Raw genomic sequence first — 144,179 nt, forward strand, 5'->3', positions numbered from 1 at the left:
TTTTAATCTCCGCCATCAGTAAAAAGAAAAGCATTCTCAAATTGTCTGATCAACGTTGGCGACGCGAATTCCGCGGTGGGAACCAACCACAGTGGTCGAAGTAAGTCGCAAGCAGGCATTTTCTGCTCTTGCACAAACGCCTACTCCCGAACCGGAACCGAGTTCTTGCACAGGCAGTTGGCGACGACAAGAGACGCACGGCCGCAGTAGCCCACAAATGTACGACTATAATAACTAGAATATAAATTGTAAAAGCAAAGATCGGGCTGCTATACTTGTCGCTTTCTGCCGGTAAACTCACCGATTGTTAAGAGTGCCGCACAGACAGGGTGTGGCAATCATAACTAAATGAATAATAATAATAATAATAATAATAATAATAGTAATAATTTATTATTATTATTATTATATGAAGGTATATATATAGATAAATAGGTAAGAGAAGTAGGGACCGATGGGCGTGTCACTTTCTGGGCGTCATCACCTCTGAAGAGCAGCAGATCGGGAAAGTGTGAAAGAGAAAAGCAACAGTATAAATGTAGCAATAAATTAGTCGTACCAAAGCCTGTCTTGTAGTAGTTTATATTATATATATAAGCTTTGAAAAGCCGCCCTAAACACACCTGAAGCTGTTCATTCTTCTGGACACATGGCACAGTCGCTAAAGTTCAGCTTACGTTTCATTGGACCAGCAAATAACTTATTTTGTGCGTTTTGCCTAGTAATAAAGCCCTGATATTTCGATCTACAAGGCGAAAACGGGGAACCGCAAAAGAAAAAATTGCATGTAGTAGAAGAGAGCACAAGCAATGGTTCAATACTTCTATGGAACGGATTCCTTTAAAACAATTGGCAAGATGCTGGGATTTATTCATGAAGAACAAAGCTCATGCGACTGGATTTCTGATTGTTTTGTCTTAGAAGGGAGCTAGCTCTCAGTAAATAAAAGAAAGCAAAGTGGAGCGCGAAAATAGCCCGAGGGCATTTTATGTGCATTAAGCAGCAATTGCCGCATTATTTTGGCTGTTGGTATCAGTTCTGGAATCTAGGCATTTCAAGAGCATGCGAGGACTGGTATTTTGCTCGTGCAAAAGTTAATTTACAAGTGCGAGATAAAACAAATACACCCACATGGTAGCTTTAGGTGAACGACTGTTCGCAGTTTTTGTAATGCTGAACTGATTAAGATTCGCAAGAAAAATCCCCGGAAGGGGATTTCACTAAGTTGCTAAAAAGATAATGCTTTTACACTGCAACCTGTTCATGATAGCGGGAACAATTTAATTTAGTAACAAGCTTTGTGAAATTGTTATCGGTAACTCTTTATGCCTCCGCTTTGCCAAGAACAGTGTCCACATAGTACGGCATTTCGGTACTCCAACTAAATGCAAAATAGTGGTAGATGATCACAGCGTCATGCATTCTGCAATACGAATTCAGCTTGAATCCAGTAGAAATGTTTCATCTCGTTTATTAGCAGTAAAATATGGAACTTACAGTGTGTTTAAGCCTATACATTATTGTGATTCACCGCTTTTTCAACCACCGTTCTACCTCGCAAATGCTTGGTCGTATAGGCCAGTTGTAATGTTTCGCAAGGATGGATGTCATAGCGCAGCTCTAATTAGTACCGCTCACTTGTGCGTACGCATAAAGCTAGGATTAGGAAACATTGTGTACCTCTTTCATGACGTCGTTATAACTCGGTGAATTCAAAAGTGTTTACCCTCACTGCAATAAAGTCGCGCGTGTAACAACAAATAATAACAAATGATAAGTATTGCATGTAGTGTTATCAAGCACGCGTGATGTAACGTTATCAAGCCCGCGTGCTGATGTATAGCAAGAGTGCGACACGTGTAATCTGTCTTGCTCATGCTATACATCAGCACGCGGGCTTGATAACGTTACATCACGCGTGCTTGATAACACTACATCCCTTCCCCCTAAGCTGGAGTAAGTGAGACGATCTGGGGGCTTCCGTAGGCGAGTCGAACGACGTGGTGGCTGTTGGTCTTCGGCTTGAGAGCCGACAACCCGTGCGTCCGAACCTTCATGAGCTGCGGCCTGCTCGGCGCTACACTGAGCTTCGTCGCCGGTCTGGACTTCGCTCGGCTTGCTAGGTGACGACCCTGTGCCGAGCCGTGGCCGGAGTTGGTCTACGTGGCGCCGCTGCGGTCCCTCCGGTGTTTCCAATGTAACCATGCGTGCTCCCGTCGTGGACACTACTGTCGCCGGCATCCACTTCCGAACAGACTGAAACTGGCGTGACCATACTTGCCTGCCAGGTTGATACCGTGTTGGCGCTGTTGCTGCTCCTAGAACAGGCTCGCCGGAACAATCATTTTCTGTCACCTTTTTGTCTGTCAGTGAAGCTGTCAGCCTGGTTCGGGGACGGAAGCCCAACAGCAGTTCGGCGGGCGATTTTCCTCCTTCCAATGGTGTCGTTCTATAACGAAATAAAAACTTGATTAGTCGCTCCTGCAATGTACCTGCCGGATTCTTTCGAAGCCCTTCCTTCACTGTCCGTACAGCCCGTTCCGCCAACCCATTTGACTGAGGATGGTACGGGGCAGTTCTGATGTGTTTCACTTGACTTTCCTTCAAGAAACTGGACAGAGTGGCACTTGAAAACTGTGGTCCGTTATCAGATACTAAGCAGTAGGGCAGGCCAAAACGTGCGAAAATACCTTGAAGTACTTGAATGGTCGTCTCCGCTGTGGCGGTCTTCAAAGGTATGGCCTCAATCCACTTCGTCTCGGCATCCACCAACACAAAAACTTGGAAGCCACTGATGGGGCCCGCGAAGTCCATATGCAACCTGTACCATGGTTTGTTGCTCGCCGGCCATGGAGACGGAACTTCAGCAGCCGGCATGGGCCAACATTGTATACACTGAGGGCAGCTTTTAACCAACACTTCGATGTCCCTATCTAGTCCAGGATACCAAAAAAGCGCTCGTGCTGTGCGCTTCATGGCACTGATACCGGGGTGACTTTCGTGCAGTTCCTTTAGCATCCATCGTCGCGCCGCCTCCGGCAGCGCTACTCGATGGCCCCAGTAAAGCAGATCGTGACAGGCCGTGAGCTCGTTACGGCGAGAAAAGTATGGCATCAGGTGTTGCTGTGCCACCGATAACTGCCGCGGCCAGCCATGCGTGATTCACCCCCTGATCTGATGCAGCGTATCGTCCGATCGGCTCAGTTCCGCCAAGTGCTGAGCGGAAAGGGTCATGGAATTTAGGCTCCGCGTATAAAGCACGTATTCCATGGGTTCTTGCCCTCCTCGGTCACCTAAGCATGGCAGTGGAAGGCGACTGAGAGCGTCTGCGTTAGCATTTAGCTGTCCTTGGCGGTACTCGAGGTCATAATGGTAAGCCGACAGTAGCAATGCCCATCGTTGAATTCTCGCTGCTGCCATGTGCGGTATCGGCCTCTCCGGGTGAAACAGTCCGGTCAGTGGTTTGTGATCCGTCACCAGAGTAAAATGCTTCGCCAACAAGTAATCTCTAAACTTAGTAACGCCGAACACCAAGGCCAGTGCTTCTTTCTCCAATTGCGAGTAATTCCGCTCAGCAGGTGTCAGTGCCCTCGAACGGAACGATATGGGATAGTCTGTGTTCCCAATTCGGTGTGACAGCACCGCGCCAACTCCAACTGGCGAGGCATCGCATTCAAGCCGCAACGGCTTTTCGGGGTCGTAGTGCACGAGTAGTTCCGCTGCCACCATAGCGCGCTTGGCTGCCTGGAAGGCTTTCTCGTGTTCGGCTTTCCATTGCCATCTAACTCCTTTAGCCAGCAGCCTGTAGAGTGGGACTAAGGTGGTTGCAAGGTTAGGCAAAAACTTGGCGTAATAAGTGAGCAATCCCAAAAAGGATTTTAGCTGGCTCACCGTCTCCGGTCTTGGTGCCTCGGTGATGGCTTCCATATTCTCAGGAGGGTGCAGGCCAGTTGCGTCGATCTTGTGGCCCAAAAACGAAACTTGCTTCTCGCGGAACCTGCATTTGTCACGGTTCAACTTGAGTCCATTGTCGCGCAGCCGCTCGAGGACTTGCCGGAGAGTTGAGTTGTCGTTCTGCTTTTCGGCTATAATGATGTCATCCAAGTACACCTTGACGCGCGGGAGGCCTTGCAGAACGGACTCGAGGCGGCGCTGGAACAAAGCCGGAGCCGATGCAATTCCGAACGCGAGGCGGTTGTATGCAAACAACCCTTTGTGTGTGTTCAACACCGCCATTTCTCGTGCCTCGTCGTCCAGTGGAAGTTGATTATACGCATGCCGCAAATCCAAAGTGGTGAACAACTCCCCCCCGTACAAAGATGCGAAGATGTCCTCAATTTTCGGTAACGGGTACTGTTCCAGATGAGTCGCCTGATTAACGGTTAGCTTGAAGTCGCCGCAAAGTCTAATATCACCGTTTCGCTTCACTACGGGCACGACGGGCGTAGCCCACTCGGAAACTCTCACTGGTGAAAGCACTCCCTCCTGTACTTGGCGGTCAATTTCGGCAGACACCTTTTCCCGAAGCGCGTACGGCACTGGTCGAGCCTTGAGAAAGCGTGGTACAGCGGCCTCCTTTTTGTGTAGTTTCACGGGCGGCCCCTTGCAACACCCCAACTTCTCCTCGAAAATATCTGGAAATTTAGCCAAAAGTTTCGCTGTCTCTGCGTCGCAGTGAACCACATTCACGCTCTGTGGCGCGCATTCATCCAGTAGCGCTATGCCAGCACTCCGAAAGGCTTGGATGGTGTTCCGGCCGCACAACAGAGGCCCGTCGCAATCCACTACCACTAGCGAGCTGTCTACTTGCGTATTATCGCATTCGACTTTCATAGCCACTCGGCCAAGGACCGGTAGAGGCCCCAGGAAGCATGTCAGCCGCAGTGAAGTTTTCTCCAGTGTCGGCCACCATTCGCGATGGTTTTCGAATACCGTCCTTGGAATTACGCTGATAGTGGATCCTGTATCCACCAACATTCGCAGTTTTCGGCCTTCCCAGATGAAATCCCTTTCGAATGGCCGTGCGGACTCGTTACTACTGTAGCTGTGAGCCACCAAAGCGTAGAGCATTTCTTCTCCGCTTTCGTCACTGCCGTCTAGCTCTTTCACAGCGTACGTTCCTGAGGGGTTAGCGCGACCACTAGAGCACATCCTTGCCAGGTGTCCCTTCCTGCCGCACTTGTAGCACGTCGCTTTCTTGTGTCTGCACACTTCCGAAACATGATTCGAGCCACATCTCGGGCATTGCGTAGCCTCGGTCATGGATCCATGCCCACGTCCGGACTTCTGCGGATTTATCCTGTGCTTCTGTATGAAGTTCGCAGCACCGTTGTCGTTGAACCTCCTCTCTTGCATAGCCCGAACATTTGTTTCTGCGGTTTCCGCTGCTAGAGCGAAAGCTTCGGCCTCCGCCAAGGTCAACTTCTTCTGGGACAACGTGTGTCGTCGAGCTTGTTCATCACGGATTCCGCAGACAATCCGATCCCTCAACATGCGATCCAAAAACTTATCGAAACTGCAATCTTTTGCAAGACGTCTCAGGTCGGTTATGTAGTCCCGTACCTTTTCGCCTTCCGCTTGGTTCCGCATGAAAAAAGCATAGCTCGCTGCTATCTCGTTGACTTGGGGATCGAAGTGGTTGTCCAGGTGCTGTACGACGGCCTCATAGCTCAGGTGGTTCACCGATTCTGACTGGCACTGGCCCTGAAGTACGCGAACCACGTTGTCACTTAGTGCTGACACAAGAAGCGCACGCTGTTTCCCTGGATTTGTGATGCTGTGGCCCTCAAAAAAGGCTTCCAAACGGACCCGGTAAGTGTTCCAGCTACTGGTGGTGTCGTCGAACTCAGGTGGCCTGGCTGTCATCGTGCAGCCGGTCCTATGCCATTCTCGTCGCCACTGAAGTGATCGAACGTAGCCGGCGGGTAGTGGCAGATCAAAGAGCGCTTTATTGCTTGGTGTTGCTAGTTTTATACGAAACAGAAAAGGGTCACATGACTGGACATGATAGCAAGAGTGCGACACGTGTAATCTGTCTTGCTCATGCTATACATCAGCACGCGGGCTTGATAACGTTACATCACGCGTGCTTGATAACACTACATCACTACGCGTGATGTAACGTTATCAAGCCCGCGTGCTTGATAACACTACATTGCACAACAAATATTAGCAGGGAATGTCAACACCAAACGATATATAAGCCCTTACGAAATCCTACCCTCTTTCGCAAGTACACGCATGTTCTTGCACTGGAGGTAGCGAGACATACCTACCTCAGCTCAATAGGCTTGGGTTTCTTAGAATTTACGGCAATGAGTTCCCTAATTGCTTTTTTGTGCTTGCTATGTTCAGTATTTGTATATAAATCCTGGCGAACGTCATCGCTGCTACTCATTTATATTTGGAGAACGTCTGGTGCAGCGAACGTTCATTGCCGAGCGCTAGAACATTACCGTCATGCCCGAGCTAATTAACCTACTTTTGAATGCATGTCCCAACCACGTCGCCATCGGCTCTTCTCTGAAACATTGCGTTACTAAGAAAAGATGGCCGAGGAAATACAATGACCTTCTGAGCGGAGGTAAAATGCCTGCTGCATATCCGAAAGCTAGCTACGAATATTTCGCCTCATTTGAATTAATTCTGCGCGCCCATCGAAAGCGTGTCTTGGTCGGATCGTAAGAAAGAGGCGGAGGTTGGTGCGAGTTGGTGCGAGACAAAAAGGCCCATAGCACGATTATAACTCGCCTTAGGGAAGAATTCTGTGTGTTTTAATAAGCTGTGGTTGTTATTGAGGGTGGGAAAAAGGCGCAACCCTCTTAAGTTGCTGCTACAGCTATTCAAACAAGAACAGAAGGTTTGCCAAGCCTTGAACTAAGACACCTACTCTGCCCATGGAATGGCGCTGGGCTTGCATCCTGCGCAACGAAAGCACGTTCAACCTTCTTGACAGACACTCTCATCAGTGATGTATTCTATTTAAGTGGTATATGGTTCGCGTATTGGCGTGTTTTGGTGTCTGTGACGTGCAAAGCGTATATAACTTCATTTTTTTATCATGCTCATGTAGAACCATATGCCAGGCACGCCGCGAATAATAGTTCTCCGGAGTTAATAATCGAGCGCCTCTTTCTTACTCACTTTTCGGCATTTTAATAAATAGTAAGAAATTGCCCTCTTGCACGGTGGCTCCTGGGTTGAGCGTCTGACTCTTGACTGCGCACTGGAGCATGGGCTTGAATTTTATTCTTTGGCGCGTTTTGGCTTAAAGCATTACTTTCGCGTTTTTTTTATTGCAATATGGTGGAGGTGAACGTGAGGAGGCGGTCCGATGATGACGATAATACAGCAACGAAGGCGACGAGATGATGACAACGACGGCATAAAGGAAAAATAGACAGGGAAAGCGAACCCAGTTTCCACTGTTTTACTACTGGCGGAGTCATAAATACAAAGTACAAGAAATTATCGCACGTTGCGTTGCAGATTTTGAGGAACGTTGTCTCTCTCAAAGCGGTTGTTCGAGTACTGGTACGAAACGAGGTGCCTATACGGCCATTCACCTCACCAGGCGGGTCGCCTCCACATTGCAGGAAATAGTGACGCATAATAAAATTCCTAGCTTATCCAATCCGGATCCCTGCTAATTTGCGTAGTTTGCGGATCATCGAAACACACAATTTTTCTAAACGTGGCAACCATTTAAGCTTTAGTGTCACCAACATCTTTATTTATTATTTAATTAAATGCTGCATAAAACACACATTCATTCATTCATTCATTCATTTCATCGCGTTTCTAAGTAGTACACTCTGACATTGGTTTATGCCAGATGTATTCCCTGGCATGAGCCTATTTTGCTTCTAAACGCACGCCGGTGTTATAAAATGCGAGCGAATGAAGCTGAGATGAGCCATATAGGACAAGTTGAATTTTCCCGGCAATATATATATATATATATATAGAACTTGAGTGGTGCTACAAGGTAAACAGAACAAGTATTTAATTTCGACAGTTTCGATCGGTGGACCGATCTTCATCAGGGTTTACAAAAAAAAAAAAAAAAAAAAAAAAAATTTTTTTTTTTTTTTTTTTTTTTTTTTTTTTTTTGTAAACCCTGATGAAGATCGGTCCACCGATCGAAACTGTCGAAATTAAATACTTGTTCTGTTTACCTTGTAGCACCACTCAAGTTCTTTACGTTTGAAAGGTAGCCTGAAGAATCCCTCTTTGCCTACTACTATATATATATATATATATATATATATATATATATATATATATATATATATATATATATATATATATATATATGTATATATATATATATGCGGGGGCGTGGAGGGAGGGAGGATTGAGGCCGTGTTCTTCCCCATCGCTTACCCGAAATGAAAACTTTTTCGTCCTGCCACTCGTAGCGTACATTCCTGAAGCTCCGACTAGACTTGCGCATGGAACAAGCCGGCATGGATCAAGAACAAAATAGGAGAGATCAAAAGCGCGCAACCCAGTTGGCAGACGAGGGTTCCCTGTTTATGACAGCTTCCACCGCAGCAGCATTTCATTGCATGCAAATACAAAACGGCCGGAAGGCGAACGAGTTGTCGGAGTAGACTCGAATTCATCGCACGCTCCTTACCAGTTGATTTAGGTTGATGGAGGCTCTGTTTAGAGGCTGCAGACTGAATGCAAATTTCTGCAACCCTCCAAACAGCGGTCACGTCTGTTTTTAGTTCCGGGCACGACTTAAATTATACGCAGCTCCATAAGTTATTGCGGCAATATTTCACTGTCAGCCTCGAGGAAAGTAATAACTCAGTTCAGAGCTCGACTTGGCCATGCGCTTTTCTCTTAAGCGCGAGAAATGCTGCTTTTCTTTTCAAAGCCATCGCTTGGGGTGGCAGGATTTCGTAGGACCGGCGTATCATTACATTCGAGTCTGACTCGATTTCTGATAAGAGTGGCAGGAGCTAAGTACTGCGTTTGGTGAGCTAAGTATTGAGTATTGATGGGTATGTAAGTCCAATCAACCGTATGTTTACATACCTTGAGGACGCTATTTCTGCAGTTTAGGCTACCGCATTGCTTGACGAACGACAGTTGATAGGTGATATTTTACGATATACTTACTCTAGAGTATTTCTATAAATTTTCTAGAGAAGCAAAGGCAAATGTTATGTTACTGGTATTCACAGAACATCCTCGTTATTAGAAAGCGTTTTATCACTACCCTGAACTGTGCCTATCCTAAGCTCACGCACGATGAAAACAGCGCAGAAATTTTGCGAGGCTGTCCTTCGCGCGTATCGCAATCACTAATTTTGCGCAAGTCGCTTTGGTATTTGGTCAGGCATGACAATGAAGACGATGTGAACGCTTTTCTTGGTACATTAATTAGATACACTTTCATGCAGTCATACAAATATATTGTTTACCAATATTACATCTTATTGTGCGGAATACCGTAAACCGTGCGACACCTTAGTGCGACATTAGTTAAGAATGGGATACGTTTTTATTTGTGTTAATAGTTTCCATTACACCTTTCTTATCCTGCCGTCCCTATGAGACCACAATCCCACCCTCAGCTTCTGTATTCGTGCGCCGAAAAAGAACGATGAGATTTAAACTACTTTTGCCTTTTATGTCATTTAAAGGCAGAACCGTAATTGGCTTCCCACCCATTATATTCAAACGCCAAAAATTTCTAGAGTCTCTAATTTTTCTATCCAGAGAATAATTTCTCTTTCTCTAGAGTCTCTAATTTCTCTCTATCCAAAGGGAACTCTGGATATGCTACGCCATCTATCGAAGTCCGCTTGTCGCATGCCTAAAAACACACACCAGCAGTTGTGTTGGAACGCATATCACGCGGGCACAATTTCCCACAGCACCATAAAACTTCCAAACTTTTTTTAATTGAAAAGCGGTACGTACCTCGTGCCGCATGCCCATTGTCCCAAGTTGCGGCAAAGGAGGTTCACTGAACAGCAACTTATGTCCAGTGACCAAAGCTGGCGTCAAAAGTGGGTGAAACTCCAAACGATTCATAAACACTCAAAAAGGGAAGACATCCGTATCTCACTTCTGCAATGTGCGTATGTTCTTGAATGAGGGTTGATGACTACGAGGGAGACAAGAGGAGGATGACCACATGACAACAGAAGCAACGACTACTGTATACCAGGGCGGCGCTACGGCTACAAGCAGGAACATCGCAGCGTGACAAGGACAACTTGACAACGACGATGGTACTCTGATGACACTGGCACCATCACAACGGAGGTGACGATGCTATGATACCGACGACAAAACTACAGTGAAATCGCTGTCACACTGTCTCGGTGTGGTATGGCCACGACGGCAAGGCAAAAAAGACGGTATCTGGACAAACACCATGACCTCTGGTAGTTTAAAAGTTCCCCTCCGTACATGCATACACATTCACATAGTTTTATCTTTAGAGGAACATTTTCTTGTGTGTTTTGCGTCAATTATTGCAGCTTCATAAGCGCTGCAAAAAAATTACGGAAGCGCTTTCTGCTAAACCAGGAAGTCAATGCATGGTTCTCTGACTTGAACGTGTTGATTAACATGTCTTAGTGCTCGCAGGCTGAACAAAGACACACAACAACAATAGCGCTAGTACACATATCACGCGTATGCAATTTCGCCGAGTACCAGAAAACACGTTAGATGACGCCACAAAATAGGCATCAGCCTAGCTCTAGGTAACTGTGATATGCAACCTCTCTTCCATGAATAAAGTGCACAAAATGCAGGAAAACTGGAAGCGTTGTTTCCCAGAACTCGTCCTCACATCAGTTTGTCCCGAAAATGTAAGTGAACACACCATGTCGGATAACACCATTAGTTTCGAATCGTCTGTCCTTATGGTTTTAAACACAGTATTTTTCACAATAGTGTGCTGCGTGGGCTGGTTGGTGCTCTCTTAGAAAGTAATCGAACAGCACTGGTCGGACAAGGCAAAGTAAGGACGGGAGACACAGCGGTTACTAACATCGGTGTCTTCGGAACTCCGCCTGACCGTGCGGCGCCACACTAGCGTTTTAAATTTTCTTAGCAGGCTACGCACCGCCTTTGCGCATCAGGGATTTGGGTCCTTATAACACTTTCTAAAAGGAAATCGCACTTTGGCGCCTCTTGAGTGTCGTAGCTAATCCCAAGAAGTAATAAACTGGATGTCTCAACATGACAACAAATGAGTCATACAGCTGAAAAAATGAAGGATGCGGTGGTAATTGCCACCAACGTAGTAAAAAATTAAGCGATTGCACTATACGCCTGTATGGAATGCACCACCATAGATATATACATGTTGAGGCAAAGCCGCCATACGTCATACTTTTGGGAAATGGAGGAAATTCGCTTGGACTAAGCATGGTTTCTCCGATGCAATACTGTCTGACAGCTGCGCCGTGTTTGCCCACAAGAAGCAAGAATTAGTCATAGACAGACAGACAGACAGACAACGAACTTTATTTAAAAAATCCTGAGGAGCTACTTTCGGGACCTCCTAACGGGAGGCCATTGTAGCCGCTGGCCGCGCCCACGTAAAGGACAGAACGCCGTGACGCTCCGCTCTTTCCTGGGCCCTCTGGATAGCCTGGGCTTGCTTTCGGAGTACCGTGCTTCTGATGGCCTCCTCCCATTCGGCTTCGCTGGAGAGGAAGTCGTTAGGCAACGCGGGACATCGCCAGAGCATGTGAGCCATTGAGCAAAAGGTTTCAGTGCAGTCGGGACAACTAGGGTCCACATCCGAGTACATCCTACTGAGGAATCCCCGTGACGGGAAGGATCCTGTCTGCAGCATTCTAAGTGTAGCTGACTGACCTCTACTGAGCTTCGGGTGAGGCAGAGGATAAATTCTCCGACCAAGTTGGTAATGTTTGGCAATTTCATTAAATGTGAGAAGTGGATCGTTCTGCTGAGTCCCTCCCTGCCCCTCCGGAGCCTCCAGACCGTCGCGGCGCGTGAGTTCTCGCGCACGGTCGTGGGCAAGCTCGTTGAGGTTTGGGAAGCCCTCGAGAACGTTCGTCCCCATGTGTGCGGGGAACCACGTGATATAATGAAAACCGGGGCAAGTCCTTTTCTCTAAAATAGAGGCCGCTTCTCGTGCGAGGTTGCCCGACTCAAAAGCTCTGAATGCGTCTCTCGAGTCAGTGTAAATGTAGGAACGCTCTGGGTTACACAAGGCCAGCGCAACCGCAATTTGCTCTGCTATACTCGCGGTGGCCGCTCTGACCGAGGCCGAGGAGCGAAGCCTCCCCCGCCCGTCTATAACCGACAACGCGAACACTCTCCTGTTCCCGTACTGCGCCGCATCGACAAAGACCGCGGAGTCTCTGTCATCTCTAACTTTCTTCAATATGGCTCGAGCACGGGCTTTACGTCTACCCTCGTTATGCTGCGGATGTACGTTCCGCGGGAAGGGCCTCACTAGGTAGGTCGCCCTCGTTTCTCGTGTCAATGTTACACGCCGGTCCTCCATTATCCTAGGAGCCATACCAACCTCGTCGAGAATTCGCCTGCCAGCTTGGGTCGATGATAGCCTAACCACCTGGGCAGTGACCTGTGCCTCTATAATCTCGTCTATGCTATTGTGCATACCGAGTTGATCTAGCCTGTCGGAGCTCGTGGCAATAGGCAAGCCTAGCACTTTCTTGATGCTCTTGCGCATGAGTGTATTTAATTTGGTCTTTTCCGTTTTTGTCCACACTAGAGCTGACGCCACATAGTTAATATGGCTCATGAGGAACGCGTTGTACATCCGAAGGAGGTTATCTTCACCTAACCCCTTCTTTCGGTTGGACACCCTAGCAATTAGCCGCAACATATTCTCCGTTTTGGCTGTAACGTGGGTAATTGTTCTGGCATTACAGCCCCTCGCGTCTATGAGCAGGCCTAGTATCTTAACTGAGTCGACTCTAGGAATTTTCTGCCCATTATTCGCGTATAATGCCACGGGTAGCTGGTTGAGGGGTGTCAGACCCCGAACCCCTTGCCTTGCGGGTCTGTAAAGCAACAGCTCCGATTTACTCGTAGACAGCTTGAGACCCGTGTCCGCGAGGTAAGACTCCGTCTCGTCCAAGGCCGCTTGTAGAGCTTGCTCCATTTCAGCTAGGGAGCCCCCTGGGCACCAGATCGTGATGTCATCTGCGTAAAGTGCGTGACCTATGCCCTGGAGGCCGCCCAGCCTATTTGATAGACCCTTCATGACTATATTGAAGAGCAGTGGCGTGATGACTGATCCCTGAGGCGTACCCCGAGCTCCCAATCCGTATACGCTCGACCGAATCGGCCCCACCTGAATAGTAGCAGTTCTATTCATGAGAAAGGACCTTACAAAGGCCTGGAATTTGACTCCTAGGCCTATCCCGGCCGTGGCCTGCAGAATGTATCTATGAAACACTGTGTCGAACGCCTTAGTGAGATCCAGGGCGAGAATCCCTCTCACGTCCCGGGTGCCGCTATCAAAGATTTGCTTCCTTAGCATTAGCATAACCTCCTGCGTCGAGAGGCCGGGTCGGAAACCAACCATATTATGTGGGAAGAGGTTTCTGCGCTTTATGTACCCGGAAACCCTGTTCAAGATCGCGTGCTCCGCTACCTTGCCTATACACGAGGTTAGTGATATTGGCCTCATGTTGTCCAAATGAAGGGGTTTTCCTGGTTTAGGGATGAGTGTCACTATAGCCGACCGCCATCCGTCAGGCACCTGTCCTGTCTCCCATACCCTGTTTACCTCCTTAGTTAGCAGTTCCACTGCTTTATCGTCCAGGTTTCGTAATAGCCTGTTAGAAATTTTATCCGGACCCGGAGCCGATCTGCTGTTTAAATTGTAGATCACCGCCCTGATCTCCGATTCTGTGAAAGGCGCGTCCAGTTCCTCTACCGTCGCGCACTCGATCTGCGGATAATCCTCTTTCTGCGTCGGCCCTATAGGAAGGTATCTATCCGCGATCGCATTCAAAAGTGACTCTTCAGTACCTCCCTCCTGTTTGTGCCGGTGTATGATTTTACTAAGTGTTTGCCTTTGATTATGCTTTGTCTGTGCGTCGCCCAGGAGGTGCTTGAGGAGGTTCCACTTCCCTCCTGAGCGCATGGACCCGTCTACTGCCGCACAGACCTCGTCCCATTGTAGCCTATTGAGCTCCGCGCAATATCTCTCGATCTCTCTATTAAGCTCCGCAACCTTTTCCCTCAGCCTACGATTTAACCTTTGTGTTTTCCACCTCATCAGAATTGACGATTTCGCCTCCAACATATGCGCTAGGTGCGGATCCATTCTTAGGACCTCCGCTTCTGTTTCTACTACCTTAGTAGCCCTCTCGACGTCCACCGTTAGCGATTCGATAGCCTCTTCAAACGAGGAAAATGTGCTCGTTCGCTCCTTCCTAAGTTTCCTGAACTCCTCCCAGTCCGTGACTCGAAATACTCTCGTCGGTCGGGCTACCACCGTTAATGTTACCGCTACTATGAAGTGGTCACTGCCCAGGTTCTCCTGCTTATTGGCCCACGTTACGTTACCTACGTTCCTTACACAGGCCAAATCAGGCGTTGTGTCTCGCGCAACTGACGTGCCCAGCCTAGTGGGGAACCTTGGGTCCGTGATTACCGAAAACGCAAGATCATCAAGGACCTTCGCCAGGTTCTCTCCTTTTACAGTCCGTCTGACGTAGCTCCATGCATTATGAGGGGCGTTAAAGTCCCCAGCAACTATCAGAGGAGAGTGTTTGGCTATCGACGTCGCCTTCCTAAGCAGGGAGTTAAACGTCTGTCTCTGGTCTGACGGCGGGCTATAGACATTAAGCACAAAGACGCTCTGCTTGAGACGCCCGTGCGGTATAACCTCCACGAAAAGGGCCTCCATCTTACCCCGTCCAGATTGGATTGGATGTTCAATAAAGGCTAGATTTTTTTTGATCATCGTAGCTAGTCCTCTGCCTCCCTCGTTCCTGACCGACACAGTGTTGAAGCCAGAGAGGGTAGGGACGTCACATAGTGTCTCCTGTAATAATAAAATCTGCGGTTTTTCCACCTCATTGGCCAAAGTTGCCGTAACGGAGCCTTGCGCCTTTGAGAACTAGCGCAGTTCCACTGCCATATTACCAGCTCTTTATGATCGCCCGCCATGATGCTACAACAACATACCTTGCTCCACCGCCGGAGCAACCTCGGAGTGATTCACTGCCTTGCTTTGCGCTCGGACCTTGGATTTGGCCTTAATCGCCGCCTTTTTTTCTAGTACAGTCACTCTTTGGATCAAAAGCCTTACGCTTTCCTGATTTTCTCTACTTATCCTAAGTAGTTCTTCCAACATCTTTCTTTGCTGGACCTCTCCCTCAGACGTTTCCGAGGCGCTCTCGTCGTTAGGAAGGGGGGCCTTACGCTTTGCTTTAGTGAGTCCTACGCGGGGTATATGTTCGACTACCTGCGGCGTCTGGTCGCTCGCCTCTATTTCAATGGACTTTGGGTTTGCCTTGGCGGCTTTGAGTCGGCGTACCTCCTCTCTAAGCTCCTTAACTTCCTTAAGTAATGCGTCAACGTGCGACCTACTACCATGCTCTGGCGAAGCCGACCGCGTTACCTCCGTGGGTCTCTGTGGCTCCTTCTTCTTCTTCCCTTTGACACGGTCCGCCCAGGTAGGCTCCTCCTGAATCCGCACGCTGGACACCGAGCGTCCTCTTGATCTGGAGCGCTGCCTGATTGCACCGCGCTTCTGCGCAGCTGGCGTGCGAGAGCGACTTCTTTCGCTGCTGCGCTCCTGCACAGCTGGCGTACGCGAGCGGCTCCTGCCGCCAGCCGTGATGACGTCGGTTCCCAGCTTCAGCTGCTCGGCGCGTCGACGCCGCTGCCGCCGTCTTCTTCTGACGATATAGGGAACTTGAAATTTGTCCCTACACTCTTTGGCCGCTGTGGGGTGCGGGCCACCGCAAAACGTGCATTGCGGATCGCACTGGTGATCTTCCGCCGGCGATCGTTTGCCGCAGGTGCGACACCACTTGATTCCCGGGTTGGGACACACGTCAACCCGGTGTCCCAGTCCTCCGCAACCGTAGCAGACTTCCGTGTGGCGTCGGTAGAGCGTGCAGCGAAACAGCGAAAAGTACCACCACCGCTGTAGTGTTCTTGATCCGCCTGGCCTCCAAATCGCCCGGATTCCGATTATTTACAATTCTCGCTCTGAGTTGAGCCTCACTGACTTCCACGTCGACTCCTCTTATGACTCCTCTACACGTATTCTCGGGTGGGGCCAGGTACGCCGCCACCCCAAACGTGCCTTCACCGAGCCTGATTTGCTGCACTCGGGCATACGCGTCCGCGTTTTTCTCGTGAGGAGTGCACACGACAAAAATGTTCTGAACTCCGTTGGGACACATCGTGTCCTCTTCGGTTGCGGCTGGAGCCAAGGATGCCGCCATGGCCAAGGCTTGCTCAAAGCGTATTTTACTGACCTTGTTGACATTCAGGCCGTCGCGTGGTCTGACAATGATGCGAAAAGTGTCCCTCGGCAGTCGAGGCAGCCTCGAAGCAGCGGTGACGCGTCGTATCGCGTCGCGTGGTGCGGCGGTGCGGCCGCCGTCCCTCCGTCTGCCACTTGCAATTCCACCGTCTTGACCCGAAGAATATTGTTCCCTGCGCCTGCCGGGCCGGCGGCCGTACGCCACCTTCCATCCCGCGTCACATGCCTCTTCCTGAGTAATCTCTTCTCCTTCCACAACGTCCATCCTGGATTCAAAGTCCCACATGCGCGGGAGTAGGCCTAAGCCTACCCTCGCCGTGTTCCAAACACTCGCAGAACGGCAAAATGTCCTCCCACCGACGAAAATCCGGTATCGGCAGGGTCCTCTTGACGTGCCACGTCGATTAAGGCATAACTCGCCCGGTTTCGCAGGGAGACCCACTCGAGAACATTGATGAAAGCTGGAGCCGATGTCAAAGCGTCCGCACTAGTCGACTTCTTCTTCTTTTTCCAATTAGTCATAGAGTAAGTAACATTTACAGTACGGGTGTAATTAGAGCCGATATGGTCGAAACTTTGCCAAATCGCAGCATAGACTGCATAATCAATGGTTTCACCCAACCCGGTCTCTTGTCAAAAAAAAAAAAAAAAGAAATGGTGAACTGTTCGTCGACGTTAAAAATATAAGGTCGGCGTAAATGTGCAATAAGTGCTATAAGGGTGAGATGCATTACTATATAATTGAACGATATGGATGAAAAAGTGACAGAAGGAGACTGCGTAGAAAGGTATAATCAACATTAATGTCTAACCTAATGAACTGCCTAGCCATGTTAGTTGAGTTTTTGTGTTGATAAATTACGTAAACCACCTGTGCTATGTTTCTAAATGCGATAGCGCTATTGTAAACAAAATTAATATTTTTCACGAAATCATTTGAATCATCATGTACGTTGGGCTTTGTCTTCTTTAATGTTAACGTTAGATTTACCCTTTCTTCTTATTTGATTAGCATTCTAAGGGTACTTTCCGGGGCCTAATGTCTGTCTGCCTGTCAGTGCATGTATCTGACAAATTTACCTCCAACCTGGGTGACTGGGTACTATTCTATGTCCGTATGAGCAGCAGATTTAGCTGCGGGGAGAAAGAACAGGGTTTGAAAGTACGAGGAATACAGGAGGAAAATGACCACGTGAAACCGGAAGCAACGGCAACTGCTCTACAACGAGGGCAGCCCGATGGCTAAAACTAGAAACATCGCAGCGTGGTGACGATAAAATTACAATGACGATGGTACTCATTCGAAAAAACCACATTGAAATCACTATGACAAAGACTCGATGTGGTATGACGACGACTGCACGACGAAAAAGACGGTGTCATTTAATAAGTTTTCTGCCATCCGTGTTCCGCTCTTTCTTCAGCCTTCTTTAAAACTACATGGGCCATTGGAGATGCAACAATGGCCATGTGGCACTGGTTATGTTTCGCTCTTCAATTAACCTTTTCGATGCCGACTTGAAGCACTGAGTATGCTGCACTTCAATGAACCTCTCTGATACCAACTTGCATCACTAAGTAGGTAGCCGCACAGATGTGCAACTCTTCAGTGCTTTATGTTCACTGAATACTGCGTATGTACTGTTCTACAATTATAACAGTGATCCTTTCAATTCCTCCAGTGCATGATGAATCGAACACGTGTCCCACGAAGACTTTATGGTGGCACCGCTAGAGGGTGCAGCACGAGCAGCAAGGGCTGCTGTGGGCTGCTGTGGGCTGCTGTGCTGAAGTAGGAGAGAGAGAGAGAGAATGATAAAGGAAAGGTAGGGAGGTTAACCAGGACTGAGCCCGGTTGGCTACCCTACACTGGGGAAAGGGAAAGGGGGACGGAAAGAGTAAAGGAAGAGAAAGTCCACTGGGGATATCAGTCGGTCACTCAGTCCGGATCACAGACGCTGACTCAATCCGGTATCTTTCAAATATCGCAGCAGCGCTTTTGTGGCCTTTTGTAGCTGCGATATGCGAGGCCATGGTCCCAAGATCTTTTTCAAGGTGAACGGCTTTTTATCTAGCTGATCGAGCGCTGTGCAGAAGTGTTGCCTGCCATTTTCAGAAGATGGGCAGTAGCACAGTAGGTGTTCTATGGTTTCCTCGACACCGCAGGCATTGCACTCGGCGCTATCAGCCATTCCAATCAAAAATGCATATGCATTGGTGAATGCGACGCCCAAACGTAAGCGACACAGCACTGTTTCCTCATTTCGCGGAAGACCTGGTAACAGAGGGTTCGAAACCAACTTACGGGCTAACTTCAGTCGCTGAGTATGTACCAATGTATGCATCAGGCTCCTCGTCAACTAGCCTGTTTCACGCCGACATGGGTCACTGTAAGTGCGGTACTGCCTAGGTACTGCTGTTCGAAGAAACTATTAAACGACGACTTGGAGTACTGGACATACACTCCTCAGTCTGTGCTGGTCTCCAAAGAACCTCTTTGATGTCAGCTTGGGTCACTGGGCATGTGCAAGTAGGCGTGTGCCGTGCTTCGATGAACGTCTTGGATGCCAACATGGGTAACTAGGTATGTAGCACTGGGAACATGCCACTCTACGATGGCGGAAATAAAATTCAAATTTCTCCTGTACTGAGCTGAACCAAACTCATGGTCACAATGATTCCTCAAAGATAGCAAGCAACTCGTCGCATCTCAAAGATAGAAACCCGTCACAAATGCAGTGGGCTCCTTTTGAATTAACGCATTTAACGCTAGTGCTTTAACGAGTTGCGCCGTAAATGCACTTGATATGTGCCTTTCTTCAATTAATGTCGCGCCATCTTTGGCCATGGAGTGTGCCGCAAGTGAAGGAACTATTCTTGGCGTTCATGTGCACTGGTGATCCACACTTCCCGTCTCGGAGACCACGCGCGGAATTTTCGGCAGTACCACTACATGGCGCAGCTTGTCGAGAAAAATAAAAGCAAAAGAGAGAATCCCGGAGGCCGCACGACATGTTTCTCAGCATTTGCATGCAACGGTGCGCCTTGCCTTTCGTAGGCGACGCGAAATAATACAAGGTACAAGAAAAAGTAACTAAGCAATTTGGCTGCTCGTTTTTTAATACTCGTATCTGAATAATAAATCATTTCCACTTGTAATTGACCTGTAGTGGAGCTGCGGAAATAAGACGGCCTGCTGTTGAAGTATAGCGAATCCACTGTAGCTGTGAAACGCGTTTGCGGCTGTCATTTCTCGCGCAAAAAATAAGACTGCGTCAAATGCCCTTAGATGAGTTTATATGGTTCTTGCTGCAAGGATTTCCTTCGCACATATGATATATTCGCACAGTTATTTGAGACTGAACAGTAATTATATAGAAATTAACTTGCCGGTATTAAACTATATGTGCAATTATGTGGCTGTTGTTCGCCCACATTATATGCTAGTAGCATGTTCATTGTATTATATGTACAAGAATATATGTTGCAGCACGAACATTTCGCGTGAACCTAGTATTCATTAAACATTGTGTTCCTTCGCATTGCCCTGGTCCTAAAATATTGAAGGACCCTGATATTACTATACCTTTGGAAACTCCGATTTCAAATGCACTTTTCTTGTGGTACCACATTAAACTCAGTTGGAAGATGCTAAGGTAAAGATCAAAATTGCGCTTTATGTTAAGAATGCAGGCGTCAGTTCTAAGCATCAAAAACGCATGACTTGTCTCACTGTCGCTCAAGAGTGGCTTGTGCTCATTTTAAAGCAGTACAAATATGCTTGAGGGACAGAAAAGGGGTACAAACGTAACCAATCGTAAAGGCAAATTTATAAAAGACATAACCCAGACATAATCCACCCCGCACACCCATACCGATGAGTTTTGTTTGCACTTGGAAAAGCATTCCTTCTTTATTCGTTTACGGCGTGCCAAAGAACACCGTGATCGAGAAACATCCCCTTGCCTTGATGTGTCTTACGCATTCGCCTTAGCCTTCGGGACATGGTTCCATCGGAATATTCTCATTCGAAAAATAAAAAAACAAACAAATTAAACTAAAGCTCTTGCCGAAAGTTCCCTGGAGCTGGCAGCAAAGAAAACCCAAGGTATCATGGTATAGAATGCACAAAAGCACGCAACGGCGGGCATGCCTGGAAGACGCTCGCGCTATAGGAATGTTTGAACGGATGCCTGTGGACTCGGCACTTTCTGTTGAGGCAGCCGATTCTCGAGAAAAGGTGCTGCCGAAATTACAAGCGAGAGCCTAGCTGAAGAAAGCATAGAAAATGCATTTGGACGATCCTATGGAAGCCACAATGATGTGCAAAAGGTAGCAACAGGTGATAACGCGGTCGCGGTAGTCCAGAAAGTCGTACTTGGTCATTTGTGTCTGTGAAGGTGTCTGCGTGCGTGTGCTTTCAGGTATGTGTGTGTTCGGGTGCGTGAGAGCGTGTGGGTGCTTGTTTGCTCACCCTTGCTTCAATATTTGAAACCTCCTACTGGGTTGATTCGCAATTGATAGAAGCGTTACAATTTATTCCCCTTATAACCTCGTTTATCGAACATGAGTTACAGATGCCTTTATTGCAGGCTATTTTTTCTCCACAAAATGAGAGCTCGTACTGAAATTCTCGCTTCGTCATGACTTTTCATTTGCGTATGACACGTTACTACAGAGATAGATAAATGACGTTCTCTTAAAAAAAAAAGCCAATCATGCCCGTTCAGAACACAGTACAAATCAGAAGACTACTATTTCATTTCAATGGTTGTGGATGTTATGCCATGACGAGACCGAGAATGCCGTCAAGACCAGTTGTACTCTACAGATCGCTTTCAAGGCTAATCACAAGTAGTATCTCGATTTACTTCCGGGATTGCAAGCGCTGTTATTCAATTGCGGCCGGTACGTTACATTTGCTTTTATTTATTGAAAACACACCCAAACAAACGATAAAGTACAGCGCACCTTATGTTTGTCAAATGCTCACCAGTAAGTTTGCCCGTGCGTGCATTACGTACGTCAGCCCTAAGGAATCCAATGTGCTACAAAGGCATGCGTGATTTTCGAAAGTGATTGCAACAAATGTGAATAGCACAAAATGGCACTGGTTGGCCGCTAGCGCTATACAAATGCTAAACTCTGTAGAAGGTGTCTTAGCTGTACACGTGCACTTGTAATAAAAGGCGCCGTTGTGTCCAACTGTTGCCTCTAAGTACAACTTCAGGTCAATATTTCTTTGGCTACTCACGCCGACGCAGTTCTGCCTCTCGTGCGACATCGCATACGTCGTCCACCCACCGAATGATGGAGGTTACGTGATCTCCGGCGGGTACCACGGTGAGCACTGGTGCCTTAATTAACACGCACGCTGCCTTCTCCTCGAAGAAAACGAAACCTTAAAAATTATTGTTGGCAACACATCGATGCCGTACTGGAGACACCAAAGTGGGGTGGATAGAAAAGCCTAGAAAGAAAGATAACAGACAAATGCAGAGTTTCAAGACGATACAAGACAGCTTATAACACTCTATCGATATATAACTGTGAAGCCTTCCCATAAAGGTCCATCTTATTTGTTCGCTAGAAGAGGCTGAGTGCCAGCATCGATATTATGAGAACAGATGGGACCAGGAAAAGGAATACTCTTTCTGATTAGCGAAATGAAGTAGATCCGCCCCCCAAGGAAGTTTACAAAAAAAAACATTCATTCTTGCCTCTCAATATGTGTCTCCCGTGCCCACAGCTCTTGCTCTGCTTTGTCTTTCCGCACTATAGCGTAAATATTTTTGAAGTAGTGCTATCTTCCTCCGCTTGCGTAAAATATCGGCGTAGTTGGGCGCTGTGCAGAAATTTCTGGTAGTCATATGTGGCCCTATATTGCAGTATTTTAATAATGTTCTTTTAAACACCGTGGCCTACTTCACACCCCTGCAAACTACTAGCCGCCACTAAACACGAATGAGCCACGTTCTTTCGGAATGAACGTTTCGTGTTCATTTATTTATTTTTCTCTCCGTAGTCCTATTCTATTCCATTCGATGTTTTTTACGGAGCAGCTTGCCCGGTAAGTGGATGATGTGACGTTTTGAAAATCAGCAACATGCACATCTGTCTCACCGAAGGCCATTGCCGGCTCGACTACCAAATGCAGGCGCGAATAGTTTTCTTTTTCCTGTTCACCTGTCGTAAGTTGCTTATTCCTTATTTTTATGCTTTGTATAACGCATTGGTTCCGTAAGCGTTACGTTGGAGCCGTGATGTATGGAGAGCATTGCGACTCGAAGAGGTGCGAATGACATGGGCCTGTGCTTATGCCTTTTACGGCGGATGAACTGGAAAGCAGAGGCGCCTTCGGAAAACTTACAAAAGTCTGACAAGTGAGCCCCTTTATTTACAAATTCTGTTTTGCTGTGTTTCCCGTCTGATCTTATTCTTCTGGTTTGAATAAATATTTCCGCTAACACTTAGCGACTCTTTGCACTGAAATTGCATCATAGCAAATACATTTTTCGCCTGTTTTTCTTTACTTCGAATGTAAGGTGACATCACTCGCTTTTGTTATCAAGGAATTTTGCGTTTATAACCGAGTAAAGCGATTGCCTGTATGCATAAGCAGTGTCATCAACTGGAGCATTCGCCAATGGTCTGTACTTATTTAGTCGCGCCATGGGTCTAATTATGTTTTTAAGTGTACACAAGCTTGGTAGTTTTCTTTAGCGCTGAGGAAACTACAGGAGATCTCCGTCAATTAAAGAAATTCAAACGCTTGCTTTCTTGATGGTCATGACCTTTCGCTTTGTCGCTTGCTTGTCGCCCATGGAGTGCTTCGGCGGGGGTTATTGCCTCAACAGGAACGATAAAACGAAACAATAATTACATAGATACTGCCATTTCTATCAAATTTTCAAAAATAGTTTCATAATAACAGGAACGAACAAATTGCATGAGGCTCATGCAAGTTCGTGTTCTTGGCGCCATGAGAATATCCATATTTAAGATTCATGCACATACTGATGTTTTCATATAAAGCGCGAAACCTGTAGCGGAAGCTAGTCATAAAAAGAAAAAAAAACTATTTTAGATTATCTTTTAGTTCCTAAATAAGATGTGCTCAAGCTTAAATTTGCTGTACTATCCTAACACCACCATTGCGTTCTTGACGACTTCGGCGAGCACTTCATATGCATTAAAGAAATAGTTTGAACTATACTATCCGTTGCACAGCCTTTCCTTGTCGATTTCAGCGCCCTTATAAAATTAAAACAGTATAAATCTGGCGGCAGTGCTCACCCAAATTTTTTGTAAGGCAGGAAAATAGCGACAGTTACTATACAAAATTCCCTCTCTTCAAAGCATAAAAAATCCCCGATGCTGTTGTCTTTTTCTCCGTGCATGCTTCATCAAGCGAATTTAGACGATAATGTGCTCGTTTATGGTTCAGTGTCGTACTATGGGTGGTAAGCAGCAAAATGTCTGCACGTAAATTCTCTGCTTGTGCCCTCTAACGTGTGTAATTTGGGCACAGAAAATATCGCCATCGAAAATCCAAAACTTGAGCATCTCCCGACGAAGTGCCATAAGTACTAGTGAATGAAATATTTTGCGTAAACCCCTGAGCCCTTTTTGTAAAAACCTTCTTTTCACATTCTCAAAACTTTTTTTGCGTACGAGCCGTCCAGGACTGGTTAGAGGTCCGATAACGTACCGATCAATATCGTGAGTGTTATGTCCGTATATAGGCTTGCACGAAAACGCTACCATGTAAAAGAAATTTATGCGAATACGGGTTCTAGCACACGCCTCCACGCATTCCTCGTTTATCAGAAGATGCATTTTTCCCCTTAGAAGAATTGCGAGATATGTCACGCATATGAAAATTAGGTCTCTGAGGGCGGAAATTGGCAGTTGCGTATAATAATATGCAACGTAGCAATGACTAGGAACGATTGTCTGGAGAACGCCGACACAGGGAAGCAGTTTCTACCTGATGCAATGGTACCTCTTTTATTCTTTTTTGGTCCGTCCCTAAAGTCCGGCGTCGGCAGCTAAAAAAAAATTATGTAATGGGATGCTCCGGGAGGAAGAGGCTGCGTAGACTATCACCGCCAACGTTCAGAGTGTTTATTAAGCCAAACCACCGAAAATAGATTCTGAGGATTTCGCTTCAAGGAAAGAAGCAAATATTCAGGATTGAATGGTTATGGCTGCGCCGCTGGATCAGGACAATATAAGGAGAGTGTAAACGTTCGGAAGAAATTACACCAAGTATTTGCGCGATGAAACACTCATAAAATGAATCCTGGTTTTTCTTTGTAGCGAGGCTCATACTCTGCCAAGCTAAGCATATAATTTTTGTAGTGGTGCTGCCCATGCGCGCACTCGAATACGGGGGAATAGTAAATTCCCTGCTTTATTTGTCACGTCGCTGTTGCTGTAGTCAATTTCTTTTTATCTCCATCCCCACAATGCATCAACTTGCCGCCCTCGAAGAATGGCTCATCTATGCTTGCTTTCTCAGTGAAAACCAATACCTACATTGCCATCATGGCTTGACGGTTCCGCTCACTTGTCCAACACTGGCTCCACAGCGGAAATGGTTCTTGGCTCTAGCAAAACCCGACTGCAGGTATGGTCGGGTTAGGCAGAGAATGCTTTATCGTCCCCCTGCACACCGCGTCGCTAGAAAATACACCAGTCCGAAAACAAAAATCTCCGTTGAGGTTAGGTAGAAAAAATAAAGAAAGCATTTGGACATAGGCAAGACGGTGAGAAACAAAGACGCAATGATGGTAGCAAGGAAGGAACTCTTTTCGAGTAGATACGCCGGGCGCCTTAAAGGGAGCTTAGGTCAGAAACCGTGGGGGTCCCAACATCCGGTTGGGCTTCCTGTGGTCTTCCGCTTGTTTGAAGCGCGTTTCCGTTCCCGGTTCTGTCCGGCTTTCCTGTAAGGCACTGTATTATTCAAATCTTCTTGTGCTTTCTTGTGGTTGTCGTGTTTTTGTCTTCCCTTTTATTTACCTTGTTACCACACTTTGGAAAGTTTTCTTTGTAAGAGGAAAGGAAGGCTTCGTTTAGTGGCGAGTTCTCTTTGTATATGCAGGGTGTCCTAACTATCATGAACCAAGACTTATACGTACGCTAATGCCACGTAGCTGGACAGAGCCAAGGTAGTCTTATTTGCCGCCTCTTGGAATAATCAGATTATTTTTTGCAGTCTGCCTAATTACATAATTAGGCCTAATTAATTATTCAACTTCTCAAATAATATAATTAGTTGAAAAGTTTGAGTGAGAAAATTGTAAAGCAACACGAAAAACTACCGATACCACTTTCGATTGCTCAATACGCTCAGCATAAAAGTGTTTCTTTACTTGCGTAAAAAAGCCGGCGATTACACGCGAAGTGCCTCGAGTGGCCAGTCACGCAATTTTATGACTTGTGATACAAGTGGAACCAACTTGTGTCACTGAGTAGCGGACGCAAGGTGCGTGCCGCCACTCAACGAATCTGTTTCATGCCACTTTGAGCCAATGGGTATGTGCGGCTCTTTAGTGAGGTGTTTGCCGCCAAAAACTCTTCAATATAAATATTTGACGCCAACTTGGATCACTGGATGTGTGCCACCGTGTATGTGCCGCTCTCAAAAGACACAACAATATGTTGTAAAATTTTTCCGGTGCTGGGCGCGGGCTAGTTCCGTCGTGTATATTCGGACAATCTTGCCCGAGCATGTATTCAAGTACACATCACGCGCAGACGTAGCAGCTGCGCCGGTAGATAGCTCAGCGTGTCCATAGCGAAACGCAAGCGCGGAGCCCGGCTGAAGTGACGCCTCAGACATGACGCGTTTGAGCGGTGGCAATGTGGTGTGTCGCTAAACTGCATCTTTGGTAATCCCGATACCGTTGACAGTCATTGGGAGACGGTATTTGTCTCAATTTGTTACGCGATTAGCGTAACAAATTGTAATTGTAAATCGTCATTCTAAGACTACAATTTCCCTCGGTCGGAGAATAAATATTCGCTGAAGTGTTTCCACAATACTATAACAAAACGGAAAATGAAGGTGATGTACTTATGAAAATCTACATTATAACACGCGATGAACGTACAATAGCTGTCACTGGTGAAGATATCACTGTATACCATAGTAACATTCTTGCGTACGTAGCAGCACCACGCTCTGTTCTAAGTACTTAAGCAATTGATATATATATTGAACGACTCAGTGAATGTTGTGAGCCGATCAGAAGAACGTGAACTTAGGTTGCGTTAACTTCTGTTTCCAAAAGAAAATTCTCTCATTCTACGGATAGTAGTAACACCACAGCTCTGCTATATCAGGCTGCCGTAGTGTACTGTTTATAACGTTCAGCTGTCACTTTTGCAATGGCCGGTTTGATAGCACTTCATTTGTTTTCAAAGGGCTTCAGGGGCATATATTCAAGCGTAGAAATCAGCTGAATGTAGGCATACAGCACATTAGCGCTTTAGCCTCTGGCTAATAATCACCTCAATTCTAAAATGCCTTTATACAAAACAAAAGGCGAAAACTTGCCCTGCTTTGACTCGGCCCTCGACTGTATCATGAAACTTGTGAGTGGTTAACCTGCTTTTCTTTGTCCAGCAACCCATGTTTTAATCGACATATTTATTTCACTCTCGTTCCGTTGGCTTTTTTACATTATTTTCGCCACTTATACGATCAACATCTGACACGGTTATTGGTAGACCAGGTCAGGTGCCGCACGAGTACTGTTTTTTTTTTTTTTTTGCTAATCATCTCCTGGTTATATTGGAACCATCAGCCCGAGGAGACTTTAACGTTATCGTAGGATGCCTTAAAACCGCATGAACACAATGATCAGTGATCGCATAGGAAAGAATGGTCATCTATAGAAGTGCACGAGAACTTCGCATAATTACAAAACTAAAGTTAATAATGTTTATTTACACAGGCACCATCAAATGACAGAAGAGATGACGGTGATAACTCGAACTTTGAAGACAGAACTTTAGCTTCACGCAAGTTCTCCTCAAAATAAAGTGAACCGAAGCGTTGAAAGCAACGATAGCGCGGAGGTTACGTAACGCGTAGGAGAAAGATAGGATAAATAGCGCTCTGAAAAGGACGGTACGCTCAACATTAAAATGTCGATGAGAGCATACGTGTTAAATGAAACAGATAGCGTTGCCGGGCCACACATATATAGCATAGTGGCATCAGTGCTGCGGCAGGGGGGGAGGGCGCAACGGCTTTGTATTATCGGCAGGCATACGTGCCGATAATGGGAACAAGCACACACGTGCGTGTGTACGCACGCACACACGCACGCACACGGACATACACGCACACAAATCACACGCGTGCGCGCGCTTACGTATGCACCACATTTACTTTTGGCTTCCTTGCGTCCGCGACTGCGGTTTTACCATCAGTCTCTTTCCGAAGCATAGCTCCTTCCTTCACATCCCTCCTGTGGCCACCAGCGCAGCCGATCCGATCTGGTGCACACCGGGCCTCTATTCCTTTTCCTGCTGTTTCTTCTTTTCCTGCCCGCGCACGTTGCAGGCACCGTTAACGTAGGCAGCGATGGCTCGTCCCTCTCACAAACTGAACCATCTGCTGCCGAAGATACGGTAACACGCTGTGGCGAATCTAGCCCGACATGCTCGGTCGTCGAAGCACTGGCTTTCTCCCCTCGCTTAGCACGGTCCGCTGCATATTGAAAAGATTGCCCTGGGCCTAGGCAGCGGCGGTTCGCAGAGAACACAAAAATGGCCAGTCTGCTTGCACATGCATACCAGTGTTTGACACAAAGTCTCAAGCTTGTCGCCGCTCCTTCTGTTATTCAAATAAAGGAAGAACACTTTTTCGAACCAGGGTGGAGCATATATACAGAAATACCTTGATGGAAACGTAAAGGATCAAAGTGAATTCGAAGCTGTGTAATCCTAATTTATAGTTACAAGTTTCTTTGCGACATGGGTAATGACACCATCCTATGCGAATATAACTGTAATGTAATGTAACTGACTCATAGGTAAGTTACATTGTGTTGTTAAGGACAATCCACTCCAATAACCTACATATAGAACTCATCTTTAGTTCATGGTGCTTTCTTACATAGCTGGCCTCATTATTCTTAGCTTCATCGTTATTTGCTCATAAAAAATACTTGAGTCTTGACGCTTGACTGGCACACCAGTATGGATCCTCGACTTATTGTGCATCAAGAACCACTGTTCAGGTGAATAAATACTAAGGCGGCGCCATCGCATGAACGGGTAGAAACTTTTATGGGCTACAGCGTAAAATGTTTTGTTCAGAAAATTAAATATGTACTATGTATTAAGCTTTTACAATGTATATGCCATAAATGTTGTCTTTGTTTTTGACTGCCGTCAATTCACTTTTCGAAAAACATTTGAACCATGGCCTTTCTATTTCAAACTTTGCCACTTTATTTGGCTGGCATCGACACACTACAAACTTCCAACTTACGAAATGGCGCTTAACACAAATGTGGTATGCTTACCAAAAGCTTTCCCTTTTTGTCTGTCAGTACGCAAGGGAAGATTTTAACATTAAGTCTTCGTTACATTAAGCCATTACATAATAGCTGGTGTTTCACATCTTCTGTTATCATACTCTCAGCAAGGAATCAATTTTCATTCATTAGTGGCTTCACACGTTCCATGATTGCAGCGGTATTTAAAGTTGACGGTTTGCAGGTTCTTGTATCTTCTTGCACCTAATGTCTGCCATCTTCAAACAATTAGTTTCATTAACTTACACCATGCACTTGTCGATATTTCGTAATAGCCAAAAATTTGCTGAGTAATGTTTACTGTGTCTGTAGGGGTTTACGCTGCATTAACACACAACTTGATGCTTACCGTCCGCTCACAATTTGTGTTCACGAAGCCAGTCGTGTAGCTTCAAACTAAAAGCGCAAATAAGATGACCAGCTTTCCTAAACACAACTCATCTGTCACACAACGCGACAACTCCGTAATACCCATTCTTAGCTTAGAAAAAGAATTATGCCAGAACCCATCTTTCCATGACTCTTGATATTAACTCGACTAGTATTTGAGCAACGTCGCGGCGCACTGCATATTCAAATTCTTGTTTAACATCTGCAGTGGTCATTCTGAGGCTTCCGTTGCTTCCGTATCGTTTGACTTTGCTATGACACTTGCTGGCCAAGGCCTTTCATGAGCATGGCAGCATGACTACGATTGTATGACGCCGACGCGTTGACGACGATGGAATGACGGAGAAGGAATGACGTCGGTGGAACTACAAAGGAAGTATATCGACGACAGCGTGCCAACGGCGACATGAGGACAGTGGGATGACGATGGTATGACGAAAACAGGATGACGAAGCTGGAATGCCGCCATGACATGACCAGAAAGGCATGACGACTACGGTAAACAGAATTTAAATTCAGGGGTTTTACTTGCCAAAAAGACTATCTAATTAGGAGATTCGCCCATGGGTCCACGTAAAAGGACCCACTCGGGTTCTTTATTGTGCACCCAATGCATGGTATACGGGCGTTTTTGCATTATGCCCCAGTCAAAATGCGGCCAGCACGGCCGGAATTCGATCTGGTCCCTGCGTGCTTAGCAGCGCAATGCCGTAGCCGCCACCCCCATAAGGCAGGTGAAGATGACGGTAAGACAGCCGATGCATTATAGCAACTGTCTGACGACGAATGATAGTGACAGACGAAGATTGACTTAGATCGATCAACAAAGCTGCTATCACGATGGCGGCGCGACAGCAATGAAAAAGCGCTGCTGAAGTGACTGCAATGGTAAAACGACAGCGTAACGACGACAGCATGAAGACAGTGATATGACGACGACGGTGGGGCAACGATAAAGTGTCTTTGACGGCATGATGAGAGTCGCATGACGCAGTTGGAATGACGACACAGAATGACCACAACGATATAATGACGACGGTATGAGATTGAGTGCACGATGACTGCTGCATTGGGGCAACTCCGTGACGAAGATGCCATGACAATGCTTTGAGAACAAGGTCATGAAGCCGAGTGCATGAAGACAGTGGCGTGACTACGATGACATGACGAAGGTTGCATGAAGTTGGCACGATTGATGGCACGGTCACGTCAGCGGGATGACGGCGGGGGGAATGATAGCGGCTGTCTCAAACAAAACAAAACTGTTCACCAAGGCAAACAAAACTATTCGCTCTAAAGAAGGCTAGTTAGTAACCGCAAAATGCAGAGGGTTGCTTTCTTAAGTTGAGTTTTCACGCTCGATCCTCAAATTTTGTCAAAAGGAATGCGCTGAATCCCAAAGATTTCGTAGTCACGTTTTCGCACGCAGCCTCGCATGTCCGCTAATTCAAGCCTGCTGGCGTACAATACGATTGAGCACACGAAATGCAACAACGTACTGCTTAAATAAACAAAGTACACGTCGCGCAGGAATTGTGTTAAAGCGTACAGACAAGTGACAACCTCCTCAGTGAACTGTGATATATCTACTACGCTATGACCCGCAACGAATTACGCAAGACTTATGCATACTTTACTATGAGAGACTCGCAACTACCTCTATAGTCGTGTGGAGAATGTTGGTCTGAAGTTCTCCCTTTCAATTCGATGAAGCAGTGTTTTTCTTCACAATCTGTAGCTCTCACAGGAACGTATCGAGAAGAGCTTCTTGTCCCTTCTGAAGATATTTCGGCATACGAAGGCGAAGCAGGTCATGGTCATAGAAAATGCCATGAACGACGCCGCACTTGCCACAAAACTTAGTTCAAGGCGTTCGCAAATCAAACAACACAGAATAGCAATGGCGCCAACATGCGCTCCTCGCCACTTCGTAGACGCTTCTCAAGCGAAAATGGCGCTGAAGCCATACGTGTGCGATGCTCGAGTGATCCCAAGACGTCTGATCGTTCCCCACCTGCGGCGACAAGTTGTTTATCATCCACTTTCATTGCCATTAATTTACAATTTCTTTAAATCAATTAGTAAGCACAAGTAATTTCCCCTATGTTGTCCTTGGTGTCTTTGTTTGTTGGCTTCTCATCATATGATTAATAAAAATCGGGCCCCTCGGTTAACCCCTCCTTCTCGTTCAATGCATCGTTAGAGAAAGAGAAGATGCTGGTGATAAGCTTTCGATTTTACGAAGAAAGTTTCCGCGATTTTCTTTTTTTTTTCGATCTTTGACCGTGTCTGTCTTAACATCGGTGTTTCCCATTGCAATAGGCTACATGTCTCAGCTGATAAAGGAATTGTGCAACGGGTTTGTGTGGTTGGTCGGTAGTCGCTTAGCACAAATGCGATGGTCACGCGGCTCTCTTCGCAACTTCGTACACGGAGCGCATGTTGCGAAGGATCATTTCGACGAAAGGAGTCTGGACAGGAAATCAATAAAACAATAGTGCCAGCGTATAGAACAATGTTCGGTTTTGTCATTTTTGGTATCATACGGTTCAACACAAACGCTTAGGCAATCTTCCATCATTCTTGGTTCCAAAACTGTTCGGGAGTATGTTTCATGCTTTTCTCCCTCTACTCTCTCTCGCTCTCTCTGTCGGTACATGAAGATGCCTTAGTAATGCGGAAAACAGGAAGGAATTTCTGCAAAGTATCGTATAATATGCAATATGACGACGCTTGCTTGTCATATTATTATGTGTAGAAACGTGAAATTTGGTTGTGTGCTAATGACAAAGTAATTGTGAAAATGCGTATGTTATCGATTAGATAATTATTTATTCGATGGCACTTGCTTTCTCGCAGGACGACATTTGAGACTGAATAATAAGTGATAATTAATTACCTCATTAGCGATAGGCTTATTCATGTTTCTACAGGCAAATTGAGACCAGCCAGGGATCAAATCAGGTTAACGTCTAGCGTATCCAGAGACCAGTCCCTGCTTCGACAGATGCATACGTAAGCACTCTCAATGTGAGCGGTGTTGAAACTTACAGGATGTCTAGTTTACGTGCCTTGTTTTACTAAGTGGGCAAAATTAATGTAATTATTGTTTTTGGCGACAAAAATCTTGCCACTGGTGGTTATTTAAATGATTGTGCGACCTCCACATTCGCTAAGCTCTATTCGGCGTCCAAGACGACTTCATTACTCAAAGCCGTCTTTCCTGTATGGCAATGCTTTTCTCGTTGTCTTCAACATCATCACATTGGCAGGTACCCCGTTAAACTGCTATTGTTGTAGTGTTTTGCTACTGTCCAAGCATACCGTTTCTTCCTTGCAAACAGGAAGGACTGAGAAAATGGAGGCAGCAGAATCGGAATCTCGACTCTCTCAAAGGATGGCCGGAATTGAAACACACGCCATGTTTCTCTGCGCAAACTCTGCTGTTTGTTGAAATAGTACAGACGGATACATGTACAGATCGTGCATAGAAATAGAGAACACTTGTTCAATTAAGATCGTGTCTCGCATTTTGTACATGCCAGCATTAACCGAAAGGTTCCTGAGTTAGTTATCGGTATTCGGTGCGCTCCTAGAGCGTCTGTATCGAGGGTAATAGGCAACGCTTATTTTCAATAATTTACATTCCGGATATTTAAAATGTCCTTGCGCCGTTGGTGTTTTGCGACTAATATTTGTCACGAGCACAGTAGCTTACATTCAGCAAGAGGGATCAAATTGTAACAAACGTTGTTCTAAACTAACATACTGAAGAAAGCTTACGCGGAGACACGCGGTCAAGCAGAGAAAAGACCGAGACGAGCGCTAACTCGCAACTGAAGTTTATTTCAAACGCATTCCCGAATAAATAAACTAGTTCTAAATTAGCTTCAGCCTTTAAAATATGAAGCCAACATGACGTTCAGGATTTCCTTTGTAGCTTTCGGCTATGGTCGGATGGAGGACAATTTTTCTTTCTTGGTGTGTTCGGGTCATTATTCATGTGCTCGCTTGCGTGTAACACACCCTGTAGTATGTACATGCGAAACACTGTTATTTCGCGTAATATCCAGATTAGCTGGCGGAGGTTTCGTTGCTGTAGGCGGGGTCTACAGTATAGTTAAAAAAAGTTACCCAAGCTTTTACAGGAACTCGAGAAGCCCAAGCCACGAACTCATTAGTACCTCTTCCATTGTGTGTGTTCAAGCCTGCAGTTCGCCCCAATTATCCTTGTTAGCTAATGGGATCTCGGCTGCAGAATGCGGGCGAAAGTTTGCATTTTGGCAACCCGAGTCGCTATACCAAGTTGTAGACGAACGCAGAGCTGCGGTGTGGGCCGAAACTCAGGCCGAAATTAATTTCACGCTATACCGCCTAGCCTCGAGTGGGTTTTGCTACGTACCATGGTTATGAGTTGTTTCTGCGCTTCCAGTAGAATCCATAAATATTCCGATGTGCGTCTCTGCTGCTGAAATATTGGACTTACTTTTCTTCACTCTGTGATTCTAGCTTCATTACATAAACCTTGTGTACAGCACTAAAGAGTAATGATAGGAAGACTTCCCCATATAAAACATAAAATAGTGGTGTGTTTAATGAATCTCACAAGCATTCGATAAAAATCCAGGAGTCTCTAGTGCTGGCTACTTTGTTCTAGTGAAACACAGCGTTACCATGCCAGCTTTCTGCACCGGATTCATTGTGTATTCTTGAAATTGGTCCGCCAGCCTAAAGTATGATTATTGAGAATTCTTCTGCTAGGTCAAATCTTGTTCTTTTTCAATTTTGTTCTTTTTTTTTATTTGGCACAAACTTGTGAACGACATGCACTGCACTTGCGATGGCCAAAAAGTGGTTGTAGCTCACATTTGGTAGATGATAACTGTTTGTCAACAGCAATCTCTGTAGCCAATTTTCACATCAGTGACCGCAACTGACGTCACTAAATGGCAAGGCCAGTTCACAACCTTCTTCATAACCTCCACCGAGGGCCACGTCAAAGTCTGAAAGCGGGCAACATCACGCTCTGGTTTCAAGGTACTCGGAGAGCTTTGTTCTGTATCCAAATGGTTCGCGATGATTGCAACATTGATCTAATAAAATTCGCTGAAATAACATTCATTGTTGCCAGAGAAAAACTGAAGACCAGATTTCTGACAAATTGGAAGTACTCCTGACGCTTCCACCTTAAAAATGTTAACTACAACCAGCTTACTTTCGGACAAAATGCTTCCAGCATATTTCAAACTTCAGCTGAGTGTTCTTGACTTCCGATCCGTGTTTTAGATATGCGAGCTTCTCAAGAGTCTAAACTCCAAATTTCAAAATTAACACCATGCGCATTAGCCTAATCCTGCGTGGCGGCAAAGCCTTTCTTTTAATGTGGCAGTCTGTATGACACTACTGAAATAACATAAGAAGCCAACAAACACTGACACCAAGGACTGACACTGACACAAAGGCTTTTTTATCCACTTTAATTTCCATTCATTTGTCGTTTTTTTATTTCATTTAATAAGCACAAGTAATTTCCACTATCTCGTCCTTGGTGTCAGTGTTTGTTGGCTTCTTATGATATGACTAATAAATATCGGGCCCCTCGGTTAACCCCCTTTCTTCTCGTTTATTACATAACGAGGGTCTCGAATCCGGCAACGTTGATGCCTTCAGGAAGCATGTGTGGGTTCATTGACCAGTTGCCTCTACCCAAAAAAGATCACGTTCTCGTGTTGCCTGCGGCAAAAAGGACGTTCCACGTCCGCCGCCAAGGTCTGTGAGTGGTGGTGCTGGCTAACACTCCCAGGGTTCTACTAGGACACATAAATACTCAAGAAAGTGGATGGGTAAACGGCGCCGCGGTAGCTCAATTGGTAGAGCATCGCAGGCGAAATGCGAAGGTTGTGGGTTCGGTTTCTATCTGCGGCAAGTTGTTTGTTCATCCACTTTAATTTCCATTAATTTATCGTTTCTTTATTTCATTTATTAGGCACAAATAATTTCCACTATGTTTCCTTGGTGTCAGTGTTTGTTGCCTTCTTATGATAATACTAATAAAAGTCGGGCCCTTCGGTTAACCCCTTTCTTCTCGTTTACTACTGAAATAAATAGCAGTACTCGGTGTGCGCGATTCATGAGCGTTTTTTACATGAATGTTGTTGAGCACGTGAGCACGTTCAGTTGAATAAGCACATTACTTGCGCAGGTGCGTGGCGAGCACTGAAATGTATTAGCAGAATGCGTTGTTGGCCAAGTTGCTTCATTGTATTTGGAAAGATTTATTGTATTTGGAGAGCCTGAAATGGATGGCTACGCTTTCAATTCGCTCGAACCTAAACTCAGAATAGGTGAGTGTAAGTTCGGTTTGGACCGCTTCTTCTTTCCGCTCTTTTTTTCTTTTTTGCCTTGGGAGTCAAATAAGTGTGCATGCAAGATTCTTCTTTGAAGTTGCATTCTAGACTCCTGTATTTCTTTAAATCTACTCCATAGAATGAATCACAGTGCAGTTAGAGGGGCAGGCTTATGAAACGTTAAGAAAAAAGCCACGTCACAATGCCTAAACAACGTGCAAAACTTTCGTGCTGCAATAAAATATGTCATAATTTGTGTGTGTAATGCGTTAGCATTAGCATAATAGGAAAAAAATGTATACGTGTGAAATTTGGGCAGCTGTTCCCGTGGTAGAGGTAGAGCGGGGGCGAGAGAGCACCGAAAACTGTGTGTGTGTGTGTGTGTGTGTCTGTGTGTGTGTGTCTGTGTATGTGTGTGTATTTACGTTGACGTTGTAGTGATGGAGAAGAATAGAGTAGCAAAACTCCGAATCACGAAACTTACTTTTATTAGGCGAACCTGTGGCCACAAAAGCAAGTGACACTCGAAGCACAACGATAGCAGCGAGTATAGCCGGAGATCATTTAAATCTGATCTGCGGGTCACACGCGTCGGATATTTATACATGGCTCAAGGAACCTTCATTGAGCCATGTTAAAGCAGAAGTTTTTCATTAGTAAAAGTGCGAAAGAATTGCGTGCTATAACAAAACTGCGCCTTATGGATCGCACACTTCTCTCGCTTTAAATAAAAGCAGCGGCTGACAGCGAGAAACGTGCAGGAACAAGCATTTTGTCCTTAATTGCTGGTACAAGATCGTCACCGCTTTCATCGCTTCCATATTGCAGCGGAAACTCCGGCGCTCTCTCACAAAAAGGTGACCATAGACGAAATTTGCAAATAAGAAAAAATGACAATTGGTTGCCGATAGCAAACTGCATGGAATTCTGAATGCCGGTTCGCTTTCTTTCCACGCACAAAATAGAGGCCATGCATACGAAGACTGAGAGAAGCTACGCTTTGGGTAACAAATGTCTCTTGCGTGCCGAGCCAGAATAAACGTACCATGTGACAGCAGCGCAAAGAAAAGGCGAAACTGCTGAGGCCGCTTGTTCGTAGTTTCGGTGATTTGTCACTCTCACGAAAGGATAAAAAAAGAGAATGTAGCAAACACAGCGGTGGTAAATTAGCTGTCAGATGTCTGTTTTTTTTGTCATCATTCCGCTTTGCCAGTAAGTCATGCTCTTCGCTTCTGTAGCGATGAATCTGGTGCTGTGGAAGCTTGAGTACTGGTCCCGCTGCCAATGATTGTCTTACGTCGATCCCTGCCTGGGTCCTTCAGATGCATAAACAGTTGTCTATTTGTCTTATTAGAGATAGTGACAATATTGCACAATGACGTTTGAAACCGTTCCCTTCTTAATAATCATTCCCTTAAGTAGGCATGTACCTCTAGACTACTCCTCACCTTATGTGTTCCACGCAGAACAAAGAATCCACAGTGGAACAACAACCACTCCTTTCTCTTCCCTACCAACCTAAGGGGCGTCTTAACTTTTAGCGGGGAAATGTAAGAAATGACACAACACAACAAAACAATGTTTCAGCTGTGCGACAATGAGGGAAACATCAAGGAGGACGTAGTTTTCAACAACACAACAGTTACTTTTGTTAGAACAAAGCAGCTGTTCTATTGAGAAAGACAATAACCTTATCAAAAAGAGGTCAGGGTTCTCTGGCTCCACCGCTTTAGATCAATTCTAATTTCCGCCTTCCGCGCTACATTTATTTTCTGTGGGTGGGGCAGCACGAAATGTCTGACATCTGCATATACTGTTGGCAACATACGATATTCGTAGACCTCGTGCCGTTGATTTATGCAATTTTATGCTATCCACTGATATACAATGCAGTCTTCGAGTGGCGATTGTTGATACGTCCACGTATGTATCAATGTATGCGAATAAGAGAAAGCTGATTAATAAAATTTAGGGCATCATATTTTATGAAACAGAGAATGACAATATTTTCACTACTGCGGTGCGCCAATTTCCTTCATAAAGTTTCAAAATTTCTTCATTTCCTCACTTCAATAAACAAAGGGAACAGCAACATAGCGATCATCCTTGCCGAAAGTGATAATCCATTTTCTTACTATGTATTAAACCTCAACCATTTAATGATAGAAGACTCATTTCTAAGTGCTTTTGTACTACAGGTCCCCTATTCGTGCAACAATATACAACATGAAGTCAGAAACCCGCTTACGTGGGAGTCACAAAGCGAAATGACTGCGCCAAACTCGAACTCGGTAGGATAAATATGTTTTAAAAAAACATAGAATTTTACCTATAGATGAAATGACACCCGTTTCTGTCAACGGCAATCTGCACGGAAGCTCCAACGTAGGCTGCTCCTTTATGCGGTTACAAAATGAATCTGTCTTGCGTCTGTGTTGTATATCTCTTTGTGTTCAATCTAAAATTTATGATGTCTGCTGGTACAGGGGAGAAGTTATACTTGTTTGCTACGTGCATTGCAAAAGAACTGCACAGAACAAATGTTACCACAAACCGAAGGGCACACAGTAAATATTTCGTGCTGTTATCTATGTTAATTTATCTTTGCTTCGTTGAAAAAAAAAATGTTTATCGACCTTTCCTGCTTGACCACGCCGAAACCTGGAAACTCCTGCAAGTAAATAACGAAAAAATAAATACATCGCGAAACGCGCGGTTGACACAGGGACACGTCAGATGCAGTGCTTCAATGAAACCATCCCCTCACCTTTCGCCACTGCGGGGCACCAAAGTTTGTTTGTCATGCGGCCTCATCGCATTTCCCGTGTCATATTTTTCTGTCTTGTTAGAGTGAACCTTCAGGTAAGCTATACTTTTATTCACCGTTTGTGGTCCAAAGTAGTTACGTAAATTTCTTCTGAAAAGATTTCTCGGAAGACTTTCACCTTGATGAAAGCAGAGCACTAACTTCGCGTCTGGCCTTTATCCGGGCAGCTGAGGTCTGGATTCGTTCGAATTGTCACAGGGTTTGGCCGCACACAAACAGACCGTTCACTGCACACATAACGTGCGGTGTATCACTCAATATTTATTTTTATTAATAACTTTTTTCTTGCTTCTTTTTTCATTCAAGCATGGGACGTGAAGTTCGCTGTCTGTCGTGCCTGCATGCGGCCCTTCCTATAGAAAACACGTCTTCCACCGTCCTGGTATACAGCTGGCAGCTTTTATATACACAAGAGTTGGTTTTGATAAAAGGCAACTCGGCATTTTTGTCGTGTATTCCCCTGACTTTATCAAAAGGTGTGGAGCGTAAACACATTTTCGAGCATTCGCTGAGCCTTTCTTGCTTTTTGCGGGTCTCCCTCCGGGAAGCGGCGTAAATATCTGCTCATAACCGCAGGAAAGAAAGTGTCAGTTCTTGTCTTGGCTCGCATATGCTCCGTATATTTGTCTTTGATTTCATGGTTATCATTCCTACTGCCTTACGGCAGTAAGAATGAACCACCGCCTTACGACGGTGGCATGCTGCACTAGCTTAGGCAGTATTTTGGTTTTCAGTGGTCGGCACTTCTTTATTTTTTAAAAGAAATGTGGTCCCTCAGTGTAACATATGGAGCGGCGTTTCAGACTCCGTCTTTCACTTTCTTTACGTGAAAGATGGAGAATAACAAAAAATCTGCAGTTACAGTCAGAGTTCGTATTCAGTGATGTCTTCCTACTGTTTTCTGCGTGTTTCTTTCGTGGTGGCGGTGGGCCAAGTGGAAATGAGAAGGCGTGAGCTGTCACAAGCAGCACGCTTGTTTATGCACCAAGTCAACAATAAGGGGCGAAGTTCACTTTTACGATGTAAGCTGGACAAATTGTTTGGGTATTATATGGAAAAATAGATATCGTATTCCCCATTCACAGTAAGAAAATACAAGGATGGGTCTTCAGAGAAAAAACAACTGCACCACCAGAAGGGTAAAACCCAGAAGAGCGACATCTCAAGGCTAAAACGGGTCCTTGTTTGTTTGCTTACTTGCCCTTTTGTTTGGGGATGCCATAAGCCCCCGAAAGGGTTATAAAAGGAATGGTAGTAGAGAACATAAGAGATAATACGCGTCACTTTCCTGCAAAACGTAAATTATCATAACAAAACATGAGCATAACAGTGCAGACAATGTTGTACATACGTGCTACGCGTATAAGGCCGTAAAATTCGCAGTCGAAAAAAAGATCCACACGTTTCTAGTCAGGAGAAGACAGCGCACAGTTATCAATAGTGCAGAATGAAAAGTACAATGCAGGTTTATAGAGTCACACTATCGGAATATATAACTGTTTCAAGAAGCTTTAAAAATCCATTCACAGAAGAGTATGTCACTACTGAGTCGGGAAGGGTGCTCAATTATCGAATTACCTTGCGGATACAGCTGTAATTAAAGGCATCGTTTCCTGTGAGCGGTGCAGATATGAACAGTCGAGTGCCCAAAATTTAAGAGAAGTGGATGTACTGATTGGGCGGTATTTTTTTTAATTTTTAGGAAGAGAAATTTTATTCTCACGGACGTTGCTCTTAGTTCTAACGTAGGTAGACTGGCTGAACTGTAAAGATCCGTAAGAGAGTGGAAATGGCAATTTTAACGGGAGGGTTACGTGTTGTACTCTGTCTAGCTTTCCGCAATGTGTCACTGTGTGTGGATCGCAAACTATTATTGATATGCTTTATAATAGGCCTTATGAGTGTCCTATAAATCAAGCTTTTTATTTCTGGAGTAGTACCAAGCAATAAAAGAAATTGGCTGCGGCTTATCTCACCTAACCCTGGATGTGCAAAGTGAAAGCTTGGTTTAGCGTGGTTAAGTCTTGGTTTCACTTGGTTAGCATATGATTTAGCTGTAATTGTTATAGTTACGTATACAATCATTGTTAGGCACGGTATGACGGCTGTGCCTGAGGCGGTGGCTAGACATGACTCTGATTAGGCTTGGGTAGACACGCATCGTTCGACGGTACGACGCCAGCTATGCCACAGGGAAAGCGCAAGCGCTAGACGTGCAAAGAGACGCCGCGAACGTGCGTAGCTTCGAAGCACAAAGGGACAGGGCGCGAACGCCGTCGCTACATTCATCTCGACGGTGCGAAGCCTTTTGCATGCCGGACCGTCTCCAGTGAAGCAGCTCGCCGGGTGATATGCGCGGGGTGGTCTGATGCCGCTTGGCGACGACAGCTCAAAGCCTCCCGCTTCCGCGAAACGCTCAGAGAAGAAGGCCCGGCCTTGCTCTCATCGATGGCCAAGCTCGCACTGACTAGGTGAGCACGGCGCTCCCAATGGCGCTCCTCTTAGCCGGGCGCGCGGCGAGTCACGTGGTCAGGCCGTGGCTAGCACATGATGCGTTGCCAACGGCTACGGCGCAGCTGCGGTCAAATGCTGATCAAATTCGCGGCGGCAGCGGAACTCGACTCGACGAGGTTAGTAAAGCTTTCGCTTTGAAAACGTCATAAGCTCCAAGCGACTCTATTCGCACGGTTACATGCGGTATCAACTCCTGCCAAGATTTGAAGGGAAAATTTCATCTAAGTATTTAGTTTAGGTTACCGTATGAAATTTACTATCTCTAATATATACCTTTTACCTCGTGATATCGGTTTTTATCGTTCGTAGGCAAAAAGACTGATTTAATTGGGTGAAGTTCCATTAGCCATTCACTACGCCATTCCGAAATTATCTGCAAATTAGTATGTAATCTATATTGATCATGAAGAGTGTCTACCTTGTCGCATAAAACGCAGTCATCGATGAATAATCTCAGTGGGACTGCAATGGTGTTCACCAAATCATTACTTGAATATTAAATAAAGGGTGCCCAACGCACAGCCTTCCAGAGCGCCATATTTCACCAGAAGTCCACATTCGGGTTGACAATTTTTTTTCCTTCCATGCTACTTCCTCCACCTTGCGGGATTCCGCAGAACTGATTTGATATTCATCGTATCAGTATAAGAACTCGTTAGGAATGCCATCCAGGACAGGGCTCCTTTTAATGTTGAAGCTAAGTCGAAGGCCTAAAATGCCTGTTTTATTCATTTCAATAACAGACAAGGCAGGGGAGTCCGATAAGCAAGGCAACTCAGGTGTTGTTCCATTATCGGAAGCGCATACAGACGAAAAGAAAATAATGAAATCCTCAACGTGTCCCAATGTAACATTTTAGCCCGTTTAGCAGGGGCTTGGTAGGGGGTTTACAAAGCGCCATAATTTCGGTAGTGCTTCAAGGAAAGAGATTTTCACTGTTACGTTAAGAAAAATGGCAGCTTGATTCCGTAATAAGGCATTTTAGTTCGTACCTCATTTGATAAAAGATACTTTTGTTTTCATGGCTTAGATTTTTGGATCACGATTTCTATTTTTTTTAACCTTTCTTTTCCCATGAAGCGCTTCCCTGTTAAAGCGAGGCTTTCTTTTTTTGCACTTTTTGATGCACTTTGGAACAAAATCTTGAATACAATGTGCAAGAACAAAAAGCAATCGATCCATTAGCTTATCAATGCCACCCTGCGAGTCAAACATGGCTCTAAAGTTATCAAAACAACAAAGTAATCCAACGCGCTAGTTTCATCCACGGCGTGGAAATTAAAATTATACAATCCCGATTCTTTCTTTCACGAGCGAAGAATTACATCGAAAGCTAGCATAACAGTTTTATGACCTTACAATTCTTTATCTACGTGGCATCACCCACTGGTTTATTGTACTAGACACAAAAAATGTGTTCTCCCACAAATATATGAAGCATTGTGTTCTATATATTACTTAAATAAATGAATAAATAAATAAATAAATAAATAAATAAATAAATAAATAAATAAATAATATTGAGTGACTGGCTGTGTGCCAGAGGAAACCAAAATGCTTTTCTCACGAGCAAGTGTGATTGCATGTTTCCTACTGCGAACTCATTGCTTCGTTTCGCCTCATTTTCTTAGCGCGCTCTATACGCATTGTCGGCATAAAAACACGAAAACAAGTGCTTCCTGCTCTAACAGCCAAACAGAGCTTCAAATGGAAAGAGGGAATTGCACCTTCATTCGGGCTCTTCTTCGTTTCACAATACGTCCTAATGACAGCATCTAGCAATGATATCTCCAAAAGGCTCTCTCAATCTTTGCCCAAAACGTGACAAGGCAACATGTCAAGTTTATAATGAACAGCCCAACTGCAGAGAAAGGGACCTACAGACGTTCCCAGCATCATCTGAAGAAACCTAAAGGAAATATAAAATTGGGGATTGCGCCAGCCAGTCGGATCCGTGCGTCAGTTTTCCCGGCTTCCTGAGGCTTTTTTTCTAGCTTTCTTTTTTTAATACAGGGTGATCTCGAATGTTTTAGTTACTTTCCCGCTGACGTTTTTCTTTGGAATACCGAGAGTAGTGTAAGACTAGAGTCTTCGGCTGTGAAGCAAGACATCGAAGTCCGCTCCGCATTCGTCCGCAGAAACCTCAGGCTCAGCCTGCCCCGGCTACGCACTCCAGAGCAGGCTTCTACTGACTTTGGATACAGATTCCCGCTGCTGTGTTTTTCATTTGCCATACGTCCTAGGAATTTGCAAAATGTTTTGAAGTTATTCGAACAATGTGAAAGACGCGTGTCAAAGAGCCACAGCTACTTGGTGAGTGCGGATAAACACTGGCATACCGCTGCAGCAGACGCAAGTACAAGGACAAACAGCTAGCACAAGAATACAATTGCGGTTCTTTTGCACCCGCAAAAGAGGGAAGTTGCAGAGGATATTTTTCAGTGCTGTCGTTTGACTTACACATCGTGGCAGCCTTCTTGAAAATTTGAGGTCTCTATTAGCGAGACTATCATCACATAACAAGGGCAAAGAACGACTTGCTACTTTCAAGTGACGTGCTTGATAGTTATCAGCAGTCTTGAACAACAAGTGCCTCTGGAGCCGATGCTTTGACAAAGGAGCGTCTCTCCGTCAAGGCAGCGAAAGCCTTGACGAAGACGTGTTTCTGTGTCAAAACGATAGGTCAAAGCACATCGCTCGTTTGGGCACTGTGTATCCCTCCACCTCGATCTTCCCGTGAACCTTACCCTTGTGTCTATTTATTAGCATAACATATGGGCTCATAAAGAAATCATCCTTGATAAGCGCACTTGCCGCAATCTCGATGACAGTCAAGCGACCATCAGTTCCGGCCAGTGAAGAACGGAAATGAGAAGTTCCAGTCATATATACAGGTTCAAAGACGCAGCAGTGGCAAATTATTTGCCCTATTTGTTATAAGAGACGTAAAACCTTGCAGGCAGTTGTATTTCGACTCTATTTCAGTGTAATCATCATCATCATCTTTTTCGTCATCATAACCTTATTTGTACACCCCTAGAGAAGGCCTCTCCCAGCGATCCCCAATTATTCCTCTCTTGAGCTAGCCCATTGAAAGTTGTACCTGCATATTTTCTAACTTTAACACACAACTTAATCCTCTGCCATTCTCGGTTGAATTCCCGTTGTCTTCGCACATATTCGATGTCTATGATGGAACACTGATTATCTGCGCTGCGCATTACATGGCTTACCCTGCTATATTTGTGCATATTTGTTTTCCCTCTATATTGGTCTCCCGCAAAACAATTTTACGCGTCTACGTGGCGGCTTCTTTGTGTTGCTAAGGGCCACTAATGCTCTTCCAGGTGCTCACTCATTTTCTCAACGAGAAGTCTGCTAAACACGAACCTTGCAACATGTCGAGATCCTGATAGAGTGCAGGCAAAGTACCATTACGCAAACCTAGTATTCTTCATGTCGCGCGTGGGTTCTTTATTGCTTGCGAAATGTCCCTACCTAAAAAGAATAGTATTCCGGAAAAGATACATACATAAGTAGGGAAAAATGCCCTTCGTGTTGTGGATCTGGCTGTATTAATATATTGCACCACATATGAGCCTGAGACTGGCTGATGTATTAATGAGTGCCTGACGGAGGCCATTCTAGTTAATGTAACTACTTTTAACCTGAATCACAACCCACAGCACGCAGTGTTCGTCTAAAGCAGTTTTTCATACTTTTATGAGATTGTTGTGCTGAGAAACCCACATCCTTGATTGTAGAAAGAATACATTTGCAAACTTTCAATATGGTTAATGGCTGTTCTAACATCGAAGTCATAGTCAGCGCTGACAGAAGGTCATCTTCGGCACTCTGCTGGTTACCGATTTGCTTCGCCTCAATGTTGCGTGCCGCTCGAGGCACTACACTTCCCAACTGTACTCAGAAACTTGCCTTTTAAAAGACAATACCTCGTAATGTGTAAGGGTTGCATGTTTTTTCTTGTATAATAGCGAATTGCATTTTCTATGTTTATTTCAATGAAGTGGGAGAATTATCATTTGCGTAGCATGAGGGTCACTGTGCACGCGCCTTTTATTCTTGTAGCTTTGTATACACACGTATTACATAATTGCAAATGGGACTACAGAGCAGTCCATCGTTATGTTCAAAAGGACGGACTTGTGGGCTAGATGTTAAGGCAATAACTACTCAGCAGCTCAGAAGCACATGGACGGCGAAGGAAACAGGCGGGACATGGCGCTTTTTCCCGTCTGTTTTGTGTCCCGTCTGTTTCTTTCGTCGTCCACGTGCTTCTGCGATACTGTGTAAATAACATCCTGTTGTTTAATTTGTGCGTTTTTGTGCTGGCGTTAGCATTGACTTCTGAAATCTTACATGCCAAAACCACGATTTTATCATGAGGCACAGCTTAGTGGGGGACTCTGGATTACCTTTGATCACCAGTGGATGTTAAACGTACCCTCAATGGCCAAGACATTATTGCATTTCGGCCCCATCAAAATGCGACCCCCGCGGCTGGGTTTGGATCTCGCGACTATGTGCTTAGCAGCGCAGCACCGTAGTCGCTAAGCAACCGTGGTGGGTTAAACGTTATTATACATACGTCTCTGCTATCAGCGAAACTTTGACGCACAGCGACCTGAAATGAATCAATTCTGCCTACTACGCCTGCAGGTAATGTAGTCTCATTTACTGCCTGCATTCTCAGTCTCTCTTCTATCCTTATCTGTAATAACTGGCAGGCATTACACTGTCGTAGTTCACGGGCAGTTGTCGTTTTTTTTTTTTTTTTTGACCGACCACCATTTTAGGTGTCACACGAGGCTTTCGTTAGCAACGCTGGACAGCTCTTTCGTATTTGTAGATGATAAATTACAACTCGTCTGCTATACTAAATTTATTCGCACTAGTTGTTAACGCATTAAGTAACATATTTATCTAATGTTTCGCATTTTTCACTGAACTTGTTTTCAAAAAAAAAATACTTTCGTCCCAGGTAGTTAGATACCCCACCGTAACATACAGGAAGGGTTCTCAACTTGTGGCTGTGTCCGGTATAGTTTGAGCACTTTGCCATTAAAGAACCTCCATTGTTAGCAACAAAGATCATCATTATCGAAACAAATGCTCTGCTTATGAACATGTTGCAGGTGAACTGTCTAATGAGAAATCAGCTTACTTTAAAAAAACGCAAAATGACAACCCAATGCGCAGTTCAGCCCTACACTTGTAGCTTTGCCAATTAGAGGAAAAATTTGGACTTTTCTAGTTTCCCACGTTGTAGGAGTTATTCCTCCCGCCATTTTTTTTTTTCAATTATTATGCCTTATGAAATTATTCATTCTTCATATAGGAGCATGTTTTCGCTTTTCTGATGGGACTGTCTTCAGGCATCTTCGATTTGCGCTTGCGTGTACGCGTTTAATTTAACGTTCTTGTCAATATAAACGTTTCCAGCTCCAATGCCAGCTTGGCTACATAAGCTGTTACACGACCTTGCAGTATTTTGTTAGAAGTAAAATGCATAAAAGGTCACGAGACCTGAAGGGTAGCAGGTAGAGAAAATTTTGTCTTTACTCAATATGGAAACCGCGTCATCATCTTCAAAACTTGGTATTCAAATGTTGCCCTTGAGAGAAGTCTTCAATACTAACTGTGGCTTCCAAGGTAGCGCTGAACATAAATAATGGGAGCTTAGCTGACGCAAGAGGCCTACGTCTGATGTTGATTTCATTGCAATATCACAAAGAAATACAGACTCTTTTCTCGGCGATCCCATGGGTCGTCAAGTTTCATCACATAGTCACACGTCCATTACTTGCCGCAGCTGCCTTAGTTTCCTTCATGTTCCAGCTTCGGTTAAACCTTCAGACGACGTGTAAGCGCTTTCGGTGCTCATTATGCCTTTTCCAGACGGCGAGAACAGCGTTTACAGTTCTTGTACTATAAGCGGGGATAGAAATGTATTCTAAGCAGGCCAAATTTTCCGATTATGTATTAGGTCAGGATTGGTGCGTTTTTTGCTTCGTTCTTTATTTGGCAAACACTTAGCAGCGGCGTCTCGTGTTTCTGACTCAGTAAAGTTCTTCCGTGCCGTCAATATCTGTTGTTTATATTGTTCCTAACTGGTCGCGGGTGTGCTTAGTTGTGATAGATTTGTTGCTGCAGCGCGCAAGGCTTGCAATGTAAGTGTTTTCTTTTGTTCTGCAATAACTTATAAAAAATACGTATTATCGCTAGATACTCGCTTACTCTGTCAACCATTGCGAAACGCTCAGGTTCGAACATTAGGCGCATTGTTCAAGTGTGCGCCGATCCGAGCATTCTTGATACGTGGACAACAGAGAGGGCGCAAGTTAGCGCGTAAGCTGGGGTGGATGCGTGTAGCTAACGTGCGAGATACTAAATACTATGCCAGGAAGTGGCGCTACTCTCTTTGTCACTGTGTGACCAGCGCTACTCGCTCTTGCTGACGATCCAGTGTTGAAGTCTTTGGAGGTTAGCGATGCAATGCTGCGGATAAGCGAATTTCTTGTTATGCCCGAGGAACGTCGTGTGCTGTGAAGGCTGTCCGGAAACACGGGCAGTCCTTTGTGTAGCACTAGTCCACGGTCTTGGTCACACAGTTTTAGGCAATCCCTGAATAAGCCAGTCACTATTTTTGCAGCCTATTCGCTCTACTGATCCACAGTTTGCACCTTCAACAGAGCAAAGTGAGTTAGCGAACACGTATTTGCATGTCGCACGTTGGCGCCATCACTAATGGTTTCTCATTTTTTCTGCTTTTGCTGAGGCAAGGTGCGGTGCACCGCGGGAAGCACCATATCGTCTCTCTAGGACAAACTTCTTGTAGAAAAAGGTTCATAATCGCAAACCTTCAGGGAACTCCTCATCACTAAAGTTATGTAGGACTCAAAAAAAAAAAGGCGCGTGCACTATCTTACAGTTTCTGCGAATGCTTATTGTATGCGCGGATTCTGCATCCTACAAAGAAGGCGCAATGAATGTTGCTCTACTCCACCGCGCTCTTCTGGGGCATTCGTTTGGCTCCTTGCGATAATAAAAAGTGCTCCAATGACGGAAGCTATCATGACAAGGGCACTTTCGCCCGCCTACTTCGCAAGCCGCTTCCTCGGGGTTTCGTTTCGTATGCCGCCTCGACAGTTGCTTGTCATTTATATTCTTGGATCACCCTTAGGAATGTAAGTCACGTCGAGCTTGAAGGAGGGGTGGCCAATTTCTTCTGGCCTTCAAAGTTTTCATTTAGAATATGCAATAAGGAGAATTCACCGTTTCGCCCTCTGCAGCGGGCTGGCTGCTACTCTGATGGGTTGGTAGGTGGACCTAGGCGAAATAACTTTAAAGGCAGTATCAGCATGGCAGATGAGATATTTCGTGTGCGCGAAATTTTAATTTACTGTGCCACACGTGCAACCTTTTCGGAGTGCGGCGAGCTAATAATCTTCTGCATTAAGAAGCAACTTGGTCATTCGTGCAGGTTTTCCATGCGATGACCATGTCGCTGCTACCCAGCGGGGTTGCTTAATGGCTAGGGCGTTGTGCTGCTGAGCACGAGGTCGCGGGATCAGGTCTTGGCCACTGAGGCCCCATTTAGATCAGGGCTACATGCCAAAGCACCCGTGTGCCATGCACTGGACGGACGTTAAGGAATCCCAGGTGGTCAAATTTAATCTACATTCTTTCGCTACGGCGCGCCTCATAATCGGATCGTGGTCTCGCCACGTGAAACCCCCAATTTAATGTTTCAATGTGGCCGCGATGCTTACACGAGCGAAAGGTTCATTGCTACTGTGATGAAATAGCCAGTGATATGGAAGCGTAAACTTGGGAAGAGTATGAAAGAACTGAAAAAAAAAATTTACTACGCAAGTTGCGGGCTAACCACAAGTTTTGTTTCAAAGAACATATATACTAAGTTAGATGAGGGAAGATGCGCTTGGCATGGCTGATAAAGAGGTAAAGTATTTAAACAGTTTGGTTGTCTGACCATGTGACTTAACTATGTCCTCCTAGTTTTATGTCAAAATTTGGTGTCCCACTTTACTGATTTTAACTTTTCTCACATCTTCACCTGGTATACGTGTTCCTTCAGATAAAACTAATTATTTTGTTACTTATGTTGGGTATTTATGTACGGCATTCTCACTCTGTTCCAAAGTGTTCTTTTATTGCGCCAATGAACTCATATTTAAAAAGTATTTCAACCTTCACGTAGGTTGGTGGGGTTAAACAGGGCCAAACTGGGAGAGGGCGGAAGCATTACCACTCCACCTTACCCATTTCCCTACACAGAAATGAATGTCTGCTTTCAAAATGAGTAAAGAAAACGAAAAAGCAATTAATACTCATTCCTCACCCCGCACAAGCAACAACCAGTACAAGAGGGACAAAAAGACGGTATACATGAAACAACTCACTAAAGACCATGCCACACAGCATAATATAGCCGCAAGTGTATTGTGGACTTGTCATCACTAAATAAACAGTATTTCAATGCACAGAAAGGTGTCCTTCTAAGTCAGGTTAAACTCCACATGTCGTACCAAGTGACAGTGGACGATTGGGCAAGGCCCTCAGCTTGTATCGTAGCTTTAGTCATTGCAGGGCATATTGCCGGTAGTCCACTGGTAGCACGTGGGCTATAGCCTCATCGACCACTCCACATGTATACGATGCAGAGCTGGCACGACATGTCTTGAGAAATGAAATACGGGGGGGGTGGGGGGGAGTGGAACATGGTTCACACACGTCGCGGTAATTTTACATCTACACAAAGTTTCAGTGTCACGTTCAAAAAGGTAAATATATAAAATAGTTTACTCATTACTTAAAAGTGTGCAAAGCGAAATTACGAAAATTGCTGATGCAAGAAGTTATTAACGACTGCATATTGAAGGGTTTTTGTTCGCCAGTTCTGTTAAGGCAGGTAGCATACATTTTGGTATTGGGCATTGAGTGGAGGGTTGACTTCTTTAGAGGTTGCAACACATGCACTAACTTCTAGACAACACGTGCCGTTATGGCTTTCAGCGCCCTCACTCACGCTGACCAACGGGCTCAGTGCACCATTACGTATTCCGGCAAAGAAAGACTGATAAAGTTAAGAAGAAAACAGCCCTTGCTTTATCTGCAATTATACTGAGCTGAGGGGTCCTAGCGGAGGTCTTCCTGCTGCAAATCATCTGGTGTTCTCAACTTCGAGAGCTTGAGATGCCAGAGAAAGTTTTGCACGTAGAAGTACGGCATGCTGTGTGGCTTCCTGAAGTGTATCTATAAAGCAAAGAAACGATTATTTTAAAGTTAGCTTTATTGTATCATGAGAAGTGCATTATCGAGTGTACTCTCATCTGAACTGTGCAGCAACTGTGCCTTGGACGTGCTTCTTACAGTAACGCGAGCATTATGTGGTTAAATGTTATTCAGAAAAAGTAGGAAGAGTTAGTGAACTGTAGATCACTTCTAGATGTGTTACGATCACGCTTCAACGGAATAACGAATGGGCAGCTAATGAGAAGGATAAGTGACGTTAAGGACTGAGTTTTTAAGTTTTATATGAAAAACGGGAATGTTGGCTTCGTGCGCTAAAGTATTCGTTAAAGACTGTAGTAAGCGTAAGCATTAAAATGAATTCGCAAAGGCGGCCACCGAGGAACCGTTGTACGAGAGCGTTCAGTAAATAGACGACTATGTGGTTTGAGGCAACCTCTTGAGGCGGAGCCGAGTGAAAATCAGTAATTAGAAAAGAAGCAACTTGATTTTGTTGCCAAAACTTCCACGCAGAAATATATAAGTTTAGTACAAGTCTAAATTGAAAACATGTTTTTAGTTGATTCTTAGATGAAACGGTTCGTACAAATTTGTCAAGGCTTGACAAGACACATTCAGGCGCTATTGAACTGTCCCTGGTCTAATCATTGCCGACATTCTTGTAATATAAAACTTAGACACTCGGTTATCCAGAGTAGCACACAAAATTGCTATGGAGTGCATCAGTGACTAGTTAAGTCGTTAAAGAAAATTGCGGAGAAGAAGTGGAATTGTTGACAGTAAAATAAAGAAAACAATTATTCTTTGCCTGTCATGGTAGCGACAAGAGCGATGCCTTGATTAGAATTTTACATAGTGATTTATTATCAATCCCGTACTTTTATAAATTTTAGAGCCTTTATATAGTTGCCCAAACCAAACATTTTAACGGCGTAAGGTTTGTGTTGTGCAAAAAAAAAAGTCAGCACACCATTTTCTAGCCATTAGCCTGCTTAAGTTGAATCCCATTGTCAGCTATACACGCGCACATACATACATACATACATACATACATACATACATACATACATACATACATACATACATACATACATACATACATACATACATACATTCATACATACATGCATGCATGCATGCATGCATACATACATACATACATACATACATACATACATACATACATACATACCTTTACATATCATACGAAACGAAGAAACAATGGCACCAAGGCCAACACATGGGAAATACATGCACTTACTAATTGAATTGACGAAGAGATAAATGCGTCTTCGTGTGTCTTTGGCGCCTTCTTTTACTGGCTTTTTACGATATGATTAATAAATATCGGGCCCCTTGGTTAAACCCCTTTCCTCTTCTTTATTTTACGTAATGAGGGTCTGGAATCCGGCAACGTTGGTGCCTTCAGGTAGCATGCGCGAGTTTACTGACCAATTGTGTTCGCTCAAAAAGATCACGCACTCGTGACACCGGCGGCAGAAAGGATGCTCCACATCCGCCGACAAGGTTTGTGAGTGGTGGCACTGGCTAACACTCCCAGGTTTAGTTCCAGCAGTACACATAAGTACCCGAGCAAGTGCTTGGGAAAACAGGCGCCTCTGTAGCTCAATTGGTCGAGCATCCCACGCGTAATGTGAAGACATGGTATCGTTCCCCGCCTGCGGCATGTTGTTTTTAATCTACATCAATTCCCTTAATTTATCATTTTTTTCATTCAGTTAGCAAGTACAACTATTTTCCCATATGTGGTCATTGGTGTGTTTGTTTGTTGGCTTCTTCTCATGATTAATAAAAATCAGGCCCCTCGGTTAACCCCCGTTCTCCTCGCTTATAATATGTATATATATATATATACATAGAGTGCAGTGGTAGCGTAGCGACTTTCAGCATTTCCTGAGTGCTTGTCCGGGTCAAGACGATTATGTAACTAGACAGCATCTGCGTAACCAATCATTCTAGGAGGCCCACACAAATAGCATAATGTTTGGAGAGTAAAACCAGGAGGATACTGGGATGCGCGCCACTTCGGCGAGTTAAACCATTGTATCCGCATTGTCTAAGAACGCTGCAGCTTTGTTATTGGAAAGTGTTTCTTGAATGTGTTTTATTTCACTAAATGTAATCTTTTGTTTGAGTTTTACGCGTTGAAATTAGTTTCTTCCAGCATACATCGCTGCAACAGATTTCAGAAAATTGGTCTAGGTCTGTCAGGGATGCAGAGGCGTACCAACTTATTGTTACCAGGCCTTGAATCTTTGTTCAATAGTGCACAGAAATAACACCACTGAGCACCTTTGCGTATTGTGATATTGCAATGTATCTCCGGACACCTAATTTTTCATTTGTTCAGTTTGCGTGCGGCTGTTAACATTCGCTTGCTGATGGTCTGCAGAAATCATGGCCTTCGCCTAAACATAATAAACAAAAACAGAAAATCTATAACACGTAGAATCGTAGAATCGTAGAATCTGTAACGATTCTACGATCAAACCCTAATAAATTCTGGCGCTTACTTTCAGTAAAGACACATACTAGACAGATTGAACTAACAGATCCGGATGGTAATCTCATTACCTCGGAGAAATGCGCGTCAGCTCTTAACGACTACTTCTCCTTAGTTTTCTCCAATACTAATGGCACTCCCATTGAACCAATACCACCACTTTCAGTAAAATTATTGCCAGACATCAAGAGCAATCCTGATGCGTATGTAGTCTCATTAATTCACTAAAATTAACCACCTCAGCTGGGTGTGATGGAATTAACGCCAAAATGCTAGTTAACACGAGTAACATTTCTAGCCAGGTACTACACCTAATATTTACGCAATCCTTAAAGACTGAAAGACTGGAGAAAGGCCCATGTCGTACCAATCCTTAAGACTGACGACCGCTCCCATGCTATAAATTATCGCCCAATTTATCTGACCAGCATTCCTCCTAAACTTCTAGATCATATAATCTCATCCAGCCTAATGTCTCACCTGGAATCTATCAACTTCGTTTACCCTCACCAGCAAGGCTTCAGAAAACTATTTTCATGAGAGACTCAACTCGCCGAGCTCACCCATGATATTTTGCATTTCAGGGACCTCCATTTGCAGATTGATGCCATTTTCTTGGATTACTCGAAAGCATTCGACTGCGTTTCCCACAATCACCTACTTCAAAAACTCGCATCTACCGGAATCCCAAATGGCTTGCATGCTGACCTGGCTTGAACGCTTCTTAAAATGGCGCACACAGTTTACCTCTGCAAACAACCATAATTCATCTCTTAGCAGCGTAACATCGGGTGTGCCACAGGGCGCTGGTTTATCGCCTCTACTTTTCCTCATCTACATCAATGACTTACCTGCTAACATTAAGAATAAATTACCTCTTTTTGCGGATGATTGTGTCCTATATTCCCAAAGGCTCAAATGACATCACCACACTACAACAGGATATTGATTCCATCGCAGTATGGTGCGAGAAATGGTTCATGCCGCTTAACCTTACTAAATGCAAAGCTCTGTCATTCACCTGCAACCACAGCTTAACGAGTCACACCTACACAATAAATTCAGCTCCTATCAATCATGCCCCGTCTTAAAAATATCTCGGCGTTCACATGACATCGACACTATCATGGGCAACTCATATTAACACCATCTGTTCTAATGCTTCACGCACCCTTGGATATTTAAAACGCAACCTGAAAACCGCATCACCAGAAACAAAAAAGCTAGTATATTTAACATTCGAACGTCCGCAGTTAGAATATGCGTCATCTATCTGGCACCCTTCGCAGTCATAGCTTACCTATGACATAGAAGCCATACAGAATCGCGCTGCTCGGTTTATAACTTCCAATTACTCTCGTGAAGCCAGCATAACCGCACTAAAACGTACACTTGAACTACCATCGCTTGGTTCCCGACGGATCATCTCTCGTCTCTGCTTGCTTCACACCTTTTATTGCCACCCACATTCCAGGCATTCCCTATTATATCCACTCTTACGTACATCCTCTCGCTTAAGCCACAGTCGTCCCATAGCAAACAACACCCGATCATCTGCCATGAACACTTCATTCTTCCCCGACGCAATAACCCATTGGAACCATCTCCCAGAAGATACCATATCTTGCACTGACCGTAATACGTTCCACGAAATGTTAAATAACCACACTGCTTAATTACCGATCCCACCTACCCTTACTCTAACACGATATTCCCATTTTTACACACTTGTTCCTGGCTTGTTTTTGTTTATTGTTGTTTCTTTAATGTTTTGTACATTTCTTCTAACATTGTCACAAGGATTAAAGCCCTCCTTTATGTAATGCCTCCGGGTCTTTAAGGTGAAAATAAAGGAAATATCTGCTTCAGTTTTAATGAAAATTCCAGAATGTCCAAAGTTTAAGTTCAACTTGCAAGGATTCTTCACGCTTATCGATACATTCGGCCACAATGTAGCCAGAAGCACTACCCTCATCTGGAATTTTTCATTACCCTTAGAACACGTCCGCCCTTATGTCAAACACGCTCATTAATGTTGTGTAGCTTGACGGAGCCGATAAATAACGGAAGGGGGAAGATTGAGGAATTTGACGAGGAGTACTACTTGACTGAGAGTTTGTTACATACGTTGTTCATTCAACTTGTAAATAAAGCCGTCTGACCCATACCTAGTGCGGTGGAAAACTAGACGACCATGGAGGACTATACTAGACCACCAAGTAGCCAGTGGAACCCAATACGTATTCTCATCTGTTCATAATCACCTATTCTTGTAGCAGTCAAGCCAAGAGTCTGCTTTGTCAGAGGGTGCGTAGAAAAGTAATGTTCACCACGAGTATGCTCTGCATCTCCACCAAAGTAATTACGGATAGGATTTCTTCAATTACAAGGTTAATTCGGCAGCATAGAGTACGAAATCCCAGGGTGGCAGGCCCGTCCTTGTCAGCACGCATTTCTTCAATCTCCTCTTCGGATCCTGCACGCAATGTAAAAACAATTTCAATTATTTTTTCACTAACTGCATATTGTGTTTCAACGTGAAAAGATGGACACCATACACATCTACCCTATTGAACTATATGTATTGAACTGTATTCGATCCCGCGACCCATTGGTGTTGGGCTGCTAAGCACGAGGTCGCGGGATCGAATCCCGGCCACGGCGGCCGCATTTCGATGGGGGCGAAATGCGAAAACACCCGTGTACTTAGATTTAGGCGCACGTTGAAGAACCCCGGGTGGTCGAAATTTCCGGAGTCCCCCACTACGGCATACCTCATAATCAGAAAGTCGTTTTGGCACGTAAAACCCCATAATTTAAGTTAATTTCATTTTTTTAGATATGCACTATCCGCTCCATTATACCCATAGCGGCCGTATCATAATAACACCGTTCCCAGCTTCAGGATTGGGGGATTGGGGGACTGGGGACTGGGGAAGCCTGCTGGCTTCATAGGCTTTATAACATGCTGTTACGTTGTGAGCTTGCTTCGTACTGAGGGCGAGCTAGTGACAATAAAGGCTTGATCTGGTTAGGCCCGTCATTCACACGTGTTTTCCTCGCCCTAATTGTGAAATAGCCCGTTGCGTTTATGGTTACATTCTCAATGCTTGGTGTGGCAGCATTTTAAAGGTGTAAACCGAAGCCTTCTTTGCGTATTTTTCTGTTTTTAAAATTCTTCGTTGTCTTCTCGCCGGATATATCTGTGAATATATACATATACAGAATACTTGGACCGTTTGGTACGTACCCGAATGGCCAAGTTCATGATGACTTCTGGCTGGCCTCGTGGAAGGCTGGGGTGGCTGGCTATGTGCCACTTGGTATTTGCCCGAACAGACAACTTGTTCAATTGTTACGAACAGCGGGGTATGTGTTGCAGGGCGTACGCGCATTTTAGCCAATTTCTCAAACAAAACGTGCCAATGTTTATACATCTGCGCTGTACTTCACTCCATTATCCGGCCGACCTCTCTACCTTTTCCAGTCATTAAAATACTTTTTCTTCTTTACTCAAGATTCTTCTCTCGACAAGCATCGTACGTTGCCTTTGTAAACGTGACGCAGTCATCTAACAGATACTGGTGACGAGACTGTGCTCGTGCACTCCACTACTGTTGCTATCTCATTAAGTCAAACAAACTTCTTGTCAGTTAGTAGCTTCCAACCCTGCGTTGGACCTGGGTGTCTCTCTGTCAGCTCGAGTATAGCCATGGCGCGCATTCTTATCTTGTTAAATAAAAGGAAGTTGCATGGTATAAACACGGATACTCCTGATATAAGTATATTTCTTCATAAATCTATGGGAAGCCTTTTGTGAAAACTCGCATGGTTAAAGTAGTAAAGGCAAGGCGCAGAAGACCAGGACTCAGGAAGAAGAACACCAACGACAGGACCGGTCCTGTCGTTCGTGTTTTTCTTCCTGAGTCCTGGTCTTCTGCGCCTTGCCTTTACTAGTTCAAGCATGAACCAACTAGCCCAAGCAAGAGTTTTACTTCGCATGGTTAACTCTACGCTAGGCTCAGTTGAAAATTTTATTGTGCACTTACTCCCTTCTCGCGACATACTGGCCCAGGCATTTAATTAGCGCATCGCAGTTGCGCAATGATGGCTGAATGACTCCGCTGGGCTTCCCGCTTCCGAGTCAAAATGATTAAAGTTCATAAAAGTAATAATAATAAAATCCTGATCGCGTTTTGCATTTCTTCCGTGCCCATAACGGTGAAGCTTAAAAGTATGCTGCGGGCTATGGATGGTGATGAGCAGGCAAAATTCAAAGGGGGGTAATTATGTCCAACTTGGCAGCGCCATTTTACGGTGGAGTAATGAATGGCGACGACACTAACGCCTCGGCATGTAAATGTGAGCGGCCGTGAGTTGGCTTATAGCAGTCGTACTAATTGGAGGGCATGCCCACGGAGGGCATGCCCACGGAGTTTCAGAAGCGAACGAAGAAATGATCACGAACCTAATTTATGAAGGAACTGAAAACCTCCCGTAACCAAAGCCTAAAGTTTAATAAACTGGAGCCCATTAAGTCACAAAAGCTTTGCTGCCATCATGAACGGAAAATAAATTGGGAGAACATATTTTATTCCGCTTCCAAAACATTACCGTGTTTTCGGTTGGGAGCTTGTCCCTAAGGTTATAGCTGCACGTTTTGGGATAGTTTTACGGTGACCGCATTAGCTGCTCGTAAGCTGGTTCGCCTTGTCCATCCATCTCGTCCGCCTGTCCTTCCCGTCTGTCCGCCCGACGAGGTTGTTAAGGTCAAATTATACTCCAGCGTAACCCAGACGTGTGAGCACGTCAGACTCAGTGACCTCACTGCGGTGAAGGACCAGTTCTGCCAACCATAAAAAAATTTCCTCTAGATTTATGGAGTACTATGTGCCTTGTTTATAGGAAATGAAAATTTTGTTAGAACGTAAGAAAATTTCCGTCTGACAAAATTACTTTCCAACTGCATGCGAAGTATGAGTTGCGATTGTACTTCAGAGCAATGAATGGACCTCGCAATGTTAGTGACAAAGTGGGATGCAGTGATGCAAGGTACAGTGAACAGCAAAAGCGCTGGTTCATTTGTCTTTCTAGCTTTTTAGCTCTGTCGTCGTCTTTCTTGCGTGTGTTATTTTCTTGTGTTGTTGTCTTTCTAGCTTTTCTAGCTTTCTAGCTCTGTTGTCGTCTTTCTTGTGTCTGGTGTTCTTTGGCGCAAAATCTTTTCAGTTTGCTGTCGGTTCAAAGGCTTCTTAAATGAAATATTTATCTGTAGCCGGCAACGCAAACGTATGCTGCAGAACCAAACAAAGCGGCAAAAGGAAATCCGAGCCTAAGGGAACACACATACCTGGCGCTCAGCACGACAACGGGGTCCTGTCGCTACCCAACCGGCCATGCTCACAAACTTGACGAGGAGTGGCTATTAACACAGCATCCTTGATTAGTGTCCCAATGTAGATTGCTGAGGTGAAAGCTCTGGAGTATAACTTCTCCTTGATGCTGAAACTGCCTCTTGTTGTCATCGACGGCACACGACGAGTTCTGCTGTTGTTAGGCCACGTCGACGTCCTCAGGTTCGCTAATGCCACAGCCTGAAGGCAATGAAAACTTCACCACAAACACTGCCACCGGGATTGAACCTATGGTAGCGAAGTAATGTGCATTTGGGAGTCTAGCTCACTCACCACTGTGCAGGTCGCTTTGCGCAAGCCTTCGAACTCCGTACCTAATCTGCGCCTGTGCGGATAGCACCTGTGCCTGTATTTCGGAAGCCAACACGTACAATTACGGTAGTGGACAGCGATTCCATTACGTAGCATCTCACAGAAAGTGATCCTGACATAATGACGGTGTTTATACCTGCAGTTTTTCCTTTTCATGCTGATAAATAAAGCGTCGGCGAAAATAGAAAAGTGAGTGTTTTGACAAAAGCTCTCAAAACATGTTATACCGACTATAACGCCGCCTTACCTTGATTACATACAAAAGAAAACGGAAGTAAACCTGGTGCATCAAGATATTACAAACCAACTATATTGAAATGGGTAATTATTGAACCGCTTTGAACAGAAAAAAAGGGTTAGCATAAGGCTGCGGTTAAAAGGATGCATAAAAGCTGTACACTTGACGTCAATAAATCGAGTTTACTTTGAGAGGTGGAGTCTGAGAGTGCTGAAGACTGTGTATGTAAGTAGTTCTAGTAACTACAGGCATTACTATCTTATGCTATGTTCTGCGCAGAACAAAAATAAATATGTCCGAACATATTTATCTAACCGACACAATCTGTTTGTGTGCTATCGCATTATTAGTTGCCTAAAGTATTATAGCGTATATATATGTGTGTGATTTTTTTATATTCTCACAATAAAATCCCACATTTTTTATACCAACACTATCCCTCCCCTTTGTAAACTGTTCTACATTCATTGCTTCCTTGTCCAGTTACTAGTGGCGGGCGAACGCACTTATTTCAGGGAAAACCAGGCAAATAAAACTAAGAAAGTGGTCTTCAGAGCGGTAGAATGCTATTGTCGCACTAATGGAGTTCAGAGCTGAAGCAAACGCTACGTTCTGCTGTACTTTTTTTTTCACTTTAATTAGGTTTAGTGATGCACACGGCTATAACAACATGCAGTTATTTCTTAGTTTCCACAGTAATATTCTTTACGATATATGGAAACATTTCCTATTTACCTTCTCCGTGAAATTTCTCTACGTAGGATCAACCAAACATTTCGTATGAATGCAATACGTTCCTTAACACGAAACTTTCTTGGGGCCACCGAAGAAAACACCACGAAGACAAACCGGCTTTTACAAACGCTTCAAGGTGATATAAATTGCCAGATCTGAATATTTAAAAAAGAACATTTCTAGAACTTACTTCAGTGACGGAAAAAAATTTGACAGTCGCTTCAGCAACTTTATGTGATTTCAATGCGAAAGCAGTATGACTTATCCGTGTTGTCACAATTGAAGACCTCTTAAGTACACTATCATTCAGGTTCTTGCGACATGACGGGTACATTGACGCACGCACTAGGTACGCCTTTAGTCAACCATAACCATTGAATCACCATTGGGTCGGGGTAGCGTGCTCGTGTTCTATTTCCATACATACCCAAATGCACATGTTTAATTTATTTGAAATCCATTAATTTACTTTGTGTACGGAAACCTCCCTGGGAAATTTCACGTCAATCCGAACAGTTTCTGACATGTTTTATCCCTTTGCGCCTTCGACCACTTTTTTTTGGTATGATCGCTTGATCACGCCGGATTTTCTCCCTAAAGGGACTTATAATGCTTTCGCAATGATAACCCGTGTGTGTGAGTAACTCAAGACGACTACAAATAATATTGCACTGCCCATTGGTCGCACTTCTGTGGCTTTGCTTGGAATTTGTTGATAGCGCTCTCTTCGGATGTGAATCATGAGTGCACATTGCATTTGCTTTATTTTGCTTGTGCGATACCACTGCAGCCGGACATTTCACATCTGTCTTGCATGCTTTGACCGTGCTCTCTAAAGAGATTGCGTTGCTTCCGAAACTTCGTTTTCCTCGACCTGTCTTCCTGCTCTAATGCAACAAATAACGCTTCCAGCCTGTCGTTAAGTGTTGGCCGAAACAAGAATCTCTGCACTCAACACTGAAACTGTTCTGTTGCGACACCCATATATATATAGAGATATACATTTGCGCAACACCTGTCTCTTATCTTTATCAGGATTTACGATATACGATGCACGGAGAGCTTCCTGTATATGAAGATGTCACCGTAATATGGCATCATTTGCCTAGGCGTCGTATAAAGAGCAGCCCGTGAAATTACTGCAGACAATTATCTCCCCAGTCGAGAACGTTTCCACTTGAGGTCTGCGGGTAGAGGCAGAAGAGACCGTGTATCAGAATTAGCACTTAGTTTTATCTACAAACGCGCAAGATGGTCATATTGAAAGGGAAGTAAGTAAAACATTCGAACGCTCGAATCTCGGTTCTAAACAAAATGAATTGAACAGCTTGCGGGCATATTCTGCCTGCTATTTCTATGCCGGCTCATTGTGTCGAAAAGGGGAGCATCGACTAAATTATTCGTGAAACGAAAAGTAAAACACTCTATGGCATAATCACACAATTGGCTAGCATAACTAACGAAAGGTGAAGAAAAACAGAACGCATGACCTATTCTTGATGACTATCTGTATTATGCGAAGCCTTTCTGAAAGGTGTTGGCCACGCGAGTATCTGCAAAGAGTGGCAACATTTGTATGACGACGGTGGTGTAATAAAGACTGCGTAATGACCACGGGATGACAAATATGGGATGATGACGATGATGCTGCCACGGCGATGCTGTCTCGATGATTGCACGACGAGTATGAGATTACGATGCTAAAGTGACAGCGATGGCATGAAGGCGATGATGTGACGGCGGTGGCATGACGACAACGTAATGTCAATAGGATGACAATGTTTAAAATCATTGCCAGGGCATGACAACTACAGCATTTCGACGAAGGAATCACAGAGGTAGAATCACGACAACGCCATGACGGTAAAGGTACGACGATGGTGAGGTTGATGACAGTTTAGTTGCTATGACAAAATTACTGTGATGGAAAGACCAAAGGGGCATGACGGCGACTTCATGATGACGACGCAGATGTCAATAACGAAATGGCGAAAATTCGTGCAGCGGATCGTGGACCGCGTGACGACGATGATGCGACAACGCAGTAACAGCGACAGAGTCGAAACAGCGGAAAGATAGTGATGAGTTGACAATGAAATAAGGATCACAATGTGATAAAAGCAATGGGATGACGACAAGAGCACGGGAACGACGGCATGTTGGTGTTGGAGCTTACGTCTGCACGCACATGCATAACCTGCCGCTGCAGACTGCCTTAATTTGCACTGCATGCGGTGTTTGTTTTCTTAGGGCCGGTGCATTTTCGAGCACCGCACTATCTCCAGGACGTGCCCACATTTTCTGGGAAGAAGACTGGCACGTGCTTGCGCTGGACCTAGCTCTTACCTTTGCTCCAACAAGGAAGAGAAATGCTTCGAATTTAAAATTGAAATTTATTTCTGTGGCTTTTAGGTGCCAGAACCACGATTTGATTGTGAGGCACGCCGTAGTGGGGACTCCGGATTAGTTTTGGCCAACAGGGGATTTTTAATGTGCCCAAATGCACGGAACAGGGGCTTTTTTGCATTTCGCCCCCATCGGAATGTGGCCGCCGCGGCCGGCGTTCGATTCCGCGACCTCGTGCTTAGCAGCGCAATGCCATAACCGCTAAGCCACCGTGGTGGGTTATTTAGAAAAGTAATGTGTGTCATCATGCGCATAGGAGCTGTAGAATAGCAATCCCAGCGTGCGTGGCACGCTCCAACCAGGAAATATTGCACGTAGCTACGCGTTAACTCATGAAGGTTTGCCGCCATGGCAACCCAGGTGAAAAAAAAAAAAAGAAACTCACGCAGCTATGCAGGATCCGAAGGGCAGACGAATATTTTACTTCGTGAGCTTCTATTATTATGGCGCTTATTTTTTTGCCATGGAGGCGAGAACAGGCTTCTTTGTCACTGTCGAATGCTCAGCAAAAAAAAAAAAAATCCCCTTCCAACACTTCCCGTGAGAAAATCAAGGCCGTAGACATTATTAATGTGACACTAGCGGACAGTGTGACTTAATTGAGAGAAGGAAAGAGAGATGCAGATTGAAGGACGACAATGCAAACAGTCCTGGCTGGTCAAAGAAGACGGTGCGTGCCAAGAAGGCCAGAGTATTCTGCACATCGCTTGGAGAAAGTTCCAGTTTCTTGGCCTATCTGTCATGGCGCTAAGTCGGCATCTATTTGCCAGCCATGTCGTTCTGGATTTTGCGTGCGCACGTTGCTGCAGACGGTAGCCCGTTGGAGTCATTCATACTTTCGCCGCTTTTTCGTCGGTTTTCGCTCTCGGTGTTATGCGTACGTGTACTGTCATCTCCTCTTTCGCGGTCCGGTGTTTACCCTACTTCTGACAAAGTGTTGCAGTTTCGTGATCTCGGGAAGTTGCTCCCTATGCACTTCTACAGTAGAAGTATGCTAATGAGGAAGAAGCCAAGTCGTCGGGCGAATGATGAGACTGCCAGTCAACATAAACGAGGACAAGGTCACGCCTTCACTGCCTGTACGGCAGGCGTCCCTAGAATAATAGCGTTTGTGTAGGCTTAACGAGGCGCTCAGATATTACCAAGAGGGTGCTTGACAAGACGAAGAGCGAAGTCAGACATTGACAGTGCTGCAGCGGTAGTCCCTATATAATGTGGAGATGTTGACATTTGCAGTAGCACTTCGACATTCAAAGTGGTGTTGGGAAAAAATAGACGCAGCACAACATTACTTTTAATGACAGATTACCGAGGTTCATATTCTGAGCAAGCTTTATTAAACGCACTGTTTGCCATTCGTAAAAACCGTGCATGGCATACAGTGCGGTTTCATAAACATTGCTAGCGACTCATGTCACTGCAATCACCTGGGACCATTATTAAGTTTACCCGCAGTCAAATAATTTATCCGCTTGCAAGTGAGAGCTGTGGTGTCGCATTATGGGCACTTGAAGCGCCTTCTTTCACTAAGCAGTTCTTTTTTTTCGTCACCATTTTTCCAGTGCCCTGGTTTTCTCGAAGGAGCGAACGCAATTAAACTAGCGGCTTTCTGGCAATCCCTTATTGGACACCTATTCCGGCCCGGCACGCGAGGCATGTCTTTAGAGCCGGTGTAAATTGGCCCCCGGCTTGAGCAAGAGAGACGAAAAAGCTTATTTCACAACCCGTCACCTTCCCCACCCATCTCTGAGAGCTCTCGTTCTTTCCGCCTTCGTGCGGTTTCTTCGACTTCAAATTTCCGTTAGCGCAAACTCAAGTCGTAAGCTTTGCGTATTATGGCATGACTAAACCAAATGGAGCAGTTTTATATCATTCCGTGGTCAACCAATAGTTAGCTTCAGTGCACTTTTTCTTACTTTGTTTTTAGGCTCCTCCTTAGTAAGCCTTCACAAACAAACTTACTCATATGCAAGCGCATGGTGTAAGTGTCCGTAATGAAGCTTCATATTTCTGAATTGCTTTGGGTGAATCACGATTCGGTGCACGTTTCATTCATGTCACCACGATTGTTCATAAGGCTACACGCCGTGAAAACGTGCCCTCCATAATATTAGCCATTTATAGTTTAAAGAATATCCATTGATATATTCCACACCTGCAGCACACGGATAAAATTTATCAAGTTTTGAAAAAACGACGTTTATGCAGCTAATGTTGCGACAGATAGGGCGCTATAACGTAAAACTATTCCAAACTTTTCTATTCCAATTCTGCTATCAGCCCTCCACGATTGGTGAGAAACTTTTTTCGACCACCCCCACTTCACCTGTCTGTCACGCGACGTCACGAAAACCGCGATACCTCCCCATCTGATATGATGTGTACACACTGATTATGCATGATTTGACAGAAAAAAGAAAAACAGTAATTTCTGATTCGACCCCTTTTCGCCATTAGCCCTCGGCTATTGGTAAAACGTTTTCGGGCTGCCCCCACTTCACCTGCCTGTCGCGCGACGTCACGAAACCGCAAGAACTCACCGCGTCAAAGTGACGTGTACGCAATAAAGATGCATTAATATGCCGAACAAAACTGAATTTTCTTCGGAATAGCCGCAGGCTGCCCCGTTCCGAAAGGAATAAAAGATAGCTGCCGCCGATCGCTGAGACGCTGGCTACTCGCACCTGCCGGAGAGCATGGGTGTATTTGCGTATAATAAAACTTCTTGCGTGGCCGTGTAACGTTTTCGAGCACTTTCGGCACGTTTACCACCTTATTCTGCCAACTCTTCTTTGCTGAGGGTCCGTTTTAGCGTCATTCTTGAGCTTCCGTTGCATGCCGCCGCGATTTTCGACCAGCCACCGCAAGTCAAGTAAGGGAAAGCCGACCAATCGTAGACGCCGGCACCACCCTCTTCATCCGGTTATCGACTTTCAGTGCAGTGGCTCGGCCCCATCGAATCCCTCTCCACTTGAGCGTTCTCCTCGCCTCTTGTCGGCCAATTAGATACGACAAGCCGCTCAGTGTAGGCAATGTTATTCGTTTTTCAAGCAAACAAAAGTGACCTCCTATGAACGAGGAGAGCGTGTGATTGGTCTGTTCAGACAACCCTGCGGGTGACCGCCCGATGCTTGCGTTGGCGGTTACGCAAATTTGACGTCAAGAGATTGGAATAGAAACATATTGGAATAGTTTTACGTTATAGGGCCCATAGTTGCAGCTTGCTGTGGCTCTTGAACTGGCAAAATCTAGCTACTTCAAAACGAAGACTATACAAAAGTAGTAATGTTTGGTAGTTAATACTGCTGCTGAAAACCTTCATATAGGGACGATGTTCGTAATTTTTGACGCACGGTAACCTTTGTAAAATGTCCGCATGAGAATTACGTATTGGAAAACGAAGAGTGAGTTTCGCGAGAGTAGTTAAAATAAATGGCGGTAGTCTTCTGAACTCTCCCTAATGTACATCAGCCCTCCACGAACGCTCAACTGAGAATCAGTATACTGAATACAAAAAATCAGCAGATCCCAAAAATGTAGGAATAGTGTTCTTCTATTTTTAAATATTTATATCTCTTGAGACATTCTGTTGCCGCTAACATTGTCCTTAGCAATTACTGAGTACTTTCGAAATTGTTGGAACCACTGTTGCACTGGAATTTGCTTCCATGGTTCATTGCTGAAAAACCTTCAAATCTCCAAAAGAAAAGGATCACTTGGTGCATTGAAACGCGGCTCAAGCCACGAGAGGATAGTATATTGTTCATCAAAGCAGCAGCTGATGCACCGCCTAAAACTTTGTTAGTTTCTTTCTACGAGGCAATGTGCATTGAAAGGCTCTCATCATTCACAATTTCACCAACAAAGCAAAGACAACGTATAAACCTCTGCACGCTTGCGCGGTCTGCTGCTACATAGCTGTAAAGTTCACCGACTATTGGCTAGGAGTAAACAATACGCAAATTTAGGCATAACTTAGCTTTTTATTTTTTTTTGTATAAAACTGGGCAAATGAGTGAGAATTATATGTAGTCAAGAATAAGCGTATCATTAGTGTAACTATTGCATACAGAACCCAAATGACCATTAAAGTATGCAGTAAGCACGCCATCAAATAGATGTGACAAACCGACAAACCGCAAAGTGGGGAGAACAGCCAAAGAAAACTATCGTGCAAAAGAAAAGAACATGCGTCATTTGATAACTGAGAAAGCCGAAATACCTATTTATTTTACATTTCAAGGCGCGAACTATAAATGTGCATGTGAACCACATTTTAGCTCTTTTTTTTTAATTCACGAGTCCACAAATGTTTGCAAAAGAAAACGCCTAGCTTTAGTGTCAGCACCAGGTGCACATTTCAAAAGAAACAAAACATCGCGCAAATATGAATTCTGATCCCTCACAAATGTGAACTACGTTTGTACTCGTCTAATATTTTGACGTAGAAGCTCTACTTGGTTTTCTTTTTCTTTTTTTCTGAGAAAGGCTGCTCGGTCAGAAGGCTGCAGCATTCCGATGCGCACGGCGCTCACTGTAGCAGAAAAGTATCAAGCAACCCTTTTTAAGACGGAAGTTCCACGCGAGAGCGTAGCGCAAGTGAAGCGCCAATTGCCTTTACCTGTCACGTCCTTGCGGCATGCTTCAGGGCTACGCAAGCGGGCATGGCGTCCAAAAGTCGAGCAGGTTCCGACAGAGCAGAGGCATGTCCGGGCGAAAACAAATCGAAAGCACGCGCATCTCCTCTTTTTCTTTCTTTTTGTTGTTGTTGTTGTTTTCCACAAGAAAAACAAAAGTCAGCTAGCGTTGCCGGCACAAGGGTGTGAAAAGGAACAAGAAAGGCAATAAAGAAAGCAGTTATCACCCCTGAACACGCGAATTCCTGAAACTGGGGAGCGTTTTCTCCCATCCCTTTCGTGGCTGCTGCTTCCTCGGTGCTCGATATCAAACGCTACCCAGCGAATGCCGAGGAGACTCCTTGGATTCGCGTGCGTCTGCATTTTCGCTTCTCCTGGTGCCATTTATTCCTTGTTTCATTTTATTCTATTTTTTCTGCCTAAGACATCTGCCGGCAACAAATGCCGCCGGGCCAACACCATGTCTCAGTCGCGCTCATGGCTGCCGGGCGTTCAAGGCACTCTTGGAGAAGACGCTGCCACCACTTCTTTCGAAGTGCATATGCGGGTCCACTGCGGGGTTTTGGCAGAGTCAAAACATTTAGGCCGTGCCCTTTCCTTCTACGTGAAGGGCATTCTCAAGGGTGTTTGTGCTACTAGGCATCGCCGTATAGAGTGACTGCGCTCGTCATCGACCTCCCTTTCTGCGCCTCGACAGTGTGCTCTAGGCGCTTGCAATTTTTTTTTTTTTTTTGCCCCTACAACCCGCACGCTCTGCGTCTAGCTCTGCTTGGGCGTCGCTCTGAATTCGCTTTCATAAATAATTTGCAGAGTACACCTCCGGTTTATGCTCAGTTATGCTTCTCGACTTTAAGACTGAAAGTGCAGGTATAAAAAAAATCAGCTATAGTGAAAAGAGGACAATATATGACGTGCTTTTCAACATAAACACAAGGCTTTGGAGACACCACATGCAGTTTAGCTTGTCAGTTTTCTCTTACTTTAGCGAAGAGAATGTAGTCGGTCTATTTCCTGTGTTTCTTAACCGGTATTGTACACAAGTGCACAATATATTACTGCGCCGAAGTTTTGTATCATGGATCACAGGCCAATATTACACCTTTGAAACACAAATTTATGTGTTGAAGGTCATAAATTATGCCATTTGATTCATGTGCCATATAGTGTGCCGCAAGAACTCCCTAGGACGTTCATCTAAAAACGACCCGTGATGCGCCGAATGAATAGTAATGCCCCAGCGTCACGTCTTTGTTACGCTACAATGTTACGCTACAGTGTCCCTACTGAATGTTGTGCCTTTCTTTGAATTTTCTATTTCTGCATTTCCAACAAGAACATCGTTAAAAGAAGCAGACGCGTGGTATTGTAGATGTCGGTATGGGACGCATTAAGTAAACTGTGCCTAATGACTTCGTATTGGAACGACAAATAAGTGTAAAGGTAAATTTTGGCCTAATGCCTTACAGATGTGAATTCGATGGTGATGTAAGTGCTCTCAACAAGACAATTTGCTGCCAGTCACCACACCTAAATTGAAGGAAGTTTAAAGATTTTTTTTCTTTTGCCTCCTGGAAACAACAGTACCGGGCTTCAGTCATATTCTAAGGACGTATATACCCGTGCTCCTGATAGGTCCCCAAGTAAAGCTCAATGTTTGTGTCTTTTCTAAAACAGTTTTGTGTAGGAAAGAAAACTCGGAAGAATGAGTGCCGTTTGCATTTGTTTTAGTAAACACCTGCGACTGCTCTCTTTAGCGACATCTGCAAAAAAAAAAACTGTTTTCTTTGGATACGTTCTTTGGTTTGTAAAACTTTTTCTCCTTTACGGGCAAACAGTTACGTATTATATGTGCCAGTACCTTTAAATGCAAACCATCAAATGTAGCCACAGTTCGAATCGCAGAACGGAAGCGAACCGACACACCTTCGTAATGTAGGTCTCCAAATTGATTTTCTTTCTTTTGCACATTTTAACGAAATGGGGAGCTTGTGGTGAGTGGAGTCCAAATCATTTTCAGGATATTAGTGCTACTATGCGGTTCCCACGTCAGTTGTCAAAGAAAATGTAATTGTAGGCAAATGTTCATTGAAGTGGCTGGCTACTGGTTTAGGTAAATTGTGTTTCGTGTCTGCGCGATGAACGTTGAGTATTCTATGAATTTGTTACCCAGTCTCACCCATGTATTGTTTGCTACAAGTGCAACACTCTACCCCGTAGTACGTAGCTGGAGATGCAGTTGAAACTCAAAATTACCTTGTGAAGGTAATCCGACTCTGTACTTCTCAATGTTGCAGTAGATTGTACATGTTTGCATGTAGAGCACATGCGGCGGCCAGAGGGAATGGTTGTTGGCTTGGTATTTCTCCTGATTTTCGCATGAACAACAATGTCCTTGAAATTAGTGTTGCGTCTGTAGGCTACTCCGGGTGGGTCGACAGTGATCTTAACTCTATGGTTGCTGTAGAAAATTTGATATTATATATTGAGGATATTGTTAACGTTTGAAAGGGTTTTGGAGAATTTAGTCGTTCGAAAAGTTGTTGTTTTACAGACCTCTGGGTGCGTTTGAGAACCTCGGCTTGCTCAAGTTTGAAACGGTGCATTGGTAAAGGTTATTCGAAGGTCAGTGTTCAGGTGGTTCTTCTATGATAAGGTTTCTTTAATGTGATCGACCCTCTGTACGCGATCATGGTTTTCTAAACAAATGCTGCGTAGTAATGTGACTTGACATAAAGATACCTTGTTTGTGGTGTCTGGAATGATAGCTTCTATATTCTGAGTGTTGTTTATTGTAAAAAGGTTTCGTATACAGCGTTGTACTTAGTGTGAAAGTGTCAATATACTGGGCGTCTCCGCTAATTTGGACCAAGATAAAAAAAGTCAATAGCTCTTGAGAAATCGTACCAAATGCATATGAGCGGTAGTCCTGTATTCTTTCCACCAGTATATTTTTCATCACTAAATATTACTCATTAGTTACTTTGATTTGGTTACGTTCTTAAGTAATGCTTGAATTATGTCAAATAAATGTCAACTAAATGTCAATTATAACGTTGTAGGGCGTTTCAAGTTACTTCGGATTCAAGCATTTCTCTCGTGATAAAATTTCCCTGGTTGTTTTTGCCGAGAAACAACAAAAGCCTGCGAAATAGTAAAAAAGAACACTGGATGAGATGGTTCTGCAGCTGCTATTGCGCTGTGCTCAAGCGTGCCTTGGGCGAACAAGTAGGGCCGGTGTCCGACTTTGAAAATTTACTTCCTCTCTCTCGTTTCGATGAGTTCACCCGATGAAGAAATTCATCGGGTCGTCATTTTTATCGAACGGGCAAATTACTGTATCAGACATCGCCTATCATTGTTCTCATGCGGTTTACCCTTTCCTTCCTTGAAACGGAACGAGCTGTTGCCTTCTATTTCGCATTTTTGGACGCTTTGTCACTTCGTCAGTGCTCGGCCAGTAGCATACATATGCGCCGTTATGCGACAAGAGCCCGAGGCCCAGATGCCTACAGATGGTGTAACGCCCAATCACATGCCCGTGCCCGCAGTCGGGCTGCAACCGTGCAACCCCATTGCGCACTTGAAGTTGGCACAATAGCAGTTGCTCAAGCGCCCAATCACGTGTTTCTTTTATTATTTTCGCGGACTCTTGTTTTTACAGCGCAGCTGTATATTGCTAGCCGATTCGTCCGTCCGTCCCTCAGTGTATCGGTCACCTGCACACCGAAAACTCCTCCGGCGCTACCCCATGCGGATGTGCCGAAAAAATGAAGATAGAGAGAGAGACGCGCAATTAGCAAACACCACCTAGATAGCACAAGGCCTGTTTACTCCGGTCCATGACGTCACGCTACCTGTCCCGGAATTCGCATTGACAAGGCTGGTGTGATGAAAGCGGTGACGTCAAAATCACTGTTACTTACTCGGGAGCATCCCCATTAGATTTTATGGCAGTCGGACCAGGTGACACGACATCGTGGATCGGAGTGAAAAGGCCTTGTGCTATCTAAGCGGTGATGGATTAGCTGCGCCAGTAGTGACATCGTTGCTCTGTGTCGCAGCCGAGCGTGCGCGCTGCAGCTTCCTTCAGGCTCCGAAATGAGTAGGCCACGCGTACTACTTAGGACCAGGCAGCTTTCGATTACCAACTTCGCGAGCAGAGCCGGGAACGAGCTCGTCTACGTTGTGCCAATGCTGTAGCCCGAGCTCAAGAACAGGCTCGAGCAGCCGAACGCAAGCAGCAACGGCACCAGAAGGGAAACTTGGGCGAGCTGTTGGTGCTTCATGTTTCCCAGATTAACAGCGCAAAACAGACAAGGACGAAGGAAAAGAAGCACACGACATTGGCACTGACTCAGAACTGAAGTTTATTTTGAGGAAAGTCACATTTACATATACAGGCCAAAACTGGCCAACATGTCAGCAACTAAGTGACTGTGCATGCGGATTAGGAGTCATCCTGGTGACTTGTGGAAACACAGGTGGAAAATCCGTGCGTTGCGACGTGGATAAAACAAGTGCGTCAAAACATAAAAGACCATAAACCCAATATAAAACTTTTCTGTCAAACTTAACGATCTACCATGAAAAACTATATGGCAATTCTTTTTTACTAAGTGTGACAGACGGTCTACAGACGCGCCTTTCTCATTCCCTATCAATATCAAGAGCTTCCACCATGTCCCTCGTGGTTTGATCCCTATGGTAGAATAAACAATTTTTTCCACTAACGGTCGGCACCCACACTCTGTGCGATGCAAAGGCAAGTGCAAAGCCCCCGTGCCTTTTAATGACGGCAAGCGCTCCTTTAATCTAATGTTCGCGCAGTGGCCGGTGTGGCCCACATAAACCTTCCCGCACGACTGGGGCAACCTGTACACAACGGAAGTTATACACTTAACGTATCTATTTTTTAACTTCTCGGAACAGAAACTGCATTCCTTGGCGTGGCCCGATAATTTTTTGTGCAAACGAAAACAAATCGTACCAGGTTTGTTGGGCGTGGACATGAACACATGCAACTTATACCTACTTGCCACGTTCGTCACGTTCTTCAAGCAATGCGAAAACTTGTGTAAATATGGTACCTCCACCGGAATTTTTTTCATTGCGTGTAGAATCCCTATATTTTCCCATTACCTTATTAGTAACTTTTACCTAATGAATAAGATTATGACGGCTCCTCAAGATTTCACTTTCCGGGTAACCAGCGTTCTGTAATTCCTGAATCTGGGCAAGCAAAGCCTCCCTCAATGACTGCTCACATGTCTTCTAAAGCACCACACGCAGTGCCGGCTGAACAATACCACTTTTTACTGTTTTGGACTGTCCTGAGGAAAAACTTAAAGGTGGCGTTGCCTAACGAGGCTTGTATACCCAACACAAATGGTCCACTGGAAACCTCATGCTGATATCCAGGAATCGAATCTTATGTTCGCCAGGCAACTCAAAAGTAAATTTTAAACTTTTATCGCATTCCAGAAAAATCTTTAAAGCACCAGCTACTTTACTATTTAGATTCTTTCTTTCTGTGATGATCAAGAAATCATCAACGTACCTAAGGACATTAAGAGCCAAACTTTCCTAAATTACTGGCAACACAATTATCAACTCGACTCAGGAAAATATGGCTTAAGGCTGCGGCCACCCTCGACCTTATACATATTCCAGACTTCTGAAAGAACGTGCTCCCTTTCCATTCAATAAACATAGAGTGTAAATAATTCTAAATTCTAAAAAAAAGCTTTCCAAAAATGTTCTGCAACTCCCAACAAACTTCGCTTCGTCATTATCATTAACCGCACAAGACCTGACACTCTTCATAAGTTCATTATGCGATAGCGTAATGCGTAATGACGTACTGATGTTTGCCACGTGTGTTTCGAAAAGCCACCAGGATGGCTCCTAATGCGCATACACAGTCGCTTTCATCATCATTTATCATTTATTTTCCTTAAGGACCCCTGTCGGGGTATTACATAAGGGGGGGTTACAGAAGATAAGGATAGAAACAAAGATATGGTTACAATTTCTTACAAGACTCAGCCTGTGGATTCGCATTAAAACAAACAAACAACAACAGCAAAAAAGCCAAGAGGCACACTGAATAGAATGCAAGAGCAAATCAGCAAAACAGTCACAATGCGAGACGGCAATCGCAAAAGAATGAAGGCACAGTACGGTCATTATAAGGTTAGGGTTTAAGGTGATCAGTAAGCAGCTGCTTGAAGATAATGGGGTTGCGCTCATTGACAACTCTATCTGGTAAATTGTTCCACTCTATAATGGCGCTAGGCAAAAACGATTGATTAAAAGAAAACGTTGAACCATGCAAGCGCTGGATGCTGCAAGAGTTAAAAAGGCGACGAGATGTACGGGTTGGTGGGATTAGAAGCCTTCCATGCAGTTCGGCGAAGTTATAATAAAGTCGCTGCAAAAGGCACAGTTTCGCAATTTTCCGACGCAACACCAATGGTTCGAGTCCTAGAGATGATTTAATCGCACTGACACTTTCTTCACGGCTGTACCTGGAAGTGATGAATCTAGCGGCACGATTTTGTATTGATTCTAACATATTAATTAAGTAAGCTTGGTGCGGGCTCCAAATAGCTGAGGCGTATTCAAGTTTACTTCGAATAAAAGTTTCATAAGCTAGTTTTCTTGTGGATGAGGGACACAGCGCAAGGGTACGTCTGACGTAACCAAGTGATTTATTAGTGTCGGTAGCCAATTTTGTTATATGGTCGCACCAGGTCAACTTGCTATTAATAGTAATACCGAGATAACGATACGATTCAACGGTGGATAGGGCTGTCGAGTTTAAAAAGTACGAGTGATTCTTGTTAGAGTGTTTACGGGATACCTGCATAACTTTACATTTGGTGGTGGTGGTGGTGGTGATAAACTTTATTGAAAGGGGGAAGGGTAAAGAGGGACGTGGCTGAGGGTTAGGGCTCAAGTAAGGCCCTGGGCCTGCTTGGCCTTTTCCGCCCAGTCCACCAGCTCAAGTTGTCGGTCGACGTCCCCGGAACTGAGCTAGGCTGTCCAGTCAGTCTCGCTGCTGACGGGGGGATGAGAGAACGGGAGCGAGGTGCATTCCCACATTATGTGTGTTAGTGTTCCTGTTTCTGAACATAGCCTACATTTGTCGCTTTCCCTGCCCCCCGTGATTTTGTTAATGTATTTTGGGTGTGGGTATGTATTTGTCTGAAGTCGCCGAAACGCGACCGCTTGCGTTTTGTCGAGTTGCTTGGCCGGTGGTGGATGCGCGCGACGCCTCAAGCGATACCGATGAGCTATTTCATAATAGATCTCGCAGGGTTCCTCGTGTCTCTCCTCCTCATTCACGCCGTCCGCATCCGCGGACGAGGCTCGGCGCGCGAGATCTCGAGCCAGACTGTGAGCCGACGCGTTGCCGGGCACAGCCGCGTGAGCGGGGGTCCACACGAGGGTTTTCAAGCCGCTTAGGGGGCGTCGTGTGAGGACATGGTACGCCTGTTTGCAAATTCTACCACGGACGAAATTGCCGATGGCCTGCTTGCTGTCGCTGATGACGGTATTCGCTTCCGCATGCATGGCCATGGCAATCGCGGTTTCCTCCGCTTCCACCACTCGGCCAGCCGTGATTGTTGTATATTCTATCAGTCCTCCGTTGTGATCCGCTACCACCGCGGTCATGAGGTCACCCCGAGGGTGTCTGGCTGCGTCTGTGTAAAGCACTCCATCTTGCGAGCCGTAGCGTCGCCAAATGGCTTCACTGCGTGCCTGCCGACGGCCCTGATGGAACTCGGGGTCCATGTTGCGGGGTAGAGGTGGGGCATAAATATGCCCCCTGACCTTTCGCGGAATCGTAATGTACTCTGTCCCCTCGGGGATAGCCTCGAGACTGAGCTTCCGGAGGACTGTGCGGCCAGCCGGGGTTAGCGAGAGACGACGGATTTGGGCTGTGTGGTGAGCGTCTAAGAGCTCCTCGATCGTGTTATGCATGCCTAAGGCCTCTAGCCTTGCGGTGGCCGCGTGGTCCGGAAGGCCCAAGGCTGCCTTTGTGCTTCGTCGGATCATGGTGTTTAATTTGGCTAAGTCCGTGGCTGCGAGTTTGACATATGGTGTCGAGTACATGGTTCTGCTGGTTATGTATGCCTGCACAAGCCGAAGCAGATCGCCCTCGCCCATGCCGTGGTGCCGATTAGCCACCCGGCGAATGAGCTGTAATGTGTAGTTGGTCGCCCTCTGGAGTTTCTTTAACATGAGCCCGCAGCGCAGCGTGTTCTGAAAGTCTAGCCCCAATATTTTGATACTGGGGCGCTCCGGGATGGTGAGTTCTCCGACCTTAAGTTCAAGGAAGCACCTTCTCCGTGGTAATCCCGTGGGACATCTGCTTCTGCCGGGCTTGATCAGTAGGTATTCGGATTTTTCCGGTGAGCACGTCAGGCCTCTCGACTCCGCATAAGCTTGTACGACGTCGATGCCGCGTTGCATGATCTCTTGAAGAGTTTGTGGATCATCCGCCGCTGCCCATAACGTCACGTCGTCAGCGTAGAGGCTGTGGTGAAGCCCAGGGATAGAGCCCAGGATAGAGCACAGTTTCATTAAAGAGTTGGAACACCAGGTTTCTAATGAATGTAAGTCTTTTTGGAGCGTTGCATGGTCGGCTGGGTCTGTAATGCGACGGTAGATTACGCAGTCATCTGCAAAAAGTCGGATATTGGATGATATGCCGTTGGGAAGGTCGTTTATGAAGATGAGAAAGAGTAGGGGGCCGAGGACGGACCCCTGTGGTACTCCGGAGATGACGCTAGCAGTGGTTGAGCAATGATTTCCGATAGCTGTGTACTGGAATCGATTAGTAAGAAAGCAACGGATCCATGACAGTGTGAGAGGGTCGAGACCGAGGCATGAAAGTTTGGCCAAAAGCCGCTGATGGGGAACACAGTCAAATGCTTTGGCGAAGTCTAGATATATGACGTCAGTTTGAAGTGATGAGTCTAAATTCAGGTGAAGTTCAGTAATAAATTCAAAAAGCTGTGTATCGCATGACAAACCAGGCCGGAAACCATGCTGATTGTGAAAAAAGAAGGAATGATCACCGAGGTGACATGCTATTTGCGAATATATTATATGTTCTAGGAGTTTACAGGGAATACTCGTTAGGGAAATGGGGCGATAGTTGGAAGGATCAGAGTGGCTGCCTGACTTATATACCGGTACCACTTTACTAATCTTCCAGTCATTTGGAAGTGAACTATCAGTAATGGACTGGGTAAAAATTATTTGTAATATTAGACTGGAAATTGCTTTCGTACCTTTTAGTATCTTAGCAGTGATGTTATCTGGCCCGGGGGCACTAGAAATCTTTAGGTTATCAATAAGTTTCATAATGCCTTGAGAAGTAATTGTAATGGGAAACATGAGGGGAAAACTGTGGCTGGGCAAATCAAAGTCCTTCAGTGCAGGCTCACGAGTGAAAACAGAAGAAAAATATGAGTTCATTACGTCTGACCGCTGATCATGCGGCACGTTTGAACCGTCAGGATAAGTCAAGGAAATGTTATTGGATCTATTGTTTGGTTTCAGAATATTCCAAATTTTTTTTTTGTTGTTAAGATGTTGGCCTTTGTGTATAAATGTGAGTCACCTCATTATAGACTTCAGTTGTTAGTCAGCGCCAGTGTCCTGTTCTTCCTCTCCTTCGTCCTTCTCTATTTTGCGCTATTAATTTCCGAAACATGAAGCAGCAACGTCGTACCGAGGATCCGGCAGCCTATCAAGCCGTCGTTTGATGAACCATCGGGATTAACCCAATGATAAACACCGGTACTGCACGTTTCAGCTTCGCTGGTTAACCATCTGTACGGAGTGCTTTGGCGTTGATTTTCCTCGGCAAGTACAACCAGGCAAATTTTAGCCCGAAGAATATTCTTGAATTCGACGTACTTTGAGGCCCTCTTGAACATTATAATTGACATGTTAGAGAGTCAAGCAATAATTAGTAAGTGGATCAAACAGAAGTAACTAAATAATAAATATTAGGTGAATAAATATACTTGTTATGAGTACACATTCCTACCGCTAACATCCAATTGCTACGATTGCTTTAGAGCTGCTGTTCTTTGTTTGTTTTTTTTAAACCTTGGTTCAATTTAGCTGAGACACTCGGCATATTGTATTGTCTATAATATTTATTCCCTGAGTTGAATATTATAACTTGAATTTCATTTTTGGGTAAAAGAATTTAGGAATGTTATAAATTTATCTAGACTTTACTGACCACGTCCTCATATCATAATTGTGTCGTCTATATATCGTACGTACGTGTGGGGCTTGTCGGTGGAGCGAGACAAGAAATCTGTTTCTAAAGAACGCTTAGATGTGTTATTAATGAAACTAAATTATGGGGTTTTACGTGCCCAAACCACTTTCTGATTATGAGGCACGTTCTAGTGGGGGAATCCGGAAATTTAGACCACCTCCACCATCAGGGAGGTTTTATGTGTACAATCTGTATGTAAACAGAAAGAAAACAGTTTTAAAAAACGGTAGAGCCAACAATAAGCATAGACCATGCTTTTATTTTTCCTAAATATTTTCTCTGCCCAACCTCACGTCAGTGTTTCTTCATGTTGCGTTGAACTTCAACTGTCTCTGTTACTGGAATGCCTCTCATTTTCTAAACTACTCTGCTGAAAGAAACTCCTTGTTCCTAGCTTTCTTTTAGTGCGCGCACGTTTCTCTTTACTTCTTTATTTTTAGGGGGGGGGGGAGGGGGGATAATGGTGACTTCGCGTTAAAGTGAGAAATCGGTGCACACTTTGGTTGAACCATGAAACACGCGAGGTCAACTTGACGTGTAGGTATAAGCGCAACCTATAAAAAAACGTATCAGAAAAGAAAATTCATTTAAAGGACGGCAGAGAAGGCAGCCTGAAGAAACGTGCTCTAGGCTGCTACTCAAAGAAGAATAAGTTTGGAACTTTAACCTGCGTTTTCAGGAACCAAACGAATTCAGCAATTTAGCCAGAGTGTCGATGTCGCAGAAAGCGTCGCGTCCACTTCTTAGACTCTGTGGGATACTCGTCTCAATGGCGACGTATTTCTTGTTTCTTCTTTATCCCTACGGGGCAATCTGGAAGACATAACGCCCGAAAAAGAGCTTAGGTTAGCTGCAGTACGTGGAAAGCATCAGAGGGCAGCTCTGCTAAAGCAGTGACGTTTTTATTTCAGCAGTGAGCAAGGTGTAGCATTGAGGGGTCCTGAAACACTGATTGATTGTAAAAAGAACAAGAAATGACAGAAAAACAGCCTCAGCAGTGTAATAAAAACAGAAAACAAAGAGGAAACATTCCAAAAGCGCTTAAACGCGTCGGAACTGCTAGGGTCACCAGAAAACTCAGATGGCCTGTAACACCACCTTTTATACTTGTTTCCTTTGACCACTTCATTTCACAATGTCCTTTTCTCCCTCAGCTTATCACGAAATTGTGTTTTTGTCCAGCGTTACATTCAGCACTGCTTTTACAAGTGGAGCTGCTGGCGGGAGCGGGAAAAGATTGAGTCAAGTTGATCTAGAGTAAGTGACGTGACCTGTCGTGTCGGGGCTTTTAAATAATCTGTCTCCATTAGACTACAGAAACGGAACTGCCGAGGCTCTTCCAGTATGCCTCTTATAAGACTTTCTTTGTTTAGTTTTTTTCCATCTAAAATTAGCTGACAAAATCAAGTAGTAATGCGTTTTAGTATCTACTTGGCCTGTCTGATGGCTTTAGAAACGTTTCTCAAACGCCATTGTTGTATAGAGTTTCTCTTCATTCTTATAGCTGAAACTGTTAAAACTTGCTTCAACTTAGTAGTTCAGCCTGTGCCTTTCGAATGCTCTTTTGATGTAAATATATTTGCGCTTAAGACTGGCGAAGTTTCTGCTCACAGAAATGTATTTGCGTTGTTTTCATCCTTTGAAGGGTTAAGTATTACTTCTTTCAGGCCTAGTTAAATTAGAGGGGATCAACAAGTAATTTTTACTCTGAGAAATACAACGAAGTAATGTATATTCACATTTGTGCAGAAAGTGCAAATATCGATATGTTACTGAATGCGTGAAGGATAAGTATTTGGAAGTGAGGGGCTCGACCTTCTCAAAGTTACAGCCAGACGAACTCAAGGAAAGAAGTGCGGAAATTAGGTTTTGTTCTAATTGAAATGCAGTAATAAGTAGGAAATTAAATATGATCGGGGGCAAGAAGACAACTTGCCGACAGTGGAAGTCGAACCCATGTGCTCCGTATTATGCGTGTGATGCTCTACCAATTCAGCTACACCGGCGGCTGTCTTTTCGTCTGCTAACCGGAGTATTCCTTCACATGCAGTAGAGCAAGTGTGGAAAGTGTGAGCAAGCACCACTCATGGCCATAGCGCTGAGCTGGAAACACCCTTTCAGTTGCAAGCCTCATGTAATAAATGAACTGGGGAGCAGGCAACTGGCAAATCAGCATTAACTTGCTGACTGCTCACTTCAAGGCTGCTAACGTCAATGCCGTCGTTATGCGATGATCGAAGGGAATAAGCGGAACTGATGAGCTCGACTTTTTTTGCTTACAACCACAGAAAGCCTATACAGCTTCAAATGAAAAGCGTTTATGAACATGTAGAGCACCTATCATCAGCGACATAGAAATTGTAACAGCGCAAACACATGCAACCACAAAGTAACAAGGACGAGGCACTTTGTCTCGTCTTTGTTACTTTGTTTGGTTGCATGTGCTGCATGGTTGCGTGCTTTCGTCCTGTTTCGTTGCATGTGTTTGCGCTGTTACAATTTTTACGTCAAGTATGCACCAACTCGCCCAGAAAGAAGTTTTAATGAACTATCATCAGCGACACCAGCAATGTGCAGCACATCAAGCGCTGTAGTGTGTCGGCCGAGAAGTGGACGGCACGTACGAAAATCCTATGACAACCACTTCACCTATATTGAACAACAAATGGCGATAAACAAAATGAAGACATGTCGTCCTCAATAGTTCGAAATCAGTAAAAGCCTCTATTTTTGTTAGTGTACGGAAAAACGGATGAAAAAAAGACCGATAAAAGGACATACATTTACCATAGCTTCAGACAAACTGCACTCATAATCCTCATTTTCACCCGACTGCACGTTGCGAATATTACTTTTCAGAAATAATACTCCGTACTTCCAGTTCACCACGAAAGCTGTCTGAAACGATTGCCCCGTAGCTACACATTGCAGTAAGATGCGACGACGCATTGAGGCCATTCAGATCAACGTCGAGCACCCGAATTACATCACCATGAGCCCGAAATTCCATGTGCCGAAATTCTCGAGCAATCTCGGACGCCATGATATGAATTATTTACCCTACCTGGGCTATCACATCTAACATATACAAAAAGTCGTTATACACTTGCGTTTATGTGTCATGCCTGCCCCCGAATTCAGCCGCCAAGAAACATCCGAGATCCCAATGAATCCCCGCGGGATTTTCTTCGATTTCGTAAACTCTTGGTGCACGCCATTTCACCCGCTGTGCCCGTGCCCGTTCGACATTCCGCAATAGATGCATCTCTTTTGGCAACCGCCTTGTCCTTCTGCCTGTTTTATTCTTTCCGCTCTGTTCTACCCATCTCTATTGTTTTGCCTTTTCTTCGGTTTGAAACGCGATTTTCTCTTTCTCCCGTTCAATGCAGGTTTATTCTCCAATTCATACAATTCCGGTAGGTGACATTATCGGTTTTGCGACTGCTGCATTTGGTTTTCTTTTTTTGCCGCAATGTATACGTTAGCAAGGTAAAACGCAATAACACTCAAGCAGAGGGGTGGCTGTCGGATTCGCCGATTCAGCATCTCGTTCTCATCATTTTATCGGGAATTTACTACAAAGTATCGACCCAAACGAAAGTTTGCTTCTTTCTTGCTTCCACAACATACATTCGTATGTTTTTTCTGGATTGCTTCTCATTTTCTTGGTAGTAAAGACTGGTGCAAGGCCTGTGAGATTGATATGCTCGTATTGTATTTTTCTTCAGGGGACCGTTCTACAGAGAGCTTTCGATTTCAACCGATAAGATAGGAACTTCGTTAGAGGGCCTGGCTTTAGACACTAAAAGCGAGGTTAGCGAATAGGAAAAGTAACTACAAGGAAGAAGGAATATACAAAAAGACAGAATGGTAATCCAGAGTAGCTACAATGCTGGACGCGATGCAAAGTATATCAAGGAAAGGCGAACACAGAGCCGAAGCAAACGCAGTCACCTGGGAGCAGTTTTTTTTTTGTGTGTGTGCGGCATAAATATTATTTTTGATGCATTTTGCTTCGTTCAGTTTCCGCGTCCAGGCGCTTTCAGCTGGCCCGATGTGCCTCATATTTAAATCTCTGCTTGCTTTTGTTTTTCTCATCGCTCTTTTTCTTTTTCCTTTTGTTTCGAAGCTCATTCGTCAAATAAGGTCTGATGACTGATATATGCAGATTTGTGTTGAAATCTTCAACTATTACGCATCCGGCGATTATCTAGGTATTTTAATATTGCAAATGTTTATTCGGGCCGCTTGAGTATTGGAGCATAAGCATTATGTTAATGAAACATGAATGATCATTAAATAGAAGTGTGCATTCACACGATGCGCAACTCTGTACACGGTGCGACTGTGGTTCAGCGTTACGACAGACAGAAATTATGACAGAGCACGCAGACCAGAAAACAAGAGAAACTATAGACTTTTAATGAATTGACGACATAATGCTGATGAGTGCGTTTGGCAGCCATCAGGTGTAATCGGTAATAGCGATGTCTTATATTGAAATTGCAAAAATGTACAGATTTTCTGTATTGAAACACGGAGTCGCATTTCTTCTTTTCAGCTTCATATTTTTATCCCTTCTGATTTTTAAATGCAAAAACATTATTTCCCTTCGTTACAGAGGCCTAGCCGGGCTGGCTTGGTTTCTCGCCAAGAAGGCTCAGTGGGGCGCGAGGGTATAATACGCTTGCTTATTGGCACCTCAGGCTGATACGTCTCGACTGCTTCATAATGGGTTCAACACAACCTGTCGCCTAGTAAATTAAAACTTGCTTCTGAAACTTGTTCTTCGTCTGCATTCACGCCAGGGTCCATCAAAGCAGCAGCCCGCTGCTGTGCGTATTAGGCCACACGAAATTTTTATCTGTTGCGAGGTTAACAACCATACCAGTCCTTCCTTCCCTTATTCAAGCTTGAGCTTTGAGATGCCAGGCCTCATGCTTCGCGTAGCAGCTATTTTGAAAGTGAGAACGCACCAGTGTATTCCATTCATTTGCCGTGACATATAACGCTTTGAGACACTGACTTTGCAGTGTCTTCAAAATGAGCCCATTGGTTGCCAGATGGTATCCTTGGGTATTGGCTAACGTCGGTGGCAGAAAGGTGGCACCTGGCCTTTTGTATCATGTAACACCACAATACATTATAAAAGCACGACACACGTTTGCGATGACGATCATGCAGAGTGACGCTTTTCTCACGTCATGTCTGCGTTCTCCTAAGACGTCGAGCCGTGCAACAGCTGCACATAAACAGCCCGCTAAAACTACGCGTATCTGAATAATCGCTCACAGTTTGTGGAGTGGGCGAGTGTTAGGTCCGCTGATCTGCCGGTATTGTCTGGGGTTTCACAAGGTTCCATGCTTGGTCCTATGTTGTTTTTAATTTATATAAACGGCATTGCTTCTAACATCGATCATTCTGTTACAGTTAAATTGTTCGCCGATGACTGCGTGATGTATAGTGTTGTCAATAGCTCCTCTTGCCAAACACTACTGAACAATACCCTCTGTAAACTCGCGGAATGGTGTGAACCAAACGGTATGCAAATCAATTCTGATAAAACAGTTGCTACGACAATAACCACAAAGAAAAAGCTACTGTCTGATGCGTACCACATTGCTAATAAAGCTCTTCATTCAGTAACGTCTGTCAAATAGCTAGGACCAACCATCGCAAGCAACTTAATATGGGACAAACATTTGAAGAGCGTTTGTACAACAGCGTTTAATAAACTTTGCTTTTTGAGCAGGAAATTAAGACTCACCCTCAAGTGTAAAACTTGAGGCATATCGCATTTTGGTTCGACCAGTCCTTGAGTACGCTTCCGCAGTATGGCACCCATACTACGTTAAAGATATTGCACAAGTAGAACGAATTCAGCGCCTCGCTGCTCGACTTATTGTATCTCACTATCGGTCTTCTTCATCTGTTACCGACATGTTGCAGCGACTGAACCTGGAACCCCTCCGTGTCCATCGAAAGATTTCGAGACTAAAAATGCTTTACTTGATCTATCAGAACTAAGTCGGTCCGCCGCGCGAAACACAGGTCTTCTAGAATTAACCACTCGAATGTTATCCGCCCGCACTTTGCTAGGTCGAAGATGTTTCACAAGTCTTTTCTTTTCCGCTCACAATTGAAGAGTTGAATTGTCTGCCAGCGTCTGTGGTTGATTGTGCAAATATAGATTCCTTTGTGAAATCTTCGTCATTGCAGCTGATGTAAACCTCTCCTGCTAGGGCAGCATTGCTGCTTGCAGTATTTTGAAATAAATAAATAAATAAATAAATAAATAAATAAATAAATAAATAAATAAATAAAAAAAATAAACAGAAAGTAATGCAGAAATACGCACAGCAAGGTACAAAACAGAATAAGCGTCGTTTATTTTGGCATTGATCTTCTATCGTTTGAGCACACATATTAAGCCACTCGTGTACGCATAACATATTTTTCCGTATCACTGACGTTTTATTCACATTATCTGCTGGGCCTTAATCGATGGGGCACTTGTTAACATAAAGATATCGAAGTCGGAGTCAGCGCTGACGTGTCTGCTTCTGTTCTTGCATGCGTTTGACCCCCCCCCCCCCCCCCCGTCTTGCGCTTCCGTCAGTTTAAGTACGCATGCGTACGGTTACACAGACACGGTTGGCTTCTTTATGACTGCAGTTAGTGCTTATCACTTGACGTTTTTCTTTTATAAATGCACACCAGTTTTGTAACACTCTATTTTCGGGCAATATATATCTAGATGACATTAAAAGGAGTCTGTTTGGGATGCCTGGTAAATGGGAATGGTAGTTTGACAGCACATTAGCATAACTATCGCAAGACATATTGCCCGTTCGCGTGTGTTTTTTGACTCGCATGGGCGCGTCAGTATCATTCTACGTGTTTCAGAAGCTTCACTACGTGTCATAAAAATGACGATGAAGCGGGTGATATATGCGCTGCATGGGCCGTTGAACCCAATACAAAGTACCTCACATTCAAGGGCGAAAACGTTACCCAGGAGCAACAAGAATTGAAGCGAAACACTCGAGGAGTTCTGGGTAAGAGACTATTACAAAAGAGAAGAAATACTGCACAAAAAACTATTCGAACGTTGTTGGCACGAAAACTCCGGGCGCAGAGAGTTTGGAATAAAAGCCCGAGGGAAGCGGAACCGGACTTTTCCGGAGGCTTTCTTCCGGGATTTCCTTTGCATCGAGACGTTATTGGTGATTCTCAGTGCAGCTAGATAGCTCGATCTATCCATCACACGCCTTTCTGAACAATTCATAACAGGATGGAGAGATCGGGCTTACAGCACTTTATAGGAGGAGCTGGGAAATTGACATGACATGAACTTCTATCTCTCTCGCTTCATGGGCGCATCAGACTCCTTGCAATCCTGTACAAAAGTTTTCGCAGAAGCTCGAGATGCATCGCTTTGCTTCTGTATTATTATTCCTTACTTGTAAATGGGTGTGTATTTCTTGTATCATTGGCGACAAAGGAGCGAGCACATACGAGATCTGTACTTGCGAAGCATCACATTCGTAATTGCTGTTTACCATTGCCTGATTTCCTTACGTAAGAAATTTTGCATGGTTCAGATTGACTTGCAGCTGATCTTACAATGCTAGTTCTAGCATAAATATGTGTTTTTGTGAACAGTGGCCGAGTTTGCAAACTTAAATTAATTTGTGGTCACTTACAAGTACCTTGTGACACGAATTTCATTCTTGTTGTGCGTGTGATGGCTTGTTCCCTACTTTCTACTTTTAATAAATGTGTCAATTGTTTGATGAGACATATAACCAAGACTTAACTAAACTATAACTTTATGATCTGCGCAACCAAAAAGAATATTTTGTTCTGTGCCATGTCTTTTTTTTCTGCGGTAGCAATGAGATTCGTTGCCGTTTTTAATGCTCTGCAGTTTAACTTACCTTATTTAAACGAAAATCTGCCCAGACAACCACAGAATATTCTTCACAATGCACGTAGATAAGTAAAAGTGACGGGGACGTAGGTGGAAACGAGACCCGAGCAATATGACGAATAGTCAGACAAAATAAAATGGGACGAAAACGAAGCACCAGCTATAGCGCAGGGGTCCCGCCGGAGCCACGCATCCGCTCCGAATTCACAGCAACACATAGATGCAATTCCTTCGAAGTTCACTTTTTTTTTATCTTTCAAACATCAGAGGTGCAGGTGTAGCGTTTCATTTAATCACCCCGTCCTTCATTCTGGGCAGGGCTTTCCACTTCCTATACTTTTTCTCATATGGTTCCGGGCGAATAGAGGCACGTTGAAAACTGAGTGAGTAGTGAAAATTAAAAAATATATATATATAAATGTATATATACTTATTACGTCTTAACTGTGCTATTTCACTTTTCTTTTCTGTTTCTTTTGTTACATTGATTTTCTCTAAGTATCCTGTTTCCTTAGCAGGGACCGAGCCTCCGCCGGCCCGCCCTACGCGATGACTTTCCTTTCAAAATGTTTGCGCGACGTGCAGGAGTCGACCCTCCACGCTGATTTTACTGCAGATTTGGCGAAAAGGCAGACCATCGTGTTGTCGCACAGCAGGAAATGAAATATAAGACTTCTAGGCTAACGAGAAACAATCAACAATATTTGCGTTCTTGCTGACGCGAGGTATAAAGTAAAATTGTGCGAGGATATAAACCAAAATATATTGTGAAGGGAGCTTTTGTGATTAACGGAGATGAAAACAAAAAATATTACTTTGGCTATATAGCAGTCGGTAATGCAAGACAAGAGAATCACAATAGCTGTGTGCAGTTCATTTGATAAGTAGATGAAAAATTTACTACATATTCGTTCCAGCATGAACTATTTAATCAGCCGTGAAAATAGCTGCCCAGTTTACCAAACTCGGGGAAGTCATTCATTATCTTTATTTTTGTTTCAGTATGCGTCTTTCTCGCATGATATTCGCGTTTTCGTGTAATGTAATAATAATATTTCTGCGCCGGACTTAAGTACAAATATAAGTATTGGTTCACCTTGAATCACAGTAGGCTGTTCTTTTGAGCTCACAGATATGATAATTTTTTTGTCTTGCGAAGGCTACTCAGAGAGTTAGTATGCCTTCTTTTATTAAGGCAAAAGAAAATGAGCGAATTCGTACGGTTCGCTTCATTGGCCTGTAGCTAAAAAAGTGGGAGCACAAAAGAAGAGGAGACACACACACATGCGTGCCTCCAAATGTTTGCGTGTGTGTGTGCCTCCTCTTCTCTTTTGCTACGTATTGTTTGCGCTACAGTATAAAAATGGCAACCTAATTGTCTTTTTGATTATATTTGGCTTAACAGAAGTGTCCCTAGTGAAGAAGCCTCGTATTCTCTATAGTTACTATATCCAATAACATCGTATGACATATAGAAAAAACAGGTTTTTGTATGGGATCCCACATGTTGCATATCTGATTACTGGATATCTGAGTTATGGGGCATATAAATTTTTAATAGGGACGTGTGCATGTTGTTGTGAGTGTGTATATGTTGATTAAGCTATGCAACAGTCCTAGACACCTCTCTGTTCAGATGTTTGAACGGCTTGTCATGAAAATAAGATCGTTGTGTAAGTTTGTATAAGCCAATTATGTCATCCTAACACCAGTTGCAATCTAGCTACGCATGTTCGTTTTTCTTTCTCTCAAGCGGCCTCCTCTCCTATAACACTCATTTTCTGCTATGATCGACATCCATTGGCCTCTTGGGGTAAATTTAATGTTTTTTTCCGGGGGAAAGTAACTGGCTGACACATTCCACAATACGTTCGTGTACAGAGACGCTCGAAACCTGATGTAGACACACACAAGCATACCGCACCGCTGAACAACACGTGCTGAAAGGGCCTAGAATAACCTAGAAGTATGTGCAAAAGCGGGCAAACTAATGAGCATGCAAATATGTCCTACGACACGATGACTTCTTTTGCACTCGTGAACAATCATTCATACTTCGCATGCCGGAGCCTACCGCAAAAATACTTACTCAAACTTTCAGTATGAAAGGTGGTGAGGTCGAGTGATTCAGCTGAGCTGTGGATTTACTGTGGGGCTTGTCATTACGCGAGCTCTGGTCAAGTGGAGCTTATAATTGTGTTGCATGAGAAAAAAAAAAGAAAGTACATGGACAGGCGTGTCCAGGAAGTGTAGAGGCACCCAAGGGAGTATATTTCTCGGGGCAGTTTTACGATGCTTTCTAGAAGAACCTTCAAGGAAATTGTGGAGCGTTGCTGGTGGCTGCTGCTGCATCTGATTTCCTTTTGTTTTTTTTTTCTTTTTTTTTTACTGAATAGCTCACAGAAAAGAGCACACTCCTATAAATAATCTGCTTATATGCTGCCCCTTCTTCAGTACACCCTGCAGATGGGCCCGAGGCCTCCTCTCTTCTCTACGCAACTGAGCAGTGAAACAACAAAAAAAAAACTACCTGAATATCTTGGCTGAAGCAAATTCACACAGCCACGGTATCACGAGGACAACATTGCAGGCCGTAAGTCTTTTCTTAAACTTAATCATTATAAGCCATTTTTCCCAGGGTTTGGCATGTTGGCGCTGTTCGTTTCTCGCCATTCAAGGTATGCCTAACATAGAGATACTGCAATAGTAAAATGAGCCCCCGCCCCCTCCACCCTGGATAAAGTTTCATGACAGTGTTGGTTGACGATTTAAACGGGGCCATATGCAAGTGGGCCAAATCGCTCTATGAACTAAAGTGGGGTATAAAGGCTACAAACAGGGATAAGGTGCCTCAGACGGGCCGGTCAACATTTTGATAGACCTATGTTCGTGTTGACGAAGATAGGTCCTCCTATCAAAACGTTGGACAATCTTTCTGAGACACCTCATCTCTGTTTATAATCTTTATATCACGGTGTGCTGCCCCATCTGTTAGCCGCCTTCATGATTTCAGATTACTATGAGATACATGAAATGCGGATTAGGCTGCGCATTAAACTGTCAAGAACACTGAATCCGCCGTCACACGGGTCACGGGGCCTTGTCGTGGTGTTTGCACGTCTTGCAAGTTTGGTGGCGAGGCACGTAATTGATGTGCTGTAAGGCAGTTGCACGATATTATTAAAGTTTAATTAACAATTTCACAATGGGCTCTCTTCACGTGACTTGCAAAATACCCATTGGATCAGCATAATTTTCTTTTAATGAGACGTATCAAATCGAAAGACGAAGTGAATAATAAACGACGATAATCTTCACTTGAGAGGATCTGCGTTCCCACGAAATGCTATAAAATGGTTTCCTTGTATGGCTGATGAGGGATTACTTTGCATGCAGGACTAGCCTGTCTCAATCTTGGCACGTTTCTTTCTCTGTTTTTTGCAGCTTTATTCGCGCGCTGAGATGACCTTCTTTGCCAGCAACAACCCAGAATATACATAGTGTTTTCTTTTTGAAACCACATTGAATTTTCATGAAAGAAGGCTATAAGCGCACTGAATGTAGCGTTTTCGCTGAAGAGTTCCTATCGGCGAGATGAACACTTTTTATTGTATCCGCATTTTTTTTAAAGATATTGAATTTAACACCCAATGAGATACATTTATACTCGAATTCGAACGTTAAATCCAGGCAATATCTAAACCGAGCGCGCCGAAGAGCAGAAAGAACAGCCTCACTATCATATCAGACCTAAACTCTGTGACGACAAATGCGAAGAACTTTCAAACTAAAGGTATTGGCCAGTCGCGGCACTAACCATTAAGCATGTGTGGTCGTGTGCCTGGTCAGGAGTGACCGCAACATGCTGTCATTCAAACTTTGTTCAACAATTCTTGACGGGGCGTTGTCGTATGACGCGCAATGGGACGCACTCGGTCTTAATATCGTCTCGATTGAGCTTTACAATTTAATGATAAATGTATCGAAATATGTGTGACTTTCAATAACAAAGAAATTTGTGTGCACTAAAATGTGACTGCTCCAAATTGGCGTTTAAGAAAACTGCCCCCAGTGAACTAATAGAAAGTCAAATAACTAGTTTTAATTAGGCAATCTTCCGAAGCTCGCGTTGTTAGCGGCAAAGTAGGCCCATATCCCCTAATAACTCGTCTGATAAAACACCACGATCACTGTGCTCATTACGTAAAAAAAAAGAGATCTTTGTCTGTCTAAAAAAACAGCCTCTATATCCTTGCTAAAGTAGGAATATTCTCCTTTAATCAGAGGCGGTCCGTTTTTTTTTGTTTTTGTTTTTTACGGGAACGCAAACGGGATTCTCACCGCGGTCAGGTTCGTAAACATCATCCCCGCCGCATCCATTAAGTGGCTCCAATAAATTTACCTGTGGCTCGGACGGAAGCAAGACTTACGGCTGAACGTAGTCACGGTAACTGTCGATGGTAACGCGATTAGCATTCGAGCAGTGTTGTGGTCAGGTTTATTTACCATCTGTAGTTTTCATTGTGAGACTTCCGTTACTTCGGCTATATATGACACAGTCCAGTACCTTCATATGTTATGGCACTTCCTTGCCAAAGTTGCCCATGCGCCTGGCGGCATGAAGACGATGGAATGATAAAGGTGGTATGGCGACGACGTGACAGCACTGAAGTGCCGTTGCTTAAATGATAACAATGGTATGTAGACAACCAGAAGACGGCAACATGACGACAACTGGAATACGATAAGTGTACGGCGACAGTACAACAACAACCAGATGACGAAGCTAGAATGAAGACTATGGCACAACCACGACGACATGACGACAACAGTGTGACAGCCTGCTGTGATAGCTATTGTCTGACGACGATGAAATGACGGCGATGACATAGAAGGACGATTGAATGACGGCATCATAATTACAACAGAATGGTGATGAAATAATTATGTCGGTGGCTCGACTAAGCACTGACGACAATGGGATGACGTTACTGGAGTGATGACCATGAGAAAGCCACAGCATGAAGATGACGACTTGACGAGAGTCGGTTCTTTATTTTAGGATGGGACGATGTAACGACCGTGACGACGTTGTTACAACGAATATATTACAACTACTCTATGACAACGATGCAATTATTAAGATGACACTACAATGCTAGGAGGAAAATGGGATGATTATTAGTGTGTGATGACAGTGGAATGACGAGGGCTGTATCAAGAAACTTGTATAACAACGATGGCACAACGATGATATATTGGAAGTCGTCTTCAGATATTTCCCTTCGTATTTGCAGATACCCAGAGCTAGCGTATTTTCTACTCGTTTCATATGCCCGTTTATTCCTTCTTCCCGTTGCTCATGCAACAATCTAACATGCCCTTCCTCCGGATTTATTCTTACGAAGACAATAAGCCGCAACGTTATTACTTGTTGCAGTTTCTGTTCACGTGATTGATCTCCAATACCTGGCTAAATTTAAGTATACTTGCTCCATGACTGTTGGAATTAACTTATGAAGGCTCCCTAGCATATGCTTTAATGAATGTGAATTAGTCCGAACCCAACCTGCATGTTTCAATTTAATGGCAGTGTGTTGTGAGCATGACAAAGACTACATCTCTCATTCATTTCACACCTAAGAGCCCGCCTGTTTTTGTCGCCCTTTCAAGCCGCCTTTGCCAGCGATTAAAACGACGTTATTCATTGATAGCTATGATAGTTCTTCAAATGTAAAGAAATGTATGCAGCAGGAAAAACTAGCAATACGAGCCTAACATAGCTTCTAGTTCGAAATTTGAAAGAGGTGAACCACTCCACAGGGAACCTACACTAAAGCCTTATTATTTTCCAATGTGTCACTCAGCGAATGCTTTACAACCAAGAAAAAGAAACTAATAAAGAACTTTATCCGCAGTACTACAGTGTATGATTTAGGTTGCCTACTGTGTTAACTTCGGACAACTTACCTGCTACGAAACACGCTGAAATGAAAACCAATTCTATTTTTTCACAATTTCGCATACTTCGGTGTCGAAACTGTGGTAACACGTATTTCAATTGCGGATCATTCTCTTTATTTTAAGTGATCTTACTTTCAGAAGCTGGCTTTTTTTTTTGTTCGAAAACGCAACGGCAGAAGCTGTACCGCCGTGGGATCATCTGGGTGAGCCACGCCCTGAATCGTCCTTTTTCTCGCATCTTGGCTCATTTCTAGGGGAACCTATGCTGTTTTTATTGTAAAAAGGCGATTCATACAATCTTCAAGCCATTGTTTTATTTTTCACCGCTAAGGAGAAAACATGTATAATAGTGGAACGCACAAAAAAAAATATACACTCACACTTCTAGGTCTCTCTGGATCGTGTTCGGAATAAACCGAACAGGGGAAATTGCTATTTTCCCTCCTTACTGAACAACATTCACTTCGGAGAAAAAGCCTGGCACATCGTGTTTCCTTGCAACATTCACTTCTTTTTTTCTAGGCTGTCTCCAGAAAGAAAAAAACTGTCGGCTCAAGAGTTCATTTTGCCCGCACTGCCGTGGTTCCGAAGCAAAGTGAAAAGGAAATATATCATGTGAGTGGGTCGTTTTCATGTTTTGCGTTTTCATGCACTAACACGTTGCTTTCTCTTACTATATACCGATGTAGTCCATTATGATTGAAGACAACACTGAAATCAAAATGGCAAACCTGTATTTCCTTCCATTTCAATATACAGACGTGCGCTCTGCTTTTCCCTTTTGTTTCGCTTAGACATATATATATATATATATATATATATATATATATATATATATATATATATATATATATATATATATATATATATATATATAAAATCTTCAAATGTCTTTCTTTTTCTTTTCTTTGCTATTCTGGATGCCCTGTCTGGCAAGGTCGCTTAAATGTCGACACAGCTCCATGAGTCGGTCTCCTTTTCCTGGAGCTGTTCTGCCTCCCGAGTCCTATTTCTAGGCGATCGATCAAGCGGTCGCTTCTTTATCTACGAAAAAAAAGCAGTCAAGGACAATTTTGCGACCTTGAAATAAAACAGAAAACGAGATGCAGGAAGCCGTCCCGTTTTCTCTCTTTTAAATTTTCTCATTTTCGCAAAGCGTGCCTTCTACAGGCTAGCGGTTTCTTTATTGGAGAACACAAATGTGTGGGCTACTGAGCTCACTTTGGTCGACATAACCGCTCAGTTTTGCACAGGTTCTTGCATATATGCTATTGAGCTTTATTGAACTTATATACTTTACTTCTCACCAAGTGGAGCAGAACATAGTGACTCACACTTTCAGAACTTTTCTCACAGATTTCCTCGTGAGCCGGCGTGGTCCAGGACGAATCACAATGATTGGTGTGATAAGATGTTGAGACATTTGTCATGGCACTTAGGTAAGAAACCTTTTGTGAGCTTTGACCTTCAGTATCTTAATTAGCCGTACAAAACATTTTCCTATTTGTAGAAAACGTAGATCCCTCTTTCACATCGTTTCGGGCTCTTAAAAGAAAGGATTAACGAATGGTAAGAGTTTCCCCACCGGTTGCCACCGTAACTACTTGATGCTGCGCTCATTAGACCAACTAGAAATGGACACAGAGAGAGATACTGGATAGAGCAAAGAGGCACTATTGCTGCTTCCTTGCCGAAATAAGTGAGCCTCAGCACCTGCGAGGGAAAGGGGAAATATAGAAAATAGAAGGATTGACCGTTGAAAGCATCATTCGGTAGGCAATCCAAGCGAGACGGACTGCTAAAGCGACCATGAGAACCCGGTTGCGTCCAGAAGCAGGAGGACACCTCTTAAGACTGAGCCGTGCTGACATTTCGGCAAAAGCAAGTTTGTAGGAGAGGCCGCAGGCAGGCTCATACGCCGGTATGAGCAAATCAGAGTCACAGCCAAAGTTGCGCCGCTGTCTCTGACGAGGCGAAGCTCTACAGGTAGGGCAGAATGCTCTGCCCTTGCTTAGCCTTTTAACAGCGGTGGAGGTGCAACCAACTCTGAGGCGTATAAGGACAGATAGCTCTCTCTCTATGAACCCTTTCTAAGGGGGCAAGCAGAGGTGGTTTCCATTGGCTATCCGAGGGTCAGATATTTGTGTTGAACCAACGTCTCAAAGCAAAGCGTGTCCAGTAAAGTCAAAAGTCACTATGACGGCGTTTATGACAGTCGGATGGTGTACCCGTGATGCAAGGCCATTAACCTCTTCATTACCCGGAATCCCTATATGGGAAGGAGCCAGTGAAGGAAGACGTCGATACCACTAGCTTGGAGGGCACCCCATCTAGTCAACAGCATGCCCTAGGTATGCTCAGCCTTCTCATGTTCGGTTCTGAAAGGCATGCAGGGAAGAGAGGGAGTTGCAAAGGACTGATAGAGCGAGCAGCAGGGGTCTCTCAACATGAAGTCTACCGTGAAGTATAGCCCAGCTATTGCTGTGGTGGTAGTGCCAGCCCCGACGGGGAGGCGAGAGGCGAGAAACAAGGATCTTGTGATGTAGTGCGGGACCTACGCATGCTGTTGCACCGGAGCCAAAATAGACCAAGCAGCGCCCACTGTAAAGATGGAGAAAACCTCTAAGCTTAGACGGATGGATGGATGGATGGATGGATGGATGGATGGACGGACGGACGGACGGACGGACGGACGGACGGACGGACGGACGGACGGACGGACGGACGGACGGGTGGATGGATGGATGGATGGATGGATGGATGGATGGATGGATGGATGGATGGATGGATGGATATGAGCGTCCCCTTTGCAACGAGGCGGTGGGTTGCGCCACCAAGCTCTTGCTATTATACTACGTAATGGCTTACCTCGGTTAAAACAGAAAAAGAAAAACAACCGCTTTGAATTCTTATAGCCAAATTTTCTCACCTCCGATTGTGAACTTCGCTTTTGTACGTCTCCGTTTTTTGTCGGTTCCCCACTTTTCTTCTAACAATCTTCTAATTGCCTCTTACTAATCTCTTTCGCGGACATATTTACTTTCCCCTTCCTTTCGCTGAACCCAAGGGCTTCAAGGTGGAGATTAGTGCTTAAATCGATCACTGGGCAGATATCTCCACATCCTAATAAAATATGCTCCATCATTTCCCTAGCTTTACCGCAGCAAGCATATGCTTCTTCTCATTTCTTACATCTCGCTTTACAAGTGCGTGTTCTAAGGCATCCTTTTCTTGCTGCTAAAAGTAATCAGCTTCTCTTTGAGTTATCATAAGTTGTTGCTTGCCTGATTTCGTTTTTTCATCTTAAATATTTACTCATGGCATGTTTCTTTTCCATTGCCGCCACTCATGAGCACTGAACGCATCAAAATTTTACAGAATAATTAATTAGGGTAATTTTACACATCAAATGTTACAGCTCCATACGACAGAAGTAAACTCTAACTTCGAGCGTACAAAAGAAGAATACAAGAGAACAGCGCAATTGAAATTCGTAAACTTTTTTGCCATTCTTAATATGAGACCCAACATTCTGTCCGACGCACTAACAATGCTTGAAACATGTTATTCGAAAGGCTGTCGGGAGTCAACCAATATTCCCAAGTAGTGCGTACAACTCGCTCTTTTCAAAGGAATGTCATTAAATGGGTATTCGTACAGTAAAGCGCACATTTTGCGATTAAAAGAAACACCACATGTTTTAGTTGGACTAATACGCAACAAGTTGGAAGCACACCACTCCGCCACAGGATTCCCATCTTCCTGTAATAATTGACATTCTTGCGCTAATTCAATTTCGCAATAAAATTTATAATTCTCATCGTACAAAAGGAGACGCCAATGACACAAGTGCTCTTCAAATCCTATTACTAACGATATTGAAAAATAATAGGCCTAAGATAACCCCTTGGGGAGCACACCAGAAGTTTATTCATAGCGTAAGTACTACTTAACATCAACGCGTAGGTTACTTGAACAAGATGGACAGGTAGTATATATTCAGTGTGCAGAGACTACAACTGACGCCACAACTCAAAAGTTTGTTGATAAGAAGGTCATGAAAAGCAACATCCAATGCTTTCGACAGGTCGACGCATACTCTATCTAACCCTTTCCGGTTAGCAACATCGGGGCTCCCAGTATTAAGAAAAACAACAAGGTCTGTTTCCACAAGCTTTCCATGAGCAAAATAATGGTGGTATATACTAATGTTATGCTTAAGGGAAAACGAAAGATGCGTAAATATAGTTGGTTAAAACACTTTTGTAAGCAGAGACAGAAGGAGCATGGGGTGATAATTTTTGTTGTCCCGCATGCTGCCATTTTTACGTACTAGCACAACTATTGTATACTTCCAACAAGTAGGAAAGGCGCTCATAAGCAAGAATAAAGGTGTGCGTAAGGAGAGGAACAGAAATAGAAGAACATCCTTTGATAACAAATTTGGTATCAGCCAAAGCAATAAAATGCTTTAGTTTCAACTTACCGCAACCACTATATCGTGTTCTGAAAAACATGAAATGTCTAAATGGTCACTATTCATTATTTCAAGTGGAAACTTGAATACCTTTGCGCTTAGCATGAAGTCATACTTCTTAAGGGTGCAGGCTCTTTTTCTGAAGAAGTCAGCTAAAAGGTATGACGAGACCAAGGACATCGGCTGCTTGGTAAATGGTCAGTTCTTCATTTGCTATTGTCGATGTACTTACGCGTTACATTGCAAGAAGGTCAGACCAGGTGTTAGAGAGCTGAAGTTTGCCCTGAATTGACACATGCAGAACATGTTCAATATATTTAGTTGCATTCATCTGAGTTTTAAGGAGTATACTGGCAGAAAAGTCTTCTTTGCCTGTTTTCTTGATTTCTCAACTGGTTGTCGACTTCATAGTTACGGTACGAAGCCCTAACTTTTCCAGAGGCCCAGAAATGAATAATTACAGCACCTTTTGCACGGCCTGCCCAAAACGCTCATCAAGGGCAGCGCGGCTTCAGACGTGAAAACCGTTACGTATTACGTTACCGAATGCTGAGGCGGCAGGTGTGTTACTGGAAAGCCTATGCAGTGACTGTGTGGCCGAAACGTGCCAAGCTAACCATTACGACTCTTCACTCCTCTTGGAATCGCATGTGAACGCTCTCTCTCCTATTCTCGCGTCCAGTACTGAATGGACTCAGCTTTAAGGACCATGGCCACAGTGCGTTTGTAGGCCTCGATATTACATCTGGCACTATGAGGCCGCCAAAACAGGTTTTGGCGACGTCCGAAGCCGCGCAGCTCATGGCGCGTGTTTTAATATCGTCGTATAATAACAAATATAATTAATTATTTGCTTGGTTCTCGAGAAATTGAAACTCCATAACGTTTTTACTCTGGCGAGGGCTATAGAATAAAAGATAATAAAGGCAGTGTACCATGGAAGAAGCGTTACGTTTATTTATTCTTTATTTTCAGCGGTTTGTGAGTAGAGGAGCGTATCAAAACCTAATTCTCGCATGAAACATTTGTTGCTAAAAATGGTTATACAAACAAGAATAACTGCTTATATTTATTTTATTCTAAATCCCCGTAGTAAATAACTCGTTTCCTTCACTGACACATCTACCTGACTGCTGTTTTCTAGTTGTTGATTTAAAACACTCAGCAATGACAAATAAAATATACAATACCAATTTTAACGTAAACTCTGCCCACTTGCACAACAGGTTTACAGGCAAAGCACGCTTTACAGGCTTATGAAAACACAATCGGACAGCTGCAGAAGTGTAAACTTTACAAAAATCGTAACCCTTCATGTGTAAAGGGATGTTGTGTATTTTAATATAAACTATATGAGGTAATTTGTAGTAATATCTACATTATAATCTAGAGAAATTGAATGAATTATTATAATTTCTTTTTTTTTCTTTTTGAAGTAAAGCCACACTTGCATAGGACCGTATTCGGGGTATCAGGTAACAGGACACAAATACAACCTGTTCGTTATTATTTAGTGCATGTTTACATAATAATAATCAAGACGCTTAGTTACAGGAGTGGATAACGGGTGATATATAAGAGCACTATATTATTTCGTTTAATATAAGAGTAATAGAATAGACAAGGAAAATTGTAGGCATGTGATTAACCCGCCGGAGACAAGTAAGTCATATCCTTGATATCACTGTTCATTCGTGCTGCAATTATTAAATAATTGTATCTTGATTATTTCGACCATGGCAAATTGTGCACAAGTTATGCTTGTGTGTTCTTACGCTAAAGCATTACACAATCCAAGAAATTTACAAAAAGGCCCTTTTAAAGCAAATACTATTCAGGCGTCTTGCGCCAACTTCTTACATTTTATACCGCCTGTTTATATGTAGTTTATTCTTTTATATTTGTAGAGACATTGCGAACGCAATTATATTGTGCTTATTCGGCTGGTATTACTCTATTATAACGTTGTGCATTTGTCAAGTGAGCTTAACGTCTCTTGACATGGCAAACATTTTAATACTGTAAATGTTATGGTTGGTTATTACCTCGTGCTTATTTGAGATCTTGTTATGGTTATTTCCCTAATTTCATGTTTATCACAGCACCAATTGTCTGATAATTGCGATATGGTTGAATAAAACGACGCTATTCACGCATTACTCTGCCTAAACTTAATACGAGAGACCATGAGGTCCGAATAGATGAGGAGGGAAATAATCCGTGCAACCATTATCTGTTTCATATTAGCGTATATTATGTGAATGCACATAAATGCTACATTTTACGATGCCACCTGCATGCTTACAGCAGGAATGTTTGTGTCCTATACGACAACATCTCAGAAAGCAGCAGCTTGCTGCTTAGTCAAAAATGATCCAAAGCAAAAAAAAAAAAGAGATACATGTAGTTACTAGAATGAGCACATGTTATAAAGAAGTGTCTAGAACGTTACAGCAAATAATTTAAAGAGACTTCTAAATGTGAGTGTTTTTGCGTTGGTTTTGTAACAGGCACTATCCTAAGGCTACTGCAAAACGAGTCAGCAGAATTGAGCGTTGCTCCTCTGTTATTCATCCTTCCTCTTCGCTGCTCGAAATAGAGCTGCTGTGACCTATTTTACGGAAAAGAAAACATACTGACAAAACCAAAAGTAGAATTGCTGCGAGGCACGCCAGTCCACGTTTCTCGCATTCGCGAACATTTGTCAGTTCAAGGTTTGTGTTTTGCAGAAAAGGAGCTTTAGCGTCCATATTTATATTGTTTGCCATTCTTGCCTGGTTCGATGCCCAAGGTAAACGCTGCGTGGAAATCTGGGAAGTACTTACGATAAAAATTTTTTATTGTAAATGCCAATGCGAGTAGGCACTACTGAATGATCTTGCTATATATTGGTGACAATATTTTCGTTTTGTTGTACAGTATTTTGAATTTCTTTCACGCGGTTTTCTTTATTATGCTCTTCAGCAGACAGACTGCGCCTTTCCAACAAAACTTGATGGTGGCCGATGTAGGCTCCTGCTGTTTATCACTCGTATCCTTCCCCTACTGTTTGCTCGCGGAAAATATAAATGTAAATGTGTACAAAGTTCCCGTCCCAGGCCCCTACTTCTATTTTTTCACCTTGCAAGTGCACCGTTTCCATGCGCTTTCGCGATAAAATTCGTCCTTTCTATGCAAGCATTGATAAACCTACTAAACAGAATTGACTTAATAATGAAAGACGGAAAGTGAATACTGTAAAGAGAAGAACTACTGCGAATAGTCTGCGTTCCACTTGATTAAGTGCCTAAAGAGTCGTCAAAATTTAACAAATAATTTCAGTTGCATAAATGAGAGGTATAGACAATAGCTCAAAATATATTGCGTTAGAATGATTTCATCCCCTTGAAGGTACTGTCAATGAAGCAATGAAGATAAGATAATACAACCTTTATTGCATAATTCTTTCTTTGCGCTGAGTATGTTTCTCATTCTTTCTCTAAAGTAAATGACACAGCTTTCTATAAATCCCTGTAAGCGTCTTGAATATGTAATACTCGAACTGTCGCTTACTTGGTAAGTACGCGGAACAGAAAAGAGGGGGATGTGGACTGCATGACTGTGTGGAGTACACGACCAGCAACCCTGGGCTCCGACCCTTAATTTGCACAAAGTACTAAGCTCCACGTGGAAGAAGGAGCTTCAGAATCTATTCCTGTAATCAAAGAGGCCAGCCGGCAGGTACTTCGTTAAAGCTTTGAAGGGTGTCCAATAGTGTAGGCTGACAATGACCCAAAGTGTACACGGAAAACAATATGCAATTTTGTAGGGAATATATGTATATATATATTGTAGTGATGCCTTGAATAGGACACTGAATTCTGGCTGCGCCAGCAGCAATAAGAAAAAAACGAGGCGTAAAATTGGACTTTGGGAAGCGTCCGAAAATTTTCTGCAGCTTCCGGGCGACGCATGGTTCTACATAAAGAAGCACTTAGTAGCAAGCAGCAACGGAAGGCCGTTGCTACGCAGGCGTTATGACAAAAACCTCAAACATAAGGCAGATAAAAAAATGGTAATACGATGTACTTTGTACGGATGGCCCAAATGCACGTGTCTGGTACTCATATCGGAAAAGGCTGTACAGTACATTACATACTACTGCAACCGCATGCATGCATCTTGGCAAACAAATCAAAGTGAGTACGCTTGTTCGAGGATAAATAATGTAATAAAATATCGGGGAAGAAACATGCAGTAGGTGGAAAATTGAGGCTGCACTAAAAGAGAAAGGGGTGGGTATAAAGTATTTCCGGCAATTCCGTGGAAATTTCTATCAGGACCCACGGTTCTCCTCTTTCTTGGCCTGCGTTCGCAGTACGTCTTCCGCTCATAGTCTGTGCGAGCATCTTTGCTCATTCTGTGCAAGTTTTCGTCTGCTTTATTTTGCTTTACCTTATTTACCCTAAAAACGCATTCATAAAGTGAATACCTCTCACAAAAAAAAACGAAAGGACAGTTTTCATTACGTTTTTGTTTCTATTTATCTAAAAATTTGTCTAAGTTCACTTTAGAGCTGCATCAAATTCGTGGGGACCAGCTTGGGAAGGGCTGCGTAAATAGGTGCAGAAGGGCCTGCTCAGTATAAAGAAAGGCACGGCTTCAGGTGTGGTTCAGTATTCCGTGATAGTCATGAGCATAACTTTTTATTTTTTTTGCTATATCAGGCAAAAGAAGCAAGTGAACTTCATAGTTTATGTACTACATTTATTTTCAAAATTGTACGAGTGTAGAAAAGTTAAAATTGACAAATTAAAAGAAAGACGCTGCGGAAACTTCGAAGTTTAAATTTGCTTTGGAATGAAAGCCATAAAATACTTCCACCCAGCATAACATAGATGAATCATTGAAATCTTCATAGGAAGGCTGGCATGTCTTGCCCAATGTAACCTTGACTGATGTGCGGCACAGAAAACTCGCATGAGCATGAAGTTTAAGCTTTTGAAGCGAGAAAAATGTCAAACACGCAACTCAGTGCATAGTTGTGTTTGTGAATACGAAAGTAAAGCATATTTTTCCAATATCCTCTCCATGGCAATCGAGAATGCTTTATGGCCGAGTTTAACATATATCTGTCCATGTTTATTTACACATCAGGGACACTTGATCTTTTTCTGCTTTTTCACCGGGGAGCGTCTTCTATCCTCTAATCTCTCTCTCTCTCTCTCTGGCTTTTATCATAAAGGCGTTTGTTTTAAAACGGCAGGGTTCCCTTGAGGTCACATCTGAAAATTTTGAGGCTTTGCCTATTTGCTTCTCTTATATAAAGCTTTGGCCTCGATACAATAAATTGAGTTTACATCATAGTAAATGTACGGCCGTTCTCCCTTAGAGACAAATGAGCTCACGAGCAGATGTCACCGTCATGGCACTTTGCGTGGTTTACGTTCACTGAAGAAGGCCCTCGCTTTCCTTCTGCGCTTTTTAAACAACTGGAAAGGTTGCAACAATTATATTATTGTACTATCTGTCTTGCATTGATTAGCTTGCTTCAACGTGCTTGAATACTGTTTCTTCTGAGCCAGCTCAACAATGACTATGTTATGGTGCACTGCAGAGCGGATTCACAAATGGGGCTCAGTTTTTTTAGAAAATTTTGATCGAAACAATTTGCTGCACTTGCTGTAATCGCTAGTTATTTCATTAAATAACCCTGACTGATCAACTAGTCCGCTTTTAAATGCACTTCCACTAGCAAGTACCATTTTTTCGCAGGTAACTTGTTGCAGTCCAATGTAGCTAGAAAGGTACCATTTTGGGCAATTCCCTAATGCGGGTGCGTCTGATACGCTGTCCTAACTTGTTCTTCTAACCACGGCAGGCACCAGTCAATTAACCTTTATGAAAAGTTTTAAATCCGGCTGTAGGATACACCGGAACTTCCATAATACAGCCCTGTTTTTAGCATAATAATACAGCGTAAATGTAACTTCTTAAGCTATTTTGCTCACATTGCTGTCACCCTCACATTCTTTGTCTTCTGTTTACTCACAGACCACGTTAAGGCCAGCATACGTTTAGGTACTGTTCTTATCATATTACCCTAGATATAAATATGGAAATTTACAGAAACACAGCTTTTTACTACAAGGAATTTAAAAGGCAATGCGGCATATGACACGCCACGATGTATTGTTTTCGCCGGATGGGAATATTAAGCGACAAAAAGCATCAAGTGTATCTATTTTATGAAGCGAAAGCGAACAACCTAGTTGTACGCTTGACGCATTCTCCTAAATCTGAACGTACCACACGACACATCTCTAGGCGTAGAGAGCTCTGCTAGTTGGTTGGGCTGGTTGGCCAGCGTTTACAACAAAGTAGCCTAGCTGTGCACGCTTACCGATATATTTTCTAGTACATTGGTACATGCCTTCCCATCTTTTATGTGTGCAAAAAAAAAAAAGCTCGGTGTTTACCAGTGCGCTTGAACTGTGTTTCATAACGCGACGCATCCCGTTGGAAATAGCTGTCTTGCGCCAGAGCTCTTCAATTTTACATACGTAATTTCTGACACCAGTTCTTTAACAATAAGCGCTTTCGCCTTTCCTGATAATTCGCAACTATGCCGTTTCTTTCATTCCACACATGCATGACTCCACCTCAGGGGCTCGATGGAGGCAGAGGACTTCATCAGCGATGACATATCCAGCATTTCTCAGCGCGAATCGCAGCGTACCTTCGATTCAATTCATTACTTCGACTAGCTTCCCGTGAAAAGTTCTAACCATACTGATGTACGAAAAAAAAAGACATATACGAATCAGTGCTTAGCAAGTTCATTCCGGTAAAGACGAAACGTGAAAGAAATATCGCTTTTTGTAGAAAGAAGTACGAGCCTAATATAGCGTTTTTTTTTCGGAATGATCGACATGGGGGGGGGGGGGGGGGGGTACGGTTCCAAAACCCGCCTTGGTGGCTTAGTGGCTAATCCCGGCCACGGCGGCCGCATTTCGATGGGGCCAAAATGCGAGAACACCCGTGTACTTAGATTCAGGTGCACGTTAAATAACCCCGCGGGGTCCAATTTCCGGAGTCCCCCGCTACGGCGTGCCTCATAATCAAAAAGTGGTTTGGCGCGTAACACCGCATAGTTTTAAGTCTTCAACACCTCCTTTCTTTCTTTCTTTGTCGTGTTTTTTTAGCACCTATCTCCTCTTCCTTCTCTACAGGACCCTCCCCCCCCAAAAAAAAAAAAACAAGCAAGAAAGAAAAATGTCAAGGTATCCTTCAAGAAATCGCAAAATATGTTCTCTCCATTCTCTAACAAAACGAAAATGTGGCCTAGGTGTGGAGCAGATACGGCACTGCTCGTTGAAAGGAGAGAGGAAGAGGCATACGAGGGTGGGAAGGTGCTGCTGGTTGGAGTCATCGTCACAAACACAAACGGTGACGATGGCACGAAAGTGGTGCATTATACGTGTGGTGCAGTTGGAAAAAGCGGTAGCCTGGCAAAGGCGTGCCTCGGAGAGAGAAAGCGCGTTGTCTAAATCGTTGAACTCGGGCGAAAGACGATAGCAAGAGCCTGCGCCCACCAACCTGGAAAAGGCGGCGGCAGCACAGAAAGAGCGCTCAGCACCACGCGCAGCCGCGTTGCCTATTCGACGCAGCACACGGCTCCCTACTGTTTGCTGCAGGCGTGCGAGGAGAAAAAAAATATGATGAAGGAGAAATGTGCAACTAACATAAAAAAAACAAATAAACACACAAAGAAACAAACATGCCTATAAGACTCGAATATCCTCGGCGCGCCGGGCGTGCCCCAGAACTGCGCGTGGCAGAAGTTGTCAGATATAAAGAAATGCGACGATTTGGTTGCTCGAGCAGAACGCGTCATCACACGTTTCTGCATTTGTTGTGTTTACACAGGCAACACTTTCTTTATCGCTTTATTTTCGGCACAGCTATCCTTCCAACTCTGGCCTTGCGCACATGAAGATCGTTCTCAATATGCAAATAAGACGTACTGTGGGGATTACAGCGAAGGTGAAGAAATACACAAGTACACACATGCAACTGGTGACTGGCAGCTGCAGCCATTGATAAATCTAGACATTCTTTATGCCCTTTTAAGTAAAACGCTTGAAAAAAGTCCCCTTTAAAAAAAAGATAATTAATTTTTGATAAGGAATTCAGGTGCTACTAAGGGCACTCGTATATCTTTGGCCGGTGTAGACAGGGGAAGATGAACACACTAGGCCGAATATATACTGACCTAGCTGAAAACAAGCAGCTGACTGCTTGGAAAGTTCCTACTTTCAATGTGTCAGTTTCCTACAGTGCTTACAGGAGTCGTCAGATTAGAGCGAGTTATGGTGCAGCAAGACGCACCGCACGTACATCTGAAGTTGATGGCATCTAGCATTGCATTTGTGTTATTGGTTTTGAGCGGCAACATCCGGAATACATACCGTCCCCCCAACCCTACCTTTTATGCTTAGAAAACAGGCTGGTGGGTGCTATCCAGCACATTTCGTCGTCAATCCGTGCGTCACTGCTAGCGATAATGCTCTATTTTGGCCCGTCTTGAAAGAGGAAATTGTCATCCACCTGACTGTAGCACGAAACTACTTAGAAAAACCGTACGAGTTTCTAAGAAAGATAGCTTCGAAATTAAGGTCGGGAATCCCAGGCCAAGACAATGTTTTCCTCACCTGCGAAGCATTCGTTCTGAAAAACCGTATGGGTTTCCTTTGTAGCTTCATGCTACGTTCAGGAGGATGGCAATTTTTATTTACGAGACCCTTCCTCCACCTTGTGGAATTCCACAGATCTTATTTGTAATTTGGCACGCCTGCTGAATATTAGACGTTTTTAAGTATAAAACTGTATTTTCCAAATATTCAAAATTTTGAATATGAATAACACATTTTTATTTATTTTTTTATTTACATTAGGTTCCGCACTTCACATTTTGAATTTATCAATATTCGTACCGTTCCAACGTTAAATGAGCGAACAGCATGAGCTGCAATTTTTACACGGATAAAAAAGATGGAAGTAGGAGCACTTCGAAATAATTTTGCTGTTGGAGAACCATGGTGCTTGAGCAGGCGATCGAGGGACAGAATTCTCAACTATTTTCGCTCGTAAGCACTCTTTACCATTCACTGAAGGCTTTCGGAAATAATACGCTGAGCTTCACGATTGACTGACATTTTATCTTACGAATAATTATACTATAAGCGATTTTTCAATACATACCAAGTTCCTGAGCAAACACATCTTTGATAACTATTTTTGATACCGCCGGACAACGAATTTTTTTATACATACAGAACATCAGGATTTCGTCTCATTAAATTGGGCTGCAAGTCTATAGATGAATAAATACAACAGACACGTCAAACAAAAGCTCAAGTCTGTAGAAATTACACCTTCAATCATGCCGCCGGTCAAGTGTGATGAGGTAAATTGTTAAGCAATTCAATCGATATACACTACCGGATACACCACAAGTAATGCATAGCACTGGCTCTCTCCAATAAGTGATAGATTATTTTATAGCGACAGAACAGAATAAGCTGGAGGGCGACGTTGCGCACATTAATGGGAAGTTTATAGCTATGTACACTTTTCGATGTTGAGCATTCACGTTACTCAACTTTCGCAACTCTTGCCAAGGAATTTACTTTGACGCCAGAACAAGAGAGAATTTGTCCAATGCGCGTGCTATCCCTGTCGCCTTTGATGGTATAGTTGTACTTCTATAGCGTTGCTTTTTACGTCCAAGTTTCATGTTTCGGCTGCTATCTCAAAATTTTACTTTTTTCGTTTCTGGTCTCTCTTATACCCGCTGTTCTCTTCCCGCTACCTCGTTTAAAGGCGAGGCTAATTAAACTGGTTTAGGTTCCGGCAGCGTCTGCGGGGGGCGGACGTGATAAAGTGCACTCGCATGCAATCTCTTCTTTGGACAACAGAAGAGGAATATCTCTCTCCTTCTCCTCTCACCTCCCACCCGACTCAATTTCACAGCGGGTCTCATTCGCTTCAGGGAGTGGGCTTTCAGCGGAGCTTGCTCCAAGTGAACGCCCAAGTTAGACAACCACGCCGGAGTTGGAAATGGTAGGAATGAACGCAGGCTAGGACAGCGTCCTTGTCACTCCGAATTCCGACCACATTTACTATACCCTCCTTGTTCTTCTCCAGCCGTTGTTTCTGCTTGGTATGCCTTCTGTGTTGTTGGAACGGCTAGAGTTCGGACACGGGTGGGGAGTCGCTTGTTTTCGAGCTTTGAACTAGGGAAAGCAAAACCGGATAAAGCTGTCAGAACCGCTTGGCAGAGGTGCCTGTTTACCGAAATGAAGAGTGCGGGCTGTCACGTGTCTACGCGCCTCGTGTGTGCCTGCTTTCCCGCTAATGAGATGTCAACAACTCGCTGTGCGCTCGTAGGGAGCTACTTTTTTTATTCACTTTCGCTTCCTGCATTAGTTTCGGTTCTCCTTTACGTCCATGCTCATCGGGGTACTAAGTTTTTACTGTAGGGAAATTGAATGCACACAAAAACAATCTAGCCTTACAGAATCGGTTGTTGGTTCCTCTCGCGCTCTTCACATTCGCGTGCCCATCCTGCACTGCTCAGTCAGTTCACTTTCCTGAAGTGAACTATAATTGAAATCTGTCGTGTTGCTTCTCAGAAACAAATGGGGGAAAATGAAAGTTCAGGCTCGGCTTTGCTCGTTTTATTTTTTTATTCGTTCCCAAGCAGAACAGGACAGGCAATCTTGTTATTCGCGATTCTATCGGTAGACAAACATTTTTTACTTTTTGTACTCATTGTAATACCAAAAATTAAACCGACAACAAAGCAGGAAGGGCAGACAACCACATACTAGAATATTAACACTGTATTGCAACTTACTCATTTATTTTTGTGTTATCATTCCTACGCGTGCTTCTGCTATTTTTATGATTCGTATTAATGGCAACTATGCCGCTAGTTCATGCGAATAACACTAGCTTATTAACTGATGCTTCTGCTATTTTAATGCTTCGTATTAATGGCAACTATGTCGTTTGCTCATACGAATAACGCTAAGGTGTGAACTCCTGCAAATAGCTGATTTTTCCATTCCCCAACTCACTTCGGTTTGCAGGCATTCATCATAAATATGCTTCGCTTCGAGATCTTTGTTGAACTTTTCCTATTATAGGTCGTACGCTTGATATTTTCTTTGTTTTAAGAATAGTGGCCTTTGTAAAGCGTGATGCACTTGGTTTTGACTCTGATGGAATTGTTGGTTTAGGAAGAAGCTTTAGCTCGGGGCTCCGATCTAAATACATGCGAAAAGAGAAGTGTTCTTTTTTTCCCCGGCAGCTACTGCGTCAAATTTTATGAGGTTTGCTGCATGTAAAAGAAAATTTTAAATTTAGTGACTAATGCAAGCGACTTTTCCATTTGGTGGTCAACTTTTTATAAAAATTGTAGAAGACTGCAAATTTTCAGGAAAAAACACTATCATGTTTGCAACTCTGTAACTAAGCAATGAGAAGCGATATCGCAATTGTGTAAGTTGCATATTTAAAGCGGGCATATTTGATATATTATACATGACTCAAGTAGGCCACTAATATGGGACCAGCACTTTTGCAAACTTTCCTAAACATTCTGCTAAGTTCACAATAAGCTATCAAATTTGCTCATTTTAGATGTTCTGAAGAATGCACTTTACAGACCTGTGTTATCGGTTTTTAGTGCAGAGTGGCAGATTTGTAAGCTTTGGGCTTCTCTTTCTTCAGTGTTACCAATTTTTGTCAGTACTTGAAAACAAATTCAGAAAATGAGTCAAAATTTCGCTTCCAAAAATCATTAGAATTTAACCTTTTCCCTCAAAAGCCGCAAGCTTCATCGAAATCGGCCCAGGGGCTATCTGAGAAAAGCATGTCTGCGTTTTAAATGTATTGGAAGAGGCGGTGTAGGAGTTGGGGGCTAGCTTAGCCTTGCTCTTGAGGATAAACTGATATACAAATTATTTAATGAGTGTTTGTGCCTCTACAAGCGTTGATCATAACAAATAGAATAAAAACAGAAATTATGCTGCAAACATGACTGGCCATGAAGGAGTGCGTGAATCTTAGGAAAAATTGTTGATTAGAAGAGATGGAGATTCTGTTTTAGGACGCATATGCACTTTGTCGATGCTGTCGTGCCATAAACTGCATCTGCCTCACGCTAACATATTCGTTCCCTATAGTGCAAAAGGCCGAATGTAAGCTGAGTGCCATAATATCGTAGTGACACTACATAGGTGTTTCGCTATTTTGCCATAACGGAGGGCGAAGGGTCATATAATGGCTTCTACCTTAGAGTTGGTTACGCGCTGCTTTTCTAGCATCCCTGGTCATGCCAACGGAATATTAACATAATTACCGAAATGCGAGGTAGGTAGCGTTGCAAGCGCGCGTCAGCTATGTTAAGCCGCATAGTTGCCGAGGTCACTGCTCTCTAAGCCCCGCGCACACGTCAACGGCTTTTCATGCATAAAACATCTCGCGGTGCCATATCGTCACGGATGCTGTCTGTCTGCAGCCGTCGAGCCGAAACCACCCACGCGGCCTTTCTGAGAGAAGGCTTCGCAAGCCAGCCTCTAATCCATCGCTGCCGCCTTGGCAACGCGTGACCGCCCCATTAAACTCGGTCGAGCGCAATTAGTCTGCCGCATTCTGTCTCGACGCCGGGCGCGTGGCCTCTGCATCCTTCGCTTCTACTTACACAACGTCGGGGATAAAGTTGGCTGGGCGAACTTAGCAAAGCCTCGTGCGTTGAGCCTTCGCAAACCTGGATAGCCGCTCATTAGCATTTTTCTGTGAAGCGGGGGTGAAATGACCTCGTGCTCGGGTGCTCGGACGGCTGTCGAGCGAGAGAGAAAGAGAAGGTGAGTTGAGAATTAGAAGATATTAAAACACCGGGGGTGGGGGGGGGGGGGGGGGGGCAGGTGGATATCAGGTGGATATCTGTGTAAGGATGAGACACGAATGTGGCTGGCTATACGGAAAACAGGTCTTCAGGACATCCTAACCTTCGTTAGTCGTAGATACCGTTGGCGCTTGGTGAACTACCGCTTATAAGCGTTCTATAAAAGGCTTTTTTTTTTCACTGCCATAAAACCTGTGGCCTTAGTTATTACAAATCCCTGCGCACTCTTGACTCAAATTTCTGCGACCTAATGCTCACCTAAATTGTAGCCATTAGTTTATTCATCAGATGTTCGTCAAGTTTCCTACGCGTCGCCCGACCTTGCAGCAGTACGTGGTGCCGCACCCTTGTGCTTGTTCAAACTCGTCTTCACAAAAGATCTGGAACAATACAGCGTTGTCGTTCGACTACGTATAAGCTTTCGTTTCGATATGGACTCCAGAAAGCGAAGGGCTGCTTGACCCCTCCCGTGAAGCCCTCACACTTCCCGTAGCTACACAAAACTGTCCAAACCAACCATGCTTATAGCGCTAATGCACTCGCAAATGTTTAAATATGCTAATAACACACTCAGAATGAACACTAAACTAAACATTTCCTTTTTTTCGGCATCATGTATCCCAAGTTCCATGGGGTACATGTTGAAATCAGAGATTGCTGGGTATGCTGCACATAATACGCAAATGTCGACAGCATATCGCTAAAATGTGCCGAGCGAGCGTTTTGTCCTAGCAACTCAAATCCTCTCAGCCAACCCCGTGTGTTGTTTCCGAAAAGTGACAACAATTTCATGCAGGGGTATTCTTCAAATACGCCATTTTAAAGAGCATCCAAACTTCTAAAAAAAACAGGAATAGTACATCTAGTTGTAGAAAAAACAAGTAATAATAAAGCACGTGTGGTTCTGTACGATAGAATCTCCGCACATACCTATTCTGAAAGATCCGTAATTAATTAGTCAAGTCACGCTCTTCGGCTCAGTTTGCTCAGTCGGATACTACCCGATTTACCGTCAGAACAAGCTCGTGGATTGATCCGGATCATTAAAACTCTAGTCTGGAATGATTCTTTACTTCTGGTAACTAATTTACAGCGTACCAAAATTAGTGATTGATTCTCGCGACTGGAACACATTTACAGTGCCTTATGATCTTGACAAGAAAGCCCTATAATGCGTTGAAAATGTTCAGCGAACTTCAGTGCCACCAAAAACTGTCTGGAATCTTCTGAACAAGGCTGAAGTTTGTGTCTTGAAGACAGCTAGAAACACGGGGGATCCACGGAGCTATACATACGCAAGCGCGCCATGAAAGGTGAACCAAGGACAGGTATAGCAGGCAGGCGCTTGAGAACAGCAGATACCTCGCTGCTTCATAAGGGACGGTTGCTGGGTAAAACATACTGATCGTAATCTGACGGGATAACTGCAAGCCACGAACTCAAGAATTCAACAGCTTGTTGTTCATTTAGTGCCGATGGAGTGTGGATTACATCTAGCCTCATCGGCCACCTTGCCACAATTTTTTTTAGTAACTCCCGATAGATTGCGAAATTTTCTCCCCATGCCTGGTGATATTGTGCGCTAAAGTACACAGGTTTTCGAAACCCGTTTCATACGCTCGTTGATGTGAATATCGTATATGTGGTTTTATTTTAGTCGACGAAATATTTTACTTTTGACAATAGTCTCGAGAGGTTATATTTTCTGAATTACTTTTCTTTTTCTAATCATAGAACACCTGCGACAAGATGCATTATTCCTTTAACGAATCGTGAATTCGTGGAATAACTAATCCTCCACAGCCTTCTCGATGAAAGATTTGCCAAAGAAATCACTAATTAACTTTCTAATTCTAACTTTACTGCAAATATTGCAAATTACAAATTGTAGGCGGTGAGGTTGCAAGGTATAATCACTTGGAACGAGGTCGAATGATCACAAGCGTTCCGAGATGAGAGTCACGAAACTTCCGGTAAAAATGCACAATTGTTGCACTTACTTTTTTTAGCAAACCACCATTCTTCGCATTGCAGCACAAAAGTAACCCCAACGCCCATGCATCTTGTGGCCATTTGAGGGAATGAATACTTCGAAATTGCTGTCATCCTTAAAAATCAATCCTTCTAGATACATCTTCAGAACTCACCATCTACAATGAGTAGGTTTCAATATGTGCTGTAAATATTTAAAATGTTAATTAATTGTCCATTCACTTTGATTTCAACTGCGAGTAACGTCTGCCGTTTCAGGTAATTCAGCCTAATGACTACAATAAGGCTATCTGCTATATATATATATATATATATATATATATATATATATATATATATATATATATATATATATATATATATATATATATATATATATATATATATACAGAGAGAGAGAGAATATCTATAATATAAATTACTACTGCTGTTGTATTATACACACAGAATGGGTGCCGAGAACAGGGATGCCAGACGTCAACCGGACGAGCGTCCGGTTTGCTGCCTTGCGCTAGGGGTAAAAGAAAGTGGAATAAAAAATGAGGAAGATAGTGAGCACTGAGAGCACGTAGGAGGATGCAGATGAGCACTATAAGTGATCTCGCAGCGCGATGCACTGCAACGGCTGCAATAGTGCACGAATCGCTTTTTACACCTGTGATGGATGTGGCCAAAGCGGCTAATTATATACAAAGTCCATACGCACCAAGTAGTTCATGCTACAAAGAAAGACGTTTTTCTTTCCGCTCCCTTCAGACAAGAAATGCGAGAATGACACACGAAATCGTCTGCCGGCTCCTGTATTGCTTATATTTATTACAATGCACCCGAACGTTCCCACTTTACGCACAATTTCTCGGTGACAGCCTACCATTGGCAAGAATTACAAAGAAAGGTTATCGAGCAGCAACAAAAAAGTAAAAAAACAAACGAAACGATACTGCACGTTTTGTGAGGAAGCGCTACCCTATGCACCGTACACAAAACGTGAAGTATTTTTGCGTGCCAAGACTGGCGCCGGCAACCTGCCGTGTGCTTCACGGAACGCTTAAAACACTGACCATACACTGTGACCGCTGTATACTGTCGAAATCCCCACTGAAAGTACCCACGAGCTGCAAAGGAATGCTTGGAAAGCCTTGGTACGGAGCGAACTGGAGTGTGAGGAATGCCGTCGTGGAAACAAGCGTAACACTGGCTGCTGTCGAGGCACGTTTGTGCTCATAGTATTTCACCTTATTCTGCCATCTCTCTAGGCTTGTTTTCGCGTTTGCGTTGTCAGCATAGAGCAGCCACGAGTGCCCTCTGGCGAGGCGACGTGACAGAGACCTTTCTTTTATATTATACTTATCCTACGGTTATCCATACAATATTGCAATGCGGTGTTTTCAGCTTTTGGATATTCTTGCCCTGTTTTCTTTGTCGTAGATTGTACGAACTCCAATCCAGTTGACGTTGAATCGCACACAATGTTATTACGAGACATTCTGCGCAGCAGAAAGGGAAAGCATTGGACACGTACTATTATGAGCGATATGAAAGGGAACACAGGAACGCGTGGCAAACAGCCTCGAAACAGGCTCGGAGTGATACGCGGATGGCGCTGTGGAATACAAAGGGGGTAAGGAGGGCGCTCTTCCAACAACTATTGGCGCTCCCTCGACGCTGGCATTTCTACAAAGCAGCAGCTGACGTCATATCGCCGATAATATGGTATCGTCCGACAGCCAATAAGACGGTAATTGCCGCCAGTGACTTACATCGATACGTTTCCTTTTCTTTCATTCATTCTTTTTTTTTTCTTCGCGTAACCACTTGATAGTAGTGTTAGACCAAGCTTGCCCTGTATTTCAAACCGATTCTTTATGTGAATCGACGCACCTGGTTGTGAGTGGCACCTCGAACAGCGGCGCCGCTCGAACAAATGACGGCAGACGAATAGAATAAAGAAAAATTTTAAAAAAAAGACACACTGGTAAACTGTCTCTCGAGCGACTTAGCTGCATCAAGTTCGCTCAGAAAAATTCACGCTGCACACTGCAGTGGCCCATGCAGAGTAGTCAACTGTGATTTTTAGCCTCAAGATGCCTCGAGTGCCTCTTAAACAGCGGGAAGATATAATAAAGATGTCTAAAATAGGTTATAAGCAGCGCAATACTGCTCTCGTGACAGGCTGCCCATTGAAAACGGTCAATGGGCAGCCGTCGGTCGTTCGTCTCGGCCAGGCTTACTGAGACGAACGACGCATAAACGATGCGCCGCACCGCAGACGACTCCGATCAACAAGGAACGACCAAGACCTTTGCATCGTGGCTGCCGAGAGCGACAAACCAATTCAAAGTGCAAAGGACGTTCGAGGTGCTCTTGGCTTGGACAACTTGAGCGAAAGCACGGTACGACGAAGGTTTAGAGAAGCAGGACTTAGAGAAGCAAGCCAACAAAGCAGCTCGCCTGAGGTTCGCTACTGAACACCGCAGCTGGAGCGAGAGCGAGTGTAAGTATGTTGTTTTCTCTGATAAGTCCACGTTCTCGAGGCGCTGGGACCAACGAAAGAGAGTGTGGCGGACCGAAAACACGTGCTTTAGTCCACAGAATATCGAGGAGGTGGCCGCCAGTGGTCGCGTGTCTGTGAACGTATGGGGGACGATTTCCCACGAAGGCCCACTGGTGAGAATTGATGGGAAGTTCACCAGTGCTGCGCATTTCACTCTGATCGAGCACCAGATGATCACCTATGAGTGGAACGGGCCGCACCCGGAAGGGTGAGTGAGTGAGTGAAACAACTTTATTTGGTCCAATATAGACGCAAGCAAACTGAACGTCACCTGGCTAGGTCCACTCGGGGACCATCAGGTGAAACCTGACGGCCCTCTCGCGAGTCCTCTGAACTGCGAGAATGTGAGAGGTCTGATCCTGGGCCCTAATTAGTTTCATCATTTCTTCTTGGGTGAAAGGGGGACCGGGTGTTATTTTTTCCAGCCGGAATGGTCTCCCGTTCTCACATCGAAGGATGTGTCGCGCCTTTTCGAAGAGCGAGGGGTAGTGCAACTTAACTGGTGCGCGAAGGGTGCCGACATGAACATTATAGAGCACGTTTGGGGCAGTATGAAAGCGAACCTTTCAAAGAGGTCCCTAGAATTCGCGAAGTCCGACCAACAATGGGAAGCAATAGAACATGAGTGGAAGTGCCTTCACCGTGATACCGCATTCATCGAGGCTCGTTACGCGTCTCTGCCCTAAAGAATGGATGCCGTCGTTCAAGTCGACGGTGGCATGGCGCGTTATTAGGCCGCCAACGAACAAAACAAAGGACGAGCATAAGCTGGATTGACGCTATTGCCTTATTTCCTTTTCTTCAATATCTTCTTAATATTCGGCAAGTGCCAATAATTTTATTTTGAACTCACCCTTACAGCCAATTTTTTTTTTTCGATTTCCCATAAATCAATATCGAAGCAAGGAACAGTGCTACCATTTATAATGATTCCGCGCAAAAAGTTACCAGTGACGCAATGTCTAACAGTGTTATCACTGTCTGCTGGCGGTGCCAAGCTCAGCACTTTGCAGACGCACGGCGGGAGTGCAAACAGTTCTTAGAACAGCGTTCCCCTTTCCACTTCGTTTCCTACGGCGGCCGCTCTGCATCACCCATAGCTGGGTCTGAGGGTGTTTTCTACGCGTTCCTGTGTTCTCTTTCATATTGCGCATAATAGTACATATAGGCGGTTTCTGTTCCTGCGTACTACTCCGTGTTTTGTCGCTTGCAGAGTTGTTACGAATATCTTTCTTTTTACCATTAAATCGCGTTACACGTGCAAAGAACTGAAAGATAATAATGATGGGTAATGCTCTCCAATTTTCGTGTTTTCATAACAAGGACGAATTACCTTTTGCAATATTGTGAGAGCAAAATAGGCTTAGGGTTTCCATGAAGTAAGCGGTTCTAGTAGTACTGTCTCTTAAGGGTCGCAGACGATATATTGAAGCACTTATTGCTACTTTTCCAGGACGGATGGAGAAAAGCGCATTAGACTAAGCAGAAGCATCGCATGGTGTTTCAGTGCACTGCCATCAACGTGAGCGGAAGGCAGGAACGTACTGGTTAAAATAAGCGTACTCAATAACGTATAAAGAAGGAAGTCGTTTGTCCAATTGGTTATATTTTTTTTCTTTTGAGAACATATTTTCCCTCGCTTGTGCACCTTAAATAACTGGACAGAAATGCAGCTAGCGAAGAGAAACGTCCAGCATGGCAGGTGAAAGCAAGACAGGACCAAAGCCATCGCGCAATTAAATTCACAATCACGTAAAACAGTGCAAAGGATTGTCGCTATGGTAAACCGTCTTCGGTAATATTCGGAAATATTCCTCTAGAGGAGCGTCGATGAAGAAGACGCTTTTGATCTGGCGCGCGCATTCGACCGTAGGGTTCATTGCTTGCTCTCCTTGTAAATAAATTGTAAATGTGTTTCCCTGTTGTGTCTGCCTCCACGTCACAATATATTTACTTGCTCATGGAAGCTGTAAACTGAAAAAAGGAAATGAAGACAGGGCTTTTGTAGCAGCAAACATGTCGACGCAGAGAGCGTTATTTGGCTAAACATCAGTGCCAAGGGTAGCATTTATTTTCGGCATGTTCTATTGGCATCTTCATTCTTTTTTCCTCTTCCTTTCCTTCCTTCGCGAGTTCACCGACAAGTTATTGGTCATATTGGCTATATTGGCCATATTTTCATATTGGCCATATTGGCCATATTGCATGGGGGGCGTCAGCAGGCACAACTAGCTCAGTGCAAGGCAGCACTCATGAGCGACTTAAAAAGAAATATTCTGCATGACAGATTGGTCTTCGTGCATGCGGCTTAGGCGATCGTAGTTTGCCAGCTCATTTTGCTTTTCACATCTCCAGACTTGCAGTTGCTTTTTCGTCAAGCGTCATGTTCACGTGGAGGCACGTAGAAAACGTACACTGCTGGCCACAGTCGAAAAACTGGAGAGTTGAGTTAAATTTAACAAGTAGTACCAACCGCCCCGTCTGAATAAAGCGTCAAGTGCAGGCCCATATACCATTATGCGTGTATGTATACCAATGATGCAGATGGCGCTCATCACTGTAGCCCAAAGTAAAGTAAAATACCGGCTCCTGCTTACAATGTTTGCATGCGGAATTATGTACGAGTCTTCATTGTCACTTGTAAGCAGTAGAAACGAAACGTAACTGATAGATGCTCAAGCTCAGTTTCCTTTTTCTTTCTTTCTTTTTGAGAGAAGTCAAGGCTAATTTTAAGCCTGATCACGACGTGACAGTTAAGGGATTCTGCCTTTTTTGGTTCTCTGAACGACTGTCGCCATGACGTCCTGCGTCATGTGCGTTGTGGCAAGTACACCACCTTGCATTAAAACGTTATACACAGCAGTTTAGTTACACAAGAAAGAGTACTTTTTTTATATGCAGTGAGATTGTTTGAATAAGAAGAAGGCAGAGGGAATAACCTTTGCTTTTGTATAAAGCGCGTTGGGTACGCACGGGCGTTATCTGTTTTAACATTCTGATCGTGTTTGTGCTTCTTTTCTGTTTTATATTATAAGTTTCCCCCCAACCAAGTGAAAATGAGCCTCAAAACATACATTATTATGTCGGAATATTCTTAGTTGTATTAACACAGAAACCAGCTTATCTACACAACAGGTATGCTCATTGCGTTACACGTGTCATGCGAAATTTAATGACACTTATTTCCCTACATGGTATATACTCACTTTTCCAAGAACAACTAATGCTAGTGGCACGGTGTGAAGTACTGAGTCATCGAAGGAAAGAAAGCAAAGCAAAATGGCCATTTTCACTATATACAGTGGCGCAAGGAGCAGGAAATGCGTAACAGAAACATGTAAAGTTAAATTACTCAAGATGTTCCAAGTAAACTCCGAGCAGTCAGCCGATCAGTCCAAGTTATTACAATTGTCCATACCCTTTTACGCTAGCGTTAGCATGCGCTATCCCTACCCTCTCTATAAATTATTTTCGCACTTAAATTGTGCTATTCTGTACTCGTGCCGCCCTTGTGTGCTCTCTAGCAGGTTTACGTGGATAAGCCACGGCAGCTCAAGCGAGATCTTCGGAGATACGGCGTCTTGACCATTAGAGTTTTAGGGTATCCAGGCACTCCGCCTATGCTGGAATAACGGAGCAGTAGGGAATGAAGCTTAATGCGCACTGATAAAACGAATGGACAGCTCGTATCCGCAAAACAACGAAAACTGACTTTGTCTGGCATCACCGTTGCTCTGGAAAAGGTACAATGCGGTGTGCCTTTCCTGAATTCGCATGCAAAAGCTCCTGTTAATGACTGCCTGTACAAGGTCGCCGTAAATGAGCATTTCCATTTAACGATGGTGGATTTATCTCGGTGGCTTTTTCTGGGAGATCAAAAAGAAAACCGACATTGGCTGCATCTTTCGCTAATTCTACAAGCTATTCCTCCTCATAGACATAAGATCAAATTGTCGCGGGGGAAACAATAATCAATGACACTGCATACAGAGTATGAGCCATGTATTTATTGAACGACGATCACATTACAATCACCCTCAGTAGAAACATCAAGGACGACGTCGATGGCAAGAACGTCATCGTCATAACAACAAAGAGGTGAAACAAAACACTATGCCTGCTGTGCTGACTCCCGTGATGACCCTACTTGTGGGCTTGCGACTTGTTTATAATGTTTGCATTAGGTGTAGAGCGCGTAAGGGGCCCATACCCACGCTGGGAGATTGGCTATGGTCAGGGTAGTTTAAATATAAATAAACAGGAAGAAACTCAAAAAAATACGACGAAAATGTGAGTACAGGTGGGTTATAATCAAAAGAGCTAGGTTGAAAAGAATGAACTTACGAAAATGTACAAGGTCGCCGTAAATGAGCATTTCCATTTAACGATGGTGGATTTATCTCGGACGGATGGATGGATGGATGGATTCAAATTGCTATTCGCATTAAAAATTATAAAAATGTGTTTTTGTTTATGCCTTGCTTTCTCCTTTCCTGAGTAAAATTTAGGACATTGGGAGAGCCGGTCCTAAAGGCACCTGCTCTAGGTAATTTCTTCACCTCGGATAAAAAAACGAAATGAAAAAAAAAGGATGAGGTAGATAGAACGTGGTGGCCGATCTCCGATTCCGATACCACAGCTCGAACGATTCCTCTTTTTCCCTTCAAACCAGACTCCATATCCTACTCGGTTCATCTGATTGGTCGAAACCTTCCATCAGCATCGCACGAAGTTTCGTCACGTTGGTTTCTAGTATTGGTTCAGAGTCACGTAGTACAGTTCCAAACACCACGTAGTCGAGTTCGTAAAGTTTCACAGTGTTGGCTTTTGACGGACCCCAGGCAGCGTCGTTTGGAAAGGCCCAATACTTATAAGAAAAGTTTAACTTGACTGTTTGTTTTTGATTTCGTTCAGCAGTATCTCGGTGAGTGCGTTTTGCTTGCTTACGTATTGTTTTCTTATTTTAGGAAAGTTTATTGATTTCTATTGAAATAGGGGATGTATAAACAATAAGCGATATCGACAACATGTCTTCAGGGAAAGCATTAAAACTGTAACAACGATGATGTCGCAATATATAAATGGCACGCTGCTTCTTGCTTCATCCAACCAAAGCAACGCTGAGAATTGAGCAGATTGAACCAGCCAGCGAGACGCTCAAAATTAAGTAAACGAACTAGCAATATATTTGAGAGCTAATGACACATTCATACATAGAAACATACAAGCCTAGTAAAGCGTTTCCTCAAAGCTCCGTAAGTTATTCACATCGGCATGTGCGCTGAGGTGGCACACCGTCTAGCACACGGCGAGACCGGCGCTGAGCGATTCCTTAATAGAGTTCTAGACTAGACATACAATAATAACATGTTGCACGTATGTTGCATATCAATAATGTGCAGACTTTACAAGCCTCCTATTAGAACCGTGAGCACAGACACGGGAGCGACTTTGGGTGCGTCGCCGTCTGATATTCCTGCTATATCGAAGGTCAAAGCTTAGTAACGACACGCTAAGAATTTTCGCGATCGCTAAAGCTTGTTGAGACCGCTCTGGAAAACCCGAAAACTTCCAACTCGTTTTTATTAACACGTTCGCTGTACATCCGCCTCCAGCGCGATCCCAGACACGAGCATGGCGCTGGACGGTAGATGGCGCTGCCATCGCCAAATGGCGGCTCCCTCGATGAGAGAATCTATATGTGAGGCGTTCTTCAAGTAGTTCGCTATCCTGCATGGTTTGGGATATTGCACAACGTTGCCAGCTGGACCAAAGCGTTTGTGTAAAGTGACCGATTGTGTATGTGAAGCGAGCATGTGTGCGACAATAGTAGCGAGACGATGACAATACTATGACGAAGACGGCATGGTTGATTTTTCGTCTAGTGGTTTTTCTCGTGGGCTGCCGTAGACGTCCGTTCATGGAAGCTACGCAATCGCCAGGCATGACACAGCACAGCACACCAACACATATATTGAGTTGATGTATACGTGCAGCCCTCTCTGTATACTGCTGGAAGAGCGCCGATTGTCATATCCGTTCTCTACGAAATTACGCAGCAAAACAATATTTGCTACCAAAAATATTCTAACTTTAAGAAGTACCCCTTCACAGGCATTAATTCTTTAATGAGGTTGGTCGTAGTGATACCAGTGAACAGGAGCGCCCTACAACAAATTCTTGTTTCATATGTTATCATCACAATTAGATGTCCTAGTGTAGTCTATATATGTGCGAGTCACTGTACTCGACATAACGCGAATGCAGAAACGAACGTGTTCGCTGCAGCATTTATAAGTCACTTAGTTTCTTTCTGAACGCCAAGGAGCAGGAAAAATCGTCATCTTCCTGGCACGAATGTCAAACTTTCAATGAAAAGTAACCGTTCACCTAACCACTCATCTCTAAATGCACAGCGAGTAAAAGTTGGTTACGTGCTTTTAGGTCTTTTAATAAATGGCTACCAGTGGCACTGTGGCATTATTTTAGTTTTTCGTTATCTGGGGGAAAACATTGACCGCCACTGTGAAGCCACATACACAAAGAAAAAGCGCTTTAGCTAGGTGTAAATACATCAGTTTCTTACCTATGAGCTCTTGTGTAAAGAAAACTACTGGAAATAAAGACGTCATTTGCGGGAGCTACTCTGACAAAACGGCTTCAATTGAAGCAAAGCATCGGGCTGAGATCTCGTAAGTTAATATTTCAATGACACCATCTTGCGGAATAAATACACAAGGAAGAACAGAACAACAAAGCAGGAATGCAAGTGACAGCCGAATAGTACCGAGCGTCATGCAGGATTTTAGCGCCTGCTGACGTGCTTGGAGACAAATATGTCCTTAATACTGTCAGCAAGTTTACGCTCAGTCGCTTACCAGTCGTTTTCCGTCTAGAAAGACGCCTGCGGGGAAATATGTCTCACTTTCGAAAATTTTTTTATCCTTCAACTTTCTTTGTTCGCTGCCGAACGGGTTTTTCGCCGTCCATGACCCGGCCATCGCATGGCCGTCCCTGCGATGGCCACAAGGCACCAAGAAAAAGCTGAATGCCTTCTCACCCCAGCAGCTCTCTTATTTCCAGCATTGCCGTTACGTGCTGTCATCTATTCTTTTTCCTTCCATGCCGTCATCACGGTCGGTAGCGACCGTGGTAGCCGTGCTCCTGCCGCTCGTTAACGCTTTCCCTGGGAGCACGTAGGTAGAAGCGCGGTTGGCTGACGCTCGACCACACGCATTCGGACCATCGCCCCTGCTCAGACTTGCTGCCTTCTCCATGGAACCCATATTTATGTGTTTGCGGTTTTCTTTCTGTGTCCCGCTTGTCCTGTCTTTCATTTTCTTTTTTTTTATTTTGAAGGGGGGGGGGGGGGTTGTTGGCTGCAAGTTTTTGTTTGGTGGGCTTCTAGGATATCTTGCAGGCGTTCTTCTCCATTTCTTGAGGTAACTACGGAAAGTGCCATTGACGAACGTGACTCTTTGGCTACAGCCGCAGTCAAAGGCCTGAATCTAGCATCCTACCTACCGGTGACAGCGCTAGAAGCGCTCATAGTCATCATGAGATAAAGGTGATTACGTATAGGGAAAAAATAATCAGGTTATTTAATATGGAACGCCGATTATGAAAAAATAAGTGAACCGTGCGTCATTTAGACGGGGATTGTTGGAGGAATCTCGACAACAAACTTGTTCTATCCTTCATCTTATCTAATCATCGGGAGTAAGAGACGGCGCGGCAAGACGATATCACCTAAAAGAAATCCTCGAGGAAGGTTCATGTCTGAGGAATGTGTGAAACGAAGCTACACAGCCATCCTAGCTACCCAATACAACAGCCACGAAATAGAGCACGTATAAATTTGCCTTGTTTAAATTGCCTTTTCATATAATACGTGCAATTCTATTACTGACCTATTCTATTATTGTCCTATTTCATAATTCAAATGGCTTCCATTCCCCGCCAAAATTTCTTTCTTTTTGATACAGACAGCAAGGTGTTCTAGCATACGGTCGAGTAGCCACTGGATGTTGTTATATTTAAGCAAGTTATCCGGGGCCGGGAGCTAAAACCAATTACGACTGACAATTGAAAGCGACAAAACCTGGAAACACATGCGCACCAAAAAGTGAGGGATCGGAAAGCGCAAGAATTCCACACCAAATGCTTTGCACGTGCGCGAATCAACTTTTGGCATCAGCTTTACAGGGGTTCGAATTAAGAAATGCGGCATGAATAATAGCGACCGGCGATGGCGACTGAATCACCTTCTAAGTAAGCCCACTGAGGAGACTGAATATCGTGATGCGTAGAAACAAAACGCATATGGGACCTTCCAAATCAAACGTTGGAAACAAGAAAAAACAATTCTGAAGTGGTGGACCATTGTTCTGGCCCACGGAACGTCCACGTGTGCCCATTCTGCCTTAGAAGTCAGCAATTTTCATTTATAGGGAGTTTGTGAGTTTCTACAATTTTTGACCGACATTTGAGGATGCTTAAAAATAAATAGGCGGTCACAAACGCTATAAAAGATATGGACACGTGCACGCCCCGCTATCGCACTCAAGGAACCCACTGCGGTGCGAGTGTGGATACCTGCATAGTACACTTTATTTCTTTTCAGTCCTGCGAGTCTTCAACATAACCTCTGGTCAACCGATATAGCACCAGGACTGGGTTTTACTTGTAGATCTTAGACAAAATAAAGACAAACCAAAGCTATCGCAACTCACTTTGCACAGACCGCACCTATTAAGATACCCTATAATTATCATGTCCACAGGCACGCCTCCAGCAACGCCACGGTAACCGAAAGAATTTCAACTGCCTTGGAATTCATATTTAGGGATCTATTTCCGGTCATTCCATATTACATTCGGGATGCCGGCCAATTTCTTCACATAATAATAGTACTCGAGATCCCCAATGGTGGCAGCTTCCTGGTTACAATGGACGTTGTGTCCCAGTAAAACATTTCACAAGTAGATAACATTGATGCGACAGTCGACTCTTACATGAAGGCAAACGCGCCTGTAAGTTTTTGCGAGGAGACGTTGTCGGCACCGCTGCGGTTATTATTTGGGTGCAATAATTTCTAATTTCACATGAAACAGTTTCTCCAGATAAGCGGCGCGACAATGGGGAGAAATATGGCTCCTGATTATGCGATCATTTTTATGGCATCGCTCGAATATCCCTTTCTTGCGGTCAGATCTTTGAAGGCGCTCACCTACAAAAGGTATTTAGATGGCATGTTCTTGAATTGGCACTGCGGCGAAGAATGTCTCCTTAGACTGGAAACAGATTTTAAATAAGTTTATCCACCAATTTCTTTCACAGACAGTTATTCTATGTAAGCTGTATACTTTCTTAATGTAAAAGTGCAAATTACTGATATTCGGCTATTCACAACCTTATGTACAGCCTACCACGTAATTTGAGCCAAACCTTAGAGGACCCAAATGCCACGTAGCTGGACCGAACCAAGGTTGTGCTACTTGCCATCACTCGGAGATAGATTATTTTTGCACCTGCCTACTTACATAGTTAGCCCTAATTAACTTATGAACTCAAATAATATAATTAGGCATAAAGTCTCCATAAAGAAGACAGAGCAACGTGAAAAACTCCCGATACAGCTTTCTGTTGCTGAATACGTGCTACATAAAATTATTTTTCGAAACATGAGAGAAGCCCGCGAATACACACAAAGTGCCTCAAGCGGCCACTCGCGCGCCAAGTCGTTTTCTAAGCGTGAAATAAAGACCACGAAACACGAAAAAAACTGCTGCGCGACTAGTCACACGGCACTTTTCACGATCTCCTGCGGGCTTCCTTTGAAGCTTCGAAAAACCTTTTATGTAGCACGCACACAGCAACAGAAACAAAGATCCAGAAATTTTCATGATGTCATACAATTTCCTGATTGTCAATTTTGTTCTGATATTATTATTTATGAACTAATTATGTACCTAGGCAAAAGGCGATAAATAGTCCGCCTTCTTCCAAGCGACTTCAAACAGCAATTACCTTGGTTACCTGGGGCTACCTGGCAGTCGCATATATTTTAACATTTTCGCACCCTGGGACAGCCTGTATATCGCACTTTATGGAAAGCGTGGTTACCATTAATAGAAACAACTTCTGCAGGAAGATGGTGCCGTTCTTCAGACGTGCGAGGGAGAAAAGAGTGAAAATAACTTTTGATATGACATTGATTCAGTTTCAACCTTATGGCGGTGCTCACTGCAATGGGATACACACTGAAGTCGCGGAATTAATTCCACACATAACACAAGACGATGGTACAAATTGAATGCTAAACGGGATATTGGCTACTGTGCAGCTAGATGCTAATGATGTAAAGCGATATTACATTTCATAGCTGTTATGCTCGCAGTTCGATAATAGTTAGAAAAGATGAAGCAAACAGCGTTAAATTGAACAAGTTCGAGAGAAGTGTTATAGTTACCTTGATATGAGTAGCACACTGCCAATGCATATTCTAGCTTAGGGCGTATGAGTGCGTTATAAAGCAAACATTCTTAACTTGAAAGAGCAGACAAACAGTTGTGACTCAAATGACCAGCGCTGTTAATCACTTAATTTATGCACCAGCTAGCACGCGCTTTTGAACCGCAGAAACCGACGGCGTGTAGGAAGTTGCTTATTTTGCTTTCGCTTTCGGGGGAAAAAATATACCACAATTAAGGGGGTGTACACAATTTAAGCTAATGAGTGTGATGCAATTAGAATAGTCTTGAACACATATTGGTTACCGCTGTTTCTCGTGATTCATATATGAATGAATGTAAGAGAAGATAGTATAACAGCCACAAGTTCCTCATGAACACAAGAGAAAAGACGGGGAATGTGGGAGATGGAAATTCAAGACGATGAGCAAAACGTGAACAAGGTGAATGCAGGAACCAACGTTTCGACAAGTAGACTTGACTTCTTCAAGGAAGACCAGTCCACTTGTCGTCCACTTGAAGAAGACAAGTACACTTGAAGAAGACAAGTCCACTTGTCGAAACGTTGGATCCTGCATTCACCTTGTTCACATTTTGCTCATCGTCATGACAACAAAGTAATTCTTAAACATCGAGTGAAACATCTCGTGCCGTAGCAGTTATCTATTCTTGAAATTATTTAATTGTACTTTGCCGTTCGAAACCAAACCGGTACACTCGTTTAAAAAGCAGTTCTTTTTCCTTTTATTGTTGAGCTTATGTATTCTCTATATTCCTGTACTGCGGAAGCCACATTAGTAACGCTGTTTTCATGATATGCAACATATGAGACTTACCACTTAACAAGAGCGAGAAAACAAGCAAGCGCTACAACAATAAAAGAAGACATCTCCTAGAAGGAGGTCCTGTCACAGGTAGCAAATATGTATTCACGTCAATCTCTAAGGTTGACGTGCGCGCCAAAAAAAAATCTAGCCTGCATGCACAAATGCGAAAAGCGTCCATTTTATTTCATCTCCTCTTAAATAGGCAGGACCGTTTCAATTATTCAGACTTTCCTAAAAAAATCTATTGCGCGTCAAGGATGGCTATAAAGACGGCTTGAAACCGATAGACGAAGAAACGCTGTCTATAGCGGCGAAATCGAGGGTGCCATTTTGGGAGCGCACAATAACATCGCACTTCGCACGATCTCGTCCCGACGCATAGTGACAAGCCAAATTAATAAGCGGTTCCTCCAACAGTAATGAAAACGTCACTTGCAACGACGCCTGTCGGGGCCTGTCGTTAAAACTGAGAAGTTTCGAAGCAGCCGAAAGCAGCAAAGCGCACAATATCGGCTGGGCTTCCTGTCGAGCCAGGGACTGCTTTGGAGACAGTGTTCGAAGACAGAACAGCCTCCCCACTTTCGAGACTAGTGAGCCAGGCGAATGTGAGAGAAGCAATTTCGTCTGACGTTTCACGAAAATTTTACGACAGGCTTGGAGTGCATATTCTACATGAAGGCATCGTCAAACAAAGAAGAAATCTTCCGGGCATTCTTCGACGAGACGACTCAAGTTCGAACTATAGTAAATGCGTATTCATTTTCAAGTTGTTGTTTGTTTGCGCATTATATACAGTTGCGAATTGTTCAAAATTAAGCGACAGAGCACCGGAACGTTCTAGTTCTCTATCAATCATGTGAGCGGCCATTCTCTCGGGAGGACCAGGACACAATGTTGCGTCTGGTGTTGACGTGCCATCAAAACCGAAACAAAGGCTTGTCATCGTGAATTGCTCATGTGGCGCATAGCTCTGTCTCGTAGGTTTAAATGAGTGACGAGTACTCCGCGGAGTGCCCAGAACTGGTTGCGTAATTATGCTGAGTTGTCTTATTGAATGAGTCAGGCTGCACTCGCGGTAAAATTGTGGTTTATCTCACTGCGTCAGAATTTCATGTGATTTTCGCACCGTATTTGTCATTCGTGGTAACAATTAGCGCTGATAGAGGAATACAGCTATCTTGAAAAGCATAACTCTAGTACAGACCTGTATGCTTGGCGCGCGTTTATTGAGAAGCATCTCGTGCAGTACGGAGTGACAATTAAGAGCCAAAAATTCTTCTATCGCGACAGCTACCGTTTTCAAACGCCGCTGCCGAGACACTGCGGCGTCTATTCGAAGAATCACGCGCTATCGTTCGAGAGGGCAACCCTCTGGTCGCAGCCAAGGGTGGTCGCAGAGGCAGCACGGTGTTCCAAACCCATCCTTGATGGAGTGGCGCTCCAAGTACTGAAGGATCCTCCACCAGGGACCTGCAGCGAGCGGACGCTTCTCGCATGAGCCCCGGCGTCACCCATGATTTCGGCAGATTATCACCTGTCATAGTCAAACCCGTGACACCCTTCTACTCATCACGTGGCCTGGATCACTCCGACGCCAACCTGGTTACTATGAGTTAATTTTAATTTGAAAGCCTTAGATGGCTCATGGGTTGAAAAATCCGATGTCCGGCGTTATCGCGCCGAAATTCACGACACCAAAATTTATACGGTGCTAAATCCTCGACCTTCGGTGGGAGTCGAAACAACGACCTGTCGTGTTAATTTGAGCGCAGTTAATTAGGACTCAGCACCTTTGCTGTAAATCAGTTTGAATTAGGTCATGGATTTCTTTATCAGAACGCGTGATGTCCAGTCGCAGAAGCTTCAGCACGACCTGTGGCATTCAAGACAAATGTCATTAACGCACTAGTAATTATTATACAGTCAATTAAGGCAAACGTACCCATGACCTTTGGAGTCTGTCGAGCCCACTAGAAGATATGGGCAAACCGGCCATTTCTCCAAGTTGGATTCCAATTAACATCGTGAAGATCGATAGTCGAACCCACTACCTTTTGTGTTAATTAGGCTGAAGTGAAATAAGTCACAGGTAACTAAGACAGAGCTAATTAGAGCACTCGGACCCACAACCTTTCGCGGGAGTCGAACCCACTTGGAGATATGCGCAAACCGGACATAGCCACAAGCTGGATTCCAGCTGACATCGCGAAGGTCGGTAGTCATACCGACGACCTTTAGTGTTAATTAAGGCGAAGTTAATTAAGGTACAGTTGATAAAAATATAATTAACTAATGCACTCGTATGCACAACCTTAGGTGGGAGTCGAGCTCATGACCTTGGGTGTTAATTACTGCAAAGTTAATTAAGCCACAGTTCATTATTAAATTTTTAATTCAGGAACTCGTACCCACGACCTTAGGTAGGAGAAAGCAAGTAACAGGAAGAAACAACGCATTCGAATGAAAATGTCAAGTGTATAATGAGTGTCTCGTCAGCGCGCTAAAGTGACTGTCAGCCTTTTTATTGCTCTTCGAGTCTCCAAAGATTGTAGGTGGCCCCGGTGCAGCTAAACCTAACGAGGCCGTACTTGCCAGTTAGCTAAGCCTAGTCGAGACCTCATCAAGAACCATGAAAGGCGGGTAGCCCACCTTTTCTAAGCCCATTTACAAATCTTGATGGCCAAAGACCCTAAGCCAGTTCACCGCTCTGTTACAATGAACAGGTTATCCAACCGAACACCGTTTTTCAATAAGCGAGAAACGCTATCGGCCACGCCGACCAACGCTTGGCGTTCCTCGGTCGCCGCAAGAACGCCGAATATTGCAGCTGCGGCGTTGCACCGACGATTCTCGGGCTTGCTCGGACGACACGACGTGCCACCAGCGTCCTCGGGGAATTATACGTTTGAACAGTTTCCCAAACAGGCATGTCGGGCCTTCCTATCTCGAAACGGCTTCCAGGAAGCAGCAAAGAGAATGCACACAGACTCCTAAAGAAATCAACCACGCCCAACCACATCCACTAACTGTGTGCACATGGGGGGGGGGGGGGTTATTCTGTAAGAGTCCACCTAGTAAACTGTCCATTTCGGCCACTGCTGATTGGCTAGCGTATCTCGTCTCCTCCTCTCTCGTAGAGCTGCATCCATTCAGCAGCAACCAAAATGGATAGCTCACTAGGTGGGCTCTTACAGAATACCCCTCTGATCACACTTAATTGCAGTGCATTTAAAGTGCACGCGAATTCACCCACGAAATTTTCTCTGGGCGGCCCGGCAAAGGGATAGTACCGCTCCTGAGTGGGAAAATTCCCGTCTCACCTAAACAGACATCCTCAATCAAAATTTGGCTGAAGCTTAAGCTTCGCCTTTAAGAGTAGAACGCTAGAGTGTTCAAACACCCCTTACTGCTGTTCATACTTCCCGGCAAATGCAGCTTATGTAACCTTAATGTTTACGGGGAAAAGCTGGCAGCGAACGCTATGCACGAAGGGCGAGCTTACTGGTAGAAGCGGGACCTCTCCCGCGGGTCGATCTCTGTTTATTGTTTCGGACTTTTAATATTTCACTCTCAGAAAAGCTAACATAAAGGACATGCGCTGTGGGTGTTTTTTATAGTTAGATCTGTTGGCGAGCTGCCTTTCTCAAAGTTTGGAGAAATAACTTTGTAAAGAATGAAAGGCAAGGTGTAAGCAACTTTGGTGGTAGAGAAGGTGTTAGGTATGCGTGGTTCCGAATGTGGTTCGAAATTCTTTTTGCTGTGCCAACGTGCTACTCCGAATTTTTTGCGACCCGGGCTCTTTAACCCTCTCGCGTTAATATACACGCAAGCTTTGCAATCGCAGCGCGGCACCGTCATTCTTTACACGAGAGGAAGGCCGTAACTTCGCTCCAGCTAAAGACCAACACTTGCTCGAAATGTTAAATCTCTGTACATTCTGCCCATACCCCTATGCGAACCATGGTCAGGGCTGTTGCATCTCATCCACAATCTTCCGTGTGGCGATAGAGCGCACTGCAAACTCCTTACCTCCCGTTCGCGTTATACTTGACCCTCTTCGTTAGAAGGAGCTGTGGGAGGATTCTCTCTGCAATGAACCTCCTGAAGTGCGCCGGGCCGTAGCACAGCGAGCCCAAAGCATCGCTGGAGTGATTCTAGAATCACCGGTATAGGGGTTTCTCCCTTGCTCCCGTCTCCTCTGAATTATGAATAACGGTGTTTTCTCTCTCTCGCTCTTCAAGCACCCGATTGCTCCAGTGTATTGGTAAGGCATGGTAGTAAGAGGAGTGTCATTCATAAAGCATCATATTCGTCATCATAATCATCATCAGCACCACCAGTCGCAGCTTATTTTTTTTATGTTCACTGCTAGACGAAGGCTTCTCCCAGCAAAATCGAACTTCTCCTGCCTTGCGCTAGCTGATTTCAACTTGCACTTGCACAGTTGCTAATTTCATCACTACATTTACTTTTGTGCCGTCATCAACTGCGCTTTCATGGCGTTGGCACCTATTCTGCAACTATAACGGCCCACCAGTTATCTTCCCTACGCATTACATGACCTCCCCAGCTCCATTTCTGTCTTTTTATATCAACTAGAAAATGGGGTATCCCCGTTGCTCTCTGATCCACAGTGCTCTCTTCCGGCCTCTTAATGTTACGCCCAACATTTTTCGTTCCATCTCTCGTTGCACGGTTCCTAACCTCTAGAGCGTCTTTGCTAACTTCACAGTTTCTGTCCCTTATGTTAGCACCACATAGAATGCAATGATTCTTCACTTTTCTTTTTAACGACAGTGGTAAGCTCATAGTAAGGACTTGGTAACACCTGCCGTAAGCACTCCAGCCCATTTCGATTCTTGTTCAAATTTCATTCTCATGATCAGGGTCCCAGTGAGTAATTGACCAAGATTAACGTACTCCTGCACAGACTTTCAGTCGGACTGGCGATCACGAATTTTTTTTTTTGCTTTGTCATGAAACAGTGCAACATAAAGCGAAAACTAACTACCTCCGAAAGCATAACTAATGCATTATTGGATAGCAACCATGTTTGGTTCTTCGCGATGTATTGTTTTTGTGTATCCGCAAGGTTTAACTTGATTGATACTTGTCCTTCTATGCTTTTACACATACCGCAAGAAAACGGAATCGTCCACCTTTGTTCCTTTCAATAAACCTCACTTTGCTAACCGCTTATGTGGTCCCTTCGGTAGGCTCGTGCGCAGCTTTTCTGAGCACGTATTGATGTTTTACGAAGATGTACTGAGCTGCATTTAAGGCGCGATTCTCATTTTATATCGACAATCCTTGCATTCGAAGTTGCCGTTTGATTTGCCTCGAAAATACAGCAAAATTATTTTCCGGCCGGATATGTGCTCCTGAATCTGTGATGTCATAACTTTATTTGGAATCCGGCGATTGGGAGGCCCCGGCCGGGGGCCGCCTAGATGGCCACTGGGAGTTGCAGCTCCCGTGCGGATTCCTTGGTTGGCTCGCTGGACGGCCCAAACTTGGTCTTGGAGCTCTGAGCTGAGCAGCGTGGCCGACAACCGCGCCCGTAGATTTTCCGGGGAGACTGACAATTTATCTTGATATATTTCACATCTCCTCAGCGTTTACTGAAGGGTGGTTCTAACACATTTGCATAGATTGCACATGTCGCTCTCGTATATATCGGGGTAGAATGTTTTTAGTTGCACTGGACTCGTATAAGTTTCTGTTTGTAATCGCCTCCAAGTAACGGACTCAGCTCTGTTCAGTTTGGTGTGAGGCGGTGGTAATACTCGCCTCCGATTTTGGTAGAATTTGGTAATATCGCTAAATCTTGTTAATCTATCTTTTTCTCTTCAGATCTCCTCCTCCGCGTTCTCCTGACCGATGGAAGTCAATCTTTGGTCAGCTCGGCGAGTAAGAACTCGAGCTTCGTGGTGTGCTACCTCGTTGAGGTTGATTGCGGCAATGCCTGGAGTCGTATGCGCTGGGAACCAGAGCAATTGCCTGCCGCTCTTCTCCGCGTTGGAGAATTCTGCTACATTGACTCTGATGATGTCCTACGCCTCAGGAGAGATCCTACCTTTTGCATAATTTCTAATGGCGGCTTGAGAATCTCTAATCATTTACTGTGCATTCGTGGAAACCAATGCTAGTGCAATGGCTACCTCCTCTGCTGTCTCGAAATGTTTGGTATTAACTGATACGCTTGTAAGGGGTTTTGGAGTGTGATCTACGATTACTGCTGCGTAGCTATTTCGGTGTGGGTATTCAGCCGCGTCTACGAAGGTTGCTCTGTCGTCTGACCCAAAGCTTGGGATGATTTTCTCTGCTCTACGCTTGCGTCTGGTCTCGTTGTAACCTGGATGCATGTTCTTCGGTATATTTGGTACTAGGAGTTTGTCACAAATTTCTCTCGTTATCGTCCTCTTTTCTCCGTATAGATTGTGGTAATTCATTCCTAGTTTGCTTAGCATGTGCCGTTCCGTTTTGGTTTTGGTTAATCGTTCTGCCTGAGATGTTTGTTGGGCTTCTATGACTTCGTCCAGTGTGTTGTTGAGTCCTAACTTTAGCCAGAGATCGTACTGATGGGAATCCCTAGTGCTAGTTTGTATGCCTTTTTTATCAGGTTGTTATTTTAGTCTTTTCAGCTTCAAACCAATTGTAGAAGGCTGCTATGTATGTGATCTGACTGATTACGAATGATTGTATCAGCCGTATGATACTTTTTTCCTTAATACCCTGGTGCTTCTTAGTAATTCGGTTGATTAATCTCATGGTGTTTCTTAGCTTTGTGTCTAACTTCTTTATGGTTTCCCCATTTGTTCTTTTGTTCACGATTAGTAGACCCAGCACCTTGAGCTGGTTTACTATTGAGATATTCCGCACGTTCTTGGTGTGTAGCTTGATTTCCTCATGAGCCTCGTTTCTGTCGTATCCTTTGTGAGCCCTGCCCCTAAGTGTGGGGCGGTACAAGAGAAGTTCAGATTTCTCTGCCGAGCATGTGAGGCCTGTTCCTATGAGGTGTTCCTCTACTGTGTTAATTGCAGTCTGGAGTCGTTGTTCTATTGATCCGTCGCTGCCATCACAGGTCCACATAGTAATATCGTCAGCGTAGATTGTGTGATTCAGGGACTCTATGTGATTCAATTTTTCGCGGAGTCCCACCAAGACGAGATTAAACAGTATCGGTGAGCTGACAGCGCCTTGCGGCGTGCCGGCCCCGCCTATGTCGATCTCGGGCGACGTGAGCCCTCTGACGGAGATGACCGCTTTCCCATCTGATAGGAAACTCTTCATTTCGTTATACGTCCGTTTTCCTAGTCCTATTCCTTTGATGTTTTCCGATATGATTGCGTGGTTGGCATTATCAAAAACCTTTTTAAGATCAAGGCCCAAGACGGCCTTTGTAGAGCGCGTTTTATATTCGATTATCTGATGTTCAAGTTGAAGCATGGCGTCTTGTGTCGAAAGGTGTTTGCGAAATCTAATCATTGTGTCTGGGTATGTGTTATTATCCTCTAACTTATCTACTCTGTTTAAAATTGCATGTTCCATTAATTTTTCGACGCAGGATGTTAGGGAGATTGGTCTGAGGTTGTCAATCTCAAGCGTCTTACCAGGTTTTGGAATGAGTGTTATCGTAGCTTTCTCTCATGGAGCTGGCACTTCGCCCTTTTCCCAACGCTCGTTTATGTATTCTGTTAGTTTGGCGAGCAATTCATGATCGAGGTTCCTGAGAGCCTTGTTAGTTATACCGTCCGGGCCTGGGGCTGATTTGGTGTTTAAATTTTGTAGGGCCGCGCGGATATCTGCCTCCGTGAGTTCCTCGTCCAATTTTGGGTTTGTATTCCCGTTGTAACCGGAATAGCTGCAGGGGGGTGCCTGAGTTAAGTATTCCAGCTCTAATTCATTGATACTTCTGTGCCCTAATATTTGCGTGTATTAACTTATTAATGGATTGCATGTGGTTTTTCTTGTTATTCTCATGGTCAAACAGGAACATGAGCATGTGCCAGGTTTTGCCGGTGCTTAATTGCCCGTTAATGTAATTACATATCTCGTCCCATTGTTGTTTGGTCAATTGCTTAGCATGTACTGCTATATTTTGTTGAGGAGCGCTATCCACTTTCTTAACTTTCTGCTATGCTTCTGACCTCTAAGTCTATTCTGAAGCGACTGCTTAGCCTTCAACATGTGGAGAAGTCTGCTGTCGCATTTCTTGAAGTTAGATTCAGGTGGTGCTATTTTTGTGGCAGCTTTGACGTCATCACTCAGCTCCTAAGTCCATTGTTCTATGTCTGCGATGGGTCGTTGCTGTGTCGTCTCTCGCGTTCTACGAAATAGTTCTCAGCCTACTAACTTGATCTGTCGTATCTTGGGTCTATTCCGCCCTTCTCTGGCGTGTAACTCCGATATGCGTATTTTTCCCCTGTACGCCTCCTGCCAAAGCAGTAACTTCTGCTAGCCAATAACTTACACATGAAAGCGAAAAACGTTGCATTCATCCCGCTACATAACATATTACTTTATATGGGTGCTCGAGGCGCACTTGCACCGCGTCGCTGTTGGCGTTGTCGTGCTATCCTATCTACAATGCACGGGCGGCCAGCGTGTGGAAAACTAGATGGCCTTTCTAGAGGCGAAGTTGGTTTGGCTCCAAAAGCAACGAAGCCAAGCGGACGCATCATCACGCTCCGCTCGATCAGGTTTAGCGGAGCCAGGGAAGCGTTCTGGCTTCCGCTGCTGGCATGCGCGCTTCACGCACGAAAATTAGCGTTTCTCCTGAGCAGCTGCGTGCACACCACACTGTGATTAGTGTCAAGCTCACTTTATATTACGCCCTCGTTCCTTGGGCTGCACACTAAGCCACTTGCTGTGCTTCGGTATTATGTGGCGCAACATCGTGGTGCGACACATGCAACGCCAATTGGCAGGCTCCTCATCACGCCAGCGCTCCGAGACGTCTTCAGCGCAACGCTAAGCCTTGCCAGGAATTCCAATGTTTCGTCTTCAGGCAAAACTGACAACATTTTTAAAATGATTCATTGAAATTGATTTGACATTTTCGCTGCAATGCAAACGGAAGTTTAAAGAAACGCGCTGCCAGTTTAGCTGGGCATCAGGAAAGGAGGGGGGAGGGCGCGTAGTCAAGTCAATTCAAGTCATCCTTGCTTCAGTTTATATAAAAACTGAAATACGTAGATACAGTTTGTAGGGGAGGGGATCGAATTGTATTCGCTATTTATACAGCAGGCTGAGCTGCAGAATGCGGAATTCTTATACAGAACGAGCGATAAAGAGGTACGTTAGAACTGATCAGACAACGGGGACAGCCATGTGGTTTGTCGGCGCCATGCTCGACGGAAGCTCAGCGCTTCCGTAAAGCACAGAAACCCGCCGGGCAGATTATTCGTACGCTAGGGCTGTCAACGTCATCCCTACAAATGTCAGCAAGCGCTTTTATCCCGCCTCGGACATAGACGCCACCTAGTTCTGTCATATCTGCCCTAAACGCATGCACCAGCATTGGTAGCACAACGAACTTCTTCCTCTAAGCTATATACAGTATGCGTCGCAAGCGTACTTTTTCTTCACATCTTTCTACGTTAGCCGCCACTCACTCGCCGAAGCCACTGCCACTGGCACCGGCGAACACAGCTTAGCCTGAGTATTTTGTTATTACAGCGAGTTTTGTATCAGACGTTGCTGCCTCGTTAAACTTAACGGAAGGTAATGATTTCACCACAGCCGCCACCAGCCTTCGTTTGAAGCCGTTGCACTTTCCGTCGTGCTTTCCGGACGCGTACATATGAGATGTTGGCCTGTGGAAGCTGTACGAAGCTGCATGCGAAAGTCCAAGTTTGAAAGCAGAACACACTGCGAAGTATCACTGGAATTTCGTTGCAGTTTCGAATGCCGGAAATCAGGCAAACGGACGGAACTAAGAGGGCGAATCGGAAAATCTTTGCCCGTATTTTTTAGCAAAATTACGGCTGTAAATGCGAAGTCAACATATCCATTCCCAGCGATGGACCTTTCTTGGACCGGCCCGGCCTTATCTGCTGGCAGTTACGCGGCACGGCGCTGCTATCAGTTGTTGAAGATGGCGGCTGTGCTTCACTCATCAACGGCGTATGAGCAACGAAGTGTGATTAGTTTAGCATGGAATAAGGGACGAAGGGCTCATCGAAATCCGCAGGAAAATGCAGCCTACGTATGGGAAAATGTGTCTCGTTTGGAGAAGTGTGAGGTGGTGGGGTTGTGAGTTCGCAAAATACTGCGAAGACTTGCATGACCATGAGTGTTCGGGGAGGCCACGTGCATCGCTGACTGACAACAACATGGAACAGGGGCATCTGAAATTTAGTTCTGCGATGGGAAAAATGTCTGAACCGGTGTGGGGACTACATGGAAAAATAGTGTAGGGCACGTAGAATAGTACCTGTAGTTGTAATTAGCTGTATGTGCCTTATTTTGGCTAATAAAAAAATAGGGACAAAGACTTTCTGATTTGCCCTCATATGAACTAGAAATGAACAGCTGGAATGAATGCACCGCATAGCTGCATGCGAAATCAGATGTGAAGGAAATACGGGAGGCTTAGTGGATGATAGCGAGGCGCTCACGCACGGGGCACGAGAGAGAATCTTACAGTGGTTGCTCAAAAACAAAAGCCTACAGTGGCATTGAAAACAGCCTCAGATAACAACGCCGACAGCGAAACGACAACAACTATAGCAACGACAACGATGATGCCAACAGCAAGCAGACGATTAAAACGACGGCACTATTACGGGACGAAGACGTTACGATTGCTCCCATGTAGCGGTCTCCATCTTCCTTTGACTCCGCAAAGCTCAGCGGCATTCTATTTTTCTCGCACCTCCTCACCCTCATTGTTTACACCATCACCACGTGTCTCATTCCATCTGCTGGTTTGAGCCACAAACACAACTTCTAACCAATAACCGCGGAAAGTGGTCATGTGATTCACGCGATCGTGGATTAGTCTGAAGGATCGGTGCACATTTGACATACCTCCTTGATATGACCAATTAACTTTTACGTGGTCTCCGGCATCGGCCACTCTATTTAGGAGGAAGCATCTCAGCAGATGCGATAAATTCCGTGGAGAAAGGCAGGTTATTGTCAGCTTTAGTAAAATGATTATGCATTTCAAGGCGAACGTTTGGTGTTACAAGAATATATAGGCATTATTTATTGTATCTTTGCGTTATGCCTCAGTGAACAGAGTCGTTAAATGACTCAACTTAAGACCACTAAAGATGGCTATAAAAGATTCTTAATCGGCATCGGTACCGTTGCGCCGCCTATTGGGCAAGAAACACTCTCTCATGACTACATTCACCTACAGCTGATGTTTCGTCCATTCAGCCAGTTTTAGTTCAGAAACGCCAGGTTCAAATAGCGACCATGGAAAGATACTGAAGTGGCAAAGGAGCTATCGCCGAAAAGGTGGTATGCGAAATAATTTTCAAGAAAGAAGTCGCGAGCCAATCGGGATGTGGGAAACTGGGATGATGACGACCAAGAAAAAGCCCCAATCTACTTATTTTGAGAAGAGCAGGTAATTGCTACCTGAAACAAGGCTCATTAGGCCATCCCGCTCAAGTCGTTTTTGTCTCTGCGCAATCTACCGAGTTTGGCTAATTCGCCGTCCTTGCATAGGGACGCATCCTTGCACCTTTGCGTTAGTGAAAATTGTGACCCTTAGGAAAGAAAAGTATCAACGCCAGTAAAAGTGGAGATTGCAAAAGAGAAAGATGGCTCGCTGAGTGAAAATAACCCAAAAGAAACAGGAAGAACGAGCCGTGAGAAGCTGTTTATTTGCTTTCAGTAATGACTGGTCATTTGCATATCTTCTTGGCCAATAATGTCTCCCTCTTGCAAGACATCCTGGGGGCTTATGCAGAAAAATCGACCGCTTTTACTCGGCCATTAGCAACGTCTTTTATCAAAACCTGCCGACCGAAGATGCTCGTTTTACCGCGCAGCCTTAGGGCAGTGGCTTGATCCTGGTCGAATTGCAGTGGATATCAGTATTCCAGTATATAAGGCGACGGGGACGTCAAGTATGCTACTAATTAGGAACACGCGCTTCTGCTCGAGAAATGAGGCCATTCAAAGGAGTACTGCGAATCCTTCCAATGCGTTAAAGCGGCAAAATTCGGGAACTGCTTGGATTCGCTTTTATTTAGTTTATTAAGAATGCTTAAAACTAATGGCGATTCAGAGCACCCCGTTTGTCTTTGATGAGTCTTCACGCTCTCGACGTAATGACCATTTGTACAGACCGATGCGTTTCCTTGATAACTTGGCAGCTCCACTTTCGGTTTCCTTTTTTTTTTTAAGATACTGGAAATTTACAGGCGACCTTGTGGCGTAAGCCACTGTGACTAAGAAATACTGAAGTCAGTCATGGTATTCGCAAAGTTTAAAAAGCCGGTCATGTTTCACCAGCCAAATAGCCTTTAAGTCACACTTTGGCATTCGTCGTACCGACGATAAGTAAGTCATGCTCGGTTGAAATATGTTGTGGTCAAACGTTTGGTTGCTTGGTATTCTTCAAGCAAGAAGGATCTGCGCGTCGCTGATTGAAACGTTCATATGGACTACATCAAACTGCATTTTTTCTTTATAGTATCTTCAGGCTTTTCTCTCAAAACGCCCGCAAGAAGCGGGAACTGCTTCACGTTTTTCTGCTACTGCCTGAAAATTTTCAAGGCAGTAGAGGAGTTCGAGGATAGTCTGTGTGCAGTTTAGGCCTGCACATTGAGAGGCATATTCTGATGTGAAATGATCTCTGTAGGTGGGAACCACTCAACACAGTTTTGAAATCTATGACGTAATATCAAAACGTTGTCATGGTGATGCCACGCCTATTAGACCGCTATCGATTCAACGCAACGCCAGTGCCACCATTATCATAATTTTAGCTGCATTTTCATATTTTTCTACTTCATGGGACGTGCGTGTGCATGCGGCGTGTTTTCTCAGCAAGCATTAGTTTCAAATGCGCACTAACAAACGAAGGCTTCCTCCTCATCAAGCTAAAACTCAGATATAAAATATTTTATTTATTTATTTATTTATTTATTTATTTGTTTACCTATTTATTTATTTATTTATTTAATTATTTATTTATTTATTTATTTATTTATTTATTTATTTATTTATTTATTTATTTATTTATTTATTTAGCAAATACTGCCGGCCTGTATTACAGGCCTTAGGCAGGAGTGGGGTATAGAAACAATGAAAACAGAGAAAACGTACATTGCAACTGGAGAAGCAAACGAGACTACACAGGAGTCCAAAACACTGTAAAATCAAGTACAAAAGCAAAACACTTGGCTCAAAAGAAATTACACGAGTGCGCTATTCTTCACTCAGAGCTTGTAGAAACAAGTTCACCGTTTCGGAACTGACCACGTTTCCAGGCAGACCATTCCACTGAACAATGATACGGGGAAAACATGAGTATTTAAAAATTTGTGTTTCCTTCTGGGTGCAGTCTACTCAGACTCACCAAAATCAGTGTTAGCGGTTTGATGCATTGCCTAACAAAAGCTTATTCCTCTTGCGGGTGGCCGGCTTTTTAGCAGTTTTCCTGTAATGCTGGCTCCATTTCCGGCGCTGGAATCACTTTTTAGAATAATTCGGGCTACACCTACCGCCAACGTGCAGCTCATGCAAGTCTCTTTGGAAGTAAAAGAGGATTATTATCAACTTCGACAAACCTAGTGCTTCGCATTTATTGGATTCGTTCCCATTGTCTCCATGCCTCCTGTCTACTATAGCTCTAGAACTTTAGGCACTTCGTAGGACTTTGACCATTCTCAATAATTACAGACGCGCTTAAGGAGATCCTGGGTCGTGAAATAGCTCCTGCGAAATACACCACAATATTATGGAAGGCACGGCTACAGCAGCCAGCGCTTGCCTACTGGTCGAATGGATGTTCTATGCGAAGCCAGACGAGCCAAGTGCCACTATCATAATCCGCACTTCAGAGTTGCGCAAAAAGCGCCTATTAATATTGTTAATTTATATTTTTTCTTGTTCTACGTTACACGAAAGAAACTGACTTTTGTGTCGAATGCAATTTTTTTCGAACTGTATTTCACGTAGACGTAAAACATTTTTAAGTGATTCTACCTGTTGTCTGCCCGTAGCGAGGTTTTCGCGGATAGTACGCGCTCGTATTGAGGGTTTTAGATGTTTTGGGGGTCTTGACTGGCAGTCTCTTTTTATTTCTAGTTAGCAACTGTGTTATCTAATGAGTCAGATCTAAGCCAGCCACATACCCTGAGATCGTTCTAGATGGTTGGAGTGTGTGTGAGCCTGCTTAAGTACGAAAGACTTTGAGGTGTGTAAAACCAGGTGAATAGCAGTTTTTTTTTTTTCAAATCTGCACCTGCAATTCAGTTAACCAGCCTATACCGTTTGCGAATTCATGAGCCTACTTGCGTGTACTATGAAGACTCTAAGGTAAAGCTTTTCCAATATTTTTCTATACAATTTCGGCCATTAACCCGCTCCACGACTGGCCAAAAAATATTTCAGCCATGCTCACTTCGACTGTACATCACTGGACTTCACAAGAACCGCAAAATCTCGTCATCCCCTATAACAGGCTCACATTGGTCATGGGTGATTTGACCAAGCCAAAAAACTCCTACCAAATGTACTCCTTTTTTGCCATTAGTCCTGTGAGCATCGTCGAAATTCGGAGTGGTGGGAGCGGCTGTGCCCAATTTGTATGTCGCTCACGCGACGCCACAAAAAGCAGGAAAACTAACTATTTCAGAGTGGCATGTATGCAATAAAGATGCATTGATGTGCCGAACAAAAATAAAAATATTTCGGAATAGCCACACGGTACCCGGCTATTGAAGGAAGAGAGGATGGCTGCCCTCTAATTGCTCTGCCACTGGCTACTCGGAGCTGCCGAAGAGAACTTATTTTCCTACGTATAATAAAAAAAAACAGCTTGGCAGTATAACGTTGTCGAGCGCATTTGGCACGTATGCGACATCGTTTTGCCTACTCTCATTCATTGAGAATAGATTTTCGGGCCATTTTAGGGTCCCCTTCACGACCCGTGATTAATTTACCAACCACCACAACTTCGGCAAGTGAAATCGGACCAATCTCAGATGCCAGCACCGCTCTCCTCACGCTGTCATCTACATACCATGATATTCGCACACCGGCATATGGAGGATCGATGCAAAAATAGCTTCCTATAGAAAAGACGACAGGCGCTTTTGTCGTTTGCAGGATACCACATTATGACCTCAATTGGAGCTGGGTAATACTAAGCTATGACTAGAGAGGAAAATTTCTGCTATACGAAAAGCACAGTGGTCGGTCGGAGCTGGTATGCTCTGTCCTGCTACTCAACGAAGGGATAAAAGAAAAGGATAAAGAAAATGATGCAGATGTCACGCACTGTGAGAATCGATGTAGGCGAACCTTTCTGGGCTGTTTGCTTTGATCGGCGATAATTAGAGGTGATGTTTACGGCAACTGTTTGATTTATTCATTGTTTTGTCCAACAAGATAGCGGTAAGTTGTTGTTAAACGCTACCTTGCGTGCAGCACGGCTGTTTTTCTGCGTAGCACACGCAACACATAACGAGACGTACTTCCTTAGGGCGTTGTTCTGTGCCACTGTTCATAACCTCCGAGATGGTTAGCATTGTCATTGCCTCACAAGGTAGAAGGTAAAGTATAAGTTGAATTATGGGTCTACATGTGCGAAATCCACAATCGCATCATGAGGGAAGCCACAACGGAGGACTGCGGATTCATTTGACCCTCTGGGGTCCTTAATCTAAGTACACCAGCGTTCTTGTATTTCACTTCCGTCAAAATGAGGCTGCCACGGTCGGAATCCAATCCGCAACCTCGAGCAGTGCACTAGCCGTAAAGCTACTGCTTCGGGCACAGAAGAGTCGATATTAAAGTTCGACCTCTTCGTTAGTTTCGCCTAGACGCTACGGGGCTTTACTGTGGCTTTGCGTCTGCAAGCCATCCGTCAGTTGTCCGCTTGACAAATATCCGTCGTGCTTATTTTTCAGGAATAACATAAACGTACTGTACCTTGAACTCAAGTACATCCAATTTGTCCGCAACCGCTGTCGTGTCTAGTAGTAGCATTTCCTAGCCTTTCCACATCGCCTTCTTCCCCTCCCTCTTCGCCCCGTGTATGGGAAATGTGCAGAGTGGCAAGGCTTTCATACCCTCCTTTAGTGACTGCCTCGATTCTACACACTCTATGCTTCATCTCCCTACCTCCTCTCCACCATTATATGTACCTCTCCTCTGGACGGTTGCACGTTAGTGGAGAGATAAGCTCTGCAGTTTCGGCAATGCTTTTGCGGGGAGGTCAAGGATAATCACAATGGTCAAGAGTGTATTGTGGCCATGCCTAGGTAGATTCCGTCGGTATTGTGCAGTTGCGACATGATGGAAAAATCGAAACGAGTTGTTCGGGTCGTCTTTTCTGTCTGCAACGTTCCTGCCATGTATATGGTCTCTCTGAACCACCTCTCGACACGGTGTGCAAGACATGCGAAATTGCTTCCTAAACGTCTATACTGAAATACCGTACTCGAAAAAATACTTCTCAGAGTCCACGTAGTTGTTTTAGCTGTCGTGTGCTCTTAGTTCCCGCACAAACTTCTGCTTCTGTCATAACGTTCACTTTCCTTTTATAAGTTATAGACTCGTGTTGCAATCTGATGTTCCGATTTATAGTTTGAAACAGAACGCAAATATTTTACAGAACATATTACCTAGAAAGGAGAGACCGCCTTACGTCACGCACATTGCTTTGAACGATACCTCTCAAGCTGTGGACTTGGGAAATTTTAATTGGAAGTGTTCGTACACATTTTTTAGGTTTGCCCGAAGCACGCGCTTTTTGCATTACGCATATAAGCTTTGTTATAAATTATTTACCAATTATTGCAGCACACTAGAAGCAAGAAACTTGTCAAAGCAGTGACTGTAAGTACTGGGAGACGAGCGAATTGATTAAAAACCACACCCAATTTCAGTGACTTTTCTACTGGCCATTTCACGTTCTTCAGAAGTTAGTCTGCATAAATTTGCCCGAAGAAGGTTTCCCTCTGAAATAGGGGTCTTGCGCTAGCATGAAAGGCCGAGATAGGTACCAGGGGAAATTATTTATTCTATACATTATTTTTTCATCATTACGCCGCCTTATCTTATGGCCCTTTTCAGACCTTTGTCTTCCCCAGCATATCATTTTCTTTTTTCAAAAATCTCACCCAACATTCGTGCAATCGTAGAAGACGCCCCAATTCACTAACTTTGCAAAAAATTCCGGAAAGCTAAGAGGTATGTTATGAACTATTCTGAACAACACATAGCGGCTACGTAGAATACTGGAATGTTTGTGAAAATGTGACCGGGTAAAAAAGATAAGCAGGCGTGCGCTCTTTCTGCCTTACCTTAGTGAGCGTGCATTTTCAAGCTGCACCCAAAGTTCGGAAAGAATTCCGGCTAAGCTCTGTGATCCAAGCTGAAGGACGCAATTAAACGTACCGACGCAAACGTACAATAGGTGAGCTTCGGCGCGACGTACTCCTTCCCCCAAGCATCAACGAAGAAACAGGGAAAACTAGACGAGTCCGAAAGTACGATCTTAGAAAGGGAACGATAAGGTAAAGTCATTTGCAAGAGTCAGAGCGCAAGTGCAAGGAAAACGTGACAGACGGTCAGTCAATAATGTATATCCTTAATAGAGACTGGGAGAAAGAGAGAACCGAAAAGACAAATGGGCTTTCGAAGGAGCTGACATGACTCAAAACGGCCGAGGACGCCGGTCGAAATGACGGCAGACGCTACGGGAAAAGTCGTCTCAAAGGCAATCTTTCTCGGGCGTGTTTCCGATGTAAGGCGTGTGTGGCTCATGCAAGTAATGTCAGGGTTTGCTGCCCATTCACTGAGGATATAAGCAGGAACAAGGTCGAGGGGCAGTGAAGGGCCCCTTCATTTATCTTTGTCACCTCAGAGATTTCTCAGTTCCATGCATTGCGGCCAGCACTCAAACTGCTTTGATGTCCATCTGAAAATATTACCGCTGAGGAAAAAGAAGCGAGGCTTTACTTAGAAGCAGTAGCAATAGTAATAAATATCTGTCAAAAACAAGCGACCCTTTATGTTTGTTCCCCTGCGTTTCTTTCTTCCTTTATCTCTTTCGTTATCTCTTTTATTTTTACCTCCTCCTTTATGTTATCCCAAAAAGTTTTTTGTCCATGAAATTGAAATTATTTTGTCCGAACTTACTATATCAGTAATTTATTGTACTGGCACTTCTTTCCAGTTTTTCATATTTTTCTCTATTTATGAGGTCTTCAAATAGCTTCGCCTTGAGCAGTGAACGTACACATATTTCCCGGTTAATCAAGATCAAAAAGCCCCTTATTCAGAATAAACATGGAGTTAAAAGATTTATTTGGAATAGTGAATAGAGATATAAAGAACTATACACAACTTTCATGGCGATTTGTTTCAGGTATCATCTTGCTCCTCATCATATTTCTACACCTCTGCTTAATTCAGATCGTATTGTTCTCGTTTAGATTTTGCTATATTTTGTTCTTCTTTATTACTTGTAACTCGCTATTTATGCGCCACTTTTCCTGAATATGTTCTCTCCAAATGCTCCTTCTATGTAATAGCATTCACTCGACTTGTGTTTCGTTTTTCGTTTTTTGGCACTTAGAAATTTTTTTGATCCTTCAATTCGTGTTACCAGCTTCTTAGCCAATTCACTGATTTCAGAATATGTCACTTCGTTACCGCCGCGCGTTCCTTATCGCTGTGCAATTGCCTCCGCCTGGATGATTGGTACTCCGATATGGATGGCTGATGAGCGAAATCACCTGGAAACAAAACCACATTTTTGTCAGGTGATCACAAGCACGACTTAATAAAGCTGAAGTAAACCCATTGTGTGACTCCGGAACCAGTCTGCTCGTGACCCCAGAAATGGATAGTTGATTGCCGAAGAGTTAAAGCCGCATTTTCATATGAACGGTACGCAATGATGCGCGTGCACCGATTTGGTTGTGTGTTGCATAACACAAATTGACCGCAATTTTCGCATACGGCTTGCCGACTGAGGTTCTTGTACACTAAAGTATGCAACTTTATGACTTACGGAACGACATGAAACAAGCCGTGTGCGCAACCATTGTATATTCATTGTATATCACAGCCTCATGGCCCCAGCACGCCAACCACTGGCACTAAAATGGCAGGCAGCCATTCGGGCCGAGTATTGATTTTGAGCAATGTACCGTACACAATCACCAATGCGGGCTTTCCAGCTGAATTCTGCTTTTCCTTTTTAAAAATCTAAGCATACTCCAATGAAACTTTTCAGATTAACCTATTTATCGCCGTTTTTATACGTAATATACAGGCGGAAAGTTATGTCTGGAGTTAAAATATTGTCACGCTGCGTGGCGCAGCTGAATGAGGATAAAGTAGAGGTGTGCGCTAGAACTTGCGGCTTGCAATCGCCTTTGGATGACCATCCTGATACGTGCTCGACTCAGAATCAACTTATCAATAAACCGACCCTGTCTGTTACAGTTCTCGTGGAGGTTACCCTTCGACGCAGCAAATGGTTGGCCGGGCCACCACCGGGAAACACTGACATGAGTGATTCGGACGGAGGCGACATTCGCGAGGAAACCGTGGAATAATTTATTTGCACAAGGCAAGCTGGCAACTGAACACCTCATCGAGAAGCACGTACATTCTCAGACAAAGCCAATGAGGTGGTCGAAGACTGGTTGAGACACTACCAGCGGGGGAGCCGCCACAATGAATGGAGCCTGTCTGCGCAGCTGTCTAATGTATTTTTTTTTTCTAGCCGGAACTACCCTTATGTGGTTCTACAATAACGAGGGCTCGGTCACAAATTGGGACAGCTTCGTCGAAAAGATAAAGAA

The sequence above is a fragment of the Dermacentor andersoni genome, chromosome 4 (assembly GCF_023375885.2).
Source record: "Dermacentor andersoni chromosome 4, qqDerAnde1_hic_scaffold, whole genome shotgun sequence".
NCBI lineage: Eukaryota > Metazoa > Arthropoda > Arachnida > Ixodida > Ixodidae > Dermacentor > Dermacentor andersoni.